Below are 135,740 nucleotides of genomic sequence, written 5' to 3'. Positions count from 1 at the left end.
CAGATATCAACCAGCCAAAGGCCTGGTTAAAGAAGGTTTTCACCTGGCGTCAAAATATATAATGAAGGCACCAGCTGAACCTCTCTGGAGAGACCATTCCATGTCTTTATTTATTTACTATACAGTGGTACCTTGGTTTACAACCATAATGCGTTCCGGAGGTCCGTTTGTAAACCAAAACAGGTTGTAATCCAAGGCGCGCTTTCGCCAATGGGGCCTCCAAAAATATTTTGTTTGGAAGAAGAAGAAGAAGGAGGAGGAGGAGGAGGAGGAGGAGGAGGGTTGTAATGCAAAAAGTGTGCAAACCAGGACAAGCACTTCCATGTTTGACGTGTTTGTAATCCAAAATTTATGCAAACCAGACTGTTTGTAAACCAAGGTACTACTGTATTTCTATACTGCATTCACCAGAAATGGTCTCAGAGCGATGGACAACAATCCAATCCAATCACTTTATTTCAGCTTTAAGCTCATAGACATAACCACCAGAACAAGAACAAGGGCACGCACGATTTAGTTTACAGTTAATAACAATACAATAAGTTAAAAGATATACAGAATTAGATAAAATTATAATAATATAACAATAAGAGAATTTCAAATTACATATAACAATCCATTGCGTCTCTTGTATGACAGCACGGAAGTTAGAAATTTTGCCATTTGTAAAGTTACAAAGGGATTTATGCCTTGCAGTAAAAAAGCAAGATGCGAATCTGCCAGGTACCCAGGAAATTTTTGAATTAATGGGAGCAACAAGTTCTTCCGGACAGCACAATATAAAGGACATGTAAACACTATGTGCTGTAGGGTTTCAATCGAACAATTATCACAGAAACATAAAACCGAGATTTGGCCCTTAGAAAATCTATGAAAAAGGACGTTTGAGGGGAAAACATTAAAACACGCTTTAATAAAAGCAAAACGATGCCTGGCAATAGAAAGAGATGATAAGTAAGCTGGGACGTGAGCTGAAGGAGTAATGCCCAAATGTCGCGGAGAACATGTCCCCCCACCAAGCATATGATCGCGTTGCATCTCTATATCGTCCAGTCTTTGGATAATAATTTATTTGCTGTGGTAAGATCATAATTCTAAATTTCTAAAGGCGAGATTCCAAGAAGCGAAGGTTTGGCGTGAATCTTACTAGGACAACAAAATAGGGTGATACATATAAGCAAAGATAACATAAGGAAGAAAAATTCTCACAAATTATGAAAATGATGATGTTACATTGTTTACAGTCAAGTGACTCAAAATAGCTTACATAGTAAAATCAAAAGAACAAATAACACAACAGTGCTGAAGGTCAAATATGTCTTCTCCTTTCGACCCCCCCCCCCAAAAAAAACCTGACAGAAAAGGTGTTGTTTTTAAATCTGGTGTCTCAATGAATATAAAGTGAGGGAGAGGTGTGCTTCTATTTTCAGAGACGAACCAGCAGCCTAAGAGCCTCAGCCGTTGAGTTTAATTTTGTTGATAATAATTTTATTTCATGGGTTTATTTCACACTTCTCATCCGAAGTAGTCAAAAGAGCTTGCGATTAAAATTAACAAAACCGCTCATGGTTCAGCCGCTTGTGAGGGGCCTAGTGCAACTGCAGAAGGGGGCTGAGGGAAGGCTTCTCTCAGAAGATTTTGGAGGGAATCCTGAGATTCTGAGGAGACTTGAAGGCCTGGGAGAGAGGAGAGAGCTAGAGGAGATTCCAGAGAGGGAAGGAAGGGAAAGGAAATGTCTAGGGAGGGCCATAGAGGAGAGAATAGCCTCCATCCTCTGCCCTGTCTCCCTCAGTGGCTGGGAAGTGCAACAGAGCCTGGGGCTGAGGCTGTGTGGAGCCAGAAACAAGTCTGAGAGAGACTTTTAATGGCTCAAGTTTGACTTAGCTACATTATTGCAGTCCGTCCACATCTGTTGCTTCGAGACTTCCCAGGCTCGGGAGTTGGGGGGCAACATGGCCATCCAGGTTTTTGTTTTTGTTTACATTTTATAGGAAATGTCCAGGTTTTTGTGGTTGGTTGGTTGATTTTATTTTTACATTTTTTGGCTGTGCCAAAGCGGAAGGGCCTTTGGCGGGCTAGATCCTTTTGGGTGAGGGATCAGGCAGACGGCAGACGACAATCGCCCCCCCTCCCCCCGAAAAAGCTCCACAACTTTTTGTGCCTGGATTATTTATACTTCTTGAAATATGGCAACCCTATTTACCAGTAGGGTATATATTTACCATATATATATATATATATATATATATATATATATATATATATATATATATATATATGATGTGTTCCTCTTGCTTCCTATCCTCTTTTTCCCCTTTCCCAATTGAATAAATCCCAGTTCACATCTCCCTCCAAGGGGTTCTGCAAACCCTGTTAGGAGGTTTGAAGCAATGCTCTGCTGAGGAAGAGAAGTAGAATTTGTTGCTCTCTCTCTCTCCTCCCTTTTATTTATTTATTTTTTTGAAGTCATTTCTGCACTAAGTAAAGTAATTTTAAGCCGTCAAATGCCCTTCTCACCAACCTGTCCTTTATTTTGCCTGCCAAATAAAGCACTAAAAGGCAAAACAGATATTTAGAGCTCAGTGGATTACTATTGCCTAGTGTCCAAAACAAATATTTATCAGTAGCACCTCTGAATTCACACTGAATTCACTTAAAGATAGTGAAAGGCAAGGTGAAGGGGTGAACCAAGGCTGCGTCCTGGTTCCCACTTTTTAAAAAAACTTTTATAGTAATGATTTGGTATTGGTGCCCTCCCTGTGGAACGCCCGCCGATCAGATGTCAAGGAAATAAACAACTCTCTGACTTTTAGAAGACATCTGAAGGCATCCCTGTTTAGATAAGTTTTTAATGTTTGATGTTTGATCGATTTTAAACATTATTATTAATATTAATATTTTGTTAGGAGCCGCCCAGAGTGGCTGGGGAAACCCAGCCAGATGGGTGAGGTATAAATAAACGATGATGATGATGAAGAAAATTTCTCCTCTCCATTAATTAGGAACAGAATGATCTAAGTCTGGATGTATGCAGATGAGTTAGTGCTCCTCTCCCTTTCCTGACTGGACTTCAAAATACTCTTGGGGGTGATCAGCACATACTGGAAAAGCTATCTATAACTTACTCTGAGACCGAGATTATGAATTTTAGCAAACAGAGCCCTGGTTTTAAATGGTGCTTAGATCAGCAAGAAATAGAACAAACTTGCTCACTTAGATATCTGGGTGTACTCTAGCGAAACCCTCTCTTGGAATTGTCATATTTAGGCAATGAAAGTCAAAGCACAGGAAACTATGGGGGAACTGATGAAGTTCTATTAGCCTACAATAAGGAAGGACAGCTGATTGAACATGCCCTAAAGATATTTGGTAGCAAAGTGGTTACTCAAATACTCTATGGCAGAGGTTTTCAGGCTCCCTTGACCAAGTAACTTCTTTCTGTGGCACCCCTGTGGGGCTCAGGAGCCCAGTTATGTCACCCCTTGCCTGCAGAGGTGGCAGCCTCTCACCCTTTTCCAAACACCCTCCCTTGTGGAGCATTCCATCAGCCTCCTCTCTTCTCCCCTCTCCTTGGGAGTCCTCTGGGCAGCTGCTGCTCCCCCCCATCTTTGAGCTGCTCCCTGCCCCAAAGAGCGGGTGTGCCCCCTCACACTGCCCCACAGGGCTCTGGGAAGCACCCCCTGGCCAGCCCCAGAGGCACCATTCGCCCGGGGAGCTTGTAGCCAGGGCTGCTGCAACAAACAGCTGCGCAAGCCTTTGGGGGGCAGAGACACAAGAGGGCATCAGAGGAAGGAGGGAAGGAAAGAGGGACAGAGTGTTGCCCACGGCACCCCTGGCCATCATTCAAGCCACCCCAGGGTGCCACGGCACACTGGTTGAAAACCACTGCTCTATGGTGTTGAAATCTGGGGCTCTGATTTGAACTCCATTAAAGTTACAGGACTTAGATGGTGCCACACCATTCAATTCTCATGTGTGGCATGTAATGCAGGAAACTACTGCCCAAGTACTTTCTTTGATGTTTCCGCTATAATTAAGGCTTGCTTATGCAAAACCATGCTTTTCTTTAAAGAGAGATACTGCCCACTTGCTTTTCTAGTACCATCGGTATGCATACAGTTTTGTTTATTGATTATTTACAGAATGTAGAGCCCAACCCCTGTCACTAATTATCTCTGCGCACAACACAACAATTTAAACTGCCATTACCAATGAAGACCAAAAGTAAAATGCAACTAAGATAATGCTCGCCAATCTATCTGGTAAATATTATAAAGAGCATGGCTACATTGCCCCATGCATAACATACATATGGCTGACTGACCGAACCCAAAGGGTGCTCATCAATGGCTCCTCTTCATCCTGGAGAGTAGTGACTAGTGGGGTGCCACATGGTTCTGTTTTGGGCCCAGTCTTATTTAACATTTTTATCAATGACATGGATGATGGGCTTGGGGGCATCCTGAGCAAGTTTCAGATGACACCAAATTGGGAGGGGTGGCTAATACCCCAGAGGACAGGATCACACTTCAAAAGACAACTGGACCAAAGCAAACAAGATGAATTTCAACAAGGAGAACTTGGGCAAAAAAAATGAAAGGCACAAATACAGGATGGGAGACACCTGGCTTGAGAGCAGTACATGTGGAAAGGATCTAGGAGTCTTGGTAGACCACAAACTTGACATGAGTCAACAGTGTGATGCAGCAGCTAAAAAAAAGCCAATGCAATTCTGGGCTGCATCAATAGGAGTATAGCATTTAGATCAAGGGAAGTAATAGTACCACTGTATTCTGCTCTGGTCAGACCTCACCTGGAGTACTGTGTCCAGTTCTGGGCACCACAGTTCAAGAAGGATACTGACAAGCTGGAACGTGTCCAGAAGAGGGCAACCAAAATGGTCAAAGGCCTGGAAACGATGCCTTATGAGGAACGGCTTAGGGAGCTGGGTATGTTTAGCCTGGAGAAGAGAAGGTTAAGGGGTGATATGATAGCCATGTTCAAATACAGTGGTAACTCTACTTACGAATTTTTCTACTTACAAATGGAGCTCCGTCTGCCATCTTGGATGCGGTTTAGATAGGATTTTTTTCTACTTACGAATTTTTAGATAGGGTTGCTTCGACTCACAAATTTTTTCTCCCAATGCATTCCTATGGGATTCGACTTACAATTTTTTTCGACTTACAAATGTGTGTTCGGAACACATTAAATTCGTAAGTAGAGGTACCACTGTATATAAAAGGATGTCATATAGAGGAGGGAGAAAGGTTGTTTTCTGCTGCTCCAGAGAAGCAGACATGGAGCAATGGATTCAAACTACAAGAAAGAAGATTCCACCTAAACATTAGGAAGAACTTCCTGACAGTAAGAGCTGTTCGGCAGTGGAATTTGCTACCAAGGAGTGTGGTGGAGTCTCCTTATATGGAGTTCTTTAAGCAGAGGCTTGACAGGCATATGTCAAGAATGCTTTGGTGGTGTTTCCTGCTTGGCAGGAGGTTTGACTGGATGGCCCTTGTGGTCTCTTCCAACTCTATGATTCTATGATATGCACAACGAATTCAGAAGGCATGGGAGAAGAGGAGAAATTTTAGCCCCAAGGAGTATGCAATCTAAACTTTAACACATGGGTAACAACGGAGGAAAGGGTACATAGAGAAGCAATGTGTAGTTGTTTCAGTTACTCATCTTAGGTTCTGTTAGGGATTAGGATTGGTGGATACAAACACAATTTCACATTATCAGCTCTTGTTTCTCCTTCACGATGTGAGTACCCTGCCGCATAGATACAACTGCACATTTCAAAATTAAACAATCCTAAAAGATGTTTATGGGGTAGAAGGACTATTTGAGAGTTAGGAAGTGAAATGAATATATTAGTGGAACAGCTGAATGCTTGAGATAATTTCATTGTAGGTTGAATTCCTTGGCAGACACGGTATTGAGGCAGCAGTGACCTCTGCCACCTCATGTAGCTCATTTATGTTCACACCAAATACTTTGCTTTAATTTTAAAATTTGTCCAGTTATGTAAGGCCAATAATCTCTGGTTAAGATAAGCCACTATTGCCTCTTCAAAGTATAATGAAAGATGTGCTGGGCAGAGATCCAATCATGTTCACTTTACAAATATGTATATTTTTTAAAAAAATTCTGTCCTGGGCTTTCAGGACATTGACCCTGAATGGTTAATAATAATAATAATAATAATAATAATAATAATAATATATTTATTTATTTATACCCCGCCCATCTGGCTGGGTTTCCCCAGCCACTCTGGGAGGCTTACAACAGAAAAATGAAATAAAACAATTAAACATTAAAAGCCTCCCTAAACAGGGCTGCCTTCAGATGTCTTCTAAAAATCTAGTAGCTGTTTTTCTCTTTGACATCTGATGGGAGGGCGTTCCACAGGGTGGGCGCCACCACCGAGAAGTCCCTCTGCCTGGTTCCCTGCAACTTGGCTTCTCGCAACGATGGAACCGTCAGAAGACCCTCGGTACTGGACCTCAGTGTCCGGGCAGAACGATGGGGGTGGAGATGCTCCTTCAGGTATACTGAACTGAGGCCATTTAGGGCTTTAAAGGTCAGCACCAACACTTTGAACTGTGCTTGGAAACGTACTGGGAGCCAATGTAGATCTTTCAAGACCGGTGTTATGTGGTCTCGGCGGCCGCTCCCAGTCACCAGTCTAGCTGCCGCATTCTGGATTAGTTGTAGTTTCCGGGTCACCTTCAAAGGTAGCCCCACGTAGAGCACATTGCAGTAGTCCAAGCGGGAGATAACTAGAGCATGCACCACTCTGGCGAGACAGTCTGCAGGCAGGTAGGGTCTCAGCCTGCGTACCAGATGGAGCTGATAGACAGCTGCCCTGGACACAGAATTGACCTGTGCCTCCATGGACTGCTGTGAGTCCAGAATGACTCCCAGGCTGTGCACCTGGTCCTTCAGGGGCACAGTTACCCCATTCAGGACCAGGGAGTCCTCCACACCTGCCCGCCTCCTGTCCCCCACAAACAGTACTTCTGTCTTGTCAGAATTCAACCTCAATCTGTTAGCTGCCATCCATCCTCCAACCGCCTCCAGGCACTCACACAGGACCTTCACCACCTTCGCTGGATCTGATTTGAAAGAGAGGTAGAGCTGGGTATCATCCGCATACTGATGAACACCCAGCCCAAACCCACTGATGATCTCTCCCAGCAGCTGCATGTAGATATTAAAGAGCATGGGGGAGAGGACAGAACCCTGAGGCACCCCACAAGTGAGAGCCCAGGGGTCCGAACACTCATCCCCCACCACCACTTTCTGAACGCGGCCCAGGAGGAAGGAGCGGAATCACTGTATGACAGTGCCCCCAGCTCCCAACCCCTCTAGACGGTCCAGAAGGATGTTATGGTCGATGGTGTCAAAAGCCGCTGAGAGATCCAGCAGAACTAGGAAACAGCTCTCACCTTTGTCCCTAGCCCGCCGAAGATCATCAACCAGTGCGACCAAGGCAGTTTCAGTCCCATGATGAGGCCTGAATCCCGACTGGAAGGGATCCAAATGGTCCGTTTCTTCCAGGCATGTCTGGAGTTGTTCAGCAACCACTCACTCAATCACCTTGCCCAAGAATGGAAGATTTGAGACTGGGCGGTAGTTGGCCATATTGGCCGCATCTAAAGATGGTTTTTTAAGAAGCGGTATAATAACTGCTTCTTTCTGCCGGTCTGGGAAGGCTCCCTCACAGAGAGAAGCATTCACCAACCCTCGAAGTCCATCGCCCAGCCGTTCCCGGCTAGCTTTTATAAGCCAGGATGGGCATGGATCAAGGAGACAGGTGGTTGGTTTTACTCGTCCAAGCAGCCTGTCCACATCCTCAGAGGTAACAGATTGAAATTGATCCCACACAACTGGACTAGACAGGACTCTAGCACTCCCCCGCCCCGGCCCTGCTCCCACGGTGGAGTCTACCTCTTCCCGAATCTGAGCGACTTTATTTGCAAAAAACTTTGCAAAATCGTTGCAGGAGATCATGCGGCCCGAACTGGGCCCCGACGGAGCAGGTGGTTCCACTGCAAACCACCTGAAAGAGTCTCCTGCTGCTGTTTTCTGCAGATGCAATAGAGGCGGTGAAGAAAGTCTTGTTCGCCGTCGCTACTGCCACTTGGTAGGCTCGACATTGAGCTCTAACCCGTGTCCGGTCAGCTTCAGAATGAGTTATCTGCCACCGGTGCTCTAGCTGTCTCAGCGATTGTTTCATTGCCCTCAGATCCATGGAAAACCACGGGGCTGTCCGGGCTCCATGCAATCGGAGAGGGCGCTTCGGAGCCAAACAGTCAATAGCCCTAGTTAACTCTACATTCCAGCAGGTCACCAGGGAATCAGCTGAAAGGCCATCAACATGGGATAAAGCATCCCCTACCACTCTCTGGAAACCATTTGGATCCATTAAGTGGCGGGGGCGGACCATCTGAATTGGTCCCACCTCCCTGCAGAGGGGAAGGGTTGCGGAGAAGTCCAGTTGCACCAGGTAGTGATCTGACCATGGCACTTCTTTAGTTTCGCTTTTACTTAGTGTCAGATCACCAACATCCAAAGAGGTAAACACCAGGTCCAAGGCATGTCCACGGCTATGAGTTGGGCCAGACTTATTCAGGGACAGCCCCATGGAGGCCATGCTTTCCATGAAGTCCCAAGCGGCCCCTTGTAAGGTCGTGTCAGCATGGATGTTAAAATCCCCTAGGACAACCAAACTAGGTGTCTCCAGGAGAACATCCGCCACGACCTGAAGCAGCTTGGGCAGGGAATCCTTGGTGCAGCGGGGAGGTCGGTACACCAAAAGGAATCCTGTACTGCCTCTATTGCCCAACTTCCAGAACAGGCACTCAGAGAACTGGGTCTTCCCAATAGGACGCCTGGTGCAAACTAATGACTTCCTAAAAATCACTGCAACCCCCCCCTCCCCACCCACAAGGCCTGGGTTGCTGTGCGTAAGAGAAACCTAGTGGACAAGCAGCAGCATGATCAAGTCATGGATAGCAGTGGTCTTATGGATCATTGACCGGGCACTGCACAGCAGCACCTGCAGGTCGTGTGGGTATCCCTTGCTGATTCCAGTATCCATCCGGTCAGGACCAGACCCGGAGGCAGGGATAGTCCTCAGACAACGACTAAACCTGCCTCCTCAGTAATGACATGGTCTGGTCTTAGCATAACTCCTCCTCCTACCCGTGATCACTGGGATTGGTTGTCCCAGTGCATCCCCCCCTGTGGAACCTGCCCCAGCCATTTTGTTGGCTGGGACCTACTCCCAGGCAGCCCTGACCCCTCCCCCTAAAAAAAAATTAAAACCTATATAAAACACACACAAAAACAATACTAACCAAGAAATAAAAATTACAAAGGTAACAATATTGTGGCTGTAAATATGGCAACTACATGGAGATGTTTTCAGAGTAGGGAGGTTTGGAGTGGCAAGGAAACTAACCTTGTAAAGTGTAAAAACTGCTGCACCCACCGGTGTGAACAGACAGCACTCACTGTGGAAACATATAAAAGTGTACCAATGTGTATAATATGGAGCAATTTTTATTTGAAATGCTGCCGGGGGTGTGTGTGTGTCTGTGTGTGAGACCTTTCAACATTTCAAGCCAGTTATGTGTACGAAACCACTGTCTTTTAACCTAAACAACCTCACAGGGTTGTTTGTGGATAAATTGGGAAGAGGGGAGAACCATGTACAGCAACTTGAGCTACTTAGGGGAAACGGGATATAAATGTAATAATAAATAAAATAAATAACCAGGACAACAAATGCCAGTTGAAGCCATAGAAGTATAGATTGACAAAAAAAATATGGATTGTAGAAATACACAGATACATTTTTACAATATGGTGTAGTAGCATGAATAAAAGAATCAAAAGAGAGCCAAGAATTAAATACATCCCCAAAGTTATTCACTTGAGGAGAAGGACATTGTAGCATAACTCAGGCCCCTTTCAGGTGTTCACAGGAGCACAATGAACACATGATAGGCTGCTTAAAGAGTTTATAATGAATACATGTAGGGTAAAACAGAGGTCCACATTTGCATTCATTGTACCCCACAACCCTAACCCCCCAAACCCTCACACAATAAAGAAAAAGAAGGTGAAACAGCTTGAGCACCTACTTAATACAGCTTACCAGCTTTAGAAATGCTTAGCATAAGAAAATGAAAAGAAAGACAAGGGAAAACAGCTATCTTATATCAAGGCAGGATAATGGAATGAAAGATCTGTAACTGAGAGGCAGAGAGGTATAAAACACATGCGTAAAAGTGAGACGCTATCTTAAATAAATGAATCGCTGTAGCTAAAGCGGAAAGATAAGCAGAGAAAAACCTGACATAGCCAACTGCAATATTATTCTTACCTGTACTGGCACTGGTGTGTAAAAAGTGGGCACCCATGCCAGATCAATTGTACATAGAGTGACAGAGAAGAAATGGCTGAATGACTCTCAAAAATGACCTTGATTATCATTTTCAATATCACACACCATTGCATGGCAAGAGATAGCATTAGATTCAGGTAAATTGTTGCAGTTCTGAAAGTAACAGACTGATTTGGGCATCACAATGAAGGTAAAGAGATGGGCTACCAAACATAAGCAGAGTCTGCTGGAGCAGCCCAATGGCCCACCAAGTCCAACATCCTGTTCTCACGGTGATCAGATGCAAGCTGGACCTAAGCACAAGAGCACTCTCCCCTTCTGTGGCTTCCAACTAATATGTGGAAACATACAGCCTCTGAACGTGGAAGCAGAGCAGAGCTACCATGGCCAGTAGTCATTGATAGAATTCACCTCCATGAATTCCTCTAATCCTCTTTTGAAGCTTATACAACAGCTGCAATATTAATAACTTCTATTTGTGTTGACACATTAAATGATTTATAAAACTTAAAGTGAGGAACTCAAACTATATCCTTGTTCTTCCTGTGTGTGGCAATTATTCTGTACGTGGTGTTTCTTCTTGTCCTTGTAAGATGTTATATCTTTCTTTCCCCCGATTGTTGCTGTTATCCATCATGACTTGGGTGAATCTGATATACCATTGTTGTTCCAAAAAATTCTCCATTGCTCCATCCCATGCTTCTTCTTTTTGCACTGAGAACTTTAGTAACAGCTGCAAAAGTCACTCTGTCCCAGTAAATAGACTGTTGTCACCATTTCCTCCCTCATCCCGGGAAGAAGAGTGGTCTGTCAAACTGCAAATGACTCAGTAAAGAACCTTATCATTCCTTCACAGACTCCTTTCATCCTTCCTTCCAGCTGAATATATATGGCCAATTATCCTTCCAATTAAATTATATTCCAAGTCTTCTTAGTGTTATTAATTTCATTTCATAAAGTATGGGGAAGAGTCAGCTCTAAGTTTCCATCGTAAACCTTTTGCAAAATAAAGCTTCCCTCTCTTTTTCCTTTTTTTTTTACACACATATTTCTGTTTGGTGTTATATTCCATATAATCCAATTTCTTCCATCCTCACTTGTACAAATTAAATTTGGACTAACATTCAGATGAGGGTTGCTGAATCGTAAATGTAGAGAAGAAAACTTTATATAAAGAAACCGTAGGCTCCCCTCCACCCCACTGTCTTCTGCATCGAATGAAGTATTATCCCAAATTCAAACCTTAAAGTCCTTGCAGTTGATTTCTTCCAAGGTTTGTGATCTCATCTCTTCTCTTCTAGCACGTGCCTGTGTTTTAGTCCAATTAAGCTCTAATTAACAGGAGAACCTCTGCTTCTTAATGGTGGCATTGGAGGGTTTTCACCAAGTGAGGTGCTTTTGCACTCAGCGCCTGCCTGCCCCCCCGCATTCCATGCTGGAGTGGGAGCCAGGTACCGAGACAAACTGCGAGTGAAGCCCATTCCCCCCCATCCTTGGGGGGAATTTGCAAGGATGATTTACCCTTAATCATCCTTGTTCTTCTTTCGCCTATGATCTCCCCCTGTCGTGAGGGCTGCTCCATTAAGGCAGAGTGGAACCGGAAGCCAACATTTTAGAATGTTTTAGAAATAAAAGAGGTGGTTGAAATTTTGAGTGAGGCATTAGAACGTATCCAATTTCACCTTGCCCCTCTTAGGTATGTGACAAGGCAGTCAGGTGGATAATAAGTGAATCAGTTTGAACACGGAGCTTCAGTAGGAACATAGGAAGTTGTATTGTACTGAGACAGACCACTGGTCCATCTAGCTCAGTACTGTCTATTCTGGTTGATGGTGGCTCTTCGGGGTTTCATATAGGAGTTTTTCCCAGCCTTACCTGGAGATGCTGGAGATTGAGTTTAGGGCCTGAGTGCAAAGCATGTGTACTACCTTCTGTAGCCTATAGGTATGAGCTGGAGGACTTATGGATACTTGTTGGAAGTGTTTGTCATGGAGGGAGCACAGGGACATGAACTGCAGGGCGGGGGGGGGGGGCTGTCTTTGGCACATAGCCTTCTTTGATAAGGAAAGAAGGTATTATCAGGTGATGTCCGGACAACTTGTTCTGACATTCAGATGCTAATCTGCAATGTTCCTTGGTTGTTTCGTTTTTGTTAATGGAAAAAGAAACATACTTGCATTTCTCAGGAACTGGAAGCTGCATCAAAGGCCAGTTATCAGTTGCAATAAATGTTATCAAAACATTGCTGAAGCAGAAGAATGGGATCTACTGAGACAGCAAGTTTCTGGAAAGATTGTTCTATCATGGGCAATGGTAGATAGCCAAAAATGACCCAGGCAACTGATAAAAAAACTTACCATGTCCAGATTGTCACATTTACTTGCCCTTTGCTGTGCTGGCAGGTTATGTTCTGATTAATACGCATAAACACATGTAGAAAGGTCAGGTAGAGGACAAGCGTAAGATGGTTAATGGCTGGTTTGTATGTAGGTGATGGGTAGAGGATGTTCTGTAACGTAAAATCATAGGAAAGTTGCAACATATTGACCTGTGGCTCTAGAACAGACCTAAAACACAAAATTGTATCTATCCCATGCTACGTCCAGAACACAAGTTACCAGCTGTTTTGCTTTTCTAGTGTAGCAAGCCCCCTGCCACCAATCTAACCCATTTCATAGTGACACTATCATCTCCCAGACTGTGAAGCCCAAATAGGCTCCTAACTGGGTAGCAAAGTGTGAATGCATGAAACAGAATCACTATATTATGGCTATAAATTTTTGAGAATCACTATAATGTGGTATAATCTTTTAGGAGAGAGATATCTAGTGGAGGTTACACTTCATACTTCAGTTTTTTACTCATTGATGAAACTCTTTGCTTTTGTTGAAAGGAAACTGGTGGGGGAAGGGATAGAAAAAGGATGGAAAATAATTTTGTTACTACAGTTTATACAGTGGTACCTCAGGTTACAAACACCTCGGGTTACAAACAGTTCAGGTTACAGACTCCGCTAACCCAGAAGTAGTACCTCAGGTTAATAACTTTCCACATAACACCGGTCTTGAAAGATCTACATTGGCTCCCAGTACGTTTCCGAGCACAATTCAAAGTGTTGGTGCTGACCTTTAAAGCCCTAAATGGCCTTGGTCCAGTATACCTGAAGGAGCATCTCCACCCCCATCGTTCTGCCCGGACACTGAGGTCCAGTACCGAGGGCCTTCTGGCGGTTCGCTCGTTCTGAGAAGCTAAGTTGCAGGGAACCAGGCAGAGGGCCTTCTCGGTAGTGGCACCCGCCCTGTAGAATGCCCTCCCATCAGATGTCAAAGAGGAAAACAGCTACCAGATTTTTAGAAGACATCTGAAGGCAGCCCTGTTTAGGGAGGCTTTTAAATGTTTAATAGATTGTTTTATTTTATTTTTCTGTTGGAAGCCACCCAGAGTAGCTGGGGAAACCCAGCCAGATGGGCAGGGTATAAATATATTATTATTATTATTATTATTATTATTATTATTATTATTATTATTTTCCCAGGATGAGAACATAAATCGTGCATTGGTGGCACGGTGGCATCGGGAGGCCCCATTAGCTAAAGCAGTACCTTAGGTTAAGAACGAACCTCCGGAACGAATTAAGTTCATAACCAGAGGTACCACTGTACTTGAAAAAAAGAGTAATAGCCATCTAGGTTCTACTCAGAGTAAACCAATTTAAATGAATTGACTGAAACTAGCCATGTTAGTTAATTTCAGTGGGCCTACCCTGAGTATGACTAATACTGGCCACAACACATAATGTTTTGGGTTTTTTTAGTGGTGGTTTGTAAATGCACTGATAAAACACTGCACAAATAAATATATTGGAAATTATGTGTACCACATCAAAATTGCTTTTGCAGTAGTGTTTTAACAACACCAATGTGTGGAACTGATATATAAGATAGTAAGAGGGCTCTTGCACATCTGATCTGAATCACTCTTAATTATTTAAAGCCAACTGCCCCAAATTCAGTGTGGGTATACATGCCAGCTATGGCAATGACCAGGGACCACCATTCCTGCTAGCCAACTCTAATGGATGACAACACCCTGGCTCTAAGCATTAAATCAGTGTTATGCATGGTACTGTATTTGCTTACCCTGCCAGCACTACCAGCTAGGTGGGCAGAGGAGGGCCTGTCAGCATCATCAGCCTCTAAGCTGGTAAGTATATTTATTACATATACAGTCATACCTCGGGTTGCGAACGTGATCCTTGTGGGAGGCACGTTCGCAACCCGCAGCGTTCGCAGCCTGAGGCGCCGTGTCTGTGTGTGACATGATTTGGCGCTTCTGCGCATGCACATGACGTCATTTTGTTATTCTGCACATGTGCGAGCGCTGAACCCCGGAAGTAACCCGTTCTGTTACTTCCTGGTTTGGCATGGTCCGCAACCCGAAAACGTGCAACCCGCAGCATTCATAACCTGAGGTATGACTGTATAGAAGTAAACACTTCTGGGTCCACCGCATTCACAACACGAAAAAATGCAACCCACAGCGGACGCAACCCGAGGTATGACTGTATAAGTAAGCTGCATTGAGTCCCTTTGGGGAAAAGGTGTGGTATAAATATATTTACAGTACCAGTATTTTATTTTCTTAAATGTATATATCACCCTTCACAGGGCAGTTGACAACTTGTTACAAAAATATAATAGTAATAATTATAGTTAGGGGTCAAAAACCCAGCAGGGCCTAAGAGGGCACTCTACCTGAGATCCCTCCCTTATGCCTAAGTGTGTTCACTAGCCATGGTATAATGGAGCAGGGATGTGAGGGAGTGATGCTCTAGTACTTCTTTCACAACAGGAGCATTGACATCATCTGCTGGAGTGCTCTTCATCAATGTTTAAGAGGGAAAAACTAGCAGGATAGAAGCCATTTGAAGGGGATGTCAAGTGGACGATGCTACTTAAGTGGGAATGTAAAGGTAAAGGTAAAGGGACCCCTGACCATTAGGTCCAGTCGTGACCGACTCTGGGGTTGTGACACTCATCTCGTGTTATTGGCCGAGGGAGCTGCCGTACAGCTTCCAGGTCATGTGGCCAGCATGACTAAGCCGCTTCTGGAGAACCAGAGCAGCACACGGAAACGCCGTTTACCTTCCCGCTTGGAGCGGTACCTATTTATCTACTTGCACTTTGACGTGCTTTCGAACTGCTAGGTTGGCAAGAGCTGGGACCGAGCAATGGAAGCTCACCCTGTCGCAGGGATTCGAACTGCCGACCTTCTGATCAGCAAGCACTAGGCTCTGTGGTTTAACCCACAGCGCCAATGTCTTCTTCTTCTTCTTCTTCTTCTTCTTCTTCTTCTTCTTCTTCTTCTTCTTCTTCTTCTTCTTCTTCTTCTTCTTCTTCTTCTTCTGCGATCACTCATAGCCTAGTAAGATTGTCTTCCATAAACACGATTTTAACAATGGGTCCGTAAGTGACTGGGGAGGCCAATTCTGGATCCACACGTCCTTCCACAGTGGGGACATTGGTTTCCAGGCAGGAGTTAAATAGCATCAAATACACATTCAGCTCAACTGCAGACAACCCCCATTTATATTGAAAGATCCATAGGCACTCATATGACGGTGCAGGTTAGGATAGGAACCAAAAACTCTGACTCAGCCCCAATGGGTTACACTTTGAAGTTCACGACCTTGTTTCAGATTGGGATTTAACATATTGAATTTTGGACATTTGCAAATATTAAATATTGAAATCGTAAAGGTAGCAATATCTAAGCAACTTGCTGAACTCTACGGGACAGGCCCACACAGAGTTTGTCTAAAGCCTGGGGTGGGAGTCCTTGGTTGTCTGGGAGGCACAAGGTGTTATTGGCATGACAGCGTAAGTCTGGCAGGCCCAGGGCAAGTGTACCAGGCTGCCCCACTGTATAGGCCTGCATGTAGACCAGGCATAGGCAACCTTCGGCCCTCCAGATGTTTTGGACTACAATTCCCATCATCCCTGACCACTGGTCCTGTTAGCTAGGGATCATGGGAGTTGTAGACCAAAAAATCTGGAGGGCCTAAGGTTGCCTAAGCCTGCTGTAGACCATCTTATTCTTTGAATTTGCTTAAGAATTGCCACCTCAGAAATTCATTCCATCTTCATAAGGGTCTCCTCAATTATACTGGGAAATGTAGGCATTATCCATGCCACAAAGAAATTCTGGCACATCCCTCATTGCACATAGTTAGAAAAGGTCAAGTTGGGCCATTTTAACACCCAAATTAGGAAGAATAATGCAGCCTATTCTTTGTTGCCAAGTTGGCCCCTGGACTGTTTGGAACCAAGCACTACTTTCCATGTGATGATAGTTATGATGAGTTGACCTTTCCTTATTGACAAAATTCATAGGTTCCCTTGACAATAGAGGTATTACATTTGGTCAACCAGGCTTGAAAATTGAGGACAGAATTATAGTATAAATACAGCAGGTAAAACTGCTCATTCTTCACCTCGGTGACTTCACTCCTGAAAGACACCAACGCAAAGCCAAGATGCATCTCCAAGTTGTGACCACTGCTCTTCTTGTCTTTCTCTTTTGTCCAGATGGGAGCATCTCGGTAAGTCTGTTTTTGCACTTAAGGGAGCTATGTAGAATATTTCAATACTGCTTAGCTAGATATTCAGTGAGCTGCATGTGCATGTTTTTGTAGGATATAAATGCTCCGCTCCTTGAGGCAAGATCGTATGAAAACTCTCTGTGTTTAGGAGCTATTCTTCACATGGGACCTAAAGCCCTACAATTAAACTTAAGCGATCAATTTAATTGTAAATGTTTCCCAGTTGGATAAAAATAAGGGAAATTCACTCCCTTTTAGGATTCTACAGTATGGAAAAATAGAAGGAGCTGACATAGAAACTGCTGTTGTTGTTGTTTAGTCGTTTAGTCGTGTCCGACTCTTCGTGACCCCATGGACCATAGCACGCCAGGCACTCCTGTCTTGCACTGCCTCCCGCAGTTTGGTCAAACTCATGTTCGTAGCTTCGAGAACACTGTCCAACCATCTTGTCCTCTGTCGTCCCCTTCTCCTAGTGCCCTCAATCTTTCCCAACATCAGGGTCTTTTCCAAGGATTCTTCTCTTCTCATGAGGTGGCCAAAGTATTGGAGCCTCAGCTTCACGATCTGTCCTTCCAGGGAGCACTCAGGGCTGATTTCCTTAAGAATGGATAGGTTTGATCTTCTTGCAGTCCATGGGACTCTCAAGAGTCTCCTCCAGCACCATAATTCAAACATAGAAACTATAGAACTAGAAACTATAGCTAGAAACATAGAAACATAGCTAGAAACTAGAAACATAGAAACTATAGACATAGAAACTATAGCTTCCCAAATCCAAATGATAACAATGGAAGCACAAGTCTGTTTTGTTTTGTTTTGTTTTGTTTACTAGGAAGTAAGTCCCATTAAGTTTAAGAGGATGCATTATTATGTAGTATGCATGGGACTGCATCCATAGTGACAAAATGCGTTTTTCCCACATAAGGAACTTTTTTCAGATAAGTTTAGTCTCCAAGTCTAGTGTTTCATCCTTCTTTGTCCTAACAAAATAGGGAAACTGAATTCATATAGCAAAATGTTTCAAGCCTCCCAAAGCCAGAAGCTGAAATGTTCTGCATATATGAATTCAACATCTCTGTTTTGTTTGGTGCGCATACTCACACAAATTAGCTGGGAGAAACTCCTGTTTGAAACCCTGGAGAGCTGCAACCAGTCAGTGTAGACAATATTGAGATGTATGGGGCAGTGATATGGCTCAGTATAAGACAGCTTCCTATGATCCCATGGCTCTAAGACTCCAAGAGGCCTTCTCATTGGCTTGACCTTGAGAATGAATAGGTTGGTGGGTTCTAGGCACACAGTTTCTTGGTGGTGGAACTTCCTCCCAACAGAACGTTTTTTGGCTTTCTGAGTCCAGATCTTTAAGTGAGCCCCAGAGCTCTCTCTATTTTGCAATGCCTTTAAGTGAACTGTTGCTGACTTCGATCTTTTTTTATATATTGCAGCTGCTTCTAATAATTTCTTATATGGATTTCCTGTATTCTTTGTTTAATAATAATAATAATAATAATAATAATAATAATAATAATAATAATTTTGTCCCAGAAATCCAACCAGACCAGCTGAATCAGCTTTTGTTGAAGGGGTGGAGGGGGGGGGGCTGATGGTATTTTATTTGTCTTAAGAGGCTTGCAGACCAATCAATCTAATTGCTGGTTTTGTTTTCAAACTTAGGCTCCCCAGCGTGGTGTAAGTATTACAAATCTTTTGTGCATTGAGAGAACTGATTGACTAAAAAAGAAATCTGCTTTAGCTAAAAATGGGTGTCATTTTCATGTTTCCAGTGGATAAACAAAAGGGTTTCCAAGATTCCTGCATGCTTGGGAACATCTGGATCAGGCATCCCCAAACTGCGGCCCTCCAGATGTTTTGGCCTACAACTCCCATGATCCCTAGCTAAGAGGACCAGTGGTCAGGGATGATGGGAATTGTAGTCTAAAACATCTGGAGGGCCGAAGTTTGGGGATTCCTGATCTGGATGCTGGCTAGGATCCATGTTGGCTTCAACACACACCCTCTAATTTCCAAAAGTAGTCTAATAAAGTGATTAAAATAAAAAATAAAATAAAATGAGAATTTGCATACGGGTCTATAAATGGATATCTGCAGTTTTAAAATGTTCTTCAGTAAGGATGAGGCGGCATATTGAGAGGTGATCAAGCATTTGACTTTCAGGATCATAAGGATCAGAACAGAAAAAGAGCTCTGCTGGATGAGGCCAGCATTATGGTCTCATAGTGGCCAGCCAGATCCATATAGGAACCCTGCAAGCCAAACCTAAAATATATTGTGGTGGAGGTGACTTGCAAATCTTCTTTGTATTGTCTGAATGGTCTGCAGTTTCTTCCCTTGAGGGGCCCTGGTTTTGCACATTAGTTTTTAGAAAAGCCACACAGAAGTGACAGACGAGAGCCACAGAGAAGTACTCAGGCTCTGCTCACAGAAAGGGTGGTGCAAGATTTTGAAAATTCGTTCTTTGAAGTGTCCCTCATTATTGGCTGATTAGATCTCTGCCACAATACTGCTGTGTAGTTGAAATGGTTAAACTCGTTAAAGCACCTTTGCTGTAAGACATGGCCCTAATACTTACAAAAACAAATACTTTACACATAGTATAAGAAGTTTTGATTTCTGGAATTTTTAAGGAACTTTTTGATAGGTCTGAGATTTAAAGTGTGGGCAAATTTTAAGGACTGTAATGGGACGTTTAGGATTGACCTGGCTGTGGTCATTAGTGTCAGTAGCAAACACAATGCTGAAGACGCAGGGAGGTTGACTGTTCTTCTTGGCCTTTTCTGCTGGGGCCACTTTCACTGAAACTACAGTGTAGGGAAAAGAACAACTGTTTTCCCTGAATACCATGATTGTAGTACTTGAAGGTATTTAAAACACATATTTGATTTAGATGATATAGGGCATCGCAACCATTTCCCTGTTATTTCCTCCTGAGAAGGAGATGTTTATGCCAGAAGTGTGCCCGATTTTCTATACTCCCACAAGGGTATTAAAGGTTGTTAACTAATGATAAATTGTTTAAAAGAGATGTTGATTGAAGCAAAATCAATTTCTTCCTTTCTGTTTGGTGGTTTACTAGATGTAAGCATTGTACATCATTTTTAACTGGAACATCATTAAATTTTTTTTTGAAACAACAATATTGAGCAATCAAATCAACTGCATGTCACAATTGCTCACAACTGTTTATCCCAGATGCCAGTTGCCTCTTGTTTCTGTCAACCGCAACCTGTCTTTTAGGATCAGGAAGCCTTGCAGAGGCCACAGGCAGGAGTGGCATGAGTTAGATAAGGGATGATGCATCAAGGAGGATGGTGCCAGCAGCTGATTGCAAGAGACCTGGGAGAGAGATAAGAGACGCTAGCTCCCTTCCCGGCCCCGGCCCCTTGCCCAGGCCTTCATTGTTGAATGTTCTGCAGAAGCAGGCTGTTGGTTTCCCCAGTGACATGTGACTGGCTGATTAGATTATCTGTCTGGAAACTGTAGAAATGGCTCCTTTTCCTTTCCTAAAGAAGCTGCAGAACTGTGAGTTGAACACCATAAAAACAGGATTTTTTTCCTTTGCAATGTAAGCTCAACAACTTTGAGCTGATCCTCAAAAATTGAGCTTTCCCCCTTTGCAAAAAAGCTGCACAACTTTGAGCTGATCCCCCCCCCCAAACGGGGCTTTTCCCATTTGCAAAAGAAGCTGTACAACTTTGAGCTGATCCTCAAGAAATGGAGCTTTCCCCCTTTGCAAAAGAAGCTGCACAACTTTGAGCTGATCCTCAAAAGAAGCTGCAAAACTGAGCTAATACCCCCCAAAACCAGGGCTTTCCCCCTTCTCTAAAAATTAGGTGTGTCTGATGGAGCGAAAAATACTGTAATTAAAATGTTCACTGTATTTATCATGTTCATGTTCATGAAACATGGTGGAATAACGATCCACAACATCCTTCACTTGGGGAGGGGCCTTGTCCTTACTGCAAAAGTTTGCTGATCAGTTCATTGAAAAAAAATTCCTTCAGTAGCACCTTAAAGACCAACTAAGTTTTTATTTTGGTATGAGCTTTCGTGTGCATGCACACTTCTTCAGATACTTCTTCAGATATACTTCAGATACTTCTTCAGATATAGGTATCTGAAGAAGTGTGCATGCACACGAAAGCTCATACCAAAATAAAAACTTAGTTGGTCTTTAAGGTGCTACTGAAGGAATTTTTTTTTATTTTACTTCGATCCAGACCAACACGGCTACCTACCTGTAACCAGTTCATTGAAGTCTCCCTTAATATTGGCTGATGAGATTCGTGCCACAGTACTGCTGCGTGATTGAAATGGCTAAAGCATGCTGGCTGCATGACATGGCCCTAATAGTCGCAAAACCAAATACCCAAACAAAAGTTTACAAAAACATAATACAAAAGCAAAATAAACCTGTTAGGTATGTTATTTTTGAAGCTGGCTGCATGACATGGCCCTTATACTTGCAAAAACAAATACAGTATGAAAACAAAAGTATTGTTTGAAGGTATATTACATTATACAAGAAAAAACCAAAAAACCTGTTAGGTATCTTATTTTTGATCAACTAGTTAGTGAGTCCTGGGTCTAAAAAAGGTTGAAGATACCTGATCTAGATTATGAATGCCAAAGCAGCACTTTCTCTGTTATGGCCTTTCATGGCACAAAGTACACTAATACTACTGACAAAGAGATGTTTAAGCAAGATTTTCTATACTCCCACAAAGGTATTAAAGGGCATTAAAACTAAGGACACACTGCTTAAAAGAAATGTTGATTGTCTAAAAGTTGATTTCCTTCTTTCTATTTCAGGGTGGTTTACTAGGCGTGAGTATTGCATATTACTTTTAAATGGAACCTCATTAATTATCATTGTGGGTCAACAGGGGAGGAGAGGCATAGCCATTCTCTGCATACCATGATCAGACTTCTTGATGTTTTTAAAGAGAATCTGAATTGTACATCAGATGTAATCTGCCTGCATGGTCACAGATGGAAGTTTGACATTGGCTTCAAAGTTCTACATGCAGTTACAGTGATGTCTAGGTTTACACCAGATGAAGTATAAAAAGGGCCACAAAGAGTAACAGATTACATCATCTGGGGCTTCTGTAGTTGTCTCTCCAGCAACAGGCTTCCATTTGAAGAGTCCAGGCACTGATGCTTTCTAAATAGTGAAGTGATTCAATGTAGTGAGACTTATGTAGAAGAGACAGTATAGCCCTATTACTTTGCACAAAAACAAAAAAACTATTGTGTTATGTTATATTTGGTCACTTAGTTTAGAAGTGTCCCTCAGTTCCTAGATGCTTTTTAATGAAACTGAAGTGATCCACCGAGCCATATTAGGGTTCCATTCAAGTTGAGGGTAATTAATTGCTGTGTGAGTAGTAAAAATCTAGCCTCTCCAGACAGACTTTGATGTGTTCAACTACCGGCATTCATAAGTTGTGTCAGAGACCTTATTTAGGGCCTTCATGGTGGAAATGTGAGTATTGGAAATCCTATGTAATGCCTTAACGATCCACAGCATCCTTCACTGGGGGAGTGGGCCTTGTCTTTCCTGCAAGATTTTGCCAGTGAGATCATTGAAGTGTCCCTTAGTGGAAATATTGATCTCCTCCTTTCTATCTCATAGTAATGGTTTACTAAGTGTGAGCCTTTTATATTACTTTTAATTAGAGAGGGAGAAATACCTTCAATCTTTGAAGGTGTTTAACACACACAAAGAGAGAGATTAAATGTGACTGTGGCTTTAACATAAGGAGTAGTTTGTCCTGGAGCAGCAACATAAATGGCTGCAAAATTCAAACCAGTCAAAACTGTAGAAGTTGCCAGGTCAGTAGGACGTCTAGTCAATGATGCCTTCTAAACACTGGATAAATTTGACATGAGCGAAACCTATATAGAACAGGTAGCAAGTCCACATTTGCCAGTGAAAAAGAAACAAAATATTCACTATATTTTTCATGTTCATGTTCCTAAAACACTTTTGACTAACTTATTTCTTTATCTCCTTTAGGGCCTTCTTGGTGGAAATGTGAGTATTGGAAATCCTTTGCAATGCCTTAACGACCCACAACATCCTTCACTGGGGGAGTTGGCCTTGTCTTTCCTGCAAGATTTTGCCAGTCAGATCATTGAAGTGTCCCTTAGTGGAAATATGGATTTCCTCCTTTCTATCTCATAGTAATGGTTTACTAAGTGTGAGCCTTTTATATTACTTTTAATTAGGGAGAGGGAAATATCTCCAATCTTTGAAAGTATTTAACACAGAGAAACAGAGAGAGATTAAATGTGACTCTTGGCGGAAGTGTGAGTATTGGAAATCCCTCCTTGCTCTTCCACTTCCTTGCTCTTAATCTTGGATCTTAAAACATGATGGACTAACTTTTTTCTTTATCTTCTTTAGGGCGCTCAAGGCGGAAGTGTGAGTATTGGAAATCCTCTATGTCATGCCTTAATGATCCACAACATCCTTCACTGGGGGAGGGGCCTTTGTTTTTTAATTGCAAGATTTAAAAAAACTCAGGAAACATTGCTCAAAAGAGATGTTGATTTCCTAAAAATTGATTTCCTCCTTTCTATTTCAGGGAGGTTGTTTAGTAGACATGAGTATTACATATTACGTATCATTGGGGTTCAACATATTCAGAACCCCCCCTTCCCTCTCCTGACATGCACAATACTGATGCCATTTGGAGGACGCCTCTTCTCTGCCATCCCCTCATGCACTACTGCTGCGTTTGGCGAAGGGACATGGGGAATGGGGACCACATTCACATTCACAGTCCTTGAAGGGAGTTAAAACAGACACACCCCACAAACACACAAAGATAGATGAAATGTGCCTGTGGCTTTAACACAAGGAGTAGGTTGCCCTGGACTAGCATCCTAGGAGGGGAAAGATCATTAGCAATGGGTGCAAAATTCAAACCAGCCAAAACTGTAGAAGTTGCCAGGTAGGTAGAACATCCAGTCAATGATGCCTTCTAAGCATTGAAGAAATCTGACATAAGCGAGACCTATATAGAACGGGCAGCACGTCCACATTTGCCAGAGTGAAATAATCAAAATGTTCGCTATATTTATCATGTTCATAAATCATGGACTAACTCCTGCAAGATTTTGCAGATTAGTTCATGGAAGTGTCCCTCAATATTGGCTGAGCAGGTCCCTGCCACAATACTGCTGTGTGATTGAAATGGTTAAGCATGCTGGCTGCATGACATGGCCCTTATAATTTGCAAAAACAAATACGTAAACAAAAGTATTGCGTGAAGCCATATTACATTATACAAGAAGAAACAAAAAACCAGTTAGGTGATGTAAGGGAACAGCTTACAGGGAACAGCCACCCCTCATCAAATCCAGTTCTTCAAACGGCTCTGACAACAGCGGAGGGGCAGGAGACAGGAAGGAGGAAATGAGCAGAGTGTTGCAGGGCTCAGGCAGCATCCTGGAGCACTTCCTACAGCCCGTGATACCAGCAAGGGAGGAGGGGCCAGCAGAGGTTTCTAGAGGGGAAACATCAGAGGGGCGTCCTTTCAAATTCACCCCGGAACTGAGGCAGTCAGCGGCTCGCAAAGGCAGGGGGAGGAGATTTGGGGTCCCCAAACTACTCTGCTGGGGGAGGAGCCGAAAAGCGCCACTGGGAGAATCTGATGATACTGAGTAGACATGTTTTCACGAAGCTCTTGCACTGTAAATAAGGTTCACAATAAAAGTCTTAAAGACAAGATGGCTTGGAGTGTCGTTGCTCGAGGGTAGCCAGCAACCTCCCTGACAGGTATCTTATTTTTGATCACCTAGTTAGTGAGTCCTGGGTCTAAAAAAGGTTGAAGATACCGGATGTAGGTTATGAATGCCAATGCAGCACTTTCTCTGTTATGGCCTTTCATGGCACTACACTAATACTTCTGAGAAAGAGATGTTTATGCCAGAAGTGTGCGTGATTTTCTATACTCCCATAAAGGTATTAAAGGGTTTTAAAACTAAGGAAATATTGCTTAAAAGAGATGTTGATTGTCTAAAAGTTGGTTTCCTTCTTTCTATTTCAGGGTGGTTTACTAGGCGTGAGTATTGCATATTACTTTTAAATGGAACCTCATTACTTATCATTGTGGGTCCACAGGGGAGGAGAGGCATAGCCATTCTCTGCATACCATGATCAGACTTCTTCTTGTTTTTAAAGACAGTTTGAATTATATGTCAGAAATCTGGCTGTATGGTCACAGGTGGAAATTTGACATTGGCTTCAAAGTTCTGCATGCTCCTTTCTCCTTTCTGTCTCATAGTAATGGTTTACTAAGTGTGAGTATTTTATATTACTGTACTTTTAATTAGGTAAAGGTAAAGGGACCCCTGACCATTAGGTCCAGTCGTGACCGACTCTGGGGTTGCGAGCTCATCTCGCATTATTGGCCGAGGGAGCCGGTGTATAGCTTCCAGGTCATGTGGCCAGCATTACAAAGCCGCTTCTGGCAAACCAGAGCAGCACATGGAAACGCCGTTTACCTTCCCGCTATAGCGGTTCCTATTTATCTACTTGCATTTTGATGTGCTTTCGAACTGCTAGGTTGGCTGGAGCTGGGACCAAGCAACGGGAGCTCACCCCGTCACAGGGATTCGAACCGCCGACCTTCTGATCAGCAAGCCCTAGGCTCAGTGGTTTAGCCCACAGCGCCACCTGGGTCCCCTGAACTTTTAATTAGAGAGAGGGAAATGCATTCAATCTTTGAAGGTATTTAAGACACACAAAGAGAGAGAGATTAAATGTGACTGTGGTTTTAACATAAGGAGTAGTTTGTCCTGGAGCAGCAACATAACAGGTGAAGATTGAGTAGCAATGGCTGCAAAATGCAAAGCAATCCCAATGGTAGAAGTTGCAAAGTTGCTTTGAGAAATGCTGTTCTATTGAAACTTCAAGACTCCTTGGCTGCAAAGCTCTGTCATCAGGTCCAACAAGATTCAACTGCTCTAGGAGATATTGGGTAGGGCTATCAGGCTTCAAAGTTGTGCATGCTGTTACAATGATGCCTATGTTTACACCAGATAAAGGACCTTGTATACAGCCTACTTTTTCCCTTGCATACTCAAAGCAGTACCATGGCTGCAATCCTTGAAGGAAGTTAAAACACACACACCCCACAAACACACAAAGATAGATGAAATATTTCTGTGGCTTTAACACAAGGAGTAGGTTGCCCTGGACTAGCATCCTAATGCAAAAGATCAACAGCAATGGCTGAAAAATTCAAACCAGTCAAAATTGTGGAAGTTGCCAGGTCAGTAGGACGTCCCAGTGAATGATACCTTCTAAACATTGAAGAAATTTGACATGAGCGAGACCTATATAGAACAGGCAGCAAGTCCACATTTGCCAGTGAAAAAGAACCGAAATATTCACTATATTTATCATGTTCATGTTCCTAAAACACTTTTGACTAACTTATTTCTTTATCTCCTTTAGGGCCTTACTGGTGGAAATGTGAGTATTGGAAATCCTCTATGTAATGCCTTAATGATTCACAACATCCTTCACTGGGGGAGGGGGCTTGTTTTTTATTGCAAGATTTTTCTGATTAGTTCATTGAAGTGTCCCTCAATACTGGCTGAGCTGGTCCCTGCCACAATACTGCTTTGTGATTGAAATGGCTAATGCATGTGTCATTTGCATTGGGGTTTAAGTCCTCCATGGCGGCAGTCGCGTCGCATGGCGGCCGTCGGAGGTGGTCAGCCCCGTCCAGCCTGCTGCCCCCCACCCAGCCTGCCGCCCGGGGTGACATACCCCCACCGCCACCATCTTAATACACCACTGGACATGGCCCTTACCCTTGCAAAAACAAATACGTAAACAAAAGTATTGTTTGAAGGCCTTTTACATTCTTCAAAAACAGAAAAAAACCTGTTAAGTATCTTACTTTTGATCACCTAGTTAGTGAGTCCTGGGTCTAAAACAGGCATCCCCAAACTGTGGCCCTCCAGATGTTTTGACCTACAACTCCCATGATCCCTAGCTAACAGGACCAGTGGTCAGGGATGATGGGGATTGTAGTCCAAAACATCTGGAGGGCCGAAGTTTGGGGATGCCTGGTCTAAAAAAAGGTTGAAGATACCTGATCTAGATTATGAATGCCAATGCAGCACTTTCTCTGTTATGGCCTTTCATGACACAAAGTACACTAATACTCCTGACAAAGAGATGTTTAAGCAAGATTTTCTATACCCCCACAAAGGTATTAAAGGACATTAAAACTAAGGAAACACTGCTTAAAAGAAATGTTGATTGTCTAAAAGTTGATTTCCTCCTTTCTATTTCAGGATGGTTTACTAGGCGTGAGTATTGCATATTACTTTTAAGTGGAACCTCATTACTTATCATTGTGGGTCAACAGGGGAGGAGAGGCATAGCCATTCTCTGCATACCATGATCAGACTTCTTCTTGTTTTGAAAGAGAATCTGAATTGTACATCAGATGTAATCTGCCTGCATGGTCACAGATGGAAGTTTGACATTGGCTTCAAAGTTCTACATGCAGTTACAGTGATGTCTAGGTTTACACCAGATGAAGTATAAAAAGGGCCACAAAGAATAACAGATTACATCATCTGGGGCTTCTGTAGTTGTCTCTCCAGCAACAGGCTTCCATTTGAAGAGTCCAGGCACTGATGCTTTCTAAATAGTGAAGTGATTTAATGTAGCAAGACTTATGTAGAAGAGACAGTAAAGCCCTATTACTTTGCATAAAAACAAAAAACTATTATGGATGTTATATTTGGTCACTTAGTTAAGAAGTGTCCCTCAGTTCGTAGATGCTTTTTAATGTAACTGAAGTGATCCACCGAGCCATACTAGGGTTCCATTCAAGTTGAGGGTAATTAATTGCTGTGTGAGTAGTAGAAATCAAGCCTCTCCAGACAGACTTCGAAGTGTTAACTTATTAATAAGTTGTGTCTGAGGCCTTATTTAGGGCCTTCTTGGCGGAAATGTGAGTATTGGAAATCCTCTATGTAATGCCTTAACGACCCACAACATCCTTCACTGGGGGAGTTGGCCTTGTCTTTCCTGCAAGATTTTGCCAGTCAGATCATTGAAGTGTCCCTTAGTGGAAATATTGATTTCCTCCTTTCTATCTCATAGTAATGGTTTACTAAGTGTGAGCATTTTATATTACTTTTAATTAGAGAGGGAGAAATACCTTCAACTTTTGAAGGTATTTAACACACACAAACAGAAAGAGTGAGAGAAATGAAATGTGACTGTGGCTTTAACATAAGGAGTAGTTTGTCCTGGGGCATCATCATAACAGGTGAAGGGTGAGTAGCAATGGCTGCAAAATTCAGACCAGTCAAGACTGTAGAAGTGGCCAGGTCCTGTCAATGATGCCTTCTAAATATTGAAGAAATTTGACATGAGCGAGACCTATATAGAACAGGCAGCAAGTCCACATTTGCCAGTGAAAAAGAACCGAAATATTCACTATATTTATCATGTTCATGTTCCTAAAACACTTTTGACTAACTTATTTCTTTATCTCCTTTAGGGCCTTCTTGGTGGAAATGTGAGTATTGGAAATCCTCTATGTAATGCCTTAATGATCCACAACATCCTTCACTGGGGGAGGGGGCTTGTTTTTTATTGCAAGATTTTTCTGATTAGTTCATTGAAGTGTCCCTCAATACTGGCTGAGCTGGTCCCTGCCACAATACTGCCTCGTGATTGAAATGGCTAATGCATGTGTCATTTGCATCGGGGCTGAAGTCTTCAATGGCGGCGGCAGCACCGCATGGTGGCCGTCGGAGGTGGTCAGGCCCGTCCAGCCTGCTGCCCCCCGCCAAGCCTGCTGCCCGGTGTGACACACCCCCACCCACCACCATCTTAATACAGCACTGGACATGGCCCTTACCCTTGCAAAAACAAATACGTAAACAAAAGTATTGTTTGAAGGCCTTTTACATTCTTCAAAAACAGAAAAAACCTGTTAAGTATCTTACTTTTGATCACCTAGTTAGTGAGTCCTGGGTCTAAAACAGGCATCCCCAAACTGCGGCCCTCCAGATGTTTTGACCTACAACTCCCATGATCCCTAGCTCAGTGTTTCTCAACCTTTTTTGGGCCACGGCACACTTGTTCCATGAAAAAAATCACGAGGCACACCACCATTAAAAAAGTTTTAAAAATTAACTCTGTGCCGCCCTATATTATAATTATGACTGTAAGAAACACTTGCCAAATATTGCTTTCCGGCGGGTCAGCTCTGCCGAATTCTTAAAAGATCCGGGTTTCTGATCCACCCCACCCGACCCCGTCGTCCCGTATCTTACCCTGTGCGTGTTCTCGGACTTGTGAGAGGACGATTTGGTCTTCATGCCTCCGTGAATTAGCAACAAACTACCTTTTGAATGATGGAGATTGAATATTTTAAAAGTAGCTACTTGAAGTCCGCTCGGTTTTCCAAAAAAGAGACACACGTGCGGCACTATTAGCTGGGGGCTGCCATCTTGGCTAAAGATTCTGGGATGATCCTGTCACGTGAGGCATGGGGAAAATGGAAATAATGAAAGCTGATTGGTCTGTGGAAACTAGAAGGGGCGAAGAAATAGGATGCCCAGGGAGGTGGAGTTTGCAGCTGCAAAATCGCCCTTCTCGTCGCGGCACACCAGCCAGCGTCTCGCGGCACACTAGTGTGCCGCGGAACAGCGGTTGAGAAACGCTGCCCTAGCTAACAGGACCAGTGGTCAGGGATGATGGGGATTGTAGTCCAAAACATCTGGAGGGCCGAAGTTTGGGGATGCCTGGTCTAAAAAAAGGTTGAAGATACCTGATCTAGATTATGAATGCCAATGCAGCACTTTCTCTGTTATGGCCTTTCATGACACAAAGTACACCAATACTCCTGACAAAGAGATGTTTAAGCAAGATTTTCTATACCCCCACAAAGGTATTAAAGGGCATTAAAACTAAGGAAACACTGCTTAAAAGAAATGTTGATTGTCTAAAAGTTGATTTCCTCCTTTCTATTTCAGGATGGTTTACTAGGCGTGAGTATTGCATATTACTTTTAAGTGGAACCTCATTACTTATCATTGTGGGTCAACAGGGGAGGAGAGGCATAGCCATTCTCTGCATACCATGATCAGACTTCTTGATGTTTTTAAAGAGAATCTGAATTGTACATCAGATGTAATCTGCCTGCATGGTCACAGATGGAAGTTTGACATTGGCTTCAAAGTTCTGCATGCAGTTACAGTGATGTCTAGGTTTACACCAGATGAAGTATAAAAATGGCCACAAAGAATAACAGATTACATCATCTGGGGCTTCTGTAGTTGTCTCTCCAGCAACAGGCTTCCATTTGAAGAGTCCAGGCACTGATGCTTTCTAAATAGTGAAGTGATTTAATGTAGCGAGACTTATGTAGAAGAGAAAGTAAAGCCCTATTACTTTGCATAAAAACAAAAAACTATTATGGATGTTATATTTGGTCACTTAGTTAAGAAGTGTCCCTCAGTCTTTGAAGTGTTAAATTATTCATAAGTTGTGTCAGAGACCTTATTTAGGGCCTTCTTGGTGGAAATGTGAGTATTGGAAATCCTATGTAATGCCTTAACGATCCACAACATCCTTCACTGGGGGAGTTGGCCTTGTCTTTCCTGCAAGATTTTGCCAGTGAGATCATTGAAGTGTCCCTTAGTGGAAATATTGATCTCCTCCTTTCTATCTCATAGTAATGGTTTACTAAGTGTGAGTATTTCATATTACTTTTAATTAGACTGAGGGAAATACCTTCAATCTTTGAAGGTGTTTAACACATACAAAGAGAGACATAAAATGTGACTGTGGCTTTAACATAAGGAGTATTTTGTCCTGGAGCAGCAACATAACAGGTGAAGGGTGAGTAGCAATGGCTGCAAAATGCAAAGCAGTCACAATGGTAGAAGTTGAAAAGTTGCTTTGAGAATTGCTGTTCTAATGAAACATGAAGACTCCTTGGCTGCAAAGCTCTGTCATCAGGTCCAACAAGGTTCAACAGCTCTAGGAGTTTTTTGGTAGGTTTATCAGGCTTCTTAGTTTTGCATGCTGTTACAGCGATGCCTAGGTTTACACCCGATAAAGGACCTTGTATACAGCCTACCTTCTCCCTTGCATACTCATAATAGAAGCATGGCTCAACATATTCAGAACCCCACCTTCCCTCTCCTGACATGCACAATACTGCTGCCATTTGGAGGACGCCTCTTCTCTGCCATCCCCTCATGCACTACTGCTGCGTTTGGCGAAGGTACATGGGGAATGGGGACCACATTCACATTCACAGTCCTTGAAGGGAGTTAAAACGCACACAACCCCACAAACACAAAGATAGCTGAATTGTTCCTGTGGCTTTAACACAAGGAGTAGGTTGCCCTGGACTAGCATCCTAATGGGAAAGATCAATAGCAATGGCTGCAAAATTCAGACCAGTCAAAACTGTAGAAGTTGCCAGGTCAGTAGGACGTCCAGTCAATGATGCTTTCTTAACATTAAAGACTTTTGACATAAGTGAGACGTATATAGAACAGGTAGCAAGTCCACATTTGCCAGTGAAAAACAACCAAAATATTCACTATATTTATCATGTTCATGTTCCTAAAACATGATTTACTATCTTATTTCTTTATCTTCTTTAGGGCCTTCTTGGCGGAAGTGTGAGTATTGGAAATCCTCCATGCAATGCCTTAATGATTCACAACATCCTTCACTGGGAGAGGGGGCTTTTTTAATTACAATATTTAAAAAAACTCAGGAAACATTGCTTAAAAGAGATGTTGATTTCCTCCTTTCTATTTCAGGATGGTGGTTTAGTGGACATGACTATTGCATATTACTTTTAAAAGGAACCTCATTAATTATCATTGGGGTTCAACATGTTTAGAACCTCCCCCCCCTTCCCTGTCCTGACATGCACAATACTGTTGCCGTTTGGAGGAAGCCTCTTCTCTGCCTTCCCCTCATTTACTACTGCTGGGTTTGGCGAGGGGACATGGGGAATGGGGGCCACTTTCACTGGGCCCACAGTGTGGAGAAAAGAACAGCCCTTCTTCCCCGCAATCCCTGAATGTAGTTGAAACACAAGCACACAGACACATAAACGGAGATATCTTAAATGTTTCTGTGGCTTCAAGAAAAGGAGAAATTTTGGCCTGCAGTTGCATCTGTTGGTCTCAGGAGCTTTGTTCCCCTAGATACAGTCGTGTTGGGAAGCTTTTAGTTTTAGAAGTATGAAAATGGGGTTCAGGACTCTAATCTTTGCAACTACTTTTCATAAAGCAAATATATAGTATTTTATAGGTTAATTGTGGTTGCACAGTCATAAAGTGTGCCTAATTTCCTAGAGGTGTCCCACACAAGCGGCTGTTGTGATTTAATTGTGCACAACTATTCACAAATGCTCTCAGCAGCTATGTTCCCCTTAATTCTGGGGAGCTATAGATATACTAGTGTTGGGAAGTTTGTCCAGTCTTGCTTCTTTATGTTCAAAATGATGTTTTCACATATCTTACTGTTTTCTGTTTTAGAACTTGCCTCTCCCAACTGACGTACTTGTAAGTTCTCTATATTACTAACCTTTGGGCAATGATTATCCATGTGCTTTAGAAGCACATTAAGACTTGTTCTTTAAAAAGGACTTGGAATGTCTTTTAAATATATGGTGTAGATATGATCCAATACCGTATTTTCTATGTTATGGCTACAGACCGTCCAAGTGTAACTACTTTTGAGGGACGTCCCTGATTTAGAGAAGCCATTTCAGTTCTGATTTTATCCTGGAATGTCCCTCTTTTCTTTAGGACATCCTTATTTTCATTGGACCAGTGTTGGAGGGTATGTGGCTATTGCCTGAAAGAACTATGCAAGCACTCCTATGCAGGGTTCTGCCTAAACTATGCTGGCCTGATTACAGTTCGATTAGGATACTCTGATTATCTACTGAGGAAACATTGCTTTGCCGAGTGATTGCCTACTGTTCCCATTTACCATAACAGCTGAGGAACTGAGCCCTTATGCTGTATATGTAGAAAATGGTTTTATGTTTTCATTGTACATCTTACTATATTTTGTACATTTTTATGATAACACTATATGCCACACTGGATACTTTTACTAAAAGAAGGGAGATGTGTGTTTCTGTGTGTGTTTATTAATTATACTGATTATGTTATACTGATTATGTTAAATTGGATTCTTGCTTTCTATTTTAGAATGGCCTGCCAGTGTCTGTGAGTATTATACATTACTTACCTTTAGGCTTCTTTGAGCTTAGTGATATCCAAAACATTTCTTTTTTCCTTTTTAACTATAAGAGAAAAACACCACTAATTGGCTCTTCCTTTTAGAAGTATGAAAATTTGGTTCAGGGCCCTAATCTTTGCAAGTACTATTAGTAAGCAATCATGTTATACCAGGCATCCCCAAACTGCGGCCCTCCAGATGTTTTGGCCTACAACTCCCATGATCCTTAGCTAACCGGACCAGTGGTCAGGGATGATGGGAATTGTAGTCCAAAACATCTGGAGGGCCGAAGTTTGGGGATGCCTGTGTTATACCGTATTTTTCCATGTATAAGACAACCTTTTTTGACCCAAAAATGAGGTTCAAAATTTAGAGTTGTCTTATACACAGGTAGTGCTGAGGAGGGACGTGAGAATGGTTTTTTGGCCTGAGCCCGGGATTGTAAGTGGCCATTGCAAGTGACGTGAGGGGTTGTGTACTGCGTTCTGGTGGGTGAGAGATTTTTGGCATCCCCCCCCCCAGAAAAATTCCTCTACAGTATATTCATTGTGATCATGCAGTCGAGAAGTGTCCCTTTGTTCATAGCAGTGTCCCACAGAAGTGGCTGTTGTGATTTAACTGTGCTCAACTGTTCATATGTGCTCTCAGGAGCTTTGTTTCCCTTAAATTTGGAGATCCGCAGATATAGTAGTGTTCGGAAGCATGCCCAGATTTGCTTATTTTGTCCCAAATGATGTTTTCACAAAACACACTGTTTTCTATTTTAGGCCCTGTCTGGACTTTCTGTAAGTATTTTATTACTTTTCTTGGACATCTATTAACTTTAGGGAGATTTGAAAAGCTACCCCCCCCCCCAAAAAAACCCCAGAGACCACTTCCTTGCTCTTAATCTTGGTGCTTCAGAGACAAATGATCAAAGTGATATGCTATTTGATACATATTTTTGATAGATTGTTAACTGTGCCTATATTACGGGTAACAATGAGGCACTTTTCAGTATAATGTGAGCAGATACTGCTGCCTCCAGGAACTGCAGTTTGGAGGACAGCCTGGGGAGACAGAATTCTAGATTTCTAGGGGGAATTGTGGGCTCTTCAATTTCACCTTAATGTATATGGGGTCTAAGTGCACATCAATGGGAACTCGGGTTTCTTTCTTGTACAGGTAACTCACAACTTTACTTGTGCACATTCAGCTTTACACACTTGGCGATAAGTAAATATATAAAGGGGTGGGCAGCAGTGCCCCAGGTGCAGGCTACATAAATGGGCATTGGCAGATACAAGGGAAGCCCACCGTAGGCTCCGCCCCTTGGAACAGCCCAAGTCCCAGCCTGCATCACCATTCGCCAAAGCAGGGTGCAGGCTAGGATCCGGTTCCTGATAGGCAGTGGGGGCGTATACCCCCATGGTCTATCAGGAAAGGCACTGAAGGTCGAGTTCCCTCCCCCAGTGATGCCTCTGCCTTTACTAAGTGTGAGTATTTTATATTACTTTTAATTCAAGAGAGGGAAATACCTTCAATCTTTGAAAGTATTTAACACAGAGAAACAGAGAGAGATTAAATGTGACTGTGGCTTTAACATAAGGAGTAGTTTGTCCTCCACCCCCCTTCCCTGTCCTGACATGCACAATACTGTTGCCGTTTGGAGGAAGCCTCTTCTCTGCCCTCCCCTCATTTACTACTGCTGGGTTTGGCGAAGGGACATGGGGAATGGAGGCCACTTTCACTGGGCCCACAGTGTGGTGAAAAGAACAGCCCTTCTTTCCCACAATCCCTGAATGTAGTTGAAACACAAGCACACAGACACATAAACAGAGATATATTAAATGTTTCTGTGGCTTTAACAAAAGGAGCAATTTTGGCCTGCAGTTGCATCTGTTGGTCTCAGGAGCTTCGTTCCCCTAGATACAGTCATGTTGGGAAGCTCTTCATTTTAGAAGCATGAAAATGGGGTTCAGAACTCTAATCTTTGCAACTACTTTTCAAAAAGCAAATATATAGTATTTTATAGGTTAATTGTGGTTGCACAGTCCTAAAGTGTGCCTAATTTCCTAGAGGTGTCCCACACAAGTGGCTTTTGTGATTTAATTGTGCACAACTATTCACAAATGCTCCCAGCAGCTATGTTCCCCTTAATTCTGGGGAGCTATAGATATACTAGTGTTGGGAAGTTTGTCCAGTCTTGCTTCTTTATGTTCAAAATGATGTTTTCACATATCTTACTGTTTTCTGTTTTAGAACTTGCCTCTCCCAACTGACGTACTTGTAAGTTCTCTATATTACTAACCTTTGGGCAATGATTATCCATGTGCTTTAGAAGCACATTAAGACTTGTTCTTTAAAAGCACTTGGAATGTCTTTTAAATATATGGTATAGATATGACCCAATACCATATTTTCTATGTTAGGGCTACAGACCGTCCAAGTGTAACTTCTTTTGAGGGACATCCCTGATTTAGAGAAGCCATTTCAGTTCTGATTTTATCCTGGAATGTCCCTCTTTTCTTTAGGACATCCTTATTTTCATTGGACCAGTTTTGGAGGGTATGGAGATATCTGACCCCAAGCCGTCTGAAGGCAATCCTATAGAGGAATTTTTTCTTAATGTTTCATGTTTTTAATATATGTTCGAAGCTGCCCAGAATGGCTGGGCAACCCAGTACAATGTGTGGGGTATAAATAGCAAGATAATCATTATGTAACGAGACCTCCTTATTTTCATTGAAGAAATGTTGGAGGTTATGTGGCTATTGCCTGAAAGAACTACGCAAGCACTCCTATGCAGGGTTCTGCCTAAACTATGCTGGCCTGATTACAGTTCGATTTAGGATACTCTGATTATCTACTAAGGAAACATTGCTTTGCCGGGTGATTGCCTACTGTTCCCATTTACCATAACAATACTAATAGAAGGGAGATGTGTGTTTATGTGTGTGTTTATTTATTAATTATACTGATTATGTTAAAATGGATTATTGCTTTCTATTTTAGAGTGGCCTGCCAGTGGCTGTGAGTATTAGACATTACTTACCTTTAGGCTTATTTAAGCTTAGCTTAGTGGTATTCGAAGAGTTTCTTTTTAATTGTTTAAATAGAAAAAAAAGACCACTTGCGTGTTTTTTGCAGATAAAGTCGCTCGGATTCGGGAAGAGGTAGACTCCACCGTGGGAGCAGGGTCGGGGCGAGGGAATGCTAGAGTCCTGTCTCATCAAATTGCATGGGATCAATTACAATCTGTTACCTCTGAGGATGTGGACAGGCTGCTTGGACGAGTGAAACCAACCCCCTGTCTCCTTGATCCTTGCCCATCCTGGCTTATAAAAGCTAGCCAGGAAGGGCTGGGCAATGGGCTTTACAGGGTGGTGAATGCTTCTCTCTGTGAGGGAGCCTTCCCACACATGCTGTAAGAGACAGTTATTAAACCGCTTCTTAAAAAAACATCTTTAGATGTGGCCAATATGGCCAACTATCGCCCAGTCTCAAATCTTCCATTCTTGGGCAAGGTGATTGAGCGGGTGGTTGCTGAACAACTCCAGGTACGCCTGGAAGAAGCAGACCATTTGGATCCCTTCCAGTCGGGATTCACGCCTCATCATGGGACTGAAACTGCCTTGGTCGCACTACTCACACTGGTCGATGATCTCTGGCGGGCTAGGGACAAAGGTGCCAAACTGGGTACTTTTACTAAAAGAAGGGAGATGTGTGTTTCTGTGTGTGATGCAAACCGTTAGTGATGCAAACCAGAGCCAGGCCTTGTCTGAAGTCCAAAGTGAGATTCAGATGTCTTCCTGCCCCAGTGCCCCCATAAGGCCGATCAGTCCAGGGTCTAAAATTGTCTTACTGTGTATAACCACAGACTGGATTCTGTTCCTGTCCTTTTGCTTTGGGAAACTGACTTCCTTGGCATCCTCTCTTAATTTGTATCCAAATACACAAGGATTTTTGAGAAAGGTCTGGACTTGAACCAGGCATCCCCTCAAAAGAGAACACATTTTAATTGAAGACTGTCTGTTGACAGTTATCTGTTTTCAAAGGCAGTCATCTGTAATGTACGGCACCTGAAAGCCTAATAAGTTCAATTTGTTTTTCAATTTAGAATGTTGGCGTGCCCGGCGTACTAGGCGTGAGTATTGTGGAACTTTTGTGCATTTATTATATAGTATGTAGTGAGAAGGTGGGAGGGAGGCAAAGAGGAAGTTCTTCTCTGCCTCAGAATATGATCACAGCCAGAGAAGAATATGATAAACAATCGATTCTTCTGTTCTAAGCAGCCTACTATAGAAGGAACCATTCGCAGCTGAATTATCTCTTATTTCTGTAGTAGTGTTGGATTATGTTGTGTATTAGATTTGGTCCACATTTTCAGAAATACTATCTTGAAGAGTTTGGTACTATAGCAACAGGGTTATTCAGTTTCCCCCCAGAGTTTCAGGTGACTCTTTGGATCTTAATATGCAGCATATGAAAATATGAGGAAATGCTGCCTGTTGGTAAAAGTAAAATAATATGCTATTTGATAGATATTTTTTGATAGATAACCATGCATATATTATGGATAACAATGAGACAGGTTTCAGCATAATGTGAGCAGATAGTGCTGCCTCCGGAAACTGCAGCTTGCAGACCGCCAGAAATCTGGATTTCTAGTGGGAATTGAGGACTTCTATAGCATCTTAATGTACATGGGCTGCTAAGTGCACATCAGTGGGAACTCAAGTTTCTTTCTCATACTGGTAACTCATAACTTGTGAACATTCAGCTTTACTTACTTGGCAAAATGTAAATAAATAAGGGGTGGAGGGTTTTTTTTGGGGGGGGGACTTTGGCAGCCCCACCTTGGGAGAGTGTTTGGAGGTGGCAGGGAGAATGTGTTTTGATTATACAAAATTTTGGCTTTATGCGTTGTCCCTGGAACATAACCCTCATGTATGTTGACAGTTGGTTGTAATATAGAGCTTTGAACAGAAACAGAAGCGAATATAATGTGCTTCTCCTGTAATATACTCAGTAATGGGATGTGAGTAGAAATAAATAACAATCTCATCTTTTCTGTATTTTCTTTGAATATATTTGATGATAATATATATGAAAAACTAAAAAGCAAAAACCTAAAAAAAAACCACTATTGTTTCCCTTTGTAAAAACAACAACAGAGGAAGAAGAGATCTCCAGTAAGTATCCAATCCTCATTGTGACTTTTCAATTGAAATGTTTATTTATTTATTTTGTAAAATTTGTTGTGTGGTAGTTTCCTGATGGATTCTGGGAATCAGAAACTAACTGAAAAAGCCCCTGAATCGGTAGAATTCATTCTGGGCCCAGTCATTATACTGTTCTTTGGGGAGGTGTTTTTGGGGAGGTGTTTTTGGGGGGTAGTGGGGTCCTGTACTTTGGAAAAATTTTTATACTGGAACAAATCAATATTTTGAATGGAGGCTGGAAAGAAATTCTAGTTATTTCCTGAAAGAGACCTTTCAAATGTTATGTCCCTCTCCTATCCCTTTGTCCCTGTGAGTTGGTTTGTCTGCTAACCACCAGCAATGACAGGCTTTGGGAGAAATATCACTTATCTAGTAGTGAAATATACACTTAAACTTTGTTGGGTTTAGTTGATGCCCAAGAGATGGAACTCTTCCTTGAGTGAGTTCCATAACCTGAGCACAGCCATCCAAGCTCACCATGCACACCACAGTGGGTGATGGATATTCACATGCCTTTCTGTGTGCTCCACCCCAGCAGAAAAGAAAGATATGAAGAACAGGGGTAGGGATGTAGATATTTGCTTAGATGTCAAAAATAAATTAAAATGAAGCACCAGGGGGAACAGGGCCATCTTAAGCATATCCGGCGCCGTGGTGCAAAGATCCCTTTCCCATAGTTGTCGACCTTTTTTTAGGGGGGAGAACCCAGGGCCGGATCATTTTTTAGGGAGCTGACAGCATGTTTACACTTTATCTCTGCTTGGGAAAAGAAAACAGGAAACATAAACAAACCTTAGTCAGTAAAGCATGAGACTCTTAATCTGAGGGTTGTGGTTTCAAGCCCCATGTTGGACAAAGGATTCCTGCATTGCAGGGGGTTGGACTAGATGACCCTGGTGGTTCCCTTCCAACTCTGTGAATGGTTCTGTTACTCTGTTGTATCTGAAGGGCTGTTCACAGGGAAGATGGAACAAACTTGTTTTGTGATAGATGCTTGTGCTGTGATTCCTGCACTGGAGGGGGTTGGTCTAGAGGACCCTCGGGGGTCCCTTCCATCCGTCCAGTTCTGTGATACTATGATTAAAATACTCCAAGAAATAAATAAACGGGCTTCTCTCCTCGCTTGGGTGCTGCCTTAACCATTTAATTTTTTGCTTCTGGGGGGGCAGCTGCCCCCTTGCCCCGTGCTGGGTACGCCCCTGAACTCTTTCTCTCTCTATATGCTTGTGGGGAGTTGATCTCCTTGGCATCCTCTTTTTCTTCTGTTCAGAACATTGTTGTACTGGAAGTGAAAATCCAGAAGGTTTGTTTTTAAGAAAAATTAGGGAAGCAGAATCTGGCTGGCAAATAGTATACCCAAATGAACACCCCCATGATTTTTCTGAAAAAGGTTTTCAGATTTTCCGCATTATACCCCACCTGCACTATTTCCTTCTCTTTGCAATTTGGTCGGCCTCCTCTCCTTTGTTACGGAATTGCCCTGTAAAGAAAAAATGACTAACATGGAGGCAGCTGTGAAGCACACGAGACTGAATCAGTTCAGATCGCTTTCCCTCCCTCTCCCGATGTTTCCCTGATGAAAAGGGGAACCCATATCTGAGGATCTAAATATGTGTTACATGACATTTCGACATGTTAAGCAGTTAAGAGGACATGACAGACTAACAAGTTGAATTTCCTTTTCAATTTAGCTTCTGGAAGCTGTTAATGTGAGTATTGAGAAATCTTCATGCCCTATGAATTGTAGTGGGAGGGAGAAGGTCTTCTGTTGCTCAGAGGATGATCCCACTGAGGGGAAAATTCACTACACTGTAATGCTTTCCATTTGTGAAAGGCAGGCATTATAACTCAATGAAGTTTGAATTCCAAACCAAGGAATTATAGAACTTAGGCTCATCAATAACTGATATCATCCTCCTGGTTGGCAACCAGTATAGCAGAATGTCCAAGCAATTTCATGAAAATATTTTCAAATTTTACATAATTTACTTTCTTCTTCTTTTTACAAATTTTTACAAATTTTCCAGTATTACTTTGTCTTTGCATGTTGAACTGTCTACTGTTCTTTATCTGCTCTTCTAACCTGTATGGAAAAGGAGAGTGAATTGCACACCAAATTTATAAACCTGGTTATTAGAGAGGCCTTCCTTCCATAACTCAGGAAATAAAATTGGCTAAAATGAATGCAGCTGTTCAGCATGTGAGAGTGAATCAGTTTCCTTTGGTTTGCCTGTAAATTCTCATTTTCCTACATGAAGTGGGGAAATCTCTGACTGAGGATAAGACTATGTTGTGTGGCATACTTGTGACTGGATCTCCCACAATGCCATTTGCTAATCAGTCCAATTTGTTGTTCAATTTAGGGTCTTGGTGTTTCTGAATTAGTGGATGTGAGTATTGTGGAACTTTTATGTATTTATTGTATGGTCGGCAGTGAAGGTGGGAAAGAGGGAGGGCTTTTGTGCCTCAAAATATAATTTCACTGCCAGGGGATAAAATGAGGAACAATTTGTTCTCCAGTTCTACTATAAGTAGTTTACTGTAGAAGGAACCTTTGTTTTTCTGAGTTATCTATTTTCTTCATAGTAGTGTTCGATCCTTGTGTGGCTAGATTCAGTCTACATTTCCAGAAATAATATATTGAAAAGTTTGGTACAAAAAACCAAGCTTGATCACATTTTTCTTAGAGTTCCTGGTATCTCTTTGGATCTTATTACATAGTTCTTGAAAATATGAGAAAATGCTCCCTTTTGAATGCTGAGGCACTTCAGTGATGAATGGTTGAGCTGTTGAGTAAAGACTAGATAATAAATTAAATTTTAGGCTGATCCAGGATTTTAGATTGCTTTATTTAACCCCCCCCAATCCTGGGCTCTGTTTACATGCCCTTTTGGGGGGCAGCTGATCGCCTGTGTCATAGGCATCCTCTTCTCTTCAGAAACTTTTTGTACTGGAAATGAAAATCTAGGGTTTTTAATAAAGGTGTTTTTTAAGGAAAGGTCCGTAAGCAGGAGCTGGCAGGTAACTAGTATAGCTGAACCTTCAGGCAGTTTCATGAAAACACTTTCAAATTTTTCATGTTATGCCCCATCTCCACTAATACTTTATCTTTGCATGTTGGACAGTCAACTCTCCACCTCCTATTCTAACCCTAATGGAAGAGGAGAGTGAATTTCATACCAAATTTATAAACCTGGTTATCAGAGAAGCCTTCCTTCCTTTCAGGAAAGTATGGAATAACTCAGGAAATAAAATTGGCTAAAATGAATGCAGCTGTTCAGCATGTGAGAGTGAATCAGTTTCCTTTGGTTTGCCTGTAAATTCTCATTTTCCTACATGAAGTGGGGAAATCTCTGACTGAGGATAAGACTATGTTGTGTGGCATACTTGTGACTGGATCTCCCACAGTGCCATTTGCTAATCAGTCCAATTTGTTGTTCAATTTAGAATCTTGGTGTTTCTGATGTAGTGGATGTGAGTATTGTGGAACTTTTATGTATTTATTGTATGGTCGGCAGTGAAGGTGGGAAAGAGGGAGGGCTTTTGTGCCTCAAAATATAATATCAATGCCAGGGGATAAAATGATGAACAATCTGTTCTCCAGTTCAAAGTAGCTTACTATAGAAGGAACCTTTCTTTGACTGAACTCCTGCTTGAGAATATGAGGATGAAACTATGTGTTAGGTGGCATACCTGGGACTGGATATTTCACCGTACCATTTGCGGACTAGTATGGAATTACCCAGGAAAGGAGATTGGCTAAAATGAAGACATGTGAGACTGCCTTTAGATCCGTTTGCTTATTTATTGTGATCTTTCCCTCAGGAAAAGGTCCTGCCTGAGGATGAAACTATGTGCTATGCACCATTTCAGTGTCTCTATCTCCCACCATGCCATTTTCCACTGTAGGCTTTGAAACATCAAATATCCATATAGCTTCATTTCATGCTATGATATGATCCTCCATATGTGCAAGAACTAGAAAGAGGGGGAAAAACAGGAGGCCCCTGCAAGTCTCCCTTCTTCAATTTCTGTATCCGTAAACTGGACTTTGGCAAGAATACCTTTACATAGAGTTCTGTGTACTCGTGGCTCTTCTGAAAAGACAATTGTCCTTTGTAAAGTAGCACAAATTATAAGGTGTCCAAATAAAATGAATGTCTCATAAATTCTATTTGCTTTTCTATTTAGAAACTTGATGTGGAAGAAATGTTGAAAGTGAGTATTGTGAAACCTTTGTGTGATTACTATATGGTCAGTAGTAGTAATCTGAGAGGAAGGGAGGGAAGGAAGGAGGACTTTCCAAGCAAGGTCATACAAATATTCCCAATTTTTACATGTATGCCCCTTCTCCACTATTACTTTGTCTTTGCAAGTTGCTCTCCTTTATCTGCTCTTCTAACCTTAATGAATGGGAGAGTGAACTTCACACCAAATTTATCAGCCTGGCTGTTAGAGAGGGATGCTCCTATCCAGAAGGTATGGAATAATTCAAGAAAGGAAATTGGCAAAAATGAAGGCAACTGTAAAACGCATGAGACTGAATCAGTTTCCGTTGGTTTGCCTTTATATTCTGATCTTTGCGACATGAAATGGTAGAATTCCTGCTTGAGAATGAAACTATGTGTTAGGTGGAATACCTGGGACTGGATACAGTGGTACCTCGACTTACGAATGGGGGTAATGGCCGCACGCTCACAAATGTCTCGATTTCTGAAAGGAAACCGCGGCGGTTTTAGAAAGGGATTTTTCGAGTTACGAATTTTTAGATAGGGTTGCTTCGACTTACAAATTATTCCGTTTCCAAAGCATTCCTATGGGAAATCGCGCTTACAATGGCGTTTTTCAACTTACAAAATTTTCAAAGGTGCCTTCGGAACGGATTTAATTCGTGAGTCAAGGCACCACTGTATTTCACCATACCATTTGCTAATCAGTTTGATTTGCTTTTCTGTTTAGGGTCTTGATGTGAATGCAGCCATGAATGTATTGTGATTCTTGAGTGTGTTCCCTATATGATGTATAGCAGAAAAGTGGAAGGGAGATGGGGAGGAAAGGAAAATTTATTCTCTGTCACAATATATAACTTCAGCCAGGGAAGAATTCACAGAGCTAAAATGCTTGCCCTTTCCTAAAGCCGGGAATTTTTAATGCATTTGGATATAATCTGCAGGTCTTATTTTTTTACATTTCTGTATCCTTAAATACTGAACTTTGGCCAGACACTAATATCTAATAAATTCAATTTGCTTTTCTATTTAGAACGTTGATTTGCCAAAGAAGGTGGAAGTGAGTACTGTGAAACCTTAGTGTGTTTACTATATGGTTTGTTGCAGTAAAATGGGAGGAAGGGAGAGAAGGAAGGAGGAACTCTTCCGTGACTCAGAGGATGACGCAAACCATTGAATAACTCATTAGGCAATAATGTTTGCTATTTGGCTGGCAACTAATATTATATACCAGCCCTCTTTTCTAGAAGGTATGGAATAATTCAAGAAAGGAAGTTGGCTAAAATCCTGGACTTTGGCCAAACATTCTCTCAAACAGAGGACACTTTTACACAGTAGACTGTGTGCTGATGGTTCTTCAGAATAAACAATTGTCCTCTGTCAAGTATTGCAAAATATATGTCATGCAAAGAACATGAAAGCCTAATATGTTCAATTTGCTTTTCATTGTAGGTTGCGCAGGGACTGTTGAAAGTGAGTATTGTGAAAGCTTTCTATGGTTATTATATGGGTTGTAGTGAGAAAGTTCAATTTATTTCCATTTAGGGTGCTGTTGATAAAGTGAATGTTTGCATTGTGAACCATTGTTTTGTCTACATAGTCCATAATGGGAAAGTGGGAGGAAGGCAGGAAGAAACGAGTAGGTCCCCCCCCCAATAGAATCCGAGTCAGGGAAGACCAGACAGAGTTAATATGATTGCCCTTTCTTAAAGCTAGGCGATTGTCAAAGCATTTGATCATCATTTGCTGCCCCCCTACATTCATTGCTATCATTAAGGAAATTAAAGCTGGGGTGTCTCATTGTAGATCTCCCCAAGCAGTGTTTTATATGTAACTGGACTTGGATTGATCTCCTTTCATATAGAGAGCACTTTTAAATAGCTGACAACCCTTCAAAGTAGATGACTGTCCTCTATATAGGTTGGACACCTGACATAGTGTTAAGAGTATATAAAGGCTCAAGTAATTCCATTTGCTTTTCAATTTAGGATCCTCAGGTGGTTGGGGCACTGAAAGTGAGTATTTTGAAATCCTTCTGTATATCCTATATGGTCTGTTTTGTTTGAACCTCCCGTTGCAAAATGCAATTCTAGGTCCATCCAGAGTCTAAAATTGCCTTTCTAAATACCCGCAGCCTAGGCACTGTCTGTATATCTTTGTTTTGGGAACCTGTTTCCTGTATTCTTCAGAAAATAGTTTTATCCTGAAAATAAGAATGTAGGCTTTTAAGAGAGGCTTTTAAGGAAAGGTCTGTAAGCAGGAGTTGGCTGCCAACAGTATAGCCGAACTTCCAAACAATATCATGATTTTTTTTTCAGATTTTCCTTGTATACTCCAACTCCACTATTATTTTGTCCTTGCAAGTTGAAATGTCTGCTCTGTTATCTGCTCTTCTAATCCTCATAGAAAAGGATAGTGAACTCTACACCAAATCTACCAGTCTGGCTGTTAGAGAGGGACCCACCTTTAGGGATGTTATAGAATTACCATGGGAAGCCAAGTTGCTAAAATGATGTCTTCTTCTTCTTTGGTGATCTCTCGTAGCCGAGTAAGATTGTCTTCGATAAACACGGTTTTAACAATGAGTCTGTAAGTGACTGTGGATGCCAATTCTGGATCCACACGTCCTTCTACTGTTGGGACATTGGTGTCTGGGCGGGAGTTGATCACGGTGTGGATTTGCCAAGCATGCCTTCCTCTTAGCACGTTTCTCCCTTGCGTCTTGAGTTTGATTGTCTTGAAAGCCCATGACACTTTTGGTAAAGGCTGTTCTCCAACTGGAGCGCTCGCAGGCCAGTGTTTCCCAGTTGTCAGTGTTTATAGTACATTTTTAAAGATTTTCTTTGAGACAGTCTTTAAACGTCTTTTGTTGACCACCAGCATTACACTTTCCATTTTTAAGTTTGGAGTAGAGTACAGTAGTTGCTTTGGAAGACGATCAACAGGCATCCACACAACACGACCAGTCCAGCGAAGCGGATGTTGATGAATCATTGCTTCAACACTGGTGATCTTTGCTTCTTGCAGTACACTGATATTAAAAAAATTCCTTCAGTAGCACCTTAAAGACCAACTAAGTTTATATTTTGGTATGAGCTTTCGTGTGCATGCACACGAAAGCTCATACCAAAATATAAACTTAGTTGGTCTTTAAGGTGCTACTGAAGGAATTTTTTTATTTTGCTTCGACTCAGACCAACACGGCTACCTACCTGTAACTACACTGATATTAGTTCGCCTGTCTTCCCAAGTGATGTGTAAAAATTTTTGGAGACACTGCAGTGATACAGGACATGAGCCTGAATCAGTTCTGATTCGTTTGCCTGTATATTCTGATCTTTCCTACATGAAAATGAGGAATCCTTGTCTGTGGATGGAATTTGGTCATTCCATGTCAAGTGATCCAACTTTTTTACTTCATGTCATCCAATTTTGTTAATATTTTGTACACTTGTTGAATGATCCAAACTAAGTTAAAGCTAAAATTTTAATTTTTCATCTCAGTCCATTTGTGAGTTATGAGGTTTTGAAATTTTGAAAACATGACAATTTTGGCCTTGCCAAACTACACAAACACCTAAAAAGTTCAGCCCAGAATTGAGATACATCAAAACTAAAAGAGCCAGCGTGGTGTAGTGGTTAAGAGCGGTAGTCTCGTAATCTGGGAAACCAAGTTTGTGTCTCCGCTCCTCCACATGCAGCTGCTGGGTGACCTTGGTCTAGTCACACTTCTCTGAAGTCTCTCAGCCCCACCCACCTCACAGAGTGTTTGTTGTGGGGGAGGTAGGGAAAGGAGATTGTTAGCCACTTTGAGACTCCTTCGGGTAGTGATAAGGTGGGATATCAAATCCAAACTCTTCTAAAACCACCAATCTCTTCAGAACACCATGGGTTTTAAACATATGCTATGTCATATGATGTACTTACTTTAGAGTTTCAATTTAATTTACAAATTCTAATATTTTAAAAAGTGATTAAAATTATTATGATTACAAATTTCCAAAAATGTTTTTATTTAATATTTCTAAGAGCTGCTTGCAAACTTTCATCTTGGGATCTCAATGGGATCACATTAGAAATATATATTTTGTACGTACATATCCACCTTATGGGGTTCTATTTAGGATAAATGGGTCTTCTTGGAGTAAAATATAACAGAATAAACAAGACCTCAAACTATAATACCATTTCCTTCAGGCATTTCTTTAGAAAGTTTTTCATGTAAAAGATATCTGAAAAACTAGTCAGGGTTTTCTTTTAAAAATGTGTTTCAAAGCCGAATGATAGCTTGCTGTTGCATGATAGAATTAATGCTTTGAAAGAATTCTTGTTAGTACTTGATATGTTAATGATCCAACTATGTGTTATATGTCATATCTGTGAATGGATCTCCCATACCATTTGCTAATCCATTTAATCTGCTTTTTGATTTAGGGTGTTGACGTGACTGGAGTCTTGGCAGTGAGTATTGTGATTTTTTTGTTTTTGTTTTGTATTTCCTATATGGTTTGTAGTGGGAAAATGCTTACCCTTTCCAAAGCCAGGAATTCTTAAAGATTATATTTTAGGTATGATCTGCTGTGCCCTACAGGTCTCTTGTCTTACATTACTTTATCCTTAAACTGGACTTTGGCCACATACTGTCTCAGAGGACAGTTTTACATAGTGGACTGTGTACTGATGGTTCTTCAGAATGGACAACTCTGCTCTGTCAAGTGTTGCAGATTATAAGGGGTGCAAACAACCTGAAAGCCTAACAAGTTTAATTTTTTTTCTTTCACTGTAGGGTTTGAAACAAAAATTGAACGTGAGTATTGTGAAGCCTTTGTATGATTATTATATTGTATGTAGTCCACATTTCCAGAAATACTACCTTTAAGTGTTTGGTACTAAAGCAATAGGGTTACTCACAGTTTCCCCCAGAGTTTCAGGTGTCTCTTGGGATCTTAGTAGGCCACTCCCCTTCCCTGGGGGGGCGGGGTTGCGGACAAGCCCCAAGCTCTCATTGTGTTCACCGGGGGTGTGGCAGTGCTCCCGCATCATGGGGGAGTCGTGGCCGTGTCACACACCCCCGGCCAACCTATCCAGTTGGCCAGGTGGGCGTGGCTTACAGCATTTAAGCAGCCACACGGCAGGGTTGTTCTCCATTCGTGTTAGGGAAAAGTTAATCTCTGTCACAATATATAACCTCAGCCAGGGAAGAATTGATGGAGCTAAAATGCTTGCCCTTTCCAAAGCCAGGAATTCTTAAAGATTATATTTTAGATATTATCTGCTGCGCCCTGCCGATCTCCGTTCTTACATTTCTGTATCCTTAAACTGGACTTTGGCCACATATTCTCTCAGAGGACACTTTTACATAGTGGACTGTGTACTCATTGTTCTTCAGAATAGACAATTGTGCTCTGTCAAGTATTGCAAATTATAAGGGGTGCAAACAACAGGGTGTGCAAGGTTTATCGAGCATGAGTGTTATGAAGCCTTTGTATGATTATTATATCGTATGTGGAAAGCAGGAAGGGAAGGAAGGAGGTGGTCAGAGGATGATCCCAGCAATGGAAGAACTCATTGGGCTATGATCTTGCCATTTGTTACAGGCAGGCAAGTTTTGAAACCCAAGCGGAGAATTATAAAATTTAGCACAAAAACATAGGAAGTTCAATTTGTTATTTCCATTTAGTTCTTCTCTTTTTCAAAATATGATCCAAGCCAGGGAAGAAGGGACAGAGTTAATATGATTGCCATTTCTTAAAGGTAGGCATTTGTGAAGAGCATTTGATATCATTTGCTGCTCCCCTACATTCGGTACTGACATTAAGGAAATAAAAGCTGGGATGTCTTATTGTAGGTCTCTCCAAGCAAAGTGTAATATGTAACTGGACTTGGATTGACATCCCTTCATATCTCTCAGGAGCCTCCCACAGCCTTCCAGAGGTCACACACAGCCTTCCCAGAGTCTGGTTCCATGGGGCCTTCCTCACTTTGCATGGTTTTGCCTTTGTACGTAAACCCCCGAAACATGAAACCCATGTGAATTGCAGATCTACTGTATATTGTCACTTCCTATGACAATCTTGGGTTTCCTGTTGGTGTAAAGCTTTTGTGAACATTGAAGTGTGAATGCCACATGAATAATTGGAGTATCTGAATTCTCCTAGTGCTCTATCTCTTGAACCCCATGTAATTTGGGTTGTATTAAAATGTTCATATCTCACATATCCATCCTAAGAATAGGTCCCTTAGTATTGCTAGGAGCCATAATAAAAGCAAGAATCTGTGAAGCAAAGGAAGCATATGAAACAAAACAACAGCAGCAATAAGAAACATGGAAGACATACGGTAGTAACTTATCTCTTCCTGTAATGTACATTGAAACAAAGACTGGGCATAACCACCAAAAAGGCCCTTTCTTTCACACTCACCAACAACAACACAGTTAGTGATGCAAACCGTTAGTGATGCAAACCAGAGCCAGGCCTTTTCTGAAGTCCAAAGTGAGATTCAGATGTCTTCCAGCCCCAGTGCCCCCATAAGGCCGATCAGTCCAGGGTCTAAAATTGTCTTACTGTGTATAACCACAGACTGGATTCTGTTCCTGTCCTTTTGCTTTGGGAAACTGATTTCCTTGGCATCCTCTCTTAATTTGTATCCAAATACACAAGGATTTTTGAGAAAGGTCTGGACTTGGACCAGGCATCCCCTCAAAAGAGAACACATTTTAATTGAAGACTGTCTGTTGACAGTTATCTGTTTTCAAAGGCAGTCATCTGTAATGTACGGCACCTGAAAGCCTAATAAGTTCAATTTGTTTTTCAATTTAGAAACTTGGCGTGCCCAGCGTACTAGGCGTGAGTATTGTGGAACTTTTGTGCATTTATTATTTAGTATGTAGTGAAAAGGTGGGAGGGAGGCAAGGAGGAAGTTCTTCTCTGCCTCAGAATATGATCGCAGCCAGAGAAGGATATGATAAGCAATCAGTTCTTCTGTTCTAAGCAGCCTGCTATAGAAGGAACCCTTTGCAGCTGAATTATCTCTTATTTTTGTAGTAGTGTTGGATTATGTTGTGTATTAGATTTGGTCCACATTTCCAGAAATACTATCTTGAAGAGTTTGGTACTATAGCAACAGGGTTATTCAGTTTCCCCCCAGAGTTTCAGGTGTCTTTTGGATCTTAATATGCAGCATATGAAAATATGAGGAAATGCTGCCTGTTGGTAAAAGTAAAATAATATGCGATTTGATACATATTTTTTGATAGATAACCATGCATATATTATGGATAACAATGAGACAGTTTTCAGCATAATGTGAGCAGATAGTGCTGCCTCCGGAAACTGCAGCTTGCAGACCGCCAGAAATCTGGATTTCTAGTGGGAATTGAGGACTTCTATAGCATCTTAATGTACATTGGGTGCTAAGTGCACATCAGTGGGAACTCAAGTTTCTTTCTCATACTGGTAACTCATAACTTGTGAACATTCAGCTTTACTCACTTGGCAAAACGTAAATAAATAAGGGGGGCGGACATTTGAGGGGGCAAACTTTGCTAACCCCACCTTGGGAGAGTGTTTGGATGTGGCAGGGAGAATGTGTTTTGATTATACAAAATTTTGGTTCATGCGTTGTCCCTGGAACATAACCCTCATGTATGTTGACAGTTGGCTGTAATATAGAGATTTGAACAGAAACAGAAGCAAATATAATGTGCTTCTCCTGTAATATACTCAGTAATGGGATGTGAATAGATATAAATACCAATCTCATCTTTTCTGTATTTTCTTTGAATATATTTGATGATAAAATATATGAAAAACTAAAAAGCAAAAAACTAAAAAAACCCACTATTGTTTCCCTTTGTAAAAACAACAACAGAGGAAGAAGAGATCTCCAGTAAGTATACAATCCTCATTGTGACTTTTCAATTGAAATGTTTATTTATTTATTTTGTAACATTTAGTTGTGTGGGAGTTTCCTGATGGATTCTGGGAATCGGAAACTAACTGAAAAAGCCCCTGAATCGGTAGAATTTATTCTGGGCCCAGTCATTATACTGTTCTTTGGGGAGGTGTTGTTGGGGGGCAGTGGGGTCCTGTACTTTGGGAAATTTTTTATACTGGAACAAAACAATATTTTGAATGGAGGCTGGGAAAAAATTCTAGTTATTTCCTGAAAGAGACCTTTCAAATGTTATGTCCCTCTCCTATCCCTTTGTCCCTGTGAGTTGGTTTGTCTGGTATCCTCTCCTTTGGGAAAATGAGGATCTGAGAAAAACCAGAAGGGACATATTTGACCATCCCCAGTCGGATGGCAACTGTGAAGCACATCTAACTGAAGCACTTGGGATCCAACCTAAAATAGGTGCCTCAGGATGGCTAAGAAGTAATGTAAGAAGAATAGTCATTGAAACCAAGAAAGCATACAAAGCAAGGGCGTACCCACCACGGGGCAAGTTAGGGCAGCTGCCCTACTCTAGAAGCAGGGCTGGTGGGCAGAGGCGGAGCACAGCCCGGCGGAGCGCGAGTTCGCCATTCCCGCCGCGCCGCACCGTCCCTCCAGCTCCCCGGCGCGCCCTCAGGCAAGGCCAAGCGCGGCGGGGAACCAGGGAGCGCGGCGCGGTGGGTGGGAACGCCGAACTCGCGCTCCGCTGGGCTGGGCTCCGCCTCCGCCCACCAGCCCTGCTTCTAGGGAGGGGCACAGCCCGGCGGAGCGCGAGTTTGCTGTTCCCGCCCACTTTGTGGCCCCTCCCCTTCCGTGCCTTGGCCCCTCCCCTTGCCCCCCCCCTAGTTTTGATCCTGGGTACGCCCATGATACAAAGCAACACCCCTGCAAACCACCAGCAATGACAGGCATGGAAGAAATATCACTTGTCTAATACTGAAATGTACACTTAAACTTTGTTGGGTTTAGCTGATGCCCAAGAGATGGAACTCTTCCTTGAGTGAGTTCCATAACCTGAGCACAGCCATCCAAGCTCACCATGCACACCACAGTGGGTGATGGATATTCACATGCCTTTCTGTGTGCTCCATCCCAAATAAGACCACTCAGTACAGGGTCTGAACTCTTTCAGGTGCGTACCCAGGATCAAAACTAGGGGGGGGGGAGATCCCTTTCCCATATTGCAGGGGGGTTGAACTAGATGACCCTGGTGGTTCCCTTCCAACTCTGTGAATGGTTCTGTTATTCTGTTGTATCTGAAGGGCTGTTCACAGGGAAGATGGAACAAACTTGTTTTGTGAGAGATGCTTGTGCTGGGATTCCTGCACTGGAGGGGGTTGGTCTAGAGGACCCTCGGGGGTCCCTTCCAACCGTCCAGTTCTGTGATACTATGATTAAAATACTCCAAGAAATAAATAAACGGGCTTCTCTGTGGCAGTCATTGGAAAGGGCTCCGGGGGTGGGGGGGGGCATCCCACAGAAAGTTTGGTATGTGCCCTGCCAAACCACCCTCTAGCCTTCAGGTTTATTTTATTTTTATTTACTACAATCTATTGTAAAATAACAACAGCAACAACCTCAAAGCAGTTTACAAAAGGATAAAACAAGAAAATTAAGGGGGGGAATCACAAAACTTTAAAACGTACAAAAAGTTAAAATACTAAAATAGATTGAATTTCACATCCACTTTAATGGATATTCCCGGGTTCTAGTATTATGAGAAGGAACAAAATATCTCTCAATCCCACCCAAAATTACTTACCTTTTTTCTAAAAGTTAAAATGCCCCAGATTTTGTAACATTTCCTCATAGGGGAATTGCTCCAATCCCTGGAGTATATTGGTTAAATACACACACACACACACACCTCGCCAAATAATGTGATTCTCTGCCATGGCAATATGCTCTCAAGAGACCCAACCTTCAGCAAAGTAGCCTGTCAGTTTTGTTCAGTGCACATGCTGTCAATTACCGGGGTCCGGGGTGGCGGTGACACAATGTCCTTTGCCACGCTACCTGATAAACTGCAAATATTGTACTCACAGGTACACAATCCACTGAGTCAACCATTCATCCCATTATTTAATGTAAACTGCTTAGCTCCTTTTTTATAGGAACAAGGGAGTTGCCTTATACTAAGTCCATTGGTCAGTCTTGCTTAGTATTGTCTACACTGACTGGCAGCAGCTTTCCAGAGTTTCTGACTCTACCTGGACATGCCTGTAACTGAACCTGGGGCAATGCAAGGCAGGTGATCTATACTGAGCTACAGCCCAGAGGAGCAATTACAGTAAGAAAAGACAGTAACAGTTTGCTATAATTTGGCAAGCTTTGGCTACCTAAACCAGCTCAAGAGAGTGACTTGCAAAAGGCACCTTTTGTTTATTTGAAACGAAAGAATGTCACGGATTTGCAAGATGCAAATTTAATCCCTGCCCCCAGGCAAATCTACTGTACTTGGGGTGCAAATTGGATTAGAGCTCACAGCTCCTTCTTTTATGTGGCTGGGCACAGGAGGAGGTGCTGCTAAAAAGATATATTAAAAAGCAAAACTTTTGAGGCCATTTATCGTAATAATTTTCACAACTTGCCAGACGGAAGTGAACAAAAGAGTGTCACAAGAGGAAGAGGGAGTTAGGATTAAATGCTCCTGGGGATAAAAGACGGGGGGGGGGGGGAGAGAGAGCTTGCAGCAGATCTCTCCCCCAACCGTCCTATCGATCCCTCACCTTAATGGGGCAACAGCAAGGATCACTCATCTTTTTTACACGCAGGAGCATTGCCGGCCAGCTGCTGGGGGAGGTGGTGTATATGTGTGAGAGAGAGGGGGGGCAGAGAGAGGCAGAGAGACAGAAAGTGTGCCCATGAGGGAAGCGCATCCTCCTGCAAGTTCTTTCCAGCCTGAGGACACCCCGCACCCCCGGTGGCAGCTTCGGGAACTTCAGCCCCCTTCCCTGGTCTGGAGCTGGGCGAGTCGGAGCGAGAGCTGAGCCCTTTCCTTCTGGGCGGTGTCGCCGGCGGGATGCCTGCCTTCCTCGCTCGGCTGCTGCCTTAACCATTTAATTTTTTGCTTTTCTCTCTATATATGCTTGTGGGGAGTAGATCTCCTTGGCATCCTCTTTTTCTTCTGTTCAGAACATTGTTGTACTGGAAGAGAAAATCCAGAAGGTTTGTTTTTAAGAAAAATTAGGGGAGCAGGATCTGGCTGGCAAATAGTATACCCAAATGAACACCCCAATGATTTTTCTGAAAAAGGTTTTCAGATTTTCCGCATTATACCCCACCTCCACTATTTCCTTCTCTTTGCAATTTGGTCGGCCTCCTCTCCTTTGTTACGGAATTGCTCTGTAAAGAAAAAATGACTAACATGGAGGCAGCTGTGAAGCACATGAGACTGAATCAGTTCAGATTGCTTTCCCTCTCTCTCCCGATGTTTCCCTGATGAAAAGGGGAACCCATATCTGAGGATCTAAATATGTGTTACATGACATTTCGATATGTTAAGCAGTTAAGAGAACATGACAGACTAACAAGTTGAATTTCCTTTTCAATTTAGCTTCTGGGAGAAGCTGTTAAGGTGAGTATTGACAAATCTTCATGCCCTGTGATTTGTAGTGGGAGGGAGAAGGTCTTCTGTTGCTCATAGGATGATCCCACTGAGGGGAAAATTCACTACACTGTAATGTTTTCCATTTGTGAAAGGCAGGCATTATAACTCAATGAAGTTTGAATTCCAAACCAAGGAATTATAAAACTTAGGCTCATCAATAACTGATATCATCCTCCTGGTTGGCAACCAGTATAGCAGAATGTCCAAGCAATTTCATGAAAATATTTTCAAATTTTACATAATTTACTTTCTTCTTCTTTTTACAAATTTTTACAAATTTTCCAGTATTACTTTGTCTTTGCATGTTGAACTGTCTACTGTTCTTTATCTGCTCTTCTAACCTGTATGGAAAAGGAGAGTGAATTGCACACCAAATTTATAAACCTGGTTATTAGAGAGGCCTTCCTTCCATAACTCAGGAAATAAAATTGGCTAATATGAATGCAGCTTTTCAGCACGTGAGAGTGAATCAGTTTCCTTTGGTTTGCCTGCAAATTCTCATTTTCCTACATGAAGTAGGAAAATCTCTGACTGAGGATAAGACTATGTTGTGTGGCATACTTGTGACTGGATCTCCCACAATGCCATTTGCTAATCAGTCCAATTTGTTGTTCAATTTAGAATCTTGGTGTTTCTGACGTAGTGGATGTGAGTATTGTGGAACTTTTATGTATTTATTGTATGGTCGGCAGTGAAGGTGGGAAAGAGGGAGGGCTTTTCTGCCTCAAAATATAATATCACTGCCAGGGGATAAAATGACGAACAATCTGTTCTCCAGTTCAAAGTAGCTTACTATAGAAGGAACCTTTCTTTGACTGAATTCCTGCTTGAGAATATGAGGATGAAACTATGTGTTAGGTGGCATACCTGGGACTGGATATTTCACCGTACCATTTGCGGAATTGTATGGAATTACCCAGGAAAGGAGATTGGCTAAAATGAAGACATGCGAGACTGCCTTTAGATCCGTTTGCTTATTTATTGTGATCTTTCCCTCAGGAAAAGGTCCTGCCTGAGGATGAAACTATGTGCTATGCACCATTTCAGTGTCTCTATCTCCCACCATGCCATTTTCCACTGTGGGCTTTGAAACATCAAATATCCATATAGCTTCATTTCATGCTATGATATGATCCTCCATATGTGCAAGAACTAGAAAGAGGGGGGGAAACAGGAGGCCCCTGCAAGTCTCCCTTCTTCAATTTCTGTATCCGTAAACTGGACTTTGGCAAGAATACCTTTACATAGAGTTCTGTGTACTTATGGCTCTTCTGAAAAGACAATTGTCCTCTGTAAAGTAGCACAAATTATAAGGTGTCCAAATAACATGAATGTCTCATAAATTCTATTTGCTTTTCTATTTAGAATCTTGGTGTGGAAGAAACGTTGAAAGTGAGTATTGTGAAACCTTTGCATGATTATTATATGGTCTGTAGTAGTAATATGAGAGGAAGGGAGGGAAGGAAGGAGGACTTTCCAAGCAAGGTCATACAAATATTTCCAATTTTTCCATCCCCTTCTCTTCAGAAACTTGTTGTACTGGAGATTAAAATCTAGGGTTTTTAATAAAGGTGTTTTTTTTTAGGAAAGGTCTGTAAGTAGGAGCTGGCAGGTAACTAGTATAGCTAAACCTCCAGGCAGTTTCATGAAAACACTTTCAAATTTTTCATGTTATGCCCCATCTCCACTAATACTTTATCTTTGCATGTTGGACAGTCAACTCTCCATCTCCTATTCTAACCCTAATGGAAGAGGAGAGTGGATTTCACACCAAATTTATAAGCCTGGTTATTAGAGAGGCCTTCCTTACTTTCAGGAAAGTATGGAATAACTCAGGAAATAAAATTGGCTAAAATGAATGCAGCTGTTCAGCATGTGAGAGTGAATCAGTTTCCTTTGGTTTGCCTGTAAATTCTCATTTTCCTACATGAAGTGGGGAAATCTCTGACTGAGGATAAGACTATGTTGTGTGGCATACTTGTGACTGGATCTCCCACAATGCCATTTGCTAATCAGTTCAATTTGTTGTTCAATTTAGGGTCTTGGTGTTTCTGAATTAGTGGATGTGAGTATTGTGGAACTTTTATGTATTTATTGTATGGTCGGCAGTGAAGGTGGGAAAGAGGGAGGGCTTTTGTGCCTCAAAATATAATATCAATGCCAGGGGATAAAATGACGAACAATCTGTTCTCCAGTTCAAAGTAGCTTACTATAGAAGGAACCTTTCTTTGACTGAATTCCTGCTTGAGAATATGAGGATGAAACTATGTGTTAGGTGGCATACCTGGGACTGGATATTTCACCGTACCATTTGCGGAATTGTATGGAATTACCCAGGAAAGGAGATTGGCTAAAATGAAGACATGCAAGACTGCCTTTAGATCCGTTTGCTTATTTATTGTGATCTTTCCCTCAGGAAAAGGTCCTGCCTGAGGATGAAACTATGTGCTATGCACCATTTCAGTGTCTCTATCTCCCACCATGCCATTTTCCACTGTAGGCTTTGAAACATCAAATATCCATATAGCTTCATTTCATGCTATGATATGATCCTCCATATGTGCAAGAACTAGAAAGAGAAACAAAACAGGAGGCCCCTGCAAGTCTCCCTTCTTCAATTTCTGTATCCGTAAACTAGACTTTGGCAAGAATACCTTTACATAGAGTTCTGTGTACTCGTGGCTCTTCTGAAAAGACAATTGTCTTTTGTAAAGTAGCACAAATTATAAGGTGTCCAAATAACATGAATGTCTCATAAATTCTATTTGCTTTTCTATTTAGAATCTTGATGTGGAAGGAACGTTGAAAGTGAGTATTGTGAAACCTTTGTGTGATTACTATATGGTCTGTAGTAGTAATATGGGAGGAAGGGAGGGAAGGAAGGAGGACTTTCCAAGCAAGGTCATACAAATATTCCCAATTTTTGCATGTCTGCCCCTTCTCCACTATTACTTTGTCTTTGCAAGTTGGACAGTCTGCTCTCCTTTATCTGCTCTTCTAACCTTAATGAATGGGAGAGTGAACTCCACACCAAATTTATCAGCCTGGCTGTTAGAGAGGGATGCTCCTTTCCATAAGGTATGGAATAATTCAAGAAAGGAAATTGGCAAAAATGAAGGCAACTGTACAACACATGAGACTGAATCAGTTTCCGTTGGTTTGCCTTTATATTCTGATCTTTGCGACATGAAATGGTAGAATTCCTGCTTGAGAATGAAACTATGTGTTAGGTGGAATACCTGGGACTGGATACAGTGGTACCTCGACTTACGAATGACTCGAAAACTGAATTTTTCGACTTACGAATGGGGGTAATGGCCGCACGCTCACGAATGTCTCGATGTCTGAAAGGAAACCGCGGCGGTTTTAGAAAGGGATTTTTCGAGTTACGAATTTTTAGGTAGGGTTGCTTCGACTTACAAATATTTCCATTTTCAATGCATTCCTATGGGAATTCGCGCTTCCAATGGCGTTTTTCAACTTACAAATTTTTCGAAGGTGCCTTCGGAACGGATTAAATTAAAGTCAAGGCACCACTGTATTTCACCATACCATTTGCTAATCAGTTTGCTTTGCTTTTCTGTTTAGGGTCTTGATGTGAATGCAGCCATGAATGTATTGTGATTCTTGAGTGTGTTCCCTATATGATGTATAGCAGAAATGTGGAAGGCAGATGGGGAGGAAAGGAAAATTTATTCTCTGTCACAATATATAACTTCAGCCAGGGAAGAATTCACAGAGCTAAAATGCTTGCCCTTTCCTAAAGCCGGGGATTTTTAATGCATTTGGATATAATCTGCAGGTCTTATTTTTTACATTTCTGTATCCTTAAATACTGAACTTTGGCCAGACACTAATATCTAATATATTCAATTTGCTTTTCTATTTAGAACGTTGATTTGCCAAAGAAGGTGCAAGTGAGTACTGTGAAACCTTAGTGTGTTTACTATATGGTTTGTTGCAGTAAAATGGGAGGAAGGGAGAGAAGAAAGGAGGAACTCTTCCGTGACTCAGAGGATGACACAAACCATTGAATAACTCATTAGGCGATAATGTTTGCTATTTGGCTGGCAACTAATATTATTTGCCAGCCCTCTTTTCTAGAAGGTAGAAGTGGACTGTGTGCTGATGGTTCTTCAGAATAAACAATTGTCCTCTGTCAAGTATTGCAAAATATATGTCATGCAAAGAACATGAAAGCCTAATATGTTCAATTTGCTTTTCATTGTAGGTTTTGGAGGGACTGTTGAAAGTGAGTATTGTGAAAGCTTTCTATGGTTATTATATGGGTTGTAGTGAGAAAGTTCCATTTATTTCCATTTAGGGTGCTGTTGATAAAGTGAATGTTTGCATTGTGAACCATTGTTTTGTCTACATAGTCCATAATGGGAATGTGGGAGGAAAACAGGAAGAAACGAGTAGGTCCCGCCCCCCAATAGAATCCGAATCAGGGAAGACCAGACAGAGTTAATATGATTGCCCTTTCTTAAAGCTAGGCGATTGTCAAAGCATTTGAGCATCATTTGCTGCCCCCCTACATTCATTGCTACCATTAAGGAAATTAAAGCTGGGGTGTCTCATTGTAGATCTCCCCAAGCAGTGTTTTATATGTAACTGGACTTGGATTGATCTCCTTTCATATAGAGAGCACTTTTAAATAGCTGACAACCCTTCAAAGTAGATGACTGTCCTCTGTATAGGTTGGACACCTGACATAGTGTTAAGAGTATATAAAAGCTCAAGTAATTCCATTTGCTTTTCAATTTAGGATCCTCAGGTGGCTGGGGCACTGAAAGTGAGTATTTTGAAATCTTTGTGTATTTCCTGTACAGTATTTCCTATTCAGCCCAGAATTGAGATACATCAAAACTAAAAGAGCCAGCATGGTGTAGTGGTTAAGAGTCTCGTAATCTGGGAAACCAAGTTTGTGTCTCCGCTCCTCCACATGCAGCTGCTGGGTGACCTTGGGGTAGTCACACTTCTTTTAAGTCTCTCAGCCCCACTCACCTCACAGAGTGTTTGTTGTGGGGGAGGAGGGGAAAGGAGAATGTTAGCCGCTTGAAGACTCCTTTGGGTAGTGATAAGGTGGGATATCAAATCCAAACTCTTCTAAAACCACCAATCTCTTCAGAACACCATGGGTTTTAAACATATGATATGTCGTATGATGTACAGTACTTACTTTAGAGTTTCAATTTAATTTACAATTTCTAATACTTTAAAAAGTGATTAAAATTATTATGATTACAAATTTCCAAAAATGTTTTTATTTAATATTTCTAAGAGCTGCTTGCAAAAATTCATCTTGGGATCTCAATGGGATCACATTAGAAATATATATTTTGTACGTACATATCCACCTTATGGGGTTCTATTTAGGATAAATGGTTCTTCTTGGAGTAAAATATAACAGAATAAACAAGACCTCAAACTATAATACCATTTCCTTCAGTCATTTCTTTAGAAAGTTTTTCATTTAAAAGATATCTGAAAAACTAGTCAGGGTTTTCTTTTTAAAATGTGTTTAAAGCTGAATGATAGTGGACTGTGTATTGATGGCTCTTCAGAATGGACAACTCTGCTCTCTCAAGTGTTGCAGATTATAAGGGGTGCAAACAACCTGAAAGCCTAACAAGTTTAATTTTTTTTCTTTCACTGTAGGGTTTGAAACAAAAATTGAACGTGAGTATTGTGAAGCCTTTGTATGATTATTATATTGTATGTAGTCCACATTTCCAGAAATACTATCTTGAAGTGTTTGGTACTAAAGCAACAGGGTTACTCACAGTTTCCCCCAGAGTTTCAGGTGTCTCTTGGGATCTTAGTAGGCCACTCCCCTTCCCTGGCGGGTGGGGTTGTGGACAAGCCCCAAGCTCTCACTGTGTTCAGCGGGGGTGTGGCAGTGCTCCCGCGTCATGGGGGAGTCCTGGCCGTGTCACACCCCCGGCCAACCAATCCAGTCGGCCAGGTGGGCATGGCTTACAGCATTTAAGCAGCCACACGGCAGGGTTGTTCTACATCTTGGTTGCTGCCTCAGTACATCAACAGGGCTCCCCCTACTGGTGGTTGACCTTTCCTGGACTACCTGCATGGCGGGCAGGAGTCAGAGATAGTCGGTTCAATTCCAGTGCCTAAGCCAATACCACTCACATTCTGTAACCAATAAAGTTGTGGCCTTTATTAGCCCATTATCCTAATATATTGGTGTCCATGTGTTTATTATTCAATAAATAGGGGAGGGCTCGGGACCTTGGCATGGGAAGCTTTTAATGTTTAATAGATTATTGTATTTTAATACTCTGGTGGAAGCCGCCCAGAGTGGCTGGGGAAACCCAGCCAGATGGGCGAGGTATAAATAAATTATTATTATTATGGTTATTATTATGATGCAATGCAGCATATGGATATAAAGGGCAATGCTGCCTATTGGATGTTGAGGTCCTCTCCCTTATACACCTCAGTGATGTATCCTTGAGCTGCTCAGGAAGGACTAACTACATACACACTTTTATATTTCAGGGTGCTCTTGGTGCAGTTGTGAGTATTGCTAACACTTTTAAATGAGCAATATTTTGGTTTACAACGAGAGGGGCATTAATACTATTATTTATATTATTTAACTAGATAATACCCGGTAGCTTCTGTTGCATTTGTTTGTAATCTTTGCTAGTGGTCCTAGTGACATTAGTGCAGTCTGAGTAATAGAGGTACTATGGTTTTCCACGTGGAAATGGAGAGCAGCAACCGGTTGAGCCTCTGCATAAAGTTGTTAACCCCATTCCCACCCCCTAGTGCTGCATTTCATGTGGGGACCCCAAATGCATCCCCCTCAGAATAGTGCCTCATCCCCCCCCCCCAACAAGGCTGGAAGGCAGGGAAAATGGCACTGAGCATGAAATGCAAATCTTACCCCCTGGGGACAAGGGAGGCGCACTTGGGGAAAGGAGTGGTATTCAAGAATCCATTTAACCTTCTGATATCTTACATGGCTGAGTTTTCTACCACAACCCTAGAATGGAAAACGGACAAATGTGCAGAAAATGCAAACATGGTCACCCTCAGATTGGTGCCTCATTATTTGTGTTTTTCTCTTGTATTTACATCTTGTGGCCCACCATGAGATCTTCTGATTAAGGGCAGTATATAACAAATATATAAAAATATATAATCGTAAGGAACATTTTACAGTAGCTATGAGCCTACAAAAGCCTGCCTCAGTGTGGAAATGGTTGCCTTCCTTGGACTTTTTACTCAGAGGAGACCCACTGAAATTAATGGCCTAAGTTAGTCATGTCCATTAATTTCAGTCGGTCTGCTATGAGTAAAATGTATATTTCTCAGTGATAAGCAAATCTTTGTGCTGGGTAGCCTCTCTTTCCTTTCAATGAAATTGTCTGTTTGCAAAGTCATTTAGTGACCTGTAGTGACTTACTGAGTGCCTTAAGGAAACAGAGAAATAACTTGTGTCTTTTGCTTCTTTTTCAACAACAATCTACCTGAGCAGTAAAGAATTGTAAGTATTTCTATGTACATAGTCTATATATGGTTCATCTGTGTTATTAGTAATATCCTGGTGGGACTGAAATACTTCAGGGGAAAGGATTACCTTTCTCTGAGAGCCTCCTATGTGTAAAATATTTTCTGGTCTGTAGAGAAGCTATCACATTAGGGGGTGTTATGGGCACCCTTTCACCGCTGAATATGCTTTGACTCGAATCCACAGTATAACATATATACAAAATGAGATCAAGACCCTACTAATAAAACTTCAGCTCTGTTCAGTAGATAATGTACTCAACTCTGATGATAAGCTGGAGAGTTAAAGTTGGTCCGGTGGTGATACCACTCAGGGCCTGGACCCCTGAGAAATGATGCTCTCCAGATTTGTTGGATGCTAAGTCCCATCGTTGTGGACCATTTGCTATGCTGGCTAGGAAAGATGGGGATTGGGTTCAGGAACATTGGTAGGTTGTCCCTCAATTCCCTTTAGAATAAGATTATCGTCACTAGATAATTTATATGATTTGCTTTATTATTTCCAGGTGTCTTACGGACTGAACATACCTGGACCAGATTGACGACGACTTCTTGCTCCTGCGCATTCCACCTTGCCACTCCAAAGCCAATCAAGTGACACCAGAGAATCACTAATCATACTAGTACACTTTAGATAATTTCTGTAACTGATTTTGTTGCCTTTGTAAAAGAGGGCTGGGGGCACTAAAAACTGCCCCACTACCCACCTGGAGGATGGCAATTGCTTTGCAATAATAAAAGAAAATTGCAATGTCACTGAAATGGTTTGCTTGCTTTTTATTAACAGTCCAACTAAGAAATCATAACATTCATTATTGCTGAAACAAGATCCACTTACATGTCACACGTGTCACCACATATGTTTGCTTTTGTGATACATGAATTCAGTAAATACAGGGCTGATGGCAGCTAGGCAGTGGATTGCTGCAGAGTGACCCATCTTCACTACGAGGTAGTAAAATCACAGGACTCCACCTGTTCAGGAATTTTCTGCATACCTGTTCAGGAATCAGAGCACACAATGACTTTATCCTGCAGTTCAATTCCCAGGTTGGGAATCTTGTTGGAATAAAGTTATAAACTCAAACCAAAAAGCAGCCAGTAACTGGTGGGAGCCCCTAGCTACCTTAGTCTTCCAAGGCCAGTAAAAGTGTGCCGGGCTGCTCCCTGCTTCTGCACAGGTCTGCCTCTCTTTAATTTGTGGTGGAAGCTATGCAAGCTGGTTCAAGCTGGAGGTGCATATAAGCAGTTGTTATGGGAATAAGTGGAGAAACTATTAGCCAGAAGGAAAATTAGGGGAGGAGATGGGTGGACCTGGTGGAAGGGGGTGACCCAACCTTAGTTAGGATTATGTGGTTAACTTCCTTTTTGTAGAAACAGCTTCCTTTTCCTGAAATTATGAAAATTTTGTTATATGCCCACTCAACCAAAGCTGCATACCACAGGCCAGGATAAAATCAATTTGAATAATTTGATTTGTTGTTTTTCTATGCTGCTTTTCATTCAAATGAGTCCCAAAGTGCCTTACAAATAATAAATAACAATGGCATAATAAAACATAAAAGAACATTACAAATACAGCATAACTAATGTAAAACAATTAACCAGTCATCAATAAAACAATTACAACCTATAACATGCTATTAAGAAAGCAACTAAAAACATAGGCTAAACATTGCAATTACAGTAAAAGTTATATGATTAACAAATCAATACAGCATATACAATCTAAAAAACAGAATAGCAACTTTAAAAAATAAGCAAAGTACTGTTAAGGTTATACACAGACACTACATGCCCCCATGACTCATAATATTTCACTCTAGTTAGTTCATTAAAATACATATAAAACACAGATGCTGCCCATTGTTACGCCAGCTCAGCCAGATGCTGTTCCTGTTGGGGTCCTTGGGCAGTGGCCCATGGTGGAGACAGTGGGGCTCTGGGCCTACTGCCAATGGTGAGGTGGGCACTGACTTGGTAGCCTGCCCAGGCATTGTTGAAAAAGAACTTGTCCCCCTCACTCTTGATAATCAGGAGGTCAATTTCCACTTGAGGAAGTTTGAGACAAGCCTGTCCCTCCTGAGCAGTGAGTCATGGCTGCACTTGGTGTGGAGGCTGACCAGGAGGTCCAGCAGTGCCTCCGAGCTCAGGATGCTCCCGCTACACTGTGTCCTGTCCACCACCAGCTGCCCCAGCTTCTGCAGCCTCACCCTGGCTGACATGTTGGTGGAGGAGGAGGTGGACACTGAGGGGAGCAAGTGGGGCAGCTAGTTGAGTCCACCAGGCAAGAGGGAGAGGCCACGAGAAAGACGTTGAGTGAAGAAGCAGGATCCGGCAGCCCAGATGAGCTTGCAACGATGACTCGGAGCTGCAGCTTGGTCTCAGCATCGAGGCCGTGGCCCACGGAAGGCGTGAAAGTAGAGCGTGTCAGCTGGCAGGGGTGGGCGGGAGGAATTGGAGAGTGGAAATGAGCATGTTTGCATCTCCAGGTCCTTGGGGTCCCTTAGCTGTTCCTCCCCAGGCTTCTGCTACTGCTGGTGGTGGTGACAGACTTCATTCTCAGTAATTGATGGAGTTAGCAGGATGAGCAAAATGGTCTATAAAACACAGAACGTGATGCTAGGACTCTGCCAAACACTTGCTTGGTGCCCTTACTGTCCTGTAAACGTGCTGAGAAGCCGTACCCAAACAACCTCACCCCTAATCCTTTCCCTGGGAATTGGGGCACAGAAGTTACATGTAAGCCTTCAGCATTTAGCATTTAGCATCACCACACCAACCTTCTAAAAATGAATAAATACATGGATACAAATGTTCCAGAAATGTCCTGATTTACAACCAGTTCTTAATTCTGCACGACTCACCCGCAATGGACTGAGTTGCAAAGCAGAGTGCACCAGGCAGCTGCCTTGCATACAGAAGTTCCCAGGGGCTATCCCTGGAACCTCCAGAGATGGCAGGGAGAGACCGATGACTGAATTCCTGAAGAGAAGCTGCCAGTCAGTGTCAACAATATTGAGCTAAAATGTATCAATGGTGTGACTTGATATAGGGCAGCTTCCTGCATTCCTACATGGCTATCCTATCCAGAGGAGAATCAAACTCCTGATTGCCTGAATTTGTGTCAAACTCCTGATTGCCTGTTTTTGAGATGATATTATTACATTCCCATTATCCTGTAAATCTTACTTGTAAACCCCATTTAAAAACACTATGGGTTAGAGAGCAATATATTAACTCCTCTCAAGTCTTTCAGCAAACTTACAACAAAACACCAAAATCAGTTTGCAAAGCTTAGAGCAGTGTTTTTCCAATAACAATTCCAATGTCCAGCTGCTTGAATCTCTCAAGAAGGTGAGCTGCCACTTCCAGTTGCAATGAGCTCTCTGGAGGGCATTATTTCAACTCTCTGGACTCCCTATGACAAAGTCAAATTCCAAGTCCAACTCTTTTAATAGCTACACTTTGGAATGTTTTGATTCTTCACAACAGCAGCTTCAACAAAGTATATTCTATTGAATGGCTTTACTTGGGACGTCACCTACCAATGCTTATCTTAATTTTGTTGTCCTTGGCATAAAGGACACACTTTTCAACAAACAACTGAAGCAAGTTACATGCTGATTTTTCTCATACAGTATTGTCTGGTGGACCAGGCTAAGATATAGAACCTCAGGGTCAAATCAGATGAGGCCCTTATCTTGCCTGACCTGCCTCTTCCTCTCCTTCTTCTGACCCATCCTGTGCACCACATTCCAGCTCTGAAGCTTCCCCTGCCTTCAACTCTTGCCTCCTGGCTGCTATAGTAGCTCACAAATCATTGACCTCTCTCAAGTCAGTGACACCCCCCTTCCCAGTATGAACACTTGTCAGCATCCTGCAAGTCCCTGACACACAGTGACCAGCCTCCCCTGCTGTGCTGTGTGAATTGGGCCGCATCCACACTGTATTTTTAAAACAGTATGATTCCACTATAAACAGTCATGACTTCCTGCAAGGAATCCTGTGGGCTGTCATTTGTTAAAGGTGCTAAGAGCCATCAGGAGACCCTTATTCATGTCTCGGAGCTACATTTTCCAGAGCTTCTTGGGAAGGGGGATTGACGGTGAAGCCACTCTGAGAATTGTTGCTTTCTGTGGTGAAGAGGTATTCCATAATAACTGTCAGCATAATGATTGATTTCCGCACGTATTCCTGGACTGTATCAACCCTTCATAAGAGTAGTTTTAATGAAGCTGCCAGCCAAACCTCCCTGGGGAGCATGGGCGTACCCAGGATCAAATCTAGGGGGGGGGGCAAGCCATGGTCGTCCAGGTTGTGACATTTCAGCACGGAAAAGGCCCCAGAATATCCCCACAATAACTCACACAACACACATCATTTTTGGTTTGGGTTTTTGGACGAGGGGGGGGGCATAATCCCAGGGTGAAGTCACGGAGGTAGGACCCGCCCTCTTGCTGTCTGGCAGAATCTCTGCTGATGGCCCATATCTCTTTCCCTTTGTTTGCCTAATAACACAGCCATTCTCAGCAAATGAATCCATTGTAATGCTTTCCTGACTCATGGGGAATTGGAATTCAACCTACATCAAATAAGATAATCACACCCAATTTAAGAAATCAATCTGTGCTTCCTTTCACATGAACTCCCTCACAGAAATCCTGTAGAAATCCTGTAGAGCTGAAAGGGACCCCCAGGCTCATCTAGTCCAACCCCCCTCATGCACAAGGTTCTGTTCTGACTGTTACACTTTGAGTCAGTTCGGCGGGGGGGGGGGGCAAACAAGAGAGGGTAAGGTCACCAATGCCTGTGTCTTCTTAAGTTGAATCATCACCTAGCTGCCCAAGCAGATGTCTTGCACAACCAAGCAGAGCTATTGTTCCTGTAGTGGAACTCTTATTCTGTTCTGTTACAACCATGCTTCAAGAGCAAGCAAGTTTAAAGGGAAGCCCAGGCTGGTAGCCATGCTAAATTATTTTATTTTGGATGCTGTTTGGGCAGCAGAAGCAGCCTCCCTGAGATGCACCCTGGTCCCTTGAGGGACTCCTGCTCCGTCTCAGACAGAGCCCAGTGTTATACAGACCAGGTTTCATGGGGTCAAATGGGCATACTCTCTGGGAGGAAACTCAGGAGGCAAAGGGGCGCATATTCTGGCCAGGTTTCAGGGGGCAAGGGGGCATAATCCGGGGCTGGCTGAAGGGAGAGGGAGCAAAGGATTGGAGCAATTTCTTAGGGGACTCAGGGGAGAGGGGGATGTTTGGGGGGGGGACCAGCAGGGAGGGGGATATGGTTCAAGGACAAGGGGGGACATAATCCCAGGGTGAAGCCAATGAGGAAAACGGCTGCTTTTGGGGTGGGCTCTTCCCCATCCCACAAAAACCCAAAAGTGTCCACCCTCTGCACCTCTCAAGGACCCCCCCCGTGCCACCCCCCATGAACACCTTATGTTTAAGCCTGATCCCATAATAAACATTACCTCTCCCCCACTTAAGCCCACCATAACCCTGGGGGGCAGCACCTTTGAATGACCCTCTGAGCACACACGCGTGGGAGTCGGGACTCACCTGTACCACAGAGTCAGGAGGGGAGGCAAGGGCACGGCACCGGTGTAGCAGCGAGCAATCAGCTGTTCCTTGGCGTTGGCGCGGTGAAGGCAGGCAAGGCTTAGGCAGGCAGGGGGGATAGGCAGCAGGGATCCTATCCTTCCAGAGCTCCAGCAAATGCGGAGGAACAGCAGCAGTGGCGGCAGGTAGGAGGCAGCGGCAGCGCAAGGGCCCGATCCAGGGGAGGCCGCTCACGCTCAGGCCGACAAGGAGGCAAGGAGGCAGAAGTGGGGCGAGCGGAAGGAGCACCAGCAGCACCAGCCAAGAAAGTGCCTCTCAGCTCGCCTCGCTGGTTTGAACGAGCCCGGCCCCTGGCCACGCCCCCAGCCACCCGATTGGCTGGCTGGCGATGACGCGACGGGATTCCCCCAGGGGGCGTGGTCAATGTCCACGCCCCCCCCCGAGGGGAGGGGGCGGGCACGCAACTCCTCCCCACCGGCCTCTGAAGAGCTCTTTTTTCTTTTTACAGTGGGGGAAAAACAGCACGCGCCCCGCTTTTTGCATTGAGATGAGATTTCTTCTTTTTAGCTTGGGGCTGGGGGGGGGCAGCTGGCTTCTAGAGTAGGGCAGCTGCCCTAACTTGCCCCGTGGTGGGTACGCCCTTGCTGGGGAGAACATTCCACTAACGGGGAGCAACCACAGAAAAGTCCCATCCTGTCCCTAGGATTCTTTGGTGGAAGATTCAGCACCTGCTCTCTGCCCCACGCCCCAGGTGCCAGAGCATGAAGCTCCCCCACTGACCGCCACCACTCATAGAAGCTATGGTAGTCAGCTAAGTTCACACTGTTTACTTGACATGAGCTTGACAAAGGATTGCCCTGTCACGACAGGCTTAGGAACCTTAAAGAAGATTTGCACATTTCCTGCACATGGTCTCATTTCCCTTAGGCACTTCAGAAATTCTTAAGGGATAGTTAATCAAGGGGCCCTATTGACAATTGCTTACCCTGCTTCTTGCCTGCATATTTCTAGTTTCCTGACACAGCACAGTTGTCTGCAGTTTTACCTCCACAAGCCTTTCCAACTCTTCAAAAGAATCCTCAATTGTACTACGAAGGGGGGATATTGTGTGTACGGACCCTGCACTTACCTCACTGCACATACCTGGAAAAAGGTCAAGCTGAGCATACTTGGCTGCTGAATAATAATGCATTATTGTTTGCCACCCCGTTGGTCCCTGTCTTTGAGTTCTACAACACCTTTCCTTTTGATGATGGTTTCTGATAAGTTATGCTTTCCTCATTGACAAAAAGAGATTGATCCTCTGGACAATGGAGCTATTACACTGAGCAACCTGGACTGCAATTTTGGGAAAGAGCCATGCCATAAATAGAGCAGCTGAAGGCACCCAAGCCTCACACCAGGGAGTTTACAGACTTCAAGGGAGAAGCCAAGATGACTCCCCGGGTTGTGGTTACCGTTCTCCTCCTCTTTCTCCTTTGCCCACAGGAAAGCATTGCAGTAAGTAGATTCCTGCTTTCTAAGGAGCCATGCAACACCTTTCTTCCACATTGATCTTTCTCTTCAACTGTATGACAGAATGTGCTTCCTTCAGCAGTACTTGAGGGCTGTTATAAGAGAATCCTACTACAAAATCAGAAATGTCCATGTGGAGACAGCAGTACCACAACTGGGATTCATATATTGATGTTTTGTTCTTTGTACAGGGATTCATGCAAATGGTGAAATCACACGACTCTTACGGTCTCCGCCAGGGCATTCAGCCAACTTTTTGTGACTTTTCTTCTGGACTTTTTCTTTTTTACAATAAAGATGTTCCGCAGTTAAGCAACCCTTTTGGCCTGGGTTATTCTCAGAAATAACCTGGCAATATCCCACTTTTCATTGTAAACCCCCACAAGGAATGAACAGTTTAATGTAATGCAGGGTTTTAGCCAGTGGACTGAGCTGTGAATCAAGAAGTCCCTGGTGTGAACTGGGGGTGTACGAAGGGAGAATTTTTCATTTTATCCTGTCTTCATCACAATTAGTGCAGTTTACATTCTGCTGCAGTTGGGTCTCTGAAAAAATTCTACATCATTAGTATCTTTGCCTTCTATTTAACATAATTTAGGAATCAATGGCATAATTATGTCCACACCTTCTATTTTACTACAAAGGAAACACAATTTTAAATGGGGGGGGGCTCATGAATTATGTATCTTTGGGGACCGAAAAACAACAACCACAATGATCATCTGTTTGTCATTCCATTAACTTGTCACTTTTCTTTGCTTTTTTTTATCTGAAGGGACTTCGAAGCAAGAGATCTCCTGTAAGTATATCATCTTTTTCATGACTTGCTGCATTTTCCTTTTATTTGCAATATACACAATGCCAGAGATGAGCTGGAAGGTCTAGCATTTAGACCTACTTTCAAGGTCATGCAGTTCTTCCTCTCTCACATCTTTAGGGTTGATGTCTGGCAGCAGGAAGCCTTCTGTACCCCTGGAAGCTCTGGACTCCCTTAAGAGCCTTGGTTATCAACTGTATCCATGTTTAACTCAGCAACACTTTAATAGTAGGATAGAAATGGGGGATCCATGGCTGCCCAGATGTTGTTGGACTCCAAATCCCATCAGCCCTGCCAGCATAGTCAATGGTCAGGGATGATGGGAGCTGTAATCCAACACCATTTGGAGAGCTACTGATTCCCCATCCCTGCAGTAGTGGACCTTCACCCACCAGTCAAAGACCAGGGCTTTAAGGTCACATGGATTTGGTGAACTAAATTTCACTCAGCCACAGATACGGCTGCATTCTGTCATGTTTTTATTTCATGTTTTGCAATGTCTATGTACAGAGGGGTGCATTGCTGCCGCCACAGCCAGCATGTTCTGCAACAGCATCATGAAATTAAGCAATTTTCAATCTACTAATTTTCACTCACTGGTGCAAATCTCTGGCTTATTTCTCCTTTTATGGTCCTAGGGTCCTCCCTAGAGATGGATGGATGTGCAAATGTGGGTTTCCCTCTGTTTTCCATTTAACAACTTTAAATTCACTTCTACTCACTTCTGCTGCAATCTGGGCTGGGCGATGGGAACCTCATGAAAATTCATCAGTGTTTGAGTGTGAATTCTATGAAGGCTTTTGCATTGGTTCAAGAAGTGCAGATTAGGAACTTTCTCATGAAAATGCAACCAATAGTGTATTTCTCCTCCATCCCTAGTCCTGACTTTCTTTGTGGTCTTGAGTACTGACTTGCCCCATGGATTCTAGTTTCCAGTTCATAGCTCACTTCAGTTTTTATGCTCAAAACCCAGGCCTGACTCTTGCCCGGTTCAGTGACTCTGCCCTTTCCCAAGTTGCTTCCCTGATGAATGGACTGTCTCCCTGTTGTTACCTTCCTCTCCTATTAGTTCAAATTGCTCCTCAAAATGCACATTGTCTGTGGAGTGCTTGACACAGCCCCATGGTCCAAATCCCCCATTAACAGAACCTTCATGATACGACAAATTACAATAAATAGCAATGGTTATGCCCATGGTGGTGTAGTTACGTGATGTAAAATACGAGCAATAATCAACTGCATTATTCTACTTTCTAGGTTGCTCCTTACAAAACGGTGAGTGCTGCTGATAATTTTGAATTGTCAATATTACATAATACATAGGATCACCTGGTACTGAGGACAATAGCTTCAGCTATGCATAGGAAACGGAGGTGGTGCTGCAGAAACCTGTTAAAGGGCAGGCAACTGCAAGAAGGAAGCAGCTGGAGGGAATGATTCATGGTTTCAGTTGCCTCTATCCTAAAAGCAGTGCTTTTTATGGGGGGATGCAGAACATTTTGTGAATCTAAGTTTGGCCTCATTGAGGGTCAGCATTTCAATATGAGTAGGAAAATGAGAGTACCCCTAAACATTTTTTTAAGGAAAAAAAACACTTGTACAGAGTATAGGAAACAAGCAAGACCTATTTGAGTTTTTAATACCGTATTGCAAAGATGATCTAATAGGCATTACTGAAACCTGGTGGGATCAGACTCATGACTGGAATGTAGAATTTGAGGGTTATATCCTATCCATTGCATGAGCAGAGTTTGTGTAGTCACAATATATCAATGCATGAGCAGCATCTGGTTGAAGACTGCATCCATCCCTCCAAACCAACCTCTACCATCCATGGCGGGTGGGGAAAAATGTATATTTGCTATATTGTATATGTTATCCCTGTAGAAATGCTATAACATACAACACAAATGTACATAGCTGTCACATTCTCCCTTTTTTAAAAGGGAAATTCCCTTATGTTGAATAGGCTTCCACGTGAGAAAAGGGAAAACTTGACAGCTATGCAAATGTAACAGATTTACTTTGATACTTTGGAGGTTTGGGTATTGCTCAGGGCCTTGGAATGGAGTGGAATGAAATGATGGTGGTTCTCCGCCCCTGTTGGTGAGTAATACTGGTGGGCTGAAACCTTTTCTCCAATTTCCCGACATTTTTCTTGCCCTGCAGAAGAGTCTTCAGCCTTACTGATTGAGAATTTTATGGCAAAAGAAAATTAGGAGAAAAATTCAGCACAACACACACTAATGAGTAAGACTGTTTTCTGAAATCTGTTTGTGTGTGAGAGAAAAACCCTTGAACTAAATAGGGCTTATTCCTGAGCAGGCCTGGTTAGGTATATACTTGATTTCTATCCTGTAGCACTGTTTGCATTCCATTGCAGTTTGTCTTGCACCCAAGCAAACAATATTATTCTCACCATAACAAAAATTCAATTACAGCAGTGAATTTTGTTTTTCAGTGGCATCTATTTGGAGAGCTTCTCCTTGTGTGCAGACTGTTACTATGTGAACTTCCTCTTCTTCTTCTTCTTCTTGGCTTTTTGTGGGACCCAAGTGGCGCTGTGGGTTAAACCACTGAGCCTAGGGCTTGCTGATCAGAAGGTCGGCGGTTCGAATCCCTGTGACGGGGTGAGCTCCCGTTGCTTGGTCCCAGCTCCTGCCAACCTAGCAGTTCGAAAGCACGTCAAAAATGCAAGTAGATAAATAGGAACCGCTACAGCGGGAAGGTAAACGGCGTTTCCATGTGCTGCTCTGGTTTGCCAGAAGTGGCTTTGTCATGCTGGCCACATGACCTGGAAGCTATACGCCGGCTCCCTCGGCCAATAATGCGAGATGAGCGCGCAACCCCAGAGTCGGTCACGACTGGACCTAATGGTCAGGGGTCCCTTTACCTTTACCTTAACACACACAAACAGAGAGAGTGAGAGAAATGAAATGTGACTGTGGCTTTAACATCAGGAGTAGTTTGTCCTGGAGCATCATTATAACAGGTGAAGGGTGAGTAGCAATGGCTGCAAAATTCATAGAATCATTGAGTTGGAAGAGACCACAAGGGCCATCCAGTCCAACCCCCTGCCAAGCAGGAAGCACCATCAAGGCATTCTTGACATATGCCTGTCAAGCCTCTGCTTAAAGACCTCAAAAGAAGGAGACTCCACCACACTCCTTGGTAGCAAATTCCACTGCTGAACAGCTCTTACTGTCAGGAAGTTCTTCCTAATGTTTAGGTGGAATCTTCTTTCTTGTAGTTTGAATCCATTGCTCCGTGTCCGCTTCTCTGGAGCAGCAGAAAACAATCTTTCTCCCTCCTCCATATGACATCCTTTCATATATTTGAACATGGCTATCATATCACCCCTTAACCTTCTCTTCTCCAGGCTAAACATACCCAGCTCCCTAAGCCGTTCCTCATAAGGCATTGTTTCCAGGCCTTTGACCATTTTGGTTGCCCTCCTCTGGACATGTTCCAGTTCGTCAGTATCCTTCTTGAACTGTGGTGCCCAGAACTGGACACAATACTCCAGGTGAGGTCTGACCAGAGCAGAATACAGTGGTACTATTACTTCCCTAGATCTAGGTGCTATACTCCTATTGATGCAGCCCGGAATTGCATTGGCTTTTTTAGCTGCTGCATCACACTGCTGACTCATGTCAAGTTTGTGGTCTACCAAGACTCCTAGATCCTTTTCACATGTACTGCTCTCAAGCCAGGTGTCACCCATCCTGTATTTGTGCCTTTCATTTTTTCTGCCCAAGTGTAGTACCTTACATTTCTCCTTGTTAAAATTCATCTCGTTTGCTTTGGCCCAGTCGTCTAATCTGTTAAGGTCATTTTGAAGTGTAATCCTGTCCTCTGGGGTATTAGCCACCGCTCCCAATTTGGTGTCGTCTGCAAACCAGTCAAGACTGGTCTGCAGACCAAATTCAGACCAGTCAAGACTGTAGAAATGGCCAGGTCAGTAGGACGTCCTGTCAATGATGCCTTCTAAATATTGAAGAAATTTGACATAAGCGAGACCTATATAGAACAGGCAGCAAGTCCACATTTGCCAGTGAAAAATAACTGAAATATTCACTATATTTATCATGTTTTTGTTCTTAAAACACGATTGACTAACTTATTTCTTTATCTCCTTTAGGGCGTTACTGGCGGAAATGTGAGTATTGGAAATCCTCAATGTAATGCCTTAATGATTCACAACATCCTTCACTGGGGAGGGGGCTTGTTTTTTATTGCAAGATTTTTCTGATTAGTTAATTGAAGTGTCCCTCAATACTGGCTGAGCTGGTCCCTGCCACAATACTGCTGTGTGATTGAAATGGCTAAGGCATGTGTCATTTGCATCGGGGCTGAAGTCCTCGATGGCGGTGGCTGCATCACATGGCGGCCGTCGGAGGTGGTCAGCCCCGTCCAGCCTGCTGCCCTAGGGCGTATCCAGCACGGGGCAGGAGGGGGCAGCTGCCCCCCCAGAAGCAAAAAAAAAAGAGGACGCGGTGAGGGAGAGGAGGGGAGACAGCGCATCACCCTCCTGCTGGAGCTCGCCCGTGCTGCCTCCCCACAGCCTTCGCTCATTCAGCTCATTCTGCTGCTGCTCTTCCTAGAGCAAACACAGAGGGGAGAATGGAGAACTAGAATTGGAAGCGCTGGGGTGTGGATTAAAGCACTGTAAAACACCACACCCACTCTCATGTAACCCTCAGCTCAACAACCTCATAGAATCATAGAGTTGGAAGAGACCACAAGGGCCATCCAGTCCAACCCCCTGCCAAGCAGGAAACACCATCAAAGCATTCTTGACATATGCCCATCACCTCGACCTGAACCCCCCCCCAAAGGGGGTAGATCACTGCCAGTTTTTAACTCTGAGTAGATCGTAGTCTCTTGGAAGTTGGCCACCCCTGCTATAAAGAGTCTGCATGTAGCTTCATTGGAAGCGATGGTATGTTGGCTTTGGCAACAGATATTTTTTATGTTATGTATTACGGTTTTTAGTTTCTTTGCTGTCTCACCAATAGAAAAACCTGGGTGGTCACTTTTTATCTTTGGGCAATGCTCAGAACAAAACAGGAAGAAAGCAGATGGTGGACTTTTGGGGAAATTGGAGTCCTTTTACTTCTTCTTCTCCCCTTTAGGAGGAATATAACTTTCCATCTCCCTCTCATAATGAACTTTGTCACTGTTTGCCACGTTGTCACGGTCCGGTCGGCGGGCGGTTGAAGCCCTGGCTGAGGATGTCAGGACCAGAGGCAAGATGGTGGTGTAGAAGCAGGAACAGGTGCAGGACTGAGGGTCCAGCAGCAGGCAGTTGCAGGGTCAAGGAGCCGGGCGGAGGCGAAGGTCCAAGGGTCGAGGATCAAGGCGTCGGCAAGGCAAGGGTCCAGGGAGCAGGGAGCAAGAGGCCAGATGCAACCAGGCAGGGATAGCGTTGCTGTGGCAAAGAGCTGAAGGGAAATGCTGAGCTTTTATCCCTCCCAGCTCCTGCCACCAGGTGCAGTAAGTTATCAAGTGGCCTCACCTGAGTGGCCACTCCTTGCTTCTCCAGCACAAGCTGAGGCAGGCCCCAGTCCTGCAAAGCACTACAGGCCCCAGAGCCTGACTCCTGCCCATACTCCTGACAGTACTCCCCCCCCATAGGGAAATGGGGTTCCACCCCCGGTCATGGCCCAGGCTTATCTGGGAACTTCTGATGGAAGGCCCAAACCTTGGCGGGCGCGTGCACGAAGTCAGCTGGTTCCCAAGATCGCTCCTCCAGCCCATAGCCCACCCAGTCAATTAGGTATTGGAGCTTCCCACGGAGCCACCTCGAGTCCAGGATCTGGGCAACCTCAAACGCTTCATGGCCGTCGACCTGGACCGGTGGTGGTGGTGGGGTAATGTGGCCCGGAAAGTGGTCCGTGTGGCAAGGTTTCAGCAGGGATACGTGGAACACGGGGTGGTTCTTCAGAGAGGGGGGAAGCTCCAACTTGTAGGCGACGGGGTTGACCTGCTGCAGGATGGTGAAAGGTCCCTGGTACTTGTAGTCCAGCTTAGCCGAGGGACGTTTCGTGCGGTGGTGTTCCAAGGACAGCCAGACCTTGTCTCTGACCTGGAACGCAGGCCCTTGCTGTCACCTCCAATCTGCTTGCGCCTTGTAGTCTGCCTTGGCTCTCTCTAGGTGCTGTACCAGGTCGGTTTGTGTCTCCTGGATGTGGGAGACCCGATCATTGGCGGAAGGCACGAGAGAAGCTGCGGGGGTGCAGGGATGACTGCGTGGATGGTACCCAAAGTTGGCGTAGAAAGGGCTCTGCCCTGTGGAGGCATGGCAGGAGTTGCTATAGGCAAACTCAGCCAGTGGAAGTAGGTCCAACCAGTCGTCCTGATGGTAGCTCAGGAAGCAGCGGAGATATTGCTCCAAGACTTGATTAACCCTTTCTATCTGACCGTCTGTCTGAGGGTGGTACGCAGAAGAGAGGCGTCTCTCGATACCCAGCCCCTTGAGGAAGGCTGCCCAGAACCGGGGGCCTCTGTCGGAGATCACTGCGTCCGGCAGCCCATGTAGCCGAAACACATGTTCAAGGAACAAGTGGGCCGTCTGTGGGGCAGTGGGAAGGGTTCGAGTCGGGATGAAATGTGCCATCTTGGTGAGCGAATCCACCACTACCAGAATGACCGAATGTCCTTTGGATGCAGGGAGGTCCACGATGAAGTCCATGGAAAGCGTCGACCATGGCCTGTGGGGGGTGGGTAACGGCTGAAGAAGCCCCAGAGGCCTCTGCTGTGGAACCTTGATCCGGGCACAAGTCTCACAGGACCGTACATACCGTTTAATATCTGCCCAAACCCCTGGCCACCAGAACGCACGAGTCAATAACCGCAGAGTCTTCGCGTATCCCCCATGTCCAGCAGTCCGCGCGTCATGACACTGTTCCAAAACCTGAGTCCGGAGTGGCCCCTCCGGAATGTAGAGCCGACCGCAATGGTACACACACCCATCCCGAACCTCAAGCGGCGCACCACCCCCGGTCCTGAAGGTACTGGGCCGGCATCCAACCAGTCTTTGGTGAACGGGTTCTGACAGCTCGCCAGACGAACCTGCGCCTGAAAGTCCTGCTCCCAGGTTCCGTGGACGAGGACGAGGTTTGGCCACAGCAAACTGTCACGGTCCAGTCGGCGGGCGGTTGAAGCCCTGGCTGAGGACGTCAGGACCAGAGGCAGGATGGTGGTGTAGAAGCAGGAACAGGTGCAGGGCTGAGGGTCCAGCAGCAGGCAGTTGCAGGGTCAAGGAGCTGGGCGGGGGTCGAGGATCAAGGCGTCGGCAAGGCAAGGGTCCAGGGAGCAGGGAGCAAGAGGGCAGATGCAACCAGGCAGGGATAGTGTTGCTGTGGCAAAGAGCTGAAGGGAAATGCTGAGCTTTTATCCCTCCCAGCTCCTGCCACCAGGTGCAGTGAGTTATCAAGTGGCCTCACCTGAGTGGCCACTCCTTGCTTCTCCAGCACAAGCTGAGGCAGGCCCCAGTCCTGCAAAGCACTACAGGCCCCAGAGCCTGACTCCTGCCCATACTCCTGACACATGTCTTCAAACTTGCCCTTTTGTTTTGCTGACATTGTCCGTCATTCAGACGATTGGGTTGCCTTTTGCAGGGCAGAAGAGTCCGGACCTTGGTGTATTCGGCTTGCTAGGCTTATAGGAATCCGGATGTATGAAAGGGGTCGGTCTCGCTGTGGGCAGGATTCCTGTATTGCCAGGGGGGTTGGAATAGATGACCCTGGGGGTCCCTTGCAGTCCAGCTCTACAGAATTTCTGTGAGGGGTTCAAGTGGAAGGAGCGGCTGTAGATAGTTTCTGTGCTTCAGGCTGCTATCCTATACAGGCTTACCTAGGCATAGATTGATTTCTTAAGATGGGTGTGTGAAAATTATTATGGACAAAGTATAATTATGTAGCGCCTGTATTGTAGGCTCAGCTTATAAATATGTGTAAATAAGCAATACATCATAAAGACACCACTGTCTCCACTGTGGAAATATGAACCCTGGGTAAGTGCCTGGGCCCCTGGAATCTCACTGTTGTGGATATTGGGGTGGCATGGAACAATATTAAAACTTGCAGTTTGCCCCCCCCCTCCATTCCCTCAATACTTTTCATAGAATCACAGTACTCCAGGTGAGGTCTGACCAGAGCAGAATACAGTGGTATTATTACTTCCCTTGATCTAGATACTATACTCCTATTAATGCAGCCCAAAATGGGATAAGGCAAAAGATGGGATAAGGCAAAAGCAGGCAACCTTTAATTTATTTCTGTACAGCAGGCTTTGCTAAGCGGATTCCCCTCTGTGTGCTTTGGACTACAACTCCCATCTGCCTCTGGCAGCACAATTGTGGTCCAAAGCACGTGGAAGGTGCCAGGCTGGCGAAGGATGCTGTTCATTCATAATATGAGTGCCCATGTGTGTATGGGACATGCCTTGTCCTTGCTCTTGTGTAACCACAGCTGGTCCTCAGCAGGCTCATTGAGAATGTCCCTTTTTACAGCTGCTTGCCCTGACCTTTCTCTGATCCACTTTATTATTTCCCTGGATTTCTCACCTTTTCGTGTCATTAGACAGGAGTCAGTTTCACCTGGGCTCCGTAGCCCCACCCACGTCCCCACTTTGTGGCACCTCCCCTCCAGTGCCTTGGCCCCGCCCCTTGCCCCTCCCCTCCCATGCCTTGGGCCCCCCTCTGCCCCCCCAGTTTTGATCCTGGGTACGCCCCTGTGCTGCCCCCCGCCCAGCCTGCCGCCTGGGGCGACACCCCCCCACCGCCACCATCTTAATACACCACTGGACATGGCCCTTACCCTTGCAAAAACAAATACGTAAACAAAAGTATTGTTTGAAGGCCTTTTACATTCTACAAAAACAGAAAAACCTGTTAAGTATCTTATTTTTGATCACCTAGTTAGTGAATCCTGGGTCTAAAAAAGGGATCCCCAAACTGCGGCCCTCCAGATGTTTTGACCTACAACTCCCATGATCCCTATCTAACAGGACCAGTGGTCAGGGATGATGGGGATTGTAGTCCAAAACATCTGGAGGGCCGAAGTTTGGGGATGCCTGGTCTAAAAAAAGGTTGAAGATACCTCATCTAGATTATGAATGCCAAGGCAGAACTTTCTCTGTTATGGCCTTTCATGGCACAAAGTACACTAATACTCCTGACAAAGAGATGTTTAAGCAAGATTTTCTATACCCCCACAAAGGTATTAAAGGGCATTAAAACTAAGGAAACACTGCTTAAAAGAAATGTTGATTGTCTAAAAGTTGATTTCCTCCTTTCTATTTCAGGGTGGTGGTTTACTAGGCGTGAGTATTGCATATTACTTTTAAATGGATCCTCATTGTGGGTCAACAGAGGAGGAGAGGCATAGCCATTCTCTGCATACCATGATCAGATTTTTTGTTTTTTTTTTAAAGAGAGTCTGAATTATACATCAGATGTAATCTGCCTGTATGGTCACAGATGGAAGTTTGACATTGGCTTCAAAGTTTTGCATGCAGTTACAGTGATGTCTAGGTTTACACCAGATGAAGTATAAAAAGGGCCACAAAGAATAACAGATTACATCATCTGGGGCTTCTGTAGTTGTCTCTCCAGCAACAGGCTTCCATTTGAAGAGTCCAGGCACTGATGCTTTCTGAATAGTGAAGTGATTCAATGTAGGCAAGACTTATGTAGAAGAGGCAGTAAAGCCCTATTAAAAGGGGCCCCTGACCATCAGGTCCAGTCGTGTCCGACTCTGGGGTTGCGGCGCTCATCTCGCTCTATAGGCCGAGGGAGCCGGCGTTTGTCCACAGACAGCTTCCGGGTCATGTGGCCAGCATGACAAAGCTGCTTCTGGCGAACCAGAGCAGCGCACGGAAACACCGTTTACCTTCCCGCCGGAGCGGTCCCTATTTATCTACTTGCACTTTGATGCACCTTCGAACTGCTAGGTGGGCAGGAGCTGGGACCGAACAACGGGAGCTCACCCTGTTGCAGGGATTCGAACCGCCGACCTTCTGATCAGCAAGCCCTAGACTCTGTGGTTTAACCCACAGTGCCACCTGGGTCCCACAACAAGCCCTATTACTTTGCATAAAAACAAAAAAACTATTATGAATGTTATATTTGGTCACTTAGTTAAGTAGTGTCCCTCAGTTCGTAGATGCTTTTTAATGTAACTGAAGTGATCCACCGAGCCATACTAGGGTTCCATTCAAGTTGAGGGTAATTAATTGCCGTGTGAGTAGTAGAAATCAAGCACTCCAGACAGGCTTTGAAGTGTTAAACTATTCCATAAGTTGTGTCTGAGACCTTATTTAGGACTTCTTGGTGGAAATGTGCGGCCCTCCAGATGTTTTGACCTACAACTCCCATGATCCCTATCTAACAGGACCAGTGGTCAGGGATGATGGGGATTGTAGTCTAAAACATCTGGAGGGCCGAAGTTTGGGGATGCCTGGTCTAAAAAAAGGTTGAAGATACCTGATCTAGATTATGAATGTCAATGCAGCACTTTCTCTGTTATGGCCTTTCATGACACAAAGTACACTAATACTCCATGACAAAGAGATGTTTAAGCAAGATTTTCTATACTCCCACAAAGGTATTAAAGGGCATTAAAACTAAGGAAACACTGCTTAAAAGAAATGTTGATTGTCTAAAAGTTGATTTCCTTCTTTCTATTTCAGGGTGGTTTACTAGGCGTGAGTATTGCATATTACTTTTAAATGGAACCTCATTACTTATCATTGTGGGTCAACAGGGGAGGAGAGGCATAGCCATTCTCTGCATACCATGATCAGACTTCTGGTTGTTTTTAAAGAGAATCTGAATTATACATCAAATTTAATCTGCCTGCATGGTCACAGATGGAAGTTTGACATTGGCTTCAAAGTTTTGCATGCAGTTACAGTGATATCTAGGTTTACACCAGTATAAAAAGGGCCACAAAAAATAACAGATTGCATCATCTGGGGCTTCTGTAGTTGTTTCTCCAGCAACAGGCTTCCATTTGAAGAGTCCAGGCACTGATGCTTTCTAAATAGTGAAGTGATTCAATGTAGCATGACTTATGTAGAAGAGACAGTAAAGCCCTATTACTTTGCATAAAAACAAAAAAAAACTATTATGAATGTTATATTTGGTCACTTAGTTAAGAAGTGTCCCTCAGTTCGTAGATGCTTTTTAATGTAACTGAAGTGATCCACTGAGCCATACTAGGGTTCCATTCAAGTTGAGGGTAATTAATTGCCGTGTGAGTAGTAGAAAGCATGCCTCTCCAAACAGACTTTGAAGTGTTAAACTATTCATAATTTTTTTTCTGAGACCTTATTTAGGGCCTTCTTGTAGGAAATGTGAGTATTGGAAATCCTTTGCAATGCCTTAACGATCCACAGCATCCTTCACTGGGGGAGTTGGCCTTGTCTTTCCTTCAAGATTTTGCCAATCAGATCATTGAAGTGTCCCTTAGTGGAAATATTGATTTCCTCCTTTCTATCTCATAGTAATGGTTTACTAAGTGTGAGCATTTTATATTACTTTTAATTAGAGAGGGAGAAATTGTTAGCATAAATCCTCTGCATGGCACAAATGCTGCATGTGGATGAATGTTTACTTTATAAAACTGCTGTACTTTCCCACACAGGAGCTCAAGCTGTAACCTGATCTCCTGTCATGTGATGTTCTTTGTTCTGTTTCTACTTTCACTTTCTTCTGAACTGGAGAGTGATGGCTGAACACACACTCTCTGAATAAACGTAGATTAGCACCTACGATTGTTTGCTGTCTTCTTTACCGAAGCCAGTGGCAATAGTAAGAATATTGGTGATTTACACCCCAATATTCTAACAGTGGTAGCAGAGGATGGTTGAGCTCTGGTTCTGATCTTCGGACCTCTGAAAAGCGTAAACTGACAAGGAGGCCTCAATCTGCAGCAGCTGATCCAGAGGAATTTCGCCTGCTTGGGAGTCACCGGTTCCTGCCTTCCAGGGGAGGAAGTGCACGGACGTCTGCGTTCCTTATCACTGGAGCAGTGGGTAACCGGGACTGATTTATAGCGGCAATAAAACCTCTAAAGCGGCAGCTTAATTGCAGATGCCTGCCGAAAGCCTAAGTTGCAGCTTCTTTGTACTTTGAAGTCAGAAGCTAGCAGCACGCTTACAGAAGCAAGATGGCTAAGGCTGGGGATTCAGATCAAACACTCAAGAGCCTGTGTCCCCTGTTAAATGACTCAAATTACGCAACGTGGAGTGTTAAAATGGAATGTGTTCTTATCCGGCAAGGACTTATTGAGTTGATTCAGAACGCACCGCCCGTTTTGCCAGGCCAAAGGTGGTTGAATCGCAACGCACAGGCAAGGGCAACAATAGTTCTGCATTTGGACCCATCACAGCTGGTTCATATTCGGAACTTAGACTATGCTTATGATGTTTGGACTCATCTTCGGGACGAGCACCTGAGGTTGCACGCCGGATCAACAACATTATTCTTTCAGAGATTAATTAATTTGCGTCTGAAGGAGGGAGGAGATCTGAGAGCCCATTTGCATCAGATGCGTCAACTACGCCAGGAGCTAGTTGACAGAAACGTCAATTTGGATGACAACATTTATTGCTTTACAGTGCTAAATAGCCTTCCCAAGTCCTATAATGCTATTGCAGCCCAGCTGGGGGCTCAAGACCCTCAGCAAATGACTGCAGCAGGAATTTATGCTTCATTGCTTAATGAGGAGGACAGGACCCGCGCACAGGCAGAGGCCAACGGGGAGCGCTACTCACCCTCACCTGGTGCATCTGCAGAGACTGCACAAGCCCTTAAAACTGTGGTCAGATGCCAGTTATGCAATATTCCTGGGCACACAGCCAAGACATGCAGACGACCCCAGAAGGACTCAGGAAGTCAACAACAGGCTTCTAGGCCTAAGGGGCGAGGCAGCGGCGGTAGCGGCAGCAGCAGCGGCGGCGGCAGCAGCAAGGGCCCTACAGCACGCAAAATGCTTGTAATGCTCACTCAGCTTGATGACCAAGACGACGACGGGTCTTATCTGATCATAGATTCGGGATCTTCGCACCATCTGGTGAACGACAAGAGACTGTTCCAGACTTTCGAGAAGCTGGACTCCATCGTGTCACAGGCAGATGGCAATTCCTTGAAATCCATTGGAAAGGGAACTATTTTTCTGAAATCTCTAAATTTGAGTATCAGTAATGTGTATCTTGTTCCAGAGCTGAAGCAAAACCTTTTCAGTGTTTCTCAAATTGATGAAAAGGGGTTTGAGCTGTGTTTTCACAGGGGCACCTGTGTGATTTCTCACAATGGAGAAGTTCTTTTAAAGGGACACAGAGACAAAGATAACCTTTTCAGGCTGTCTTATGATAAAAGTGATGCATGTTTTACTGTTGTTGATGATTGTTTGACAGGTCCAGAGGAGCCTAAGCAGACACAGAAGCAACCAACCAAGAAAGGCCTAACACGTTGTTTCCAAATTGTTTCTGCAGGTGTATTTGGTCCTATGCCAGAGTCCCTTGGCAAGGCAAAATTTTATCTTCTGATAACTGACCACTTCTCTAAGTATACGTGGTTTTATCCTCTGCAAAAGCCTCAGCAGGCTCTTGTGAAATTTTCTGAATTTCATGCTAAGGTTGAACTGAAACATGGTTGTAAAATTGAATGTTTGTTAACCAATGACATTCCTCTTTTTACTTCACAGGAAGTAAAAGTATTTGATGACAAAGGCATTCACCACAAGTTTGCCAAAACCCAGGCAGCTTGGGACAAAAACTTATGTGTTAAGGTTAACACTGAGTTAGAAGCAGGCATGCAGGCGCAACTGCTGAGTTCAGGATTGTCTGAACAACTGTGGGCTGAAAGCATCTCATTTTTCCTTTACCAGTGGCTCAGACAGGTTCCTAAAGGACAGAAGTGTTCTCCTTATGAGATTCTGTTCCAACATAAGCCTGATGTGAGCAACACTAAGGTTTTTGGAACCAAAATGTGGGTGGCTTCGCTTGAGGGCAAGCCAGTCCAAGGCATTCTATTGGGTTTTGAGGAAGGTCAATACAGAGTTATGTTGTCTTCTTCCAATGAGGTGATTCTTACTCGAGAGGTAGAACACACTCCTACGCCACAAGAAACAAATGTTCTTGATGAATTTCCCATAGGTGCCAATGATTTTGATGATTCCTACACTGACACAAGTGGTAGTGAAGATGAATCATTTGCTGAAGGCTCTACCCCGAGTAGCTCTGACACAGGGGAGACAGTCATACACAAAGGAACTCATGCTGTTTTTAACAGACCTTCATCAGATGATGAAAAAGTGCTAGAAGCACTTGACCCACTGTTTACCATTGGTAAGAGTTCTCCCAAAAGTCCTGAGGGGGAGAATCTCAGTAAACAGGATTTGCACCTCTCACGCAGGTCTGAGAGGATTAGAAGAGGACCCAAGAGGTATTCTCAGGAGTTTGCCAACACAGCAATTGCAAATTTAGCTGTGCTTAGAACTCCAAAACAGGCAGCAGTTACACAGGCTAAGCCACAACAACAGGTTGTCAAACGCAACACTGTTTCTGTCAACAGAGCAACTGCTCTGGTCCCCTGGAAGCCAAAGCTGGTCAATCCAGTCTCAAAGAGTTCCACAGCAGGAAAGTCCTACTTTGTTTATGACAACTGTCTGTTCACTTCTCTTAATGATGCTCTCACATTTGTATCTTTTTCCATTTCAGGATTCAGGGGAGATGTTAGCATAAATCCTCTGCATGGCACAAATGCTGCATGTGGATGAATGTTTACTTTATAAAACTGCTGTACTTTCCCACACAGGAGCTCAAGCTGTAACCTGATCTCCTGTCATGTGATGTTCTTTGTTCTGTTTCTACTTTCACTTTCTTCTGAACTGGAGAGTGATGGCTGAACACACACTCTCTGAATAAACGTAGATTAGCACCTACGATTGTTTGCTGTCTTCTTTACCGAAGCCAGTGGCAATAGTAAGAATATTGGTGATTTACACCCCAATATTCTAACAGAAATACCTCCAACCTTTGAAGGTATTTAACACACACAAACAGAGAGAGTGAGAGAAATGAAATGTGATTGTGGCTTTAACATAAGGAGTAGTTTGTCCTGGGGCATCATCATAACAGGTGAAGGGTGAGTAGCAATGGCTGCAAAATTCAGACCAGTCAAGACTGTAGAAGTGCCCAGGTCAGTAGGACGTCCTGTCACTGATGCCTTCTAAATATTGAAGAAATTTGACATGAGCGAGACCTATATAGAACAGGCAGCAAGTCTACATTTGCCAGTGAAAAAGAACAGAAATATTCACTATATTTATCATGTTCATGTTCCTAAAACACTATTGACTAACTTATTTCTTTATATCCTTTAGGGCCTTACTGGCGGAATTGTGAGTATTGGAATTCCTCAATGTAATGCCTTAATGATTCACAACATCCTTCACTGGGGGAGGGGGCTTGTTTTTTATTGCAAGATTTTTCTGATTAGTTCATTGAAGTGTCCCTCAATATTGGCTGAGCTGGTCCCTGCCACAATACTGCTGTGTGATTGAAATGGCTAAGACATGTGTCATTTGCATCGGGGCTTAAGTCCTCGATGGCGGCGGCCGCGTCGCATGGTGGCCGTCAGAGGTGGTCAGTCCCGTCCAGCCTGCTGCCCCCCCGCCCAGCCTGCCACCCAGGGCGACACCCCCCCACCGCCACCATCTTAATACACCACTGGACATGGCCCTTACCCTTGTAAAAACAAATACGTAAACAAAAGTATTGTTTGAAGGCCTTTTACATTCTACAAAAACAGAAAAACCTGTTAAGTATCTTATTTTTGAGTCCTGGGTTAGTGAGTCCTGGGTCTAAAACAGGCATCCCCAAACTGCGGCCCTCCAGATGTTTTGACCTACAACTCCCATGATCCATAGCTAATAGGACCAGTGGTCAGGGATGATGGGGATTGTAGTCCAAAACATCTGGAGGGCCGAAGTTTGGGGATGCCTGGTCTAAAAAAAGGTTGAAGATACCTGATCTAGATTATGAATGCCAACGCAGCACTTTCTCTGTTATGGCCTTTCATGACACAAAGTACACTAATACTCCTGACAAAGAGATGTTTAAGCAAGATTTTCTATACAATGTTTAATTGTTTTATTTCATTTTTTCTGTTGTAAGCAGCCCAGAGTGGCTGGGGAAACCCAGCCAGATGGGTGGGGTATAAATAAATAAATAAATAAATAAATAATAATTCCCACAAAGGTATTAAAGGGCATTAAAACTAAGGAAACACTGCTTAAAAGAGATGTTGATTGTCTAAAAGTTGATTTCCTCCTTTCTATTTCAGGGTGGTTTACTAGGCGTGAGTATTGCATATTACTTTTAAATGGAACCTCATTACTTATCATTGTGGGTCAACAGGGGAGGAGAGGCATAGCCATTCTCTGCATACCATGATCAGACTTCTGGTTGTTTTTAAAGAGAGTCTGAATTATACATCAGATGTAAACTGCCTGCATGGTCACAGATGGAAGTTTGACATTGGCTTCAAAGTTTTGCATGCAGTTACAGCAGGCATCCCCAAACTTCGGCCCTCCAGATGTTTTGGACTACAATTCCCATTTTCCCCGACCACTGGTCCTGTTAGCTAGGGATCATGGGAGTTGTAGGCCAAAACATCTGGAGGGCCGCAGTTTGGGGATGCCTGAGTTACAGTGATGTCTAGGTTTACACCAGATGAAGTATCAAAAGGGCCACAAAGAATAACAGATTACATCATCTGGGGCTTCTGTAGTTGTCTCTCCAGCAACAGGCTTCCATTTGAAGAGTCCAGGCACTGATGCTTTCTAAATAGTGAAGTGATTCAATGTAGCATGACTTATGTAGAAGAGACAGTAAAGCCCTATTACTTTGCATAAAAACAAAAAAACTATTATGGATGTTATATTTGGTCACTTAGTTAAGAAGTGTCCCTCAGTTTGTAGATGCTTTTTAATGTAACTGAAGTGATCCACTGAGTCATACAAGGGATCCATTCACGTCGAGGGTAATTAATTGCTGTGTGAGTAGTAGAAATCAAGCCTCTCCAAACAGACTTTGAAGTGTTAAACTATTAATAAATTTTGTCTGAGACCTTATTTAGGGCCTTCTTGGCGGAAATGTGAGTATTGGAAATCCTTTGCAATGCCTTAACGATCCACAGCATCCTTCACTGGGGGAGTTGGCCTTGTCTTTCCTGCAAGATTTTGCCAGTCAGATCATTGAAGTGTCCCTTAGTGGAAATATTGATTTCCTCCTTTCTATCTCATAGTAATGGTTTACTAAGTGTGAGCATTTTATATTACTTTTAATTAGAGAGGGAGAAATACCTTCAATCTTTGAAGGTGTTTAACACACACAAAGAGAGAGATTAAATGTGACTGTGGCTTTAACATAAGGAGTAGTTTGTCCTGGAGCAGCAACTTAACAGGTGAAGGGTGAGTAGCAATGGCTGCAAAATGCAGAGCAGTTGCATTGGTAGAAGTTGAAAAGTTGCTTTGAGAATTGCTGTTCTAATGAAACATGAAGACTCCTTGGCTGCAAAGCTCTGTCATCAGGTCCAACAAGGTTCAACAGCTCTAGGAATTATTTGGTAGGTTTATCAGGCTTCTAAGTTATGCATGATGTTACAGTGAAGCCTAGGTTTACACCCAATAAAGGACCTTGTATACAGCCTACTTTCTCCCTTGCATACTCATAGTAGCAGGGACGTACCCAGGATCAAAACTAGGGGGGTGGGGCAAGCCATGGTTCAGGAGGCTGGCTGCTCCAAGTCAGTTCCCCTTTGGCCTGATGCAGTGGTGAACTTTCCACCTAGGTGGCGGCAGAGCCCCCTTCTTGCAGCGTCCTCCCCGCATTGGCACCCAGGGCCGTCTTAAGCATATCTGGCAATCCCTCCGGCGCCCACCCTTTCCCAGAGTTGTTGACCTTTTTTAAGGGAGCTGACACCATGCTTACACTCAATCTCAGGGTTGTGGTTCCAAGCCCCATGTTGGGCAAAAGATTCCTGCATTGGAGGGGGTTGGAGTAGATGACCCTGGTGGTTCCCTTCCAACTCTGTGAATGGTTCTGTTATTCTGTTGTATCTGAAGGCCTGTTCACAGGGAAGATGGAGCAAACTTGTTTTGTGAGAGATGCTTGTGTTGTGATTCCTGCACTGGAGGGGGTTGGTCTATAGGACCCTTGGGGGTCCCTTCCAACCATCAAGTTCTGTGATACTATGATTAAAATATTCAGCAAAGGTGTGCAGAAGAGAGACAGATACATATTATTTCCATCTGAAAAGTTGGTATTGAGGCAAATGTGAAGAATAACCAACAGAAACAAAACCATGGTGTGTGCATTTTTATAACAAAATAAATCTACATTAGAGTTGCTGTTTTAGTTGCAGGATACACCCCCCTTTGTGGTTTTGAGTGATCTATATCCATACCTTTGAATTGATAAACATGTCTTAAGTTTGCTTCAGAAAATTAAGAATTCACAGCTCCCCAAACCCATTTGGGAAATTTCTTGATATTGATGTTTATGTAATCACGAGGCGCAGTTTAGATACATTCTGGGGGAGGGGGATTTGTTATCCAATTTCTCTATCTTCTTACTTTAGTTTCCCAGGGCTTTGTTTATTTATTCTTAAAGCAATCAAAAACAGCAACTGTTTTTTGCTGTACAAATTTGATAAAAAGATGATCTACATGCAGCACTCTTCTCTGGTGCTCAGTGATGGAGGGGAGAAACACATGTTCACAAGGGGGGGGGACACTTCTCAGTTAGCTCATAATGTCCCCTGCTGTTCAATTGGGATTGTAAAGGGTATGCCTTAATGAAGGCAGGTGAGAAGGTGAAAAAAAACTAATGAGCGTGTTCCTTCTGCATTGAAAGATCACTTAGGAGCTGCAAGAACTTTTGTGTTAGCAGAATGCACAAATTAGGTCTGAAATCATCACACACACACCCCAAGATCACAAAGGCCTGACACTTGGTGCAGCAGAGTCCCTCTCTCTCCCTCATAACCAATTTTGCACCTTGTGTCTTTTTTCTTTTCTTTTTCCTCAAGGTTTGAATTTATGGTGATCTAGTGAAAAGGGACCCAATTTTATTGTCCCCCTTTTTTTTGCTTAGTGCATAAGGAATGTGGGCTAGTGCATAAGGAATGTTGACTAGCCAGTAGCCTGTGCAGTTTTTAAACTCCTGGAACAGTCCCCAGGGTGAGTCACACCATTTAAGATAGAGCTTAAGATACGTTAAAAAGCAGTTTAATTGGCTTTGGCTACAGTGCAGAAGTTTCTGTTCTTAAAGACGAACTAAGTTTTTATTTTGGTATGAGCTTTCGTGTGCATGCACACTTCTTCAGATGAAGAAATCCCTCTGAAACCCTGGTTGCTAGGCGACGAGAACGATAAGCAATTGACAGGCAATTGACCTGCAGGCTCAGACAATGATAACTATTAAGAGCAATTTAGGTGGCTGGGCAAAAGGACAACAGAGCAGGCAAGATAAAGTCACAATAAAGCTAACTACTGTACTTGCCCCAACGAGTTAGGCTGACCTTCACTGGCCGAAGATGGGGGGGGGGAAGCTCCACTCCCACAAAGACAACTAAAATAAAGTAAAATAAAACAGCCGTGCAGCCGGGACACGCTTCCCTCAGCCACACACACGCCCCCCAAAGATATGTTATTAATCCCAACAGAGGCAAAGACGGGGAGTGAGGAGTAAGGGGGGAGGAGCCAAGCAGCAGCAGGAAGGGGGAAAATGCTCCCAGATGCAGGAAGGGAAAAACGCTCAGCCACGCTCCCAGATGCACCCCTCCCCACCAAAAGCCTTTGCTAAACTGTAAAGCAGTTAAAAGGCAGAACATGCCCAATTAGGAAGTAATCAGCAAAGAAAAAAGCCTCCTCCGAAACAAGACACACACCCCCCGCAGGTACAAGCCCTGATCCCCTAACGTTACCACTCCCAGGGAGAAGGAACCTATTCCGCTTCTGTGGACAAGCCAGGAAAAGCCGAAAGGGGCGAGCCCAAGGTAGTCACCTGAGTGAAGGAGGACTGGAGGCAATAAGGAAGGATGGTTTAGGGCTGCTGCCAGCTGTTTGAATGCAACTAGCCCCCGCCCCCGAGCCAGCCCTATTGGCTGGGTACAGTAGGCAGGGCGTGGCAGCTGGGACGGCTAAGGCAAGGAGCCGATAGCCCCCTTGCCGACGCAGGGAACCGGCTCCCGCTCACAACTCCTCCCCTTTGAGAGGCTTTGCCGGAGAGACAGCCAGGGAGAGAGCGGGGAGGAGGACGGGGAGCCGCTTTTGCCACACTTATTTTTTGCTTCTGGGGGGGCGTGGCCCCCCTCTAGGGAGGGGCAGCGGCCCCTCCCTGCCACAGGCTGGGTACGCCCTTGCATAGTAGTAGCATGGTTGCAATCCTTGAAGGCACTTAAAACACACACAGTAAGTGTGAGTATTTTATATTACTTTAAATTAGGAAGAGGGAAATATCTTCCATCTTTGAAAGTATTTAACACAGAGAAACAGAGAGAGATTAAATGTGACTGTGGCTTTAACATAAGGTGTAGTTTGTCCAGGAACAGCAACATAACAGGTGAAGGGTGAGTAGCAATGGCTGCAAAATTCAAACCAGTCAAAACTGTAGAAGTTGCCAGGTTAGTAGGACGTTCAGTCAACAATGCCTTCTAAACACTAAAGAAATTTGACATGAGTGAAACCTATATACAACAGGCAGCAAGTCCACATTTGCCAGTGTGAAATAATCAAAATGTTCACTATATTTATCATGTTCTTAAAACATGATGGACTAACTTATTTCGTTATCTTCTTTGGGGCCCTCTTGGCGGAAGTGTGAGTATTGGAGATCCTTCCTTGCTCTTCCACTTCCTTGCTCTTAATCTTGGTGCTTCAGAGACAAATGATCGAAGTGATATGCTATTTGATACATATTTTTGATAGATTGTTAACTGTGCCTATATTATGGATAACAATGAGACAGTTTTCAGTATAATGCGAGCAGATACTGCTGCCTCCAGGAACTGCAGTTTGCAGGACAGCCTGGGGAGACAGAAATCTAGATTTCTAGGGGGAATTGTGGACTCTTCAATTTCACCTTAATGTACTAAGTGCACATCAATGGGAACTCAGGTTTCTTCCCTGTACAGGTAACTCACAACTTTACTTGTGCACATTCAGCTTTACACACTTTGTTGAAAAGTAAATAAATAAGGGGGTGGGCAGCAGTGCCTCAGGTGCAGGCTACTTAAATGGGCATTGGCAGGTACAAGGGAAGCCCACCGTCGGCTCCGCCCCCTGGAACAGCCCAAGTCCCAGCCTGCATCCCCATAACCCTAATGTATGTTGACAGTTGGCTGTAATATAGAGATTTGAACAGAAACAGAAGCAAATAAAATGTGTTTCTCCTGTAATATTTATTTCTATTCACATCCCATTACTGAGTATAACAATCTCATCTTTTCTGTATTTTATTTGAATATATTTGATGATAATATATATGAAAAACTAAAAAGCAAAAAACTAAAAAAACCCACTCTTGTTTCCCTTTGTAAAATTCAGCTTTACTTACTTGGCAAAATGTAAATAAATAAGGGGTGGAGGGGTTGTTGTTTTGGGGGGGGGGACTTTGGCAACCCCACTTTGGGAGAGTGTTTGGAGGTGGCAGGGAGAATGTGTTTTGACTATACACGATTATAGCTTTATACGTTGTCCATGGAACATAACCCTCATGTATGTTGACAGTTGGCTGTAATATAGAGATTTGAACAGAAACAGAAGCAAATAAAATGTGTTTCTCCTATAATATACTCAGTAATGGGATGTGAATAGAAATAATTAACAATCTGATCTTTTCTGTATTTTCTTTGAATATATTTGATGATAAAATATATGAAAAAAAAAACTAAAAACAACAACCCACTATTGTTTCCCTTTGTAAAACAACAACAACAGAGGAAGAAGAGATCTCCAGTAAGTATCGAATCCTCATTGTGACTTTTCAATTGAAATGTTTATTTATTTATTTTGTAACATTTAGTTGTGTGGTAGTTTCCTGCTTGATTCTGGGAATCAGAAACTAACTGAAAAAGCACCTGAATCGGTAGAATCTATTCTGGGCCCAGTCATTATACTGTTCTTTGGGGAGGTGTTTTTGGGGGGCAGTGGGGTCCTGTCCTTTAGGAATTTTTTTATACTGGAACAAATCAATATTTTGAATGGAGGCTGGGAATAAATTCTAGTTATTTCCTGAAAGAGACCTTTCAAATGTTATGTCCCTCTCCTATCCCTTTGTCCCTGTGAGTTGGTTTTGTCTGGTATCCTCTCCTTTGGGAAAATGAGGATCTGAGAAAAACCAGAAGGGACATATTTGACCATCCCCAGTCGGATGGCAACTGTGAAGCACATCTAACTGAAGCACTTGGGATCCAACCTAAAATAGGTGCCTCAGGATGGCTAAGAAGTAATGTAAGAAGAATAGTCATTGAAACCAAGAAAGCATACAAAGCAACACCCCTGCAAACCACCAGCAATGACAGGCATGGGAGAAATATCACTTGTCTAATACTGAAATGTACACTTAAACTTTGTTGGGTTTAGCTGATGCCCAAGAGATGGAACTCTTCCTTGAGTGAGTTCCATAACCTGAGCAGAGCCACCAAAAAGGCCCTATCATCCATGCTCACCATACATACCACAGTGGGTGATGGGTATTCACATTTATTCCTGTGTGCTCCACCCCAAATAAGACCACTCAGTACAGGGCCTGAACTCTTTCTCTCTTGATATGCTTGTGGGGAGAGTTGATCTCCTTGGCATCCTCTTTTTCTTCAGTTCAGAACATTGTTGTAGTGGAAGTGAAAATCCAGAAGGTTTGTTTTTAAGAAAAATTAGGGGAGCAGGATCTGGCTGGCAAATAGTATACCCAAATGAACACCCCAATGATTTTTCTGAAAAAGGTTTTCAGATTTTCCGCATTATACCCCACCTCCACTATTTCCTTCTCTTTGCAATTTGGTCGGCCTCCTCTCCTTTGTTACGGAATTCCTCTGTAAAGAAAAATGACTAATATGGAGGCAGCTGTGAAGCACATGAGACTGAATCAGTTCAGGTCGCTTTTCCTCCCTCTTCCGATGTTTCCTTGATGAAAAGGGGAACCCATATCTGAGGACCTAAATATGTGTTACATGACATTTCAACATGTTAAGCCGTTAAGAGAACATGACAGACTAACAAGTTGAATTTCCTTTTCAATTTAGCTTCTGGGAGAAGCTGTTAAGGTGAGTATTGAGAAATCTTCATGCCCTATGATTTGTAGTGGGAGGGAGAAGGTCTTCTGTTGCTCATAGGATGATCCCACTGAGGGGAAAATTCACTACACTGTAATGTTTTCCATTTGTGAAAGGCAGGCATTATAACTCAATGATGTTTGAATTCCAAACCAAGGAATTATAAAACTTAGGCTCATTAATAACTGATATCATCCTCCTGGTTGGCAACCAGTATAGCAGAATGTCCATGCAATTTCATGAAAATATTTTCAAATTTTTACATGATTTACTTTCTTCTTCCTTTTACAATTTTTTTTACAAATTTTCCAGTATTACTTTGTCTTTGCACATTGAACTGTTTACTGTTTTTTATCTAATCTTCTAACCCTAATGGAAAAGGAGAGTAAATTCCACACCAAATTTATAAGCCTGGTTATTAGAGAGGCCTTCCTTCCATACTGTATGTAGTTTACTATAGAAGGAACCTTTGTTTGGCTGAGTTATCTCTTCTCTTCATAGTAGTGTTCAATCCTTGTGTGGTTAGAGTCAGTCTACATTTCCAGAAATAATATATTGGAAAGTTTGGTACAAAAAAAAACAAGCTTGACCACATTTTTCTTAGAGGTTCTGGTATCTCTTTGGATCTTATTATGCAGTTTCTGAAAATATGGGGAAATGCTCCCTTTTTAATGCTGAGGTCTCCTACTTCAGACACTTCAGTGATGGTTGAGGTGTTAAGTAAAGACTAGATAATAAATTAAATTTTAGGCTGATTTTAAATTGCTTTATTGAAACCCCCCCCCCAGTCCTGGGCTCTATTTACATGTCCTTTTGGGGGGCAGCTCATCCCCTTCTCTTCAGAAACTTGTTCTACTGGAGATACAAATCTAGGGTTTTAAATAAAGGTGTTTTTTTAAGGAAAGGTCTGTAAGTAGGAGCTGGCAGGTAACTAGTATAGCTAAACCTCCAGGCAGTTTCATGAAAACACTTTCAAATTTTTCATCTTATGCCCCATCTCCACTAATACTTTATCTTTGCATGTTGGACAGTCAACTCTCCATCTCCTATTCTAACCCTAATGGAAGAGGAGAGTAAATTTCACACCAAATTTATAAGCCTGGTTATTAGAGAGGCCTTCCTTCCATAACTCAGGAAATAAAATTGGCTAAAATGAATGCAGCTGCTCAGCATGTGAGAGTGAATCAGTTTCCTTTGGTTTCCCTGCAAATTCTCATTTTCCTACATGAAGTGGGAAAATCTCTGACTGAGGATAAGACTATGTTGTGTGGCATACTTGTGACTGGATCTCCCACAATGCCATTTGCTAATCAGTCCAATTTGTTGTTCAATTTAGAATCTTGGTGTTTCTGAATTAGTGGATGTGAGTATTGTGGAACTTTTATGTATTTATTGTATGCAATTTTTGTATGCAATACAATAAATTCTTATTGTATGGTCGGCAGTGAAGGTGGGAAAGAGGGAGGGCTTTTGTGCCTCAAAATATAATATCACTGCCAGGGGATAAAATGACGAACAATCTGTTCTCCAGTTCAAAGTAGCTTACTATAGAAGGAACCTTTCTTTGACTGAATTCCTGCTTGAGAATATGAGGGTGAAACTATGTGTTAGGTGGCATACCTGGGACTGGATATTTCACCGTACCATTGGCGGAATTGTATGGAATTACCCAGGAAAGGAGATTGGCTAAAATGAAGACATGCGAGACTGCCTTTAGATCCGTTTGCTTATTTATTGTGATCTTTCCCTCAGGAAAAGATCCTGCCTGAGGATGAAACTATGTGCCATGCACCATTTCAGTGTCTCTATCTCCCACCATGCCATTTTCCACTGTAGGCTTTGAAACATCAAATATCCATATAGCTTCATTTCATGCTATGATATGATCCTCCATATGTGCAAGAACTAGAAAGAGGGGAAAAAACAGGAGGCCCCTGCAAGTCTCCCTTCTTCAATTTCTGTATCCGTAAACTGGACTTTGGCAAGAATACCTTTACATAGAGTTCTGTGTACTCGTGGCTCTTCTGAAAAGACAATTGTCCTCTGTAAAGTAGCACAAATTATAAGGTGTCCAAATAACATGAATGTCTCATAAATTCGATTTACTTTTCTATTTAGAATCTTGATGTGGAAGAAACGTTGAAAGTGAGTATTGTGAAACCTTTGTGTGATTACTATATGGTCTGTAGTAGTAATATGGGAGGAAGGGAGGGAAGGAAGGAGGACTTTCCAAGCAAGGTCATACAAATATTCCCAATTTTTACATGTATGCCCCTTTTCCACTATTACTTTGTCTTTGCAAGTTGGACAGTCTGCTCTCCTTTATCTGCTCTTCTAACCTTAATGAATGGGAGAGTGAACTCCACACCAAATTTATCAGCCTGGCTGTTAGAGAGGGACACTCCTTTCCAGAAGGTATGGAATAATTCAAGAAAGGAAATTGGCAAAAATGAAGGCAACTGTACAACGCATGAGACTGAATCAGTTTCCGTTGGTTTGCCTTTATATTCTGATCTTTGCGACATGAAATGGTAGAATTCCTGCTTGAGAATGAAACTATGTGTTAGGTGACATACCTGGGACTGGATACAGTGGTACATCGACTTACGAATGACTCGAAAACTGATTTTTTTCGACTTACGAATGGGGGTAATGGCCGCACGCTCACGAATGTCTCGATGTCTGAAAGGAAACCACGGCGGTTTTAGAAAATGATTTTTTGAGTTACGGATTTTTAGATAGGTTTGCTTCGACTTACATATTTTTCCGTTTACAATGCATTCTTATGGGAAATCGCGCTTCCAATGGCGTTTTTCAACTCGGAACGGATTAAATTCGTAAGTCAAGGCACCACTGTATTTCACCATACCATTTGCTAATCAGTTTGATTTGCTTTTCTGTTTAGGGTCTTGATGTGAATGCAGCCATGAATGTATTGTGATTCTTGAGTGTGTTCCCTATATGATGTATAGCAGAAAAGTGGAAGGGAGATGGGGAGGAAAGGAAAAGTTATTCTCTGTCACAATATATAACTTCAGCCAGGGAAGAATTCACAGAGCTAAAATGCTTGCCATTTCCAAAGCTATGGATTTATTTTTTAAGCATTCAGATCTAATCTGCTGCCCCTTGCAGGTCTCCTGTCTTACATTTCTGTTTCCTTAAATGCTGGACCTTGGCCAGATATGAATGTCTAGTAAATTCAATTTCCTTTTGTTTTTTAAAAAATAATTTTTATTGAATTTTACATACAGAGAAAAAAGAAAAAAAGAGAAAAAAGAAAAATTAAAAAAATCAAAAAGAAAATACAAAAAACTAAAAACTAAAAATGACAATGCTATCACATCTTATTTCTTCGAACTTCTTCACTTCCCCTTCTTACAGTCCTTATTAATAATTAACTCTTACCACTTCCAAATCTTAACTAGACATCATAGACTTACATCTTATCTCCCATTTCATAACCTTATTCTTAAATAATTCTTATTCATTTTATATAGAAGAGTGAAGGAAAATAGAGAGAGAAAAAAACCCAAAATAAAAATAAAAAGACATAATACATAATCATATTTTCTAATTTCTAATCAAAACATTTCGGACTTCCTCATTTCCCCTTCTTGAGTTCCTTATTAGTCACTAATTATTGCAGTTTCCAAATCTAAGATTACCTTCTTCCTTCCAATTTACAACTTCTTTTGAATCATTTACCCTTCATACTTCTCTTTACCTTTATTACCCAATATTCTCTACCCTTTTACCCAAAAATATTCATAATTATTTTTCAAAATCTTTCCCCCCTTTTTTATTCCCGCCCTCAAAACTAAATCTATCCCTTTTCCTTTGAATCAATGTCTCCAGAGATTTCAGCCAGCTCCTTGATGCATTCCGAGTTCAAACCGTGTTTTATCCACCTAAAAAAATCTTCTCAGTTCCTCCTTACCCCACTTATGCTCTGTCCCAATCTAAATTTTGCTCAACCCTTTCCCTCCCCTGCTGTATTCCCAACATCTTATCTTCAATCTCATTCTCTTTCTGCCCCCCACCTGCTTCCTTCTCCCCCTCTCTCACTGGGGTAACAACCTTTTTGTTTTTCCCCTTTTGGGGGGGCTTTTGGATCGAGTCCCTTCCCTGTTCCACCCCTCCCACCGGTGAAACAGTGATTTCTTCTTCATCCTCTTCTGTCTCAAAAATCAGTCCTGTTGAATCAGCTGTCTTCTCTCCCGTGGTTATTGTGTTTCCTTCAGGATTGCGGTTCTCCTCTATCGTTTCCAGAATTTTCCCTAAAGTCAGATCACAGCATGCGTCTTCTTCTAGTCCTTCCCATAGTCCTTCTTCCTCTTCTTCCTCTTCTTCCTCTCTAAATTTATATGGATCATCTGTATTAAAATTCATTTCTGTTGGATCATCCGTCCTCTCATCCATACTTGTTGCAACACCTTTAGGATTCCAAATCTCCTCAGTCATTTCCAGAATTGTTATCAAAATCAAGTCCCACTGTATGCCATTCCTCTCACAGTCCAGAACCTTCTCTTCCTTCCTGTTGATGCTTTCTGCCTCCATAATTGTGGCAGAGCAGGAAGTGGTATTGTTGTTGTCCTTATTTAATATTTTCCAAATATAAAAAGAATAAAGTCCCATCTGAACTGGATCCAACCTCTATTTCTTTACTTTTTCTTTTGTTATTCAGTCTCCAATTGAACACTGAGTAGCCTTAAAGTCTATTTTTTAAAACTTCCTCTTTTACTTGTCTGCGGCTCTCAGTCTCAGTCTCATTCAAGCAGTTGCATTCCTTTCTATTGTGACATCATAAAGGCGGCTAGCCGATCCTTCCTTTGACCCGACTCCAAGTTCACGGGGGGTTTCCCCTTGTCAAATCACAGTCTTTTGCAGAGATTTATAGACACTTTATCTTTTTCCCTTATTCTGCATCAGGAAAAAGTTCTTAAAAGCAAATTTCTGGGCTTTCCCCAGCTTTACTGCATCGTCCATTACTCAATGGGGGGGGGGCTGACTTCCCTTTTAAGCCTCCTCCCAGCGCCAATTGTCCAGTCCAAATCACAAATTTTTAACTTACTTGATCCAATTCTCTTCTTTTTAAGGGAAGAATCCACCGCTTGCAGGCTGTAGGCTTGGAGCTTTGCTTCTTGGAGGTAACGTTGGTGCTCAAAATGGCTCCCGCAATTGCGAATCCGCTGGCTCTCGGGGCTCTTGCGAGCTTACCGGGCAGCAGAGGAGTCGCTCCTGGAGCTCCGCCGAGCTTTTTGCCCCGGGATGCTCTACCCAGGGTTCCACGGGGGTCCGCGTCGCCCCCGCGGAATCCCCCCCTGCAAGCCAGAAACCTCGGAGCTCGAGGTTTCTGTGCCTCTCAGCCAGCGCGGCAGACCACTGCAGTACACTGATGTTAGTTTGCTTGTCTTCCCAAGTGATGTGTAAAAATTTTGGAGACACCGTAGTGATACAGGACGTGAGCCTGAATCAGTTCTGATTGGTTTGCCTGTATATTCTGATCTTTCCTACATGAAAATGAGGAATCCTTGTCAGTGGATGAAATTTGGTCATTCCATGTCAAGTGATCCAACTTTTTTACTTCATGTCTTCCAATTTTGTTAATATTTTGTACACTTGTTGAATGATCCAAAATAAGTTAAAGCTAAAATTTTAATTTTTCATCTCAGTCCGTTTGTGAGTTATGAGGTTTTGAAATTTTGAAAACATGCCAAACTACACAAACACCTTAAAAGTTCAGCCCAGAATTGAGATACATCAAAACTAAAAGAGACAGCATGGTGTAGTGGTTAAGAGTGGCAGTCTCGTAATCTGGAGAACCGGGTTTGCATCTTTGCTCCTCCGCATGCAGCTGCTGGGTGACGTTGGGCTAGTCACACTTCTTTTAAGTCTCTCAGCCCTACTCACCTCACAGAGTGTTTGTTGTGGGGGAGGAAGGGAAAGGAGAATGTTAGGCGCTTTGAGATCCAGTGTAGTGATAAAGCGGGATATCAAATCCAAACTCTTCTAAAAACACTAACAGCTTCAGAACACCATGGGTTTTAAGCATATCATATGTCTTATGATAGGATCTAGGTGGCGCTGTGAGTTAAACCACAAAGCCTAGGGCTTACTGATCAGAAGGTCAGCGGTTCGAATCCCTGCAACGGGGTGAGCTACTGTTGCTCGGTCCCAGCTCCTGGCTACCTAGTAGATAAATAGGTACCGCTACAGTAGGGAGGGAAAAGGCCTTTTCGTGTGCTGCTCTGGTTCACCAGAAGTGGCTTAGTCATGCTGGCCACATGACCTGAAAGCTGTACACCAGCTCCCTCGGCCAATAACGCGAGATGAGCGCCACAACCCCAGAGTCGGTCACGACTGGACCTAAAGGTCAGGGGTCCCTTTACCTTTACCTATGTCTTATGATGTACATATCTTAGAGTTTCAATTTAATTTACAAACTCGAATATTTTAAAAAGTGATTAGAAATTATTATGGTTACAGATTTCCAAAAATGTTTTTATTTAATATTTCTAAGAGCTGCTTGCAATCTTTCATCTTGGGATCTCAATGGGATCACATTAAAAATATATATTTTGTCCGTACATATCCATCTTATCCACCTTATGGGGTTCTATGGAGTTCTATTTAGGATAAATGGGTCTTGAAGTAAAATATAACAGAATAAACAAGAGCTCAAACTACAATAGCAGTTCCTTCAGGCATTTCTTTATCTGTCAGTCACCCAGGGGCATGGCTTACAGCATTTAAGCAGCCACGCGGCCGGGTTGTTCTCCATCTTGGTTCCTGCCTTAGTACATCAACAGGGCTCCCCCTACTGGTAGTTGACCTTTCCTGGACTACCTGCATGGCACTGAGCAGGAGTCAGATATAGTTGGTTCAATTCCAGCGCCTAAACCAATACCCCTCACTTTCTGTAACCAATAAAGTTGTGGACTTTATTAGCCCATTAACCTAAAATACTGGTGTCCATGTGCTTTATTATTCAATAAATGGGGGAGGGCTCGGGACCTTGACATGCAATGCAGCATATGGAAATAAGGGGCAATGCTGCCTATTGGATGTTGAGGTCCTCTCCCTTATACACCTCAGTGATGTATCCTTGAGCTGCTCAGGAAGGACTAACTACATACACACTTCTATATTTCAGGATGTTGTTGGTGCAGTTGTGAGTATTGCTAATACTTTTAAATGAGCAATATTTTGGTTTACAAAGAGAGGGGCATTATTACTATTATTAATATTATTTAACTAGATGATACCCAGTAGCTTCTGTTTCATTTGTGTGTAATCTTTGCTTGTGGTCCTAGTGACATTAGTGCAGTCTGAGTAATAGAAGTACTATGGTTCTCCAAGTGGAAATGGAGAGCAGCAATAGGTTGAGCCTCTGCATAAAGTTGTTAACCCCATTCCCACCCCCTAGTGCTGCATTTCATGTGGGGACCCCAAATGCTCCCCCCTCGGAATAGTGCCTCATTTTCCCCCCAACAAGGCTGGAAGGCAGGGAAAATAGCACTAAGCATGAAATGCAAATCTTACCCCCTAGGGACAAGGGAGGCGCACTTGGGGAAAGGAGTGGTATTTAAGAATCTATTTAACCTTCTGATATATTACATGGCTGAGTTTTTTACCACAAGCCTAGAATGGAAAACGGACAAATGTGCAGAAAATGCAAACATGGTCACCCTAAGACTGGTGCCTCATTATTTGCGTTTTTCTCTTGTATTTACATCTTGTGGCCCACCATGAGATCTTCTGATTAAGGGCAGTATATAACAAATATATAAAAATATATAACCGTAAGGAACATTTTACAGTAGCTATGAGCCTACAAAAGCCTGCTTCAGTGTGGAAATGGTTGCCTTCCTTGGACTTTTTACTCAGAGGAGACCCACTGAAATTAATGGCCCAAGTTAGTCATGTCCATTAATTTCAGTCGGTCTGCTATGAGTAAAATATATATTTCTCAGTGATAAGCAAATCTTTGTGCTGGGTAGCCTCTCTTTCCTTTCAATGAAATTGTCTGTTTGCAAAGTCATTTAGTGACCTGTAGTGACTTACTGAGTACCTTAAGGAAACAGAGAAATAACTTGTGTCTTTTGCTTCTTTTTCAACAACAATCTACCTGACCAGTAAAGAATTGTAAGTATTTCTATGTACATAGTCTATATATGGTTCATCTGTGTCATTAGTAATATCCTGGTGGGACTGAAATACTTCAGGGGGAAGGATTACCTTTCTCTGAGAGCCTCCTATGTGTAAAATATTTTCTGGTCTGTAGAGAAGCTATCATATTAGGGGGTGTTATGGGCACCCTTTCACCGCTGAATATGCTTTGACTCGAATCCACAGTATAACATATATACAAAATGAGATCAAGACCCTACTAATAAAACTTCAGCTCTGTTCAGTAGATAATGTACTCAACTCTGATGATAAGCTGGAGAGTTAAAGTTGGTCCGGTGGTGATACCACTCAGGGCCTGGACCCCTGAGAAATGATGCTCTCCAGATATTGTTGGGTGCTAAGTCCCATCATTGTGGACCATTTGCTATGCTGGCTAAGAAAGATGGGGATTGGGTTCAGGAACATTGGTAGGTTGTCCCTCAAATCCCTTTAGAATAAGATTATCATCACTAGATTAATTTATATGATTTGCTTTATTATTTCCAGGTGTCTTACAGACTGAATATACCTGGACCAGATTGACGACGACTTCTTGCTCCTGCGCATTCCACATTGCCACTCCAAAGCCAATCAAGTGACACTAGAGAATCACTAATCATACGAGTACACTTTAGATAATTTCTGTAACTGATTTTGTTGCCTTTGTAAAAGAGGGCTGGGGGCACTAAAAACTGCCCCACTACCCACCTGGAGGATGGCAATCGCTTTGCAAAAATAAAAGAAAATTGCAATGTCACTGAAATGGTTTGCTTGCTTTTTATTAACAGTCCAACTAAGAAATCATAACATTCATTATTGCTGAAACAAGATCCACTCACATGTCACATGTGTCACCACATATGTTTGCTTTTGTGATACATGAATTCAGTAAATACAGGGCTGATGGCAGCTAGGCAGTGGATCGCTGCAGAGTGACGCATCTTCACTACGAGGTAGTAAAATCGCAGGACTCACCTGTTCAGGAATTTTCTGCAAACCTGTTCAGGAATCAGAGCACACAATGACTTCATCCTGCAGTTCAATTCCCAGGTTGGGAATCTTGTTGGAATAAAGTTATAAACTCAAACCAAAAAGCAGCCGGTAACTGGTGGGGCCCCCCTGCCACCTTAGTCTTCCAAGGCCCAGGAAAAGTGTGCCAGGCTGCTCCCTCCTTCTGCACAGGCCTGCCGCTCTTTAATTTGTGGTGGAAGCAATGCAAGCTGGTCCAAGCTGGAGGTGCATATAAGCAGTTGTTATGGGAATAAGTGGAGAAACTATTGGCCAGAAGGAAAATTAGGGGAGGAGATGGGTGGAACTGGTGGAAGGGGCTGACGCAAACTAAGTTAGGATTATGTGGTTAACTTCCTTTTTGTAGAAACAGCTTCCTTTTCCTGAAATTATGAAAATTTTGTCATATGCCCACTCAACCAAAGCTGCATATCACAGGCCAGGATAAAATCAATTTGAATATGCTGCTCTTCATTCAAATGAGTCCCAAACTGCCTTACAAATAATAAATAACAATAGCATAATAAAACATAAAAGAACATTACAAATACAGCATAAATAATATAAAACAATTAACCAATCATCAATAAAACAATTACAACCTATAAAATGCTATTAAGAAAGCAGCAACTAAAAATATAGGCTAAACATTGCTATTACAGTAAAAGTCATATGATTAACAAATCAATACAGCATTTACAATCTGAAAAACAATATTGACAACAGAAAGCAACTTGAAAAAATAAGCAAAGTACTGTTAAGGTTATACACAGACACTACATGCCTCCATGACTCATAATATTTCACTCTAGACAGTTCATTAAAATACACATAAAACACAGATGCTGTCCATTGTTACGCCAGCTCAGCCAGATGTTGTTCCTGTTGGGGTCCCTGGGCATTAGCCCATGGTGGAGACAATGGGGCTCTGGGCCTACTGCCAATGGTGAGGTGGGCATTGACTTGGTAGCCTGCCCAGGCATTGTTGACAAAGAACTTGTCTCCCTCACTCTTGATAATCAGGAGGTCAATTCCCACTTGAGGAAGTTTGAGACAAGCCTGTCCCTCCTGAGCAGTGAGTCATGGCTGCACTTGGTGTGGAGGCTGACCAGGAGGTCCAGCAGTGCCTCCGAGCTCAGGATGCTCCCGCTACACTGTGTCCTGTCCACCACCAGCTGCCCCAGCTTCTGCAGCCTCACCCTGGCTGACATGTTGGTGGAGGAGGAGGTGGACACTGAGGGGAGCAAGTGGGGCAGCTAGTTGAGTCCACCAGGCAAGAGGGAGAGGCCACGAGAAAGACGTTGAGTGAAGAAGCAGGATCCGGCAGCCCAGATGAGCTTGCAACGATGACTCGGAGCTGCAGCTTGGTCTCAGCATCGAGGCCGTGGCCCACGGAAGGCGTGAAAGTAGAGCGTGTCAGCTGGCAGGGGTGGGCGGAGGAATTGGAGAGTGGAAATGAGCATTTTTGCATCTCCGGGTCCTTGGGGTCCCTTAGCTGTTCCTCCCCAGGCTTCTGCTACTGCTGGTGGTGGTGACAGACTTCATTCTCAGTAATTGATGGAATTAGCAGGATGAGCAAAATGGTCTATAAAACACAGAACGTGATGCTAGGACTCTGCCAAACACTTGCTTGGTGCCCTTACTGTCCTGTAAACGTGCTGAGAAGCCGTACCCAAACAACCGCACCCCTAATCCTTTCCTTGGGAATTGGGGTACAGAAGTTTCATGTAAGCCTTCAGCATTTAGCAGTTTTCCTGTTGTGCTTTGTGTAAGGCATCCCCACACCAACCTTCTAAAAATGAATAAATACCGGTACATGGATACAAATGTTCCAGAAATGTTCTGATTTACAACCAGTTCTTAATTCTGCACGACTCACCCGCAATGGACTGAGTTGCAAAGCAGAGTGCACCAGGCAGCTGCCTTGCATACAGAAGTTCCCAGGGGCTATCCCTGGAACCTCCAGAGATGGCAGGGAGAGACCAATGACTGAATTCCTGAAGAGAAGCTGCCAGTCAGTGTCAACAATATTGAGCTAAAATGTATCAATGGTTTGACTTGATATAGGGCAGCTTCCTGCATTCCTACATGGCTATCCTATCCAGAGGAGAATCAAACTCCTGATTACCTGAATTTGTGTCAAACTCCTGATTGCCTGTTTTTGAGATGATATTATTACATTCCCATTATCCTGTAAATCTTACTTGTAAACCCCATTTAAAAACACTATGGGTTAGAGAGCAATATATTAACTCCTCTCAAGTCTTTCAGCAAACTTACAACAAAACACCAAAATCAGTTTGCAAAGCTTAGAGCAGTGTTTTTCCAATAACAATTCCAAAGTCCAGCTGCTTGAATCTCTCAAGGAGGTGAGCTGCCACTTCCGGTTGCAATGAGCTCTCTGGAGGGCATTATTTCAACTCTCTGGACTCCCTATGACAAAGTCAAATTCCAAGTGCAACTCTTTTAATAGCTACACTTTGGAATGTTTTGATACTTCACAACAGCAGCTTCAACAAAGTATATTCTATTGAATGGCTTTACTTGGGACGTCACCTACCAATGCTTATCTTAATTTTGTTGCCCTTGGCATAAAGGACACACCTTTCAACAAACAACTGAAGCAAGTTACATGCTGATTTTTCTCATACAGTATTGTCTGGTGGACCAGGCTAAGATATAGAACCTCAGGGTCAAATCAGATGAGGCCCTTATCTTGCCTGACCTGCCTCTTCCTCTCCTTCTTCTGACCACATTCCAGCTCTGAAGCTTCCCCTTCCTTCAACTCTTGCCTCTTGGCTGCTACAGTAGCTCACAAATCATTGACCTCTCTCAAGACAGTGACACCCCCCTTCCCAGTGTGAACACTTGTCAGCATCCTGCAAGTTCCTGACACACAGTGACCAGCCTCCCCTGCTGTGCTGTGTGAATTGGGCTGCATCCACACTGTATTTTTAAAACAGTATGATGCCACTATAAACAGTCATGACTTCCTGCAATGAATCCTGTGGGCTGTCATTTGTTAAAGGTGCTAAGAGCCATCAGGAGACCCTTATTCACGTCTCGGAGCTACATTTTCCAGAGCTTCCTGGGAAGGGGGATTGACGGTGAAGCCACTCTGAGAATTGTTGCTTTCTGTGGTGAAGAGGTATTCCATAATAACTGTCAGCATAATGATTGATTTCCGCACGTATTCCTAGACTGTATCAACCCTTCATAAGAGCGGTTTTAATGAAGCTGCCAGCCGAAACCTCCCTGGGAAGAACATTCCACTAACGGGGAGCAACCACAGAAAAGTCCCATCCTGTCCCCAGGATTCTTTGGTGGAAGATTCAGCACCTGCTCTCCGCCCCACACCCCCGGTGCCAGAGCATGAAGCTCCCTCACTGACTGCCACCACTCATAGAAGCTATGGTAGTCAGCTAAGTTCACAGTGTTTACTAGACATGAGCTTGACAAAGGATTGCCCTGTCACAACAGGCTTAGGAACCTTAAAGAAGATTTGCACATTTCCTGCACATGGTCTCATTTCCCTTAAGGGATAGTTAATCAAGGGGCCCTATTGACAATTGCATACCCTGATTCTTGCCTGCATATTTCTAGTTTCCTGACACAGCACAGTTGTCTGCAGTTTTACCTCCACAAGCCTTTCCAACTCTGCAAGAGAATCCTCATTTGTACTTCGAGGGGGGGATATTGTGTGTACGGACCCCGCACTTACCTCACTGCACATACCTGGATAAAGGTCAAGCTGAGCATACTTGGTTGCTGAATAATAATGCATTATTGTTTGCCACCCCGTTGGTTCCTGTCTTTGAGTTCTAGAACACTTTTCCTTTTGATGGTGGTTTCTGATAAGTTATGCTTTCCTCATTGACAAAAAGAGATTGGTCCTCTGGACAATGGAGCTATTACACTGAGCAACCTGGACTGCAATTTCTGGAAAGAGCCATGCCATAAATAGAGCAGCTGAAGGTACCCAAGCCTCACACCAGGGAGTTTACAGACTTCAAGGGAGAAGCCAAGATGACTCCCCGGGTTGTGGTTACCGTTCTCCTCCTCTTTCTCCTTTGCCCACAGGAAAGCACTGCAGTAAGTAGATTTCTGCTTTCTAAGGAGCCATGCAACACCTTTCTGCCACAATGATCTTTCTCTTCAACAATATGACAGAATGTTCTTCCTTCAGCAGTACTTGAGGGCTGTTTTAAGAGAATCCTACTACAACATCAGAAATGTCCATGTGGAGACAGCAGTACCACAACTGGGATTCATATATTGTTGTTTTGTTCTTTGTACAAGGATTCATGCAAATGGTGAAATCACACCACTCTTGCGGTCTCCGCCAGGGCATTCAGCCAACTTTTTGTGACTTTTCATCTGGACTTTCCCCTTTTTACAATAAAGATGTTCTGCAGTTAAGCAACCCTTTTGGCCTGGCTTATTCTCAGAAATATCCTGGCAATATCCCACTTTTCATTGTAAACCCCCACAAGGAATGAACACTATAATGTAGTGCAGCGTTTTAGCCAGTGGACTGAGCTGTGAATTAAGAAGTCCCTGGTGTGAACTGGGGATGTACGAAGGGAGAATTTTTCATTTTATCCTGTCTTCATCACAATTAGCGCAGTTTACATTCTGCTGCAGTTGGGTCTCTGCAAAAATTCTACATCATTCGTATTTTTGCATTCTATTTAACATGATTTAGGAATCAATGGCATAATTATGTCCACACCTTCTATTTTTCTACAAAGGAAACACATTTTTCAATGGGGGGGGGGCGCCTCATGAATTATGTATCTTTGTGGACCGAAAAAAACAACCACAGTGATCAGCTGTTTGTCATTCCATTAACTTGTCACTTTTCTTTGCTTTTTTTTGATCTGAAGGGACTTCGAAGCAAGAGATCTCCTGTAAGTATATCATCTTTTTCATGACTTACTGCATTTTCCTTTTATTTGCAATATACACAATGCAAGAGATGAGCTGGAAGGTCTAGCATTTAGACCTACTTTCAAGGTCATGCAATTTTTCCTCTCTCACATCTTTAGGGTTGATGTCTGGCAGGAGGAAGCCTTCTGTACCCCTGGAAGCTCTGGACTTCCTTAAGAGCCTTGGTTATGAACTGTTCTTCTTTAACTCAGCAACACTTGAATAGTAGGATAGAAATGGGGGATCCATGGCTGCCCAGATGTTGTTGGACTCCAAATCCCATCAGCCCTGCCAGCATTGTCAATGGTCATGGATGATGGGAGCTGTAATCCAACACCATTTGGAGAGCTACTGATTCCCCATCCCTGCAGTAGTGGACCTTCACCCACCAGTCAAAGACCAGGGCTTTAAGGTCACATGGATGTGGTGAACTAAATTTCACTCAAAACAAAAAAAATCCTTCAGTAGCACCTTAAAGACCAACTAAGTTTTTATTTTGGTATGAGCTTTCGTCTGCATGCACACTTCTTCAGATACACTTGAAACACTCAGCCACAGATACGGCTGCATTCTGTCATGTTTTTATTTCATGTTTTGCAATGTCTATGTACAGAGGGGTGCATTGCTGCCGCCACAGCCAGCATGTTCTGCAACAGCATCATGAAATTAAGCAATTTTCAGTCTACTAATTTTCACTCACTGGTGTAAATCTCTGGCTTATTTCTCCTATTATAGCCCTATGGTCCTCCCTAAAGATTGATGAATGTGCAAATGTGGGTTTCTCTCTGTTTTCCTTTTAACAACATTAATTTCACTTCTACTCACTTCTGCTGCAATCTAGGCTAGGCGATGGGAATCTCATGAACAGGGCCAGCTCTAAGGCAAGGCTGGGTGGCACAGGGCGTCAGGGGGTACCGCGCGGCTGCGCCCACCAGACAGGCGCGGTGGGATAAGGGGGGGGGCACCGGAGCGATCTTCACACCATGGCGCCCGGGCTCCGATATGCTTAAGATGGCCCTGCTCATGAAAATTCATCAGTGTTTGAGTGTGAATTCTATGAAGGCTTTTGCATTGGTTCAAGAAGTGCAGATTAGGAACTTTCTCATGAAAATGCAAACAATAGTGTATTTCTCCTCCATCCCTAGTCCTGATTTCTTTGTGGTCTTGAGTACTAACTTGCCCCATGGATTCTAGTTTCCAGTTCATAGCTCACTTCAGTTTGATGCTCACAGCCCAGGCCTGACTCTTGCCCGGTTCAGTGACTCTGCCCTTTCCCAAGTTGCTTCCTTGATGGATGGACTGTCTCCCAGTTGTTGCCTTCCTCTCCTATTAGTTCAAATTGCTCCTCAAAATGCACATTGTCTGTGGAGTCCTTGACACAGCCCCATGGTCCAAATCCCCCATTAACAGAACCTTCATGATACGGCAAATTACAGTAAATAGCAATGGTTATGCCCATGGTGGTGTAGTTACGTGATGTAAAATACGAGCAATAATTAACTGCATTATTCTACTTTCTAGGTTTTTCCTGCCAAATTGGTGAGTACTGCTGATAATCTTGCATTGTCAATATTACCTAATACATAGGATCACCTGGTATTGGGGACAACAGCTTCAGCGATGCATAGGAAACAGAGGTGGTGCTGCAGAAACCTGTTAAAGGGCAGGCAACTGCAAGAGTGAAGCAGCTGGAGGGAATGATTCATGGTTTCAGTTGCCTCTATCCTAAAAGCAGTGCTTTTTATGGGGGGATGCAGAACATTTTGTGAATCTAAGTTTGGCCTCATTGAGGGTCAGCATTTCAATATGAGTAGGAAAATGAGAGTACCCCTAAACATTTTTTTAAGGAAAAAAAGCACTTGTACAGAGTATAGGAAACAAGCAAGATCTATTTGAATTTTTAATACCGGATGGCAAAGATGATCTAATAGGCATTACTGAAACCTGGTGGGATGAGACTCATGACTGGAATGTAGAATTTGAGGGTTATATCCTATCCATTGCATGAGCAGAGTTTGTGTAGTCACAATATATAAATGCATGAGCAGCATCTGGTTGAAGACTGCATCCATCCCTCCAAACCAACCTCTACCATCCATGGCGGGTGGGGAAAAATGTATATTTGCTATATTGTATACCGTGTTTCTCACATTTTAAGACACCGTCTTATAACTTTTTTCCCTCAAAAAAACACTGGGTGGCTTATTTTCAGGGAATGTCTTGTTTTTATTACGTCAGGAGCAGTGCCCCTCTTGCTCCCTGGCTCCCTGCGGGGCAGGATTCTTGACTGAAAGAAAAGGACGGGCAACAGCCACCACCAAACTCCGTGAGAGGGAGTCTGAGGGAAGGGAGGTGTGTGCGTCCCTGGCCCAGCCCTCTCTCCCCGGCCCTGGGATGTTCGTGAGGGAGGGAGGGAGGGAGCTCCTCCGAAGGGCTGCTCTCTCTCTCTCTCTCCTCCCAGGTGGGGACTCACTTAATAGCAATCTGCTACACTGGAGCTTCTTAAATTTAAACCAGTACAGTATAATGGAATCTATCTGTGTGATGCAGTACGTATAGCAAATAAGGATCTCTACCAGCCAGCCCAAGACTTAAGAGCGAAAGTTCCAACAATGTAGCACTTTGTAGCACTGATAGCAAAGAGGCTACCGGCTGATAAGAGATACTGTAGAAAACAAGGCAGTTGAGCAGCAATTAAAATGGTAAATGGTAGCAATTGTAGCAATTGAGCCAGCAGGAAAGCGGGGTGAGATAATCTGCTGGTCCTAACTGCTTCTCTTACCCACAAAATGTTAACTTTTAGCAGCTCCTAAACAGCGAGAAGCCACCGGCAGCGATCCCGGTACCAGTAAAAATCCTTAAAGGGGCAGCTCTACAGACAAGCAATAGAAAGAAAAAGAATCCTCACTTTTTAAAAGGTTTTTAAAAGGGGGGAAGGTGGGGGGAAGCGAGAGGTGGGCTGTGTGTGTGTGTGTGTGTGTGTGTGTGTGAGAGAGAGAGAGAGAGAGAGAGAGAGAGAGAGAGAGACACGCAGGGGAGAGAGAGAGAGAGAGAGAGAGAGAGAGAGAGAGAGAGAGACGCGCACACAGAGTCTCTCCCTAAAGGGGAAGGCAGCGTCTTCAATCGCCCCTCTTTTCTTCCTCCTGTTTCATCTCCTCCCCACCGCAAATGCCACTTTTCTCCTCTTCACTCACACAGCCTAGCTAAAAAAAAAAAAAATCGAACGGGAGGGGAAATCACGAGTCTGCAGCAACCAGCAGCTATGGCTCTTCGGTGCATTTTTACAAGCTTTTAAAAGAAATACGTGTCTTTGGAGCGACAGCAAAATGGGGAGAGATTTTTAGGGGGGGGAGTTTGCTGGCGGGAGGGGGGAAGGGTCTATCACTATGTCTTATTTTCGGGTTATGGCTTATATCGCACAATTGCTTAGAAATCCTGCTATGTCTTATATTATGCCTACGTCTTAAAAAAGGAGAAACACGGTATGTTATCCCTGTGGAAATGCTATAACAGGCATCCCCAAACTTCGGCCCTCCAGATGTTTTGGACTACAACTCCCATCTTCCCAAACCACTGGTCCTGTTACCTAGGGATCATGGGAGTTGTAGGCCAAAACATCTGGAGGGCCGCAGTTTGGGGATGCCTGTGCTATAACATACAACACAAATGTACATAGCTGTCATGTTCTCCCTTTTTTAAAGGGAAATTCCCTTATGCTGAAGAGGCTTCCACGTGAGAAAAGGGAAAACTTGGCAGCTATGCAAATGTAACAGATTTACTTTGATACTTTGGAAGGTTGGGTATTGCTCAGAGTTTTGGAATGGAGTGGAATAAAATGATGGTGGAGGAAATGCTGTTTGATGGATTCTCAGGTTCCCTACTCTGTACACCTTAATTGTTGTTCTCCGCCCCTGTTGGTGAGTAATACTGGTGGACTGAAACCTTTTCTCCAATTTCCCGACATTCTTCTTCCCTGCAGAAGAGGCTTCTGCCTTACTGATTGAGAATGTTATGGCAAAAGAAAATTAGGAGAAAAATTCAGCACAACACTAATTAGTAAGACTGTTTTCTGAAATCTGTTTGTATGAGAGAAAGCCCCCCTTGAACTAAATAGGGCTTATTTCTGAGCAAGCCTGGTTAGGCATATACTTGATTTCTATCCTGTAGCACTGTTTGCATTCCATTGCAGTTTGTCTTTCACCCAAGCAAACAATATTATTCTCACCATAACAAAAATTCAATTACAGCAGTGAATTTTGTTTTTCAGTGGCATCTATTTGGAGAGCTTCTCCTTGTGTGCAGACTGTTACTATGTGAACTTCCGCTTCTTCTTCTTCTTCTTCTTCTTCTTCTTCTTCTTCTTCTTCTTCTTCTTCTTCTTCTTCTTCTGAAATAACTGTGCACTTTGACATTTCAGGACATGATTATTGCAGCAGTGAGTATTCACATAGTTTTGTTTATATTTTCCTTATTATTTTGCATTGGGAATATAGACTAAATCTCTCAGATCAGGAACACTTTCTGCCTTCTTCTGTATTCATCCAGCAGGGTCCCATGTCCCACAAGTGACCCAGAGAAACAGGGACATCCCATTTTCTATCCCAAGAGAACTGAGGCCATTTTGGTTGCTATGATTTTGCATGATTTCGTGGTGTGATTATCCCCCAAAGGTGTTTTAGCAGGAGGGCTGCAATCTCATGCAGTGTGTCAGGGACTGCACTGAAGAGGAGGAGGAATGGTGGAGATCGACCTGACCCCTTCTCTTCTCCTGTAGCTCTCAGAGAAGTGGAAGGCAGTCTCGAGTTACAGCAGAGCTTTGAGGAAGTTTGGCAAATAGCAGGCAAAGAGCAGAGGTATGAGATGTTAGGAGGAGGAGGAGGAGGAGGAGGAGGAGGAGGAGGAGGGGAAGCAGAGCAGCTAGCTGACATGTCACTGTACAGCATAACTGACCCCTCTTCTCCCAAAATGCGGCATTCGTTACATGTGCAAGAACAAAGGGCACAGAGGCAGTTGATCATGAACGAATGCTGTAGAGGCAGGTGATGTTGCTAAAGGGGGAGGGGGAGAGAAGTATCTCAGTGCGAGCAACGCCATAATTGAGGAATGTCTGGATTCTTTGTCTTTCACCATGAGACTGAAATAAATCATAAGTAAGAACTTTCCTGTTTCCTCCCTGCATCTTGGTGCCATTGGGAGAGGGTGAGAATTCCTAATGCCTGACAGAGTGCCGCAAAATTCATATTTTTTTTGGGGGGGGGGATCAATATATGAAACTGCGAAATCATGGCAGTCAAAATGGCCATCAGGCTCTTGCAATAAAAACATCAGGAAGATGGCATCCAGAAAGGGGCCATCCTGGATTTGGGCTTCAAGGTGTTGGGTGGTATGGGGCCCTGGTTGCTCAGGGATGAAGGAGACATGGTAGCATATCTCCAGCTGAGCTGAGGATGGGGATTTATGTTGGCACATCACTGCTCAGTCAAGAACATTCTAGTTCACCTATAGAGCTGTTGGATCCCAACCTTGCTTATCCCAGTGGATCTGCCTGTAAGATTGCTCTGATGGTCTGCTAAGAATAAAATGAAATCTCCCTCTTTTATATTGAGTACAGCGGTACCTCGGTTTAAGTACACAATTGGTTCCGGAAGTCTGTACTTAACCTGAAGCGTACTTAACCTGAAGTGAACTTTCCCATTGAAAGTAATGGAAAGTGGATTAATCCGTCCCAGGTGGGTCCGCGGAGTACTCAACCTGAAATGTACTCAACCCGAAGTATGAGTGTAATTGGTTCTGGAATTCCGTACTTAACCTGAAGCGTACTTTACCTGAAGCGAAGTTTCCCATTGAAACTAATGGAAAGTGGATTAATCCATTCCAGACGGGTCCGCAGAGTACTTAAACTGAAAGTACTCAAACCAAAGTGTACTTAAACCGAGGTATGACTGTATCTGTTTTATACTATGTGAAATAAGAAACCAATAAATAACTGTGCATGTTGACATTTCAGGCTAGACTTTTCCATGGTGCTATACGAGTGAGTATTCACATGATTGCATTTACATATTTCCCAAGGAGTGTAACTAATTATTTTGTACTAGCACAATCCATGCCCTGCTATGTATCTAGCCAGTAGGGTACCATACCCCACCATCATCTTGGAAAAACCAGGACATCATATTTTTTTAATGGCAGAGAACTGCGGCCATTTTGGTTGCTATTGTCTTGCATTAATATGTGTCATGATTCCCCCCACCAAAAAAGCAGTTTCGTATCTTGTGTGGCACCCCAAAATTCACATTTTTGGGCACCATGCCCGAGAAAGCACTTTTTTGATAGGGGAAACCATGGTGCGAAATTATGCAAGTTCACAGCAACCAAAATGGCTGACTGCTCTAGTGATAGAAAATGAGAAACTGGCCTTTAGATAGATGGGGTCCCAGATTTTGACTTCAGTTATAGGGTATGGGGTCCTGGGTGTCCCGGGATGAGGGGGATATTTTAGCATATTTCCAGCTGAGCTGAGGATGGAGAGTTAGGTTGGCAGAGCCATGTACTTTCTGGATCAGTGAAGAACCCCTCAATTCACCCCCCCCATCCCAGTGGACATTTCAGTAAAAGTGCTTTGCTTGTCTCGCTAACAATGGGCAATTCCCCCCTTTTATAGTGGAAACTATAGTGTTACTTTTTGAAGTTTTTTATTTAAAAAAACACCTTGAAATAACTGTGCACTTTGACATTTCAGGACGTGGCTACTTTGACAGTGAGTATTCACATGGTTTTGTTTATATTTTGCTAAATATTTTGCATTAATCGCTTAGATCAGGAGCATCTTCTGCCCTGCTATGTATTCAGCAATTTCTCGTACCCTGCAAGTGTCCTGGAAAAACTGGAGCATCCCGTTCTTTTTATTTTATTTTATTTTTTCCATTTTTTATTTACTTTACTAGGTTTACATAAGAAAAGCATAAGTTCATTCCATGTATCTTTACAATTTGCCTTCCCTCCCCGCTCCCTTCCCACCCTCCCCCCTGATCGGGCCTTCCTTCTTCATATCTTTAACCATGTACACAGTCTATTCATTTGTTCTTGTATATTCGGGTTGGCTTCTCCTCTTTCTACCCAATTCCTATAAAATGCCCAATTGTTTGTGATTTTTTGACATTTATTTTCCCATCTATCCTCTATTGCTATCTGTGCAAATATTTCTGATTGTACATATTCAAAAACATAATTGTTCCATTTTTCCATATTCCATTTAGCTTTTTCTTTCCATCCTAAAGCAATAACTGCCATTCCAGCTAAAATCATGATCTTATACAACTCTTGATTATTACTTTTTACTTTATTATTTCCCAATATCCCCCAAAATAACAAGTCCCTATTAATTTCTATGCTTATATAGAATAATCCAGACATTACCCTTATGATCCTCTGCCAATATTCCTTAACCATATTGCATTCCCACTACATGTGTGAATAGAATCCTTTTTCGCGAGCGCAATGCCAGCATCCTTTCACTATATACGCCATTTGTGCCGGGGTTCTATACCATTTTAGTAAAAAATTTCTACTTAGTTCCTTATACTTTTCTATTTTGATATTGTTTATATTCTTCATCATTTCTTGTACCGTGTTTGCATGAATCATACCTTCCTGCTCCCATTTGATCTGGATTATCCTTGTTAATCTGTCTTTATCTCTTATCATCAGTTTATACATCATCCCTGCTATCCCTTTCTCCATTATTTGTCTTTTGTTCAACACCACGCATCTCCAAACTGCGGCCCTCCAGATGTTTTGGCCTACAACTCCCATGATCCCTAGCTAACAGGGCCATTGGTCAGGGCTGATGGGAATTGTAGTCCAAAACATCTGGAGGGCTGAAGTTTGGGGATGCCTGTTCAACACCATATCTATTTTCATTTCTGTCCTCATTGTCTCCTCTGCTCTACCTGATTTTATTAAATCATAAAGTCCTTCTACTTTCAGCCAATATTGTTTTCCTATTTTTTCTAAAAGATCTTTTTTTGTAATTAAATTCCCTTCTTCATCAAACATATCTTTTAATTTATAGAATCCCTGGTCTTCTAATGTCTTCCACCATCCCAGTTCCCTTTGGCCCTTCTGCATCTATTTTAACGGCATCGACCTTGAATATATTGGCATCCATTTCATGTTCCATTATTTCCATATTCCTAACCCAGTTTTCCTTGGGCCTGTTGTCTTCTTCCAATCCGTGTTGATGTCTCTATTAAATATCCCTTCCCTTCCTATTCCTTCGTTTATTTCATTTTCCAGCTTTATCCATTTAATCCCATCTTTATATCCAATATCTATTAAAAAAATTAATTGGAATGTTTCATAATAAAGTTCTAAGTTTGGAATTCCCCATCCCATCTCTTCTTGTGGTGCGTAATTTACTATGTCTGGCGTTCTCACTCTTTTGCTCCCAAATATCCAATTTTTCAATGCGTTATTCCATGTTTTAAACCATATTTTCCTAATGGGTAATGGAATTACTTGAAATAAGTATAGCAATTTCGGTACTAGAAACATTTTAACCGCTTTTACTCTGCCTAGAATAGATAGATTCTTATTTTTCCATGATTTTATATTCTTCTTAATCTTCCGCCATACTTCTTTGTAATTTACATCCGGGATCCTTGCAATATTTTTAATTATATTCACCCCCAAGTATTTAATTTTTTTTCTCTTGATATCCATCCTTGTCATTTTTGCAATTTCCTTCTTCTCCTCTTTATTTACATCCCAAAATAGAATTTCAGACTTCTCCAAATTTACTCCCAATCCCGACTCCTCTTTAAAGTCCTTCAGAATTATCATAAATTCTCTTATCCCCTCGAGGGGGTTGGTGATTAATAATAAGATATCATCTGCATACATGTTTAACTTAATTTCTTCCTTCCCTTTTATCCTTACTGAATTTTATATCCTGTCTGCCAAATATTCCATCCCCAACACAAATAGTAATGGTGAGAGTGAGCAACCTTGCTTGACTCCTCTTTGTATATTGAATTGATCTGAGAGCCGCTCATTTACTCTAACCACTGCCTTCCCTTCCCTATACAATTCTCGAATTGCTTCCACAAATTTCTCTCCTAATCCTACCTCCCGCATGATATTCCATAGAAATTTTTGACTAATTGTATCGAAGGCCTTGTACACATCCAATTTTAAAGCCACGAGTTTACCTTTGGCCCTGCTTGTCAGCACGTTTAAGACATTTCTTATAGGGTGTTCTATGTGTCTACCCTTGACAAATCCATATTGGTCTTCCTCTCTTGCAGCGTTTCTGAGGAGAAGTCCTGTCTCACTATGACCTTTTGTTGCTTGAACTGCAGGTCTGCTTTCTGGCGCAGAGATTTATAGATTTGGTCTCTTAACTTCTCTCTTGTAAATGCCATAATTACATCCCTAGGATGTCCGGAACCTCCTCGTGCTTTAAACAATCGGTGCGCTCTCTCAATCTCATATTGTTCAATTTCAATTCCTTGTTCTTTGAGCCATTCAGACACTGACTTTTCCAGGTCTTTATTCTCAATGTCCTCTGAAATGCCAGAAAACTTCAAATTCCTTCTACGTTGTCTATCATTCATTTGTGAGATTCTTTTTGTCAAGACCTTTATTTTATTTATGTTTGATTCTGCTACCTCTTTTGCATACTCTGCTATTTTTGTAACTTTTTCTACTGTAGCAGTCATTCTTCTCATTTCTGCTTTCAGTTCTTGCATATTAGCATGGACATTTATCTCTGAACGCTGAATCATCTCCCCCAGCTGCTTTATAGATTTAACCATCTTGTTATGTCTTTTCTCAAGTTTTCCTCAACAGACAGATTAATCTCCGTTTTAAGCACTGACTCACCCCTCTTCAGTGTTTGGACTTCAGCCCGGCTCTCGGCAGTTTGACTCTGTTATCAGTTTGCCGTAAATTATTTGTTTTTCAGGCTTTTAATTAGGAAAGTTCCAGGAGCGATATGGGTGAGTGTCTACTCACGCCGACACATGCGCAGTTCTCTCCGCATCCCGTTCTTTTTATTGTAAGAGAATCACAGCCATTTTGGTTGCTGTAATCTCATGTGATTTCACCCTTAAAAAGTGCTTTTGGGGAGCCACAATATCACAAGGCACCCTGAAATTCACATTTTTGGCACTGTGCTCTTGCTATTAAAAAAAAAAACCAGGAAGATGGAATCCAGAAATATTGTGTCCTGGATTGTGGCTTCAAGGTGTTGGAGGATATGGAACGATGGCTGTCCATAGATGAAAGAGAGATACAGTCAAACCTTGGTTGTCGAACGTAATCCATTCCGGATGCCTGTTCGGGTTCTGAAATGTTTGACCACCGAGGAGTGGCTTCCGATTTGTTGCAGGAGCTTCCTGCACTCAAGTGGAAGCCGCATCAGATGTTTGGCTTCTGAAAAACGTTTGAAAACCGGAGCATTGACTTCTGATTTTTCAGCGTTCTGGAGCCAAAACATTCCAAAACGGAGGCGTTCGGGAGCTGAGGTTTGACTGTAGTAGCAAAGCTTGGACCGAGCTGAGGATGGGGAGTTACATTGGTGCATCACTGCTCAACCATTAACTTTTTGCCTCAGCTGGATCCTAAGCTTGCTCTTCTCAAGGGATCATACTGTAAAATTGCTGTGTTTGTCTGGATAATAATGGGTGATTTTCTCATTTTATACTGAGGTTCCATTTGTTACAATGTGAAGTAAAAAAAACCAAACAACCAAACATGAAATAACTGTGCACTTTGACATTTCAGCGTGCTGCTATTTCAACAGTGAGTATTCACATGGTTTTGTTTATGTTTTCTACATATTTTGCAATGGCAATATAGATTAAGATCTTTTTGATCAGTAGCGCTTTCTGCATTCAGCAAGCAAGATACAATACTCGCAAATGCCCTGGATAAATGGAGGAACCCTGTTATTTAATGCAAGAGAACTGCAGCCATTTTGGATGCTGTCATATTTAACAATTTTGCAGCATGATATCCCCCTTTAAAAAGTGCTTCTGGTGGGTGACAATATCACATGGCACCCCCAAATTCACATTTATGGGCACTTTGCCCCCCCCAATCACTTTTTTGTTTGGAGAGGAACCAAGGTGCAAGATCACGCAAGTTCATGACCAACAAACTGACCTTTGTACTCTGGTGATAAAAAACAAACAGGAAGATGGCACCCAGAAAGATTGTGTCCTGGATTTTGGCTTCAACATGTTGGAGGGTATGGGGTCCTGGCTATCCCAAGATGAAAGAGATATACAGTAGTAGTAGTAGATCTCTGAATGAGCTGAGGATGTTGGTTCAACATTGGCTGAGCTAGATCCTAAGCTTGCTCACCACAGTGGATCTTACTGTAAAATTGCTGTCTGTCTTGATAATAATGGGCAATTTCCCCATTTTATATTGAGGTTCCATTTGTTGCTACGTGAAAGAAAAAAGCAAGCAAACAAGCAAACAAACAAACACTTTGTGCACTTCAACATTTCACATCTTTTCTATTGTGCCAATGGTTTTGCTTATATTTTGCTAATTATTTTTTGCATTGGCTATATCGATTGAGAGTCTCTTAGATCAGGAGTCCCCAAACATTCAAGCCTTATTTTATAGGCTCCCCACCCCCACCTGCACCCTGCCAGACTGAAAAATCAATATGCAATTTTAATACAGACATGCAGCGGACTGATCGAATGAAGCATGCTAACCACTGGTGACCCACAATAAAACAACCTTTGCTAAACTTTCTGAAAAAAAATATGTTTTTATTTCCTTTTCCTTTTTCTTTTTTAGGCAAAGGAAATAACAATTTGCTTCTGCATTTTTAGCTGGCTGCTGGAACTGGTGGCGCTCCTGTAAGTATTTCTATTTAAGTGACAGCACGGATGGTAATGTATTCAAACATTCAAACCATCTAAGTTTGTTGGTGTTGGTTGGATTTTTGGAAGTGCAGAAAACCAAGTCGGCAAACTGAAACCAAAGTTCCCTAGCTGGTGGAATGGTCTGTATAGCAGCAAAACTTGTTTGTGCAAGTGGATCAGTGTCTCAAGCAATTCACTTGATATTCATCATGTGGTATATTTATCTTTCGCTGAAATGGCTACAGCAAGTAACTTCCTACATAGTAGCATTCATTCATCTCTATATACTTTAGTGGGGAGTATAGCAAATCCCTTAATATTTTCACATCTACCTGATAGTAAGTGGCTTCTCTTGTCCTTCAAGGCATACTGTACTTTCTGTCTACAGTCTTACCTCAGTTTAAATATGCTTCAGTTTGAGTAGTTTCAGTTTAAGTACTCCACGGACCCATCTGGAATGGATTAATCCACTTTCCATGACTTTCAATGGGAAAGTTCGCTTCAGGTTAAGTACGCTTCAGGTTAAGTACTCCATGGTCCGTCTGGAATGGATTAATCCACTTTCCATTACTATCAGTGGGAAAGTTCACTTCAGGTTAAGTACGCTTCATGTTAAGTACAGACTTTCGGAACCAATTATGTACTTAAACCGAAGTACCATTGTACTCACTAGTATGTATGTCGCTACCTCAGAAGCTAGGATTGTTTCCAGATGACCTATTCATTGAACATCCCCCCTGATTTGTTTGCAGAATGTTACAAAGTTCTCGTCTACTGGTTGAGCTGTTATTCTCTTTTGTTTGTGGAGAGCTGGGGTTTAAGCTACTTCAGCAACATTGTTTGAACAGTCATGAGAGCAATAGTTTCCAAAGGTCCCTCGGAAGCATACCTTCCAAGTTCCGGACTGCAGAATCCGGGACCGGCAGCCATTTGACACCGGAAGTTGCGTCGATGTAACTTCCGGTGTCGCTTTGCCCTTCTATGGGCACCCAAAATGGCTGCCGCCGGCTTCGAAAGTCGCTTGTACGCATGTCAGGAAGTGCGCCGACGCAACTTCCGGTGTCGCTCCGCCCATCTATGGGCACCAAAATGGTCGCCGCCAACACCAGAAGCCACGTCTATGCACTTCCGGACATGCGTAGATGCGACTTTTGAAGCTGGCGGCGGCCATTTTTTGTGCCCATAGAAGGGCAAATCAGAAAGAAAAAAAAAGGCCGCCGGCAGGAGAAAATAACGGAGAAAAACGGGAGATGAAGTGATACGGGGGACCATGGGGAAAAGGTAAGTAAAAAAGGGGTTTTCCCGGGGAAAACGGGAGACTTGGCAGCTATGCTCGGAAGAGAGGTTGATTGTTACAGCACTTGGAATTTTAGCTCTGTGAGGGAAATGGGAGTCTCCTAACAACTCTCAGCACCCTTAACATTCTACAAGGTTTATTTGGGAAAAGCCACAATGTTTAAAGCAGGGGTGCCCAAACTTTTTTCAAAGAGGGCCAGATGTGATAAAGTGACATGTGTGAGGGCTGACCAAAGTTGTTGAGCTTTTTTTAGGATTTTACCCCAGGCCCCCAAAACAGACATTGGACATACCTAGTTTAAAGTGTTATGATACTTCTAGACAGCTGTATTGTACCACTTTAAACTGTCGTGGCTTCTGGGAGCTGTAGGTTTTATTTTAAGGTGCTGAGAGTTGCAAGGAGACCCATATTCCCCTCATAGAGCTGCAATTGGCAAAGTGGTTTAACAGTCAACCCCTCTTCCCAGGGAACTGTGGGAATTGTAGTTCTTTGAAGTGTATGTTGATTGGAAGCGTATTTGTTGCAGAAGAGTCCAAGTTCAACTTTTTGCACATCTTGAATTTGATGGCATGCAATTCAATCGCTGCTGCAAACCTGCAATAGTCTAGAAGCCCCTATGAAAAAGACAACACACTCAGACATAACTTTTCTTATTTCACTAAGGTTAAACGGAAGAGAAGATCTGTAAGTATGAGGATTCTCAACTTTTGTTGTTGTTGTTTAGTAGTTTAGTCATGCCCAACTCTTCGTGACCCCATGGACCAGAGCACGCCAGGCACTCCTGTCTTCCACTGCCTCCTGCAGTTTGGTCAGATTCATGTTCCTAGCTTTGAGAACACTATTCAATCATCTCATCCTCTGTCCTCCCCTTCTCCTTGTGCCCTCAATCTTTCCCAACATCAGGGTCTTTTCCAGGGAGTCTTCTCTTCTCATGAGGTGGCCAAATATTGGAGCCTCAGCTTCAGGATCTGTCCTTCCAGTGAGCACTCAGGGCTGATTTCCTTCAGAATGGATAGGTTTGATCTTCTTGCAGTCTATGGGACTCTCAAGAGTCTCCTCCAGCACCATAATTCAAAAGCATCAATTCTTCGGCGATCAGCCTTCTTTATGGTCCATCTCTCACTTCTGTACATCACTACTGGAAAAACCATACCGGTAGCTTTAACTATACGGACCTTTATCGGCAAGACTTTGTCGACAACATGCATAGGAACCTTAAGGAAGATTTGTACATTTCTGTACATGGTCTCATTTCCCTTAGGCACTTCAGAAATTCTTAAGGGATAGTTAATCAAGGGGGCCCTATTGACAATTGCTTACCTGCTTCTTGCCTGCATATTTCTAGTTTCCTGACACAGCACAGTTCTCTGCAGTTTTACCTCTACAAGCCTTTCCAACTCTGCAAGAGAATCCTCGATTGTACTACGAGGGGGGGGGGTTGTACGGACCATGCACTTACCTCACTGCACATACCTGGAAGAAGGTCAAGCTGAGCAACTGGCTTAGTTGATGATTTATACTTGGTTGCTGGATAATAATGCATTATTGTTTGCCACCCCGTTGGTCCCTGTCTTTGGGTTCTACAACACCTTTCCTTTTGATGGTGGTTTCTGATAAGTTATGCTTTCCTCATTGACAAAAAGAGATTGGTCCTCTGGACAATTGAGCTATTAGACTGAGCAACCTGGACTGCAATTTCGGGAAAGAGCCATGCCATAAATAGAGCAGCTGAAGGTACCCAAGCCTCACACCAGGGAGTTTACAGACTTCAAGGGAGAAGCCAAGATGACTCCCCGGGTTGTGGTTACCGTTCTCCTCCTCTTTCTCCTTTGCCCACAGGAAAGCACTGCAGTAAGTAGATTTCTGCTTTCTAAGGAGCCATGCAACACCTTTCTTCCACATTGATCTTTCTCTTTAACTATATGACAGAATGTGCTTCCTTCAGCAGTACTTGAGGGCTGTTTTAAGAGAATCCTACTACAAAATCAGAAATGTCCATGTGGAGACAGCAGTGCCAAAACAGTGATTCATATATTGTTGTTTTGCTCTTTATCAGGGATTCACACTAATTGTTTCTGCCAGGGCATTCAACAAACTATTACGTGACTTTTCTCTTTGAATATCAATATAAGGTAGAGACAGTAACAACTGCAAAATTCTTAGTGGTTTTTATTCTATGGTTTTTATGCACAACTGTTGAAAACCACTCTGATTCCTCCCCCCTCAAAAAAGCAATATATGTATGTTGTTTCCAAAATATTAATCAAATAAATAAACTGCCTTTTAAATTAAGGGACACAACAATATCCTGAGTTTTAAATTGCAGTGTGCAGTGGAGTTTGGTGGTTTTATTCGTAGTGTTCTTATGTTTATATACAAATTGCAATGGCTGATGTTTTGATTTTACCTACTTAGTTGTTTGTACATGTTTGTATTTCAACCTCAAATTGCAAAGGCCAGTGGCTGATGCAAATAGATACCTTTCTATCTCTCTTCGGTGTATTTTATATTCATTGCATGCATTGTGTTGGGAGTTTCTATCTTCACACAAAGAAAGAGGAGCTAATACAAATGCTTATGACTGGGTTGAATTAGATTAATGCATACCAAAAAGCAAAATTGTTTAAGGAGACCTATGAAATCAAAATTAGAGAGATTTCTGCTCTATTAAATTATAGAACAAAATGGGATTAACTCAAAAGCTCTCTCTTTATTTAGGTTCCTGGGTTACGTGGTTAGCAACTTGTGGTGAATATTATAAATGTTTTGTGTACTGAGAGATCCATTTCAGTTCCCCAATGCTATTTCAGAAAGCTGTGAATATTCTTGATTTTTTTTCAGTCTCAAGGTGAGACTTCCGCATTTTCGCATTGGCAGGAAAAGTGTTCTTAGAATGCAGCATGTTTATGACTTTGATCTGTGTAAACAAGGGATGGTTGCACTGCACAAACTATTGCATAATTCAATCAGATGAGGTGCAACATGGAATCATTTATGCATTCCACTGCTGTCTGTGTTCTTGCATTGAAAACCTGGTGTGCAATCAAGCCTTCTGCAGATAGAACATGAACACTAATTCTGATTTGTCTTCAGAGAATGACTTCTTGCTTTCTGTTTTAGGCAGGTGGCGTTGCTAGATTCCAGGCTACAGGGGTAAGTATTTCATATTATATATCTGTGGAAAGCTCTTCCTCCATTTTCTGCATTCTGTTGTACACTGTTTTGTCTGGGTTTCGCACCAAAACAGCCTTGGACACCTTAACAGATTCCTACTGGGAGAAGGACAGTGACCTTGCTAATTCTTCCAGACCTCTTAGGGGCTTTGAGCAGTATGTGACCTTCCGCACCAGCTGTCTGGGATATGGGGTATTAAGATCTAGTGTTTCTGCTCATACCTGGGTGTCTGTTTCTAGAAAGCAATGCTGGAAAACTACTGTTTGGCCCTGTAGTATATAGGCTGCCACAGTCTTTCATCCTGTCTCTCATGTTGACTAACATCTACATGAAACCACTGAACTAGATAATCCAGAGTTTTGGTGGAAGGTAGCATCGGTAGGCTAGTGACACCCAGCTCTGATTCTCCTTTTCATTAGCTTCTGATGAGGCAGTGGAAGTGCTATCAATGAAGCTTGGGTTCAGTAATGGACTGGATGAGGGATTAGAAAATGAAGCTGAATCCCAGCAAGATGAAGCTAATGTTTATGGGTGGTTCATTTGCACAGAGACATGGCTGTGGGGAACCTGGGGGGCTGTTGCCTTCCTCCTCCACCTCTCTGTAACCAGAAGTGACATGCAACCTAAGGAAGCCAGGTGAGCAACAACACTCTGCCTGTGCCACCCTTTTCGCCACTACGGATGCATCAGGATTGCAGATGTCCCTCTCACACCAAGAACGAGGCAAGCTGGCGGTTTAATTGCGCTTAGATTTATTAGTATTTACACAGTAGTTTCAGTCCAAAGTCACAGCTCAATCATCTGCTGAAGACGACGTTGAGCTCACTAAAGGGCAGTTCCTCCGCCAACAGGATATCCTCCATCAGCCACCCCTCCTTCTGTTGGACTGATGCCAAGCCTGGACCCTACTCCTTTGCCGTGTCTGTGGGGACTCGGGGGCAGTTTGTCCATCCCCCTCTGGAGCCCTCTCAGTTCCTCTGAACCTACCTCTGTCTGACCACGCTATCTTGGGAATTCACAGCCTGCATTCCAGGAGGGGAGGGGCTTGCATCACTCTCAGTATGGGAAGGAAGCAAGCCTCTGTTTTCCCCAGCCTGCCACCCCTCCTCTTCGGAGTCCCCGCTGTTGCTCTGGGATGGGACGTTCCTGACAGGATGCCACTGTCTACCAGCTGCTGGGCAGCAATGGCAGGAGAGAGCTTTGGCCTAATGGGTAGAGACGGTTGAACTACAGCTGCCACCATCCCTGACCATTGGCCTTATCGGCTGGGAGACTGATGGGAATTGGAGAGCACCAGGTTGGGGAAAGTAGGGCTCTCATACCCTCCAACATTCCTCTGATGGAAATTGGGATGCGCCCCTTTGGGTGCTGTGCTTTTGCAGGAGCTAGCTGACTTGCGCAAGAATGCAGCACCACTCCAAGCACCAGTACTGGCTGTAAGCATTGGCTCATCCTCCTCCATGAGTTTGGAGGGGGGGGGGATGAGACATTCCAGGATCAAATCAGAAGCCAGGGTGGCTTCTGTCATTCTTGGAATGCCCTGGGGATATTGGGACATTTGAAGGGTATGGATTATTCCTATATTCTTACATGCTGTGTTAAAGTGAAATGCAGGGTTTGATATGCAAATGTATGGGCTTAGTGTCCGGTGCCAGGCTTTGCATGCCAATGTGAAGAAAGCAAGATTTGCAGAAGATAGAGTTTCAAAATAATAATTATGAATAATAGCAATAATAATAATAGACTAACAAATTGCTTTCAACTTTAGGCTACTGGCAGTGGGTGTGGCCTTGCGAATGTGAGTATTGTGAGTCATTTGGATGTTGACTAATTGATCTTGCTTTGTAGATCTAACCTTTTCCTGGTCACCGCAGATCAAGTTCTCTACTTTTTAAAATCCCCCCCCCCCGCCACACACACACACACACACACACACACACACACACACACAGCCCTTGAGACCCATAGGTCATTTTAAATGAAAATGTGCTTTTTTATTTTATTTATTAATTGCTTCCCATGAGGCATCTTGAAGTTATTTACAATATAAAAACATATACAAAACAGTTGTGCACGCACATACACAAAACAGCTGCATATATTATTATTATTTTTAAAAAACAACAAATTACATAAATGTAAAAACAGGCTAAAACAACAGCTTTTTGGTTAACTTTGCTGCATTAAATGTACGCTCTCTTGTTGACATCATTTGTAATGTTTCATTCGGAAATATTTAAGCTAATATTTTAGTTTCTGTTAATTTATGCTGCCTTGAATTTTATATCTGGCTTTCTTTGACAATATTTTATTCTGGATTGTTTATATGATGTTTTAATGCGTTGTAAACCACTTTGAGATTTTTTTCTTTAAAATATCAAGCAGTATATTAATAACATGAATAATAGTAATAATGATAATAGGCATTCTAGTTGTAATGATGTCTCAGATGATGTATATACCCTTTAAAGTTTCTAGAGGAACAAAGGATAAGGCCCATTCATTTTCATACACTTTGAATGTGCTTTGAAGTGCAAACCCTTGGCTTCTCCTGGTCCGGTTGAGAAAGACCCTTGTCTGAAACCCTGGAGAGTTGCAGCCAACCAGTGCGGACATTGCTGATCTAGATGGACCAATGGTGTGGACAAATATATTTTGGTACATTTTGAGAGCCATTGTTGGAATATTTTTTAATTGTAAAAGTAATTGATAACTACAATCCATTCTGGATCGAGTAAGTGTCTCATCAGAATGAGGGGTAGACAGCTTTGTTTGACTTCTGTGCATGTTTTCCATATCTTCATTCAGATATCTGTTCCATCCAGGGTTTTTGGTATGAAAAATCACTTTTAATTATTTTTGTCACAAGCTGTGCATTTCAGGATAGGTGTTATCCCAGGGCAAACGTTTCAACTAGGTTTTACTCCAAGTAGACTCATTGAGATTAATGGACCCAACTTAATAATGTTCATTAATTTCAATGTGTCTGCTGTGAGCAAAACTTAGTGAAATGCTACCCATTTTATCCTACACAAACAATAAGACAAAACCACCATGACAACTCCCTGAAACAAGATGTGATGTGAAGATAACTTAAAACTAATGACTATTCAAAAAATATATATAAGTCTCCCGAACTTAAGTAAATAAGAAAGAAATTAAACTTTTTCTAAATGACCTATAAATCAATTCACCTGACGAGATGCCGGCTATATACTCTCGTTTCACTGGAAATATCTTTCTCAGAAGGAAAAAGCTTTTTAGTTTGGTTTTTTTATATCTTAATGTTTAAACTAACTCAAACTAGAGTAATGAACTCTACAACAACTCTACAAAGGGTTGAATAAAACAGAGCAGTCGGGGAAATTTTCCCAAAGAAAGCTGAAATTGTTTTAACATAAGGTTAGATAACCTCCAAAGAATATTAATCAACAAAAAAACATTTTCTTGCAAGATTAAACTGCAGGCTGTGCTTAATCTGTGCTCTGTTTTATTCAACCCTTTGTTGAATAAAACCCTCTGAGGAAGATATTTCCAGTGAAACGAGAGTATATAGCCGGCATCTCGTCAGGTGAATTGATTTATAGGTCACTTAGAAAAAGTTTAATTTCTTTCTTATTTACTTAAGTTCGGGAGACTTCTATATATATTTGAATAGTCATTAGTTTAAAGTTATCTTCACATCACATCTCGTTTCAGGGAGTTGTCGCAGTGGTTTTGTGTTATTGTTTGCATATCATTTATTCCCGTGACTGTCTGTTTTGCCGCTTACCCATTTTATCCTAAGCTTTAATGAATTTTTTTGAAGCTGAGAATAGTATTGCCAAATTTGGAGAAGTGGAAAATCCAAAGTATAGTTACCGTATATTCTGATCAGAGTATTAGTCCAGGTGGTGAGAATCAATTTTGGTTCACTTTAAAAAGTTGACCAAGTGAAATTATCCTGCATAACTGAATGGAATATGCAGATTATGAATTCCTTAAGTCCCTCCTCCAGAATAATGAAAACATAAAAACTCCTGGAGCATAGATCTTAATGTCAAAACCATGGCTTGTGTCAAAGTAATGCTAAGTCTCTGGTTCCATTTGGATTCTGCACAATGCAACCTTCCCCCCCTCTCCTACCAAATTGGTTCAGGTTGGCTTAAATGGAACAGATTTGGGAAGGGTGTGGAGGGAACACAGCGGGAAAAGAGGGGGGAAAGTTCCATTGCACAAGTATAAATCCTTGTGCTAACAGAATAGAAGCATTGGATACCCCTGACAATGCAGTCTTTCCCCTGTCAATTTTTTTTTACCAACTTCTACAAAGAGAGTGTTCATGGAGAAAACATTTGAATTTGATATGGTGATGAAAAATGGTTTCTTACTTTCTGTTTTAGATTATTGGTGTAGCGGCACCTCCCAAAGTGAGTATACCCTATTAATTTTGTGTAGAGTATTTATTTTTATTTACATTAGACTAGGATTTATATACAGTGGTGCCTCGACTTACAGAAATCCGTTCTGAAGGCACCTTCGTAGGTCGAAAAATTCGTAAGTCGAAAAGCGCCATTGGAAATGTGATTTCCCATAGGAATGCACTGGAAAGGTAAAAATTTGTAAGTCGAAGCAACCCCATCTAAAAATTCGTAAGTCAAAAAAACCCTATCTAAAAATTCTGCGGTTTCTGTTCGGATGTCGAGTAATTCATAAGCGTGCGGCCATTTGCCCCATTCATAAGTCGAAAAATTCGGTTGTTGAGTAGTTCGTAAGTCGAGGTACCTCTGTAATGCAAAGCAGTCATGCGAGTGAATGCTTGGCACCTTGTTGATGGAAATTCTAGACATGTCCCGCTTTGTATCTACAAACCACCAAATCTGGAATGGAGACACTGGTTCTGGTGGAGTTAAATGAGCTTTGCTGAAAAGTAATAGGGTATTTGTTTGTTTGTTTGTTTGTTTGCTTGTGTGTCTACAAATGAAACATCAATTAGTGGGGAATTTGTGGCCTTCCAGATATTGATGAGCTTTCAGTCCCATTATCCCTGAGCCATGCTGGTTGCAGCTAGCGGGAATTGTCCAACAACATCTGACAAAGAACAGGTTCCTCATTGGAACTGCTTATGTTGGACTCTGACTTCCATAATCCTGACCATTGGCCTTGCTCATTGGGGATGATGGGACAATGACTGGGACAGGAATTTAAACACCAGGACCTCAAAACTTAGAGAGCTGCTGCAAACAGTACTGGTTTATCTGTATTGGTGATCAGAAAATGTATAAGGCAAGTTCAAAGCTAGCGCGGGAAATGAACTTTCACAAGCTAATACTGGCAACTAGCTGAGTCATACAGTGAGATCTCCTTATAGAACGAGCCTTTGTTCGACTTGGTTGCCTCAGATTTCCTCATGCTAATGATCTTTGTATGTTAAGTTATAATGCTTTCTTTTTCAAGAACTAGGTACTATTTCTAAAACCGCATTGCCTCTTGATGAAAATTCAGATGCACTGTTCACCTTAATAAAAAATACAGTATAGGAAATGAAGAAAATTAATGAGAAGTAATCCAATAGGTCCATAATTCAGACTGGAGTAGACTTTCCTACAACTTTGCCAGTGGGTATTGGCAATGATTTTGCATGAGCAACTTCACCCCTCTGTGCTGGATATGGGGATCCCTTTACCGGTAGTTTACTATGCGACAAGAAAATATATGAACAAGAAATTCTGGTACACTTTGACATTTCGGGGTGGTGGCCTTCCTGCCCCTTCTCCTTTTCCAGTACGTATTCCTAATCATCTTGCATGGTGTCCATTCATGCTGTGAATCCATTTATTGTGTGAGGTAAAGCTATATAAAAGCAAAGTATAATTGTGGCTGTCTACATTTCAGGGAAGAGGCCCTCCTACCCCTCCTGCTTTCCCAGTGAGTATTCCTAACCAGTTTCCATTGTTTCCATTTATTTTTGGAATCCATTTATCATGTGACGCAGAACTATATAGAAGCGAAAAGTAATTGTGATCTCTACATTTCAGGGTGGGAGCTCTCCTGCTAATCTGCCTGTGTGTATTAATATAGTAATTCTGCCTGAGCAATATTTTAATTTTAAGTTGTTGTAACCCAACATGGGACCTTAGGGCAGGGCGTGCATAATAAATTTAAATAACAACAGAAGCACACACTCAGTGGCTGTGCGTTTTCTGTTTGCCTTTTAAATTTCTGAATCAGAAGTTCCTGGTTGTGGTTTTCCACAGGTAATAAAGACCAAATCATTCTTTCCTTCTGTATTTTTTTTTAAATATTAAAATTTCTCTTTCTTTCTTTTGCATTACACTGGAGGCACCGGAAGTTGCGTCAAAGGACGCACGAGACCTCAGAAAAATTTCCAAAGCTTTGCAAGGCTTCAGACTTCACATCTGAGGCCCCACAAGGCCTCAGATGTGACTTCTGGTGTTTTGTGAGGCACTGGAAGTCACGTCTGAGATCTCACAATGTTGGATGCCAAGCACCTACAACAAAGGTTCTGTGGGTGCTCAGGCCCCAAGGGCCCCCTATAGTTGGCACCAGTTCTAGACGGCTGAGCTGTGAATCAAGAAGGTCCCTGGTGTGAACTAGGGTTGAACAAAGGCAGTAATCTTCATTTTGACCTCTCTTCATCACAATGAGTGGCTATTTCTATTCTGCAGCAATTTGGTCTCTGCAAAGTACTATATTGTTAGTATCTCCGCCTACTATTTAACATAATTCAAGAATCAGTGCTATAGTTATTTCCCCTCCTTCCATTTTACTGCAAAGAAAACACAATTTAAATGGGTGGGTGGGGGACTCAGGAATTATGTATCTTTGTGGACTGAAAAAACAAACACAGTGGACTTCTGCTTGCCATTGTATTAATTTGTCGTGTTGCTCTGCTTTTCCATCTGAAGGGACTTCGAAAAAAGTGATCTCCTGTAAGTATACGATCTTTTTCATGGGTTTCTGCTTTTTAATTTTCGTTGCAATATACACAATGCCAGAGATGCTGTTGGACTCCAGATCCCATCAGCCCTGCCAGCATGGCCAATGGCCAGGGATGATGGGAGTTGTAATCCAACACCAGCTAGAGAGCCAATGATTCCCCATGCCTACAGTAGTGGACCTTCACCCATCAGTCAAAGACCAAGGCTTTGAGGTCACAGGGATGTGATCCACTAAATTCACCCACAGAGTCCTTCTCACTTGGCTGTGTTCTGTAAGAAGCTGGGATAGAATCAATACAGGGATCTGTTATTGTATCTTTTTATTTGTCTGTTGGTCTGTTTCATATCCTCTCCTTCTGTTCTCCTTAAACTGTTGAAAAGTATTCATACAATCTTCTGAATGCTATAAGGCTGTAATTCTATACACAAAGCCCCAATGAACACAATCTTAACACTAATTTTTTGAAAAATGAATCTGTTTTTATTTGATCATTTGTAATGTCAACGTACATATTAGTGCATGGTCACTACAACTTGGCTTTAAGCATTTTTCACTCTTCAAATTTAGTGGTCCAGAGCTCTGACTTATTTCTCATCCCTGGCTGCTCTTTCCAAATCTGAGTGACTTTATCTGGGGGGGGGGGAGCCTTTGCAAAATCATTGCAGAAGATCTTGGAGTCCTCCCCAGGTCCTGATGGTGAAGGTGGCCTTGTTAGATTACGAACCACCTGAAGGAATCTCCTTGTACTGTTTTGCACAGACATAACAGAGCATAGCTGCCAAGTACCACGTATTTCCCAGGAACCCCCCGTTTTTCCTTACTGTTTCCCAGAGGTCTCCCGTTTCAGCTCCTCTCCCGTTAATCTCCCTTATTTTGGTTCCTGTCGGCGGCCATTTTTCTGGTGCCGCTTTGCCCATCTATGGGCACAAGAAAATGGCCCGCGCAGGAAGTCGCATCTACGCATGTCTGGAAGTGCATAGACGCAACTTCCGGTGTCGCTTTGCCCATCTATGGGCACCGAAAATGGCCGGCACCGACACCAGAAGTTGCGTCTACGCACTTCCGGACATGCGTAGACGCGACTTCCGGCGCCGGCCATTTTCTGGTGCCCATAGATGGGCAAAGCGACACCGGAAGTCTGTGTCGGCGATCTGCCGATCCCGGATTTCTCCGCGAGAGACTTGGCAGGTATGCAACAGAGGCAGTGAAGAAAGTCCTCTTCGCCATCAACATTGAGCTCCAACCCGTGTTTGGTCTGATTCAGCATGAGTTGTTCACCACCAGTGCTCTAGCACAAAACTCTTCTCTTGGAAAGCCCTTTAGAAATGAGAGCAGAGGAAAGCCCATCTTCTGGAGCTAGTGCAAAGCACACTTCTGAATTTCTGGTCTTATGCTGAGTTCTCTGTGGAACAGTGCTACTGTCTCCTGTATTTATTCTGTTTTCCACTTGCGAACATCGCAAACAGCCTTCAGGGGGCACCAAAGCAATGCTGTAGAACAGAGTATGAGAGACAGGAGTGCCATCAAATTTTAGTGTCACACAGGGTGCTGCTGAAATTTGGGAGCTCAAAGTCGGCCACTGTTTTTGAGGTCAGCCAGTGGCATCATCCCAAACCATTTCAATGTACACCAAAGCATTGACAGGCTGCCCTTTTCCAGAATGAGCATGAGACTTCTGTCAGAGCTTAGTCATTCCCATTCCTATGGCCTCAAAACTGCAAAACTATGAGTTAACCAAAGAGAACTGGCAATCAGCCAAGAAAGCCCTGCCGATCCCATGGGCTTTTGATTCAAGGCTGCTTCAATGCCATCTCTCGGAAGCCGTAGCCTAAAGACTACATTTCATCTTATGACATAAAACATTCTCATGTAAGATCAGCTCCTAGAACCATGTAGTAAATCTCATAGAAGATTAACCCATTAAAGGATGCCGTAAAGGATGTAGTAAATGCAAAATGGACAGAGCAGTTGACGTATAAAGTGAAAAGCTTTCAAGAGTTGTACCAAAAAGAAGGGAGGGCGTGTCTGGGAAAAGTAATTCTGGTTCAAAAAATTATTAGGGATTTAAACAGACTGTTCCACATACCATAATGCATTCATTTGATATTTGGAGGGCCTCTCTTTCCTTTGGATGAAATTCTTGTTTGCTAGTCATTTACTGATCTGCAGTGACTTTCTTAGTGCACTAAAGAAACAGAAAAATAACTTGTGTCTTTTGCTTCTTTTTCAACCATAATCTACCTGAACAATAAAGAATTGTAAGTATTTCTATGTACATAATCTACATATGATTAATCTACGCCATTATGTTGTGAACTGCCCTTCTGAGAAGCCCAAAACAAACATTTCAAGTGAAAATGGAAGCTGACCAGTGTGTGCGAGTCTACACTTTTTAAAGATCTATAACTCCACCTACCTCCTAGCTGCTCCAAGCCATGATTGGTCAACCATGAGGACGAACCAATTTGCATTTTTTGCTTTTTTTCAATCTGTCTCTTGTGTAGAGGCAGTGGGCTTTACGTTTTCCATCAGACTTCTGCCACTGCATGTGCACACATTTGCATGAGGTCTTTCCTAGCTGCCCTAGCCACCCACCCGAATCTTAGAGAACCAGGGGGGTGGGTTAGCACTTATTTGACCTGCACCATCACCAGGGGTGACCCCCAAACCAGATATGGAGACAGCTTGCCATAGTTTTTAGTACCTCCACAGGTGGCGAACACGGCTGTTGTCAAACCAGCATTTGTTCAGGGCTGCCTCAAGTTGCCAGGCGACTTATTGTAAAAACTGCCTGGTGAGTTGCCACTAGGGTCACCCTGAAAGAATTTAGTTGGACAAGGGAGCCATGGACCCAAAAAGGTTGAAAACCTCTGGCCAACACTATCAAAGCAAGGATGGGAAGGCTTTGTCCCACCAGATGTTGTTGGACTGCATTTCTGATCATCCCTGACCCTTGGCCATGTTGGCTGAGGCTGATGAGAGTGGGAGTAGCACAACCTCTGGAGGGTCTCGGGTCCACAATCCTTGAATCAGAGGAAGCTGGCAATCCTACGCATGTTTACTTGGGAGGAAGTCCCACTGTGTTCAATATGGCTTGCTCCCAGGCAAATGTAAACATGCTACAGTATGTGTCTTGTATTCAGTGAGGCCTAAATGTGCTTATCTTCACCTCAATCCCACCAAAGGCCTGCAGAAAACAAACTAGTCTCTGTGGCAAGGTTAGGGAACCTGTTGCCCTCCAGATATTGTTGGATGGTAACTCCCATTGTCTTTGACCTTGCTAGCTAGGGCTGATGGTGATTGGGGTTCAAGAACATTGGCAGTTTCCTCCCCCATGCCTTACTGAGTAAGATTTTCATGTTTGGGGTTAATTTATATTATTTACTGCCAGAAGTAAGGCAGCAGTAACTCACACTTTGCAAGTTGGAGTTATCTCGTTATTAGCAAAAACATGATCTGTACAGAATGGTGAAATGCCATGCCTAATGAGCAAAGCAACTCATTTCTGATAGGTCTCCCCCGCCCCCCTGAAGCAGTTGCTGAGAATAAGGCCCTGCCTCTTCACTGCTGCTTAAGTCCCTTCAGGGTTTTCCCCAAGCAATCTGAGACTGTGCTTGCATGTCTATCTTTGGTCCTTCTGCTTCATGCCTCTTCTGGTTCTAGGAGATGAGCAGGAAGCGGAGCTTGTTGCAGCAGACTCATCTCTGCCTCTTGGCCTCTCTCATCTCACCCTCTTGCTTCAGCTTCCGCCTTTGATTCTGGACTGTGCTCGGCAACAAACTCTTCCAGCTCCCTGAGTCCTTCAGCTTCTGACACCTCTTCTTCACAGTCTTCTCCCTCTTCTCCCTCATTGTCGCACCACTACTCTCTGGACTCTGAGCCTTTTCCCTTTTATGGTTCTCCAGCTGGTTCGTCCCAGCATTCCTCCATGTCTAACTAGTCCATGACATTTACTTTCTTATTTCCAGTTGTATTATGGACTGAACATACCTATGCTCCTGGTCCAGATTGATGAAGACTTCTTGCTCCTGCGCATTCCACATTGCCACTCCAAATCCAATCAAGTGAAACCAGAGACTCACTAATTATACTAGTACTAGTAAATTCTGTACAGTAACTGATTTTTTTGTGTTTGTAATAGATGGTTGAGGGCACTAAAAACTGCCCCACTACCCGCCTGGAGGATGGCACCAGCTTTGCAAAAATAAAATAAAATTCCAATCACATAGTTTGCTTGTTTATGTTTATGATTATTATTATTAACATTCCAACTAAGAATCCATATAATTCATAACTGCTGAAACAAGATCCACTCAAATGTCACAAGAGTTGGGATTAGGGCTTTATATATATATATATAGCCAGTACTCACCACAATTCAGATCTGGCACCTCTCAGATGGGTGCCATTTGAAGAGAAAGAGGGAGGTGTTCATGGCGAGTTCCGGCACCTCTTTTTTTTTTTTTTAGAAAAATAGCACTAGTTAGGATCATTGTTTCAGAGCACTGAAGAAGTTGGAATAGTTCAAATAATTAAAGGATGCCTGTTGCTCACTGAGATAAAATGACAGGAGGAACATTCAATCCATTCTGCCCAGATGTTCCCTATTGCAGTAACTAACAAAGAGTGTGAGATCTGAGGGTGCCAATACAGGGGGAAACTGGGAGGAATATTTAACTGGGAGGAATATTTTATTTGGAGTGGAAGCAAAGCAAGCTGGCCCAAGCAAGAAGTGCACATAAACAGTAATTATAGGGATAGGTGGATGAACTAGTAGACAGAAGGAAATCTAGGAGATGTGTGAAGTTCATGGAAGGGGCTGGGCCACCCTTTGGATAGTGTGGATAACTTCCTTGGTGTGAAAGCAGCTTTGTTTCCCCAAAATAAAAATGGAAAGTTTAATATATGCCCACTCAGCCAAAGTTGCATACCACACACCAGAGAAAATCAACACAAAAAGGCCACACTTGTTTATTAGCAATAGATGGGGTGACTAGGGCATGAGCTAAATTAGGTTTGCCATGTGTCCTCTTTTCCAGGGCTGAAATTGAGCCAAATTACATTTATTTGCTTTGAAATGCCATCATAGCATCCTCTTTTTTAGCCCTCCAAAATATGGTGACCATAGCTCAATCTATATATATATATAAATGTAAGCTGGCCATGTCCGTTAATATCCACTTTTCACCAAAACTGCTTGACCGATTGCATTCAAATTTTGACACAATGTCGCATGCAAATATGAGAGTAAC

At 42.8% G+C, this 135,740-nt stretch overlaps 2 protein-coding genes and 3 long non-coding RNA genes across 51 annotated transcripts; 4 read left to right on the top strand and 1 right to left on the bottom strand.

The window, feature by feature from the left end:
• Nucleotides 1–16,850: 16,850 nt before the first annotated feature.
• Nucleotides 16,851–102,007, top strand: LOC148685409 (uncharacterized). Of its 9 annotated transcripts, XM_088672534.1 has the most exons (28): nt 16,941–17,021; nt 18,696–18,710; nt 21,852–21,866; nt 23,062–23,079; nt 23,452–23,469; nt 25,100–25,114; nt 26,512–26,529; nt 27,363–27,377; nt 28,586–28,603; nt 30,069–30,083; nt 31,713–31,730; nt 32,601–32,627; nt 33,285–33,302; nt 34,083–34,100; nt 35,557–35,583; nt 36,310–36,327; nt 37,415–37,441; nt 38,472–38,489; nt 39,790–39,822; nt 54,243–54,263; nt 54,918–54,944; nt 55,662–55,688; nt 57,078–57,104; nt 58,187–58,213; nt 58,528–58,548; nt 59,065–59,091; nt 59,958–59,978; nt 60,816–61,152. In XM_088672534.1, the coding sequence occupies exons 1-28, from the start codon at nt 16,956–16,958 to the stop codon at nt 60,858–60,860; spliced, it is 660 nt and encodes a 219-aa protein (XP_088528660.1). In that variant the 5' UTR covers nt 16,941–16,955; the 3' UTR covers nt 60,861–61,152. The 9 variants fall into 9 exon arrangements, with proteins under 9 accessions (XP_088528668.1, XP_088528665.1, XP_088528660.1 ...); XM_088672536.1 differs by lacking the exons at nt 39,790–39,822; nt 54,243–54,263; nt 54,918–54,944 and adding exons at nt 40,211–40,228; nt 40,883–40,909; XM_088672535.1 differs by lacking the exon at nt 55,662–55,688.
• Nucleotides 61,322–62,588, top strand: LOC148685412 (uncharacterized). The gene is made up of 2 exons (XR_015950680.1): nt 61,322–61,809; nt 62,339–62,588. It is a non-coding gene; the product is annotated as an uncharacterized LOC148685412 (long non-coding RNA).
• LOC148685411 (uncharacterized) lies at nt 62,597–68,045 on the bottom strand. Its single transcript, XR_015950683.1, has 2 exons — nt 67,400–68,045; nt 62,597–64,547 (listed from the first exon to the last, which is right to left on the bottom strand). It is a non-coding gene; the product is annotated as an uncharacterized LOC148685411 (long non-coding RNA).
• Nucleotides 68,811–81,509, top strand: LOC148685410 (uncharacterized). Its single transcript, XR_015950679.1, has 8 exons — nt 68,811–68,899; nt 69,690–69,713; nt 70,989–71,006; nt 71,901–71,981; nt 73,873–73,890; nt 79,041–79,058; nt 80,427–80,441; nt 81,383–81,509. It is a non-coding gene; the product is annotated as an uncharacterized LOC148685410 (long non-coding RNA).
• Nucleotides 102,008–106,261: 4,254 nt separating the features above from the next.
• Nucleotides 106,262–134,712, top strand: LOC148685408 (uncharacterized). 39 transcript variants are annotated; one of them, XR_015950672.1, is made up of 17 exons: nt 106,262–106,350; nt 107,145–107,168; nt 108,709–108,726; nt 111,605–111,622; nt 113,195–113,221; nt 113,930–113,947; nt 117,976–117,993; nt 119,043–119,069; nt 121,036–121,056; nt 123,493–123,525; nt 124,095–124,182; nt 125,315–125,344; nt 126,018–126,184; nt 127,929–127,955; nt 129,421–129,453; nt 130,455–130,478; nt 134,457–134,712. XR_015950672.1 is itself a non-coding variant. In XM_088672543.1 (15 exons), exons 1-14 carry the CDS (start codon nt 106,285–106,287, stop codon nt 130,470–130,472), a joined length of 378 nt encoding a protein of 125 aa, XP_088528669.1. In that variant the 5' UTR covers nt 106,262–106,284; the 3' UTR covers nt 130,473–130,478; nt 134,457–134,712. The 39 variants fall into 39 exon arrangements, 21 of the variants coding, with proteins under 21 accessions (XP_088528669.1, XP_088528670.1, XP_088528673.1 ...); XR_015950660.1 differs by having other exon boundaries at nt 119,008–119,069; XR_015950665.1 differs by lacking the exon at nt 124,095–124,182.
• Nucleotides 134,713–135,740: the final 1,028 nt, after the last annotated feature.

The sequence above is a fragment of the Zootoca vivipara genome, chromosome 6 (genome assembly GCF_965207765.1).
Source record: "Zootoca vivipara chromosome 6, rZooViv2.hap1.1, whole genome shotgun sequence".
NCBI classification, from domain to species: Eukaryota; Metazoa; Chordata; class Lepidosauria; order Squamata; family Lacertidae; genus Zootoca; species Zootoca vivipara.
Note: the sequence above shows the minus strand (reverse complement) of the source record. Positions and strands in the feature narration are given on the sequence as shown.

Coding starts and splice junctions, on each gene's coding strand:
- LOC148685409 (XM_088672534.1), top strand. CDS start 16,956: ATGCATCTCCAAGTTGTGACCACTGCTCTTCTTGTCTTTCTCTTTTGT. Junction 54,264..54,917: donor TTCTGGGAGAAGCTGTTAAG/GTGAGTATTGAC, acceptor TGTTCAATTTAG/AATCTTGGTGTTTCTGACGT. Junction 57,105..58,186: donor ATGTGGAAGGAACGTTGAAA/GTGAGTATTGTG, acceptor TTTTCTATTTAG/AACGTTGATTTGCCAAAGAA.
- LOC148685408 (XM_088672543.1), top strand. CDS start 106,285: ATGACTCCCCGGGTTGTGGTTACCGTTCTCCTCCTCTTTCTCCTTTGC. Junction 123,526..125,314: donor CTAGATTCCAGGCTACAGGG/GTAAGTATTTCA, acceptor TTTCAACTTTAG/GCTACTGGCAGTGGGTGTGG. Junction 127,956..129,420: donor GTGTAGCGGCACCTCCCAAA/GTGAGTATACCC, acceptor TCTACATTTCAG/GGAAGAGGCCCTCCTACCCC.